The sequence below is a fragment of the Pleurodeles waltl genome, chromosome 3_1 (assembly GCF_031143425.1).
Source record: "Pleurodeles waltl isolate 20211129_DDA chromosome 3_1, aPleWal1.hap1.20221129, whole genome shotgun sequence".
Classification (NCBI taxonomy): domain Eukaryota; kingdom Metazoa; phylum Chordata; class Amphibia; order Caudata; family Salamandridae; genus Pleurodeles; species Pleurodeles waltl.
Window position 1 is genome coordinate 1,013,219,100 of NC_090440.1, and position 144,179 is coordinate 1,013,363,278.

Sequence of the window (144,179 nt, forward strand, 5' to 3'; positions counted from 1 at the left end):
ACCTTTACAAAACTACACCACATTGGACAATTCAAACTACACACACATGACACACATACACACACCACACCCACACACTCACGCCACTATAAAACACACACACACATTACCCACAACCCGTTCAATGAAAGATAGCGCACAGAGAGAGACAAGTCTGGAGCACCCACTCAATCAGAGGCACAGAACACCATCACCCATACACCATCCACGCACATCACAACATACACCATTACACATCACCCCACACATCACCCAACACATCCTCACGCATATCACTCGCACCACATCAATGGCACCCCAAAGACACCCCAGGTTTTTTGAGGAGGAGCTAAGGGTCATGGTGGAGGAAATCATCTGGGTAGAGCCACTGCTTTTCGGATCACAGGTGTAGCAGATGTCCATTGCAAGGAAGATGGAGCTATGGCAGAGGATCGTGGACAGGGTCAACTCCGTGGGACAGCACCCAAGAACCAGGGATGACATCAGGAAGACCTACAGGGGAAGGTGTATTCCGTGGTTGCAAGACACCAGGTAGCTGTATAGACATCTGCCGGTGGACCCCCACCTTCTCCCCTACAACTAACAACATGGGAGGAGCAAGTCTTGGCGATCATGCATCCTGAGGGCCTCGCAGGAGTAGCAGGAGGACTGGACTCTGGTAGGTCATATCTCAACTATTATATCCCCCACCCTACCTGCATGCCATCACATACCCTCACCTTTACCCACACTCTCATTACTCCATCACCTCACATATACCCCACCAATCCCAATACCAAGCCCTGAATGCAACAGCAATGCATGGACCCCCATCACAGACCTGCATGGACACCCATCACCACAGCATGCCCTGTAAATCACCACTCACACAAGGCCAGGCTGACAAGGAAATCACAATCATAGCGGGAAACACACCCATGCACAATATGGCCCCCGCAGATACAATAAGACTGCATTTGCAACCCCACAGGACCCCTACTCAACGTCACCAGAGAGGAGGTGCCAGCTACATCCAGTCCCCCCACAGAAGAGGCCCACAGTGATGACAGCAGCTCTGCATGCCTAGATCATGATGACCAACCTGGCCCATCAGGGACCTCTGGACAGTTGGTTCCCCTGCCACAGTCCCAACCAACCACAGAGCCTCCCCCCTGAGGAAACACCAGCACAGCACCCACCCAGCAGGCCCATGCCACTGTCCCCAGGACACGTCAATCAGCAGTGTGTCCACCACTACAGGGACCACAGGCAACTCCACAAACCCAGGATGATCAGGGACCTGGGGTCAGTGGCAGTGGGCACATGATTCAGGGGACAGAGGCACTCTCCAACATCCTGGGAGCATACCACCATTCCCAGGAGACCATGGGTCAGATACTGGCCAAGCTGCAGGAGACCCAGCAGCTGCAGGAGGAACAGTACATGGGGATCAGGGATGGCCTAACCTCCGCCGGCGCTAGTGGACAAGAGGCACCGCCACAGGACCAACAGGCCATCAGCACCTCGCCCCTGCGGAAGGAGACCCACCCCGCAAATGGGCCCTGCGATCCAGGCAGAAGTCAGGGAACATTGCCAAGACCCCGCCAGGAAATATGACTCTCGTGATTGTCACCCTTTTGTCTCACTCTGTCACCCTGTCCACCTTGAACTGCCATTACTCCCCTTCCTATGCCCCACTGGACAATGCACCTGTGATACCAAGAGACTGGACTCTAACTGGACATTCCTCCACCATCATCCCAGCCCCTTGCACCACTCCCTCTACTTATGAGCACTTAAAAAAACACCCTTGGAACAAATATCAATCTTGAGTCTGTCAACTGATTCAAATATGTATTAGTACAACATAATCAAAGCATTGCAACTCAAAAGTACAGTGAATAATACCTTAGGATGACCTCTGGTGGGCAACAGTACACATAGCAGGAGCCACAGTGGAGCACAGAGATCTGAAAATAGAGATACCAAAGGGTACAGTCAGTGGTCATAGACATAGGGAAACATGATGCCTTGTACAATGTCCAACAGAGAACTGAAATGTTAAGTGAAGTTAGTGTATTACCTGTGTGTCACTGGAAGTACTGTTGATTAACAGTGGTTCTGTTGTCAACATCTTATTCCTCTGCCTCCTCTTCCTCACTGTCCACAGGCTCCACCTCTGCCACAAGACCATTGCCAGGCACATCCTCCTGCAGAAAAGGCACCTGCCATCTCAAGGCCAGGTTGTGCAACATGCTACATGCTACGATGATCTGGCACACCTTCTTGGGTGAGTAGTACAGTGAGCCGCCTGTCAGATGAGGGCACTGGAACCTGGCCTTCAGGAGGCCAAAGGTTCTTTCTATAATCCTCCTTGTACGCCCATGTGCCTCATTGTAACGTTCCTCTGCCCTTGTCCTGGCATTCCTCACTGGGGTAAGTAGCCATGAGAGGTTGGGGTTACCAGAGTCACCTGAAAACATTGAGGGACAACTGTTAGACACACACTAACCATTAGGGACAACCCCATACCCAGACACCTACTCATACTGTGTGGGGACCTTGGGCTCACCTATTAGCCACACCCGGTGCCTCTGGAGTTGGCCCATCACATATGGGATGCTGCTATTCCTCAAGATAGGTGTCATGCACAGAGCCAGGATATTTGGCATTCACATGGGAGATGTACTGGTCCGCCAAACACACCATTTGCACATTCAGAGAGTGATCGCTTTTCCTATTCCTGTAAACTTGTTCAGTCCTCGGGGGGGGCAAATGCCACATGTGTCCCATCAATCGCACCAATGATGTTGGGGATATGTCCCAGGGCATAAAAGTCAGCCTTCACTGTGGCCAAATCCTCCACCTGTGGGAATACGATGTAGGTGTGCATGTGTTTCAGCAGGGCAGACAACACTCTGGTCAACACGCTGGAGAACACAGGCTGTGACATCCCTGATGCCATGGCCACTGTTTGGAAGGAACCACTTGCCAGGAAATGGAGCACTGACAGGACCTGCACTAGAGGGGGGATACCAGTGGGTTGGCGGATAGCAGACATCCGGTCTGGCTCCAATTGGGCACAAAGTTCTTGGATTGTGGCATGATCAATTCTGTAGGTAATGATAATGTGTCTGTCCTCCATTGTTGGTAGGTCCACCAGGGGTCTGTACACCGGAGGATACTGCCATCTCATATTCTTCCTCAGCGGTTGAAGCCTATGGAAGAGAACGGTGAGCAGAGGGTCATATTCACACTTATTTAACACTAATGATGATTTGTTTACTTTACAGAAACATTATGTGAACTCAAGAGTCCGTGGATGTGCCAATGTCTGCTGTGATGCAGTTAGGTGCCATGCCCTGTGCCCCCCTGAAATGGCGCCTGCCTGACCTGTGAGGAGGGACAAGTGGAAATGAGGTAATTGCGCTGGCGTTGTGCGCCGTGGCAGTAGGCGGTCGATCACCGCTGCGCAAATTCGCATTGGTTATCATTGGGCCCTAAGGGTTCCTGGAGCCAATGGCGATGTACGCCAGCGGTGACAGTTCGCATCGCCACAGACGTCACCGCCATTTTCTATCTATTCACTCACTTGCTACCTGGCCTTTAACAGGAGAGGACCTACACTGCAAGTGCTGCCGTGACCTGTGTCTGGAAGCGACTATGGCTCATGTGTCTGGGGAAAGGGCCCCTGCCTTCACTGCGGAGGAGTTGTAGAAACTGGTGGATAGGGTCCTACCCCAGTACACGTAGTGAGTACACTGTGAACATGATGAGTGGGCCATGAATGTATGGAATGCTGTGTGTAAGCCTCATGTGGTGGGGGGGGGAGAGGGGTCCTGGCCAGATTGCAGCATGTAAGGTCGTCAATGTATGTGCGTCAGGGGATGGGAGGGATCAGGTGGGCAATGTGTATGGCGGTCCGTACAAGTGACTAATTCCCTTTTCTGATGTCTTTTCCATGCAGGTCAGCGCCCACCAGAAAAAGGGTATTTGGCATGCCATCGCCAAGGAGGTGCAGACCCTGGGGGTCTTTGACAGGCGGAGCATCTACTGCCACAAGAGGTGGGAGGACCTGCGCCATTGGGCAAAAAAGACGGCGGATAAACAGCCATGTTTGCATCAAAGCCAATAAATGATTTTGTTAATTAAAGAATCTGTGTTCTCAAAACAACCACTTTTGGGGCCGATGTTAAATATACTTTTCCATCCTGCGATATAGGAAACCTGCTGGTAAACCACCACCCAGGATGACTTGAAAATGCTGACAAGGAGGATCTAAATGTGCATGCTGATTGTGGGCGTGCAAAACTTGGGGAGGAGTTGGCAAAAAAGTTGGATCATGCAATGGCCTGATCGAGTTCAAGATATTAATGCCTTGACTTCCCCTCCACTGCAATCCACTATGACCTTCCTTAGCCTTATGTTTGGATCTTTCGCTAATCATCTCAGGGATACAAGGAGGGACCTTCTGAATTGTGAGGAATAGTTGGTGCTCTTTCTCCTTATACTTTAGCTCCAGTTCCCCCTGCATTTCATTTAACTGTATTACCCTCTCTACGAAGGGCTACAGGTTTATTACAGCAGCAGTTCTAACCAGTTCATAGCAGATACTATGAACTTTGTAAATTTATATAACAACTCTAAAACCAAGTGCTTAAGCTCATCAAGCTTGTGATGCAGTTCAAATCGATCCTTAGCGTCTGGTTCAGCCCACATATCAGTACCCATTGAAGTGGCTGCAGGCTCTTTGTTAGAAATAGCATTATCCGGGCAGGCAAGTTGGTATAAGCTCGGAGTATTTTTTTCTGTTAGTACTGAAAATCTATTTGTACATGGAACGTTGGCCACAGCTGTTACCTTTGGTGTGAGTGGTATTGGTACTAGTGATTTAGCCCCCTTGTAGGTTTACACTGGTTAAAGCTCTGCAAAATCTCCTCATTTGGGATTGAATTTACTTTTTTCTTGAACATTTCTGGAATTGTTGCATTGGGATTTATGACTAACTTGCTCCCTGTGGTGGGATCAGTGCTTAATATTGACTCAACTTCCCTGATCAAACAATCAATGTCTTCAAAAGTAAATTTTGTTCCCAATCTTAGGGTCAGGGTTTGCAGCCTAACCAACTGGCCGCTTAGATTTCTTTGCATTCATTTTTACTAGATCAGAAGCCTTACGATTCCCCATTCTAAAGTTGATACAATACTTATCTAAGCAGAACATGGAGGGATAGAACAAAGTTGAAAACAATTAAAATAACTTATAACTTACAATTCACAAGAAGCGAAGAACAGTGGGGCAAAGGGGGAGTGGGGCTTGGCCTATTCTGGGCAATGACAGGCATCAGGGCTCTTTAAATGCACCTCCGGGCGTGAAATGTGGCATTGTTTGGCTCTGCTACTGCGCGGGCCACTGGAAGTTGTTGTGCACAGCCCCCCTCTCCGGTACAAGTCTCCCCGGGCAGCTGGGCTTCAGGCCTCTTTGAATGCACCTCTGGGCGCGAAACGTGGCATTGCGTAGCTCCGCTACCACATGGGCCAATGAAAGTTATAGTACCCTTGTGTACCCTCTAAAGTGGTGTGACAATTCCCCTAATTAACTAGGCATCTTTCTTCACAGATAGGATGAGGTGGTGTGTCATAACTACGGACGTTCCATAGACACCCTCACCTCCCAGATCGACATGTGAATCCAACTTTTACTGTCCATCGCTGGTTGCATTGCGATAATAAAATAGTAGTGCTTCCCTGCTTTCTTAACCTGTTCATCAATATTCCAATTGCTCTGAACATTTCATTCTCTACACAGCGTACCATTTTAACAGGCTTAATATGGAGTTAAATGTGAAATGCTCACTAATCTTTATTCTAAGGGAAGCTTTGGGGTACCAGACTTTCACCTCTACTGCTTGGTGGCACAATGTTGCGTTTCATACTGTTGGTACCACCTAGACTCTAGATGTCCATACCTAAAACTTAAGACACCGAGGAGACCACCTTTCCTTGTCATCCGTCCCCCTAAGGGGCTACCCTGAAAACCCCAGGATATCCACACCCTTTCCACAACATGTTGCATATGGTCTAAGCTTCTAAGATATTTTTGTTTTGATGTCCTCTAGTCACCAGATATCCCTATTAATGATATGGCTTCCAATGATGCAGGAAACACTGGTGCAAGTACACTCGCCATACATTCTCTACGCGACCTCTTCACCAATCTTAAACTAGACCTCCACTCCACCTCTGAGGCTGATGGAGTTACCTCTACGATGGACCATTTTGTCCATCTCCAATTGCACAGTACACTTTGGGAAATATTGCCCACATTCCCTGAAAAACTGCCCGACTTCACTCCCTTCACCATGGTGATTTTGACAGTGGCAAGTACTAGGCTTGTCTCCCACCTTTACCACACCAGCCTAGAGCTGTGACTGCTGCGCCGTACTGCATTGCGAGTGGCTTGGTAGCGGGATCTGAATTTTCCCATTTCTGACAAGGTATGGCAATTTTGCTGGCTACAGACTAAGTTGGTTTCAATAAATAGCAGACACAAACTACTGCACTATACGTTTTTTTCACAGAGCGTATACTACTTCTAAGGCCCTTGCCAAATTTGACCCATCATGTTTTCACAAATGTCCCAAATGTGCAGTTGACTATGCTGATTTTGCTCATCTATCTTGGGACTGCACCATTATACAGGAATATTGGCTAACTATATTCACACTTCTCTCCACTATGCTAGAACACACTGTTGACCAAGACCCTCTCCTGGCACGCTGTGGAATGCCAAGTCTCTCATCCCACAACACGGAAGGTTTGTGGCTGTGGTGCTTTTATTAGATAAACAGTGTATTGCCGTATTGTGGGGGTAGTAATAGGATATTTACCACAAATTACTGGTTACATGATCTCATTTATTGTGATACCACGAGTGAGCTCTAGGCCTCCCTTCAGCCTCCTACGTCCAGGCCCAAAGTCTAATGGGCCCCACTTTGTTCTTACTTATTGACTTAAGATGTGATCGACCCATCCGACATTGTACCTGACTCATAACCTTGTTTTGTATATACTGTCTAGCACTTACTCATGATTGTGCACGTTGGTTGGATGCAATGAGCTTTTTATTTCACTACTCTTCTGTGCATTGTAGAATGCGGCTATGTATGTTGTTCTTGAAACTCAATAAAACATTTTGTTTTTAAAGCAATCAGTCAAGCTGATCTGCTGACCCCTGCAGACCACCATTCCTGTGATCATAGTGCTTCCTAGTGGGACACAATTTGCGACCTACCTGATGAATATTAATTAGATAGATCAAATTGCAATCCTCTACGAATCAGAATTGTGCAAACCAACATGTTTGAACATATGTTGGTTCAATAAAATTCAATACATTCAGTAAAAGACGGTGGGCAAATTGCAACCACTTTTACTGAATGCATTGAATGTACATCAGGCCTATCGGTGTTATAGTTTTGCAAGTCCTGTAAAGACACTGCTAACCCTTTTGGCATATCAACCCCAGCAAAATCTACCTCTTTTTCTTCACAGGTTGCTGATAAGCTGATTTCAACCCATAGTTTAATGTCAAGGAGAACCTCTTTGCCAAGGACCTGTGGAATACTTTTCGTAAATTGGATTTTTTTACAGCTTCAAAACACATATTCACATAAGAAACGTGTCAAGGGTCTGTCGGGAACTTGGGAAAAGGGAGAAAATGGAAGAGAATAATGGTAACAGAGCTGCCTAAGATCACAAAGGGAGATAAAAATCCAATAAAGTCCAGCAAAAGGTAACAAAGGAAATCGTAGGTCATAAACAATAGGCATTCAATAGGCAAATCAGCATTCACGATGAATAATGCCTAGATCATACTAGATAAATAGATAACACTGTTAGTACTAAAGGTGATAAAGTATAAAACATCAAGAGCTCCACATGATGAAACAGAAACTCTTTTAGGGCCTGACTTAGAACTCAGCAGACTCCATTGTGACGGTTATCCCATCCACCTAAATCTAAATCCCATTAAAAATAATGGGATTTAGATTTGGGCGGATGGGATATCTTTCACTTTTGTGACGGATTAACCCATCTGCCGATTTCTAAATCCGACCCTTAGTGTCTCAACCACAATTGCTGTTGTAGATACAGTCAGCAAAATATCCAAATTTGGGACATAATGCAAAGACAGGGTCTGTTGAGCTGAACTTTCAGAAATTAATTAACATAAAGACAATACTCGCAGTGTGTGAAAAACCCCACATAGGTAGTCACCTGTATGATCAACAAGAATCATGGGGACAACTAACTGCAAGGGTGAGGAATTTAACACATAGTCAAAATAGACAAGGAGATAAAATGAGTACTAATTAACAGGAAAGAAGGGAAAACATAGGAAACATTTGGCATAAAGCAAACAAACATATTACAGTGGGAAACTGGAAACTAAGGTAGCAGTGAACGGAAGGCTTCACATTGGAACTAAGGGCCTCATGGAAACTTTGGTGGACAGCCTACTCCACTTAAAATATGGTAGAGTGCCCACTCCACCAAACTTGTGATTCTTTTCTTTTATTTTAAAGTGTGTGGAACCTCCATATTGCTATTGGCAGAGCTTACGTTAGTTCTACAGATGAAAACCTTTGATGGATGGTCCAAATGGCATTGAACAATGTGTCCAAGTATTTGAGACCTCATCACCCTATTTCTGGAAGATATTTCAAAGTACTTTTTGCCGCTAACCTGGCAGAATGTCACAAGTAAGGTCATAAGTAAGCATGGAAAGGAAGTCAAGGATTTCAAAAAAGGCAACAGCTGAAAGTAGTGAAAGTTGACGAAATAAAATTGCACTGAAATTGTGCTAGCTATGGAAACAGGGAAGTACTGCTGAAAAGTGCAAGCTCTCTTAACAAGAATACAATGTAAAATAGTGCAGGTTCAAGAAACAAGGATGCACTACAATAAGTGATATTTCAACAAACAAGTATAGGACCTGTGGATGAACGCCATGCAAGATGGCCGCTGTTCTTTAGAGCTCAGTGAGGCTTCAGTACTTCCTTGAAGGAACTAGATGTTTTCACATCAAAATGATCACTTTCTGCACCAGTGCCAATGCATAAATATGCCTGTATCTTATACACGCAAGGAGTTTTAAAGTCCTTTCAGAGATTTCAATGTGACACACCATCGTGTCACTGTGAGGGCCTGAGGTAATTATTTATCTGCGTCATTTGCGTTCCACTTCATAAGCCTCTGCACAAACCTAAACTTTCATGGCTATGTTTCTATTTGACTTTTAACTGCTTTCCTGGATGTCATTCTGCAAACTTAATTTCCTCAGCAATGAAAATATTTATTACCTTCTGACAGCCAGCTTAACTTTTGATCTCTCTCTTCAAACACACTGAACTGAGATCTTCAACTTTCAGTATTCAATGGCAGCTCTTGTTATCAAAGAGCTCTTTCAAATTGTTCTGCATAACATGGTAAATGCTTTTCTTTGACTGAAGGAATTTTTTCTCTTCAGAACTTTCCCTTACAACTAGTCACCACTTGTTTGACTATGTGCAGTAGAGTGCTTTGCTCCTGTGGTATTCTGCCATGCCTGTTCTGAGAGAATAATTTAGGATTTTTTATTTATTTATTATTATTTCTGCTCTGTTGTTGGATACTTCTAACAGCAGCTTCTCATCGTAATATAATTTCATCACACCTCACGCTGCGGGCTTCCTATCACCAAATTGCTGCTGGCTTTTATGGGGAGAACACACAAGTTTCAGAATACCAGCCAGTAATCCTTTTCCTCCAAGTCTAATAATCCTCTTTGAGTGGTGCACACATATATAATTAAATCTTCTCTACCAACATCTTTAACAATGGATAGTGCTACAGACCTTTTAAAAGAAAGCTCCTCTCATGCTGCTGGCGCAATTGCAATAAAATCACTTAACACCTCTTTGTCGAGCTCTCAAAAAGAGATCTTGATTCTCCCTCAAAATCACCTACACATCTTACTCTAGATGATGTCATGGAAGAATTATGTGCATTAAAACCCTTTATGATGGACACTAATACCTCTTTGCAACGTATTGAGGAGCAATGGTCACAACATGAATAATGAATTTGTACTCTGGAACAGAGAGTCTGTAACCTTGAAGATTGTAACACTGCCAATCCTCAGATCTACAATCCTCAGATCTACAAGGACATAGCTCAACTTAAAAGGCATACTGAAAACTTAGAACATAGAAATAGGAGAAATAATCTTCACATTTTTGGGATTCCAGAAGGCTCTAACATGATTGCATTCCTTCAACAGCAATACCTCCAATTCTTTGCTGGCCTTCTATCTCTCCCCTCTCTATCCAACGGGCACATTGTTTAGGTCCACAGACCTCAACTGGCTCTTGTCCATGTCCTAGAGGCATTATTATTCTCTTTCTTCAATTTACTGACTTGATGCAAATACTCTCGGAAGCCAAAAATGGGCTCTTTACAATGGTCAGGTTATAAAGTGTTCTTGTTAGACTTGGCATCCTTGGCGTGGTCTCTCCTAACTTTTTGTCTCTGTTTTTCAGGTTTTTGATGTGTGCTGGACTTTGTTCTTGCTGTTTTTGTTACTCTGGGCACCTTGCCACTGCTATCCAGTGCTAAAGTGAAAGTGCTCCTACACAAAATGTGTATGTAATTGGTTCATCCATGATTGGCATATTTGATTTACTGGTAAGTCCCTAGGTCAGCGCACTATAGGCACCCAGGACCTGTAAATCAAATGCTACTAGTGAGCCTACAGCACTGGTTGTGCCACCCACATTAGTAGCCCTGTAATCATCCCTCAGACCTGCCACTGCAATGTCCGTGTGTGCAGTTTTAAACTGCCAATTAGACTTGGCAAGTGTACCCACTTGCCAGGCCTAAACCTTCCCTTTTCTTACATGTAAGACACCCCTAAGGTAGGCCCTAGGTAGACCCATGGGCAAGGTGCAGTGTATGGTTAAGGTAGGACATATACTAATGTGTGTTATATGTCCTAGCAGTGAAATACTCCCACATTCGGTTTTCACTGCTGCAAGGCCTATCCCTCTCATAGGTTAACATAGGGACTGCCTTTAAATATGATTAAAGCATAGATTCCCTTTGGGAGCGGATAGACAAGTGGAGTTTGGGGTCTCTGAGCTCACAATTTAAAAATACATCTTTTAGAAAAGTTGGTTTTAAGATTGGGTTTGAACATGCCACTTTTAGAAAGTGAGCATTTTCTTGCTTAAACCATTCCGTAACTCTGCCTGTTTGTGGATTCCCTGTCTGGGTCAGTTTTACAGTTGGGCTGTTTGCTCCTCTCTCCAGACAGTGACACAAAGGGAGCTGGGGTGTAGCCTGCATATCGTGATGAGCCATCTGTGCTAGGAGGCAGGGGAGGAGTGGTCACTCATAACTGAAAGGGCTGTGCCTGCCCTCACACAATGCAATCTCAAACCCCCCTGGTGTGTATCTGAGGCCTGGCCTGGGCAAGGCAGGATTTCACAAACAGAGACTTTTCCTAGAAGTAAGCCTACTTCAAAGGGCAAAATGGGTATAAGAAATGCACCCAAAACCACAGACTTTAGATCACTTCTGGAAATCAAGAGGAACCGCTGCCTGGAGAAGAGCTGAAGAGCTGAGAAGTGCTGCACTGCCTGTGGCTGTGCTTTGTGGAGCTATCCTGCAGTTGCTGCTTCTGGCTGGTGAAAGGGGACCAAGACTGGACATTGTTGTGCATTCCTGCTTGTGAAGAATCTCCAAGAGCTTGTCCTGAGATTGCCTACTGTTGTTGAAGTCTCAGGGCCATCAAAGACTTCCCCTGCCAGCACCTGGACTCTCTGCTGTGACTCCTCTCCTGGTGCCCTATCCAGTTCCTGGGGACTTGACAGGTGAAGCTGGCAGACCAAGCCTGAAAATCCACGCACAGACCGCTGTGTGGGGAAATTTCTGGCGCAACCTCCGAGACCGACTGAAGAAACGACGCGCCACCGGCTCCGCCGCTGAAATCGACGCAGCACTTGCAGCGCAGCTGGGAGATCGACGCATGTGGCTGGAGAAACGTAACGCTGCATCGCTGACTGAGGCTGGAAAAACAACACACACCGGTCCGATCGGAGAAGAAGAAACGATGCATGAGCTCGCTTGCGGGTGAGAAATCGACTCACCGCTTACCTTTTTCAACGCACACTCACCTGTGAGTGTTATTTTGATGCAACCCAGGCAGGTACTTTTCAACGCTAACAGTGTTTTATCTGTTTATCAAAGGATGTAAGACTATTTTTGCTTCTTAATTAATAACTTGACTTGTGTATGTTGGATTTTTGTCGTTTTTTGTTTAGATAAATATTTTCTATTTTTCTAAACCTGTGTTGTCATTTTGTAGTGTTTTCATTAAGTTACTCTGTGTGTTGGTACAAATACTCTATACCTAGGACTCTGAAGTTAAGCCTGCCTGCTCATGCCAAGCTACCAAGGGTGAGCGGGGGTTAGCTGAGGGTGATTCCCCTTCACCTTGACTAGAGTGAGGGTTCTTGCTTGGACGGGGGGTAACCTGACTGCCAACCAAAGACCCCATTTCTAACAGTTCTTTACACAAGAATTCTCTCCTGCTACAGCTGCACGTCGTAAACAGCTTCTAGACTTGTGTCCACAACTCAAATTCTTGATTATCCAATATGGTCTTCTTCACCCATTCCTTTTCAAAATTACATTCAAGTTTGTGGAACAGTCTGCACTACAAACTTTTATTAACCAACTCAAAACATAAGCAATGGAAATTAGGAGCATCTACAATTATTTGAAGATATAATTTAATTTGTCTTTCATGTCCTTTCTTTTTTTTCTTGACAATTTAATAGTGATGGTTATGTTTAGTATTTATATCCATGGTTTCCCTTCGCTGAGTCTTCTTATTTTTTTTTTTCTATAGTGTTCTTTGTGCAATCCTCATGTACCTTTCCCAACCGTATCCTTTTCTCACCATCCAAATTATTCCCCTACAAGTTTCGCAAGTAAGTTTTGATTTTTTATTGTTCTTCATGTTACTCTCCTTTACTGTAGTTATTACGTTATTTGGTCTCCTAAATGGTACGTTTTTCGTTTGTATGCATTTTTCCTTAATGAATCTCGCCTTCATATGTTTTAATACCCAATATCACTTTTCTTGTGCTGAAGCCCTTCTTGTCTGTCTTTTCAGGTGCACCGCTGTCCCTCTACCTTTCGGGGTTTTCACTTTCTATCTTGTCTTTAACTTTTGTGGACTTTGGTCCCTGTATTGCCAAATCCATGTATATACAACTTCTGGTGGTCATCTTCCTCTCTTTTTCTTTACTATCCTGTTTCTTCGCCATTTCTTTGCTTTTGCAAAATTGATATGCCTATGTTTTTCTGTATTACAGCGGTTGTTTATTAATACTTCTTGCTATGCAACTGTTACTTGGAATGTTAAGGGGCTTAAACACCCCATTAAGCTTCAGTATGTCTTATCTCACCTAGCTCGTTTGAAATGCCACATTGCCTTGTTGCAAGACACTCACCTCAATGACTCTGAGGCAATTACGCTAAAGAAACAGTGGGTTGGGTGACATTTTCTACTCCCCTTCCACCACAAACAAAAACGGGGTAGTTACTCTGTCATAAATCTCTCAAACATGCCATAATTGTACAACACCAAGATACAGAAGGCCACTGGGTACTTGTTACACTTACTATTGACAACATTTCTCTTACTATCCTTAATGTATATGGCCACACACATCCAGATCCAAATGTTTGGAAGAATCTTTCACATATTGTCTCTGAACATTCCTCAAATAATTTACTAATAGGTAGTGATTGCAGCCAAATTCTCAATCCATTTTTGGAAAGACGGTCCACGTCACATTTCGTTCCACATGCCAACACAAATGTATTTTACAGCATTATCTCTCTGATTCCTGGAGAATATACAATCCCTACCTCTAGGAATACTCCTTTTATTCTCCTACCCACCATTCCTATTCTAGGCTTGAAGATTTCTTTCTGATTAAAGGCTTATTGCCGCATATGGTCAATTCTGAAATTGGTGCTATTTTGATTTCAGATCACACACCTTTGATCACTGACCTTGGTCTTTTTTTTTTTTTTATGGTTCTAAAACATATTCATGGAGGTTGAATAACTCTACTTTCAGATGCTACTTTTATCACTTCTTACAATAGGTTTATTGAAGAATACTTCCACATCAATTATACTGATCAACTATGATTTCACTTTGTGTTGGATGCATTCAAAGCGCCTTAAGGGGTTCATCATAAGTTACACTCACTCAAAAAAAAAAAAAGCCTGCACAACAAAAATCTACTTCCATCCTTAAAAATATGAAGTCTCTTGAACATGAATGCTATACTCACAAAACTAGTAAATCACATCTTGAAGCACTAGTCTCAGCTAAAATGGAGTTTAACCAATATACAACTGAACAAGTATGCAGCACCCTCCTGAAAATAAATTCCAGATATTTTGGAGGTAATAATAAAGCTGGTTCTCTTCTAGCTCGATATTTGAAACAAAGTAAAGAAAAAACAACTATAGATATAGCATTGCTTTTCGCTTCTTACTATAAGGACCTACACACTCCAGAACACACACCATCAGTTGAATCTATCAACCAATATTTCTCTGGTCCCAAACCAAGAGACCCATTGCAGATTGACCCCTTAGACCAACCCCCTACAACTTACAGAATTATATATGGCTTTACAATCTTTCCCAAAGGGTAAGGCTCCAGGCCCAGATGGCTTCACAGTAGAATTCTGTTTTCAGTTTGCTAAGTCTCTCTTCCCCAAACTCTTTCAATTACTTAATCACTTTATAAAGTCAGGTTCTGTATAGGGTCATTTATCTTATTCCCCAAAAAGATTGGGATGCAACTACATGTAAAAACTATAGACTCAAATCTTTAATAAAGATTGTAAACTCTATGCCAAAGTTTTAGCTCTGTTTACTCCCATATATGCCTGATCTTATTGATTCTCATAAATCTGTATTCTTCCTGAATAACAATGTAGCAGATAATTCTCATACTTTTAAAGATATTATTAAGGCTTCTAAACTTAAGATTTCTCTGGCAGCTTTATCATTGGGTGTAGAAAAGGCATTTGATAGTCTATTGGGGTTTCTTGTCAAAGTCAATCGAATGGCATGAATTAGGTGATAAATTCCGACATTTTATATCAATTTTTTATTCCTTACCATGTTCTTCCAATATAACAAATGGAATCCAATCTCCTTTTTTCCCTCTGAAAAGGGGTACTCTTCAGGGATGTCCACTATCTCCTTTACTATTTATTTTGGCTCTCAAACCTTTTCTATACCTGTTAAAAACGTCTAAACAGTATGCAGGATTTAAAATTAATAATACACACATCAAATTTATGGCATATGCTGATGATATTCTTTTGTTTATGTCTCACCCTGACACTTCTTTTCCTGCATGAGCTCAACTTATATTCTGATGTATCTGGCTATAAACTTAATAAAGACAAAACAGTGGTCTTACCAATTAATGCTCATTGTATTTGCTCTGTATTCCTTTATGCAGATTTATCTTGGAATTCTTCTAAGATTAAATGCCTGGGGGTATGGTACTGCAATACGCTAAAGACTAATTCAGAAATCTTATTTGCAAAGCTTGTAGACCTCACACAGAAATGGTCTCCGTTATCTCTCATGGCGGGCTGCTTGGACACCATTAAGATGATGCTTCTCCCTATCATTAACTTCTTCCGTATGATGCTTCCTTTCACTATACCTAAACTTTTTTTTAGTTCAATTGATAAAATTCTTTCCGAGTTTCTGTGGCACGGTAAACCACGCCGAATCTTTCTCTCAAAATTAAAACTTCCTAAAGTACAAGGTGGAGTTAATTCTCCTGACTTTACTTATCGCAAAGCTTTTGGCATTAAGCAAATACAACTCTATTTATCTACGCTCAATTATGCACCTAAAAAGCTATGGTTCTATTTGGAAGAAACATTTATTTCTCCCTTTTCCCATAAACACATTATATTTATGTTTAACCCCCCAAAATTCTGTTTGCCCTGCACTATCTGCTATTCAATCAACTAACTGAGAATTTTTTTATTTTGCACCCTACCCCCATTATTTAATTCTTTAACAGTCCTGTTTGGCACAATAGTTCTGTTAGGAAACAAGGTAAAACCTTTTGTTGGAAGGCTTGGATTACTAAAGGTATTCTTCTCATTGACCAATTATATCATAAAGACTCTCTCATCCCTTTTACTACTCTCTCAGCAACTTATAATTCCCCTATTCGCATGAAATCCCAATATTTGATTCTCTCTACTCTGGTCCAAGAGGCCCTCAAAAAATTATATCTCACAATCATTCTTCTCTTGCATCATCTCCACACCCGATTATAACTTCTAATTATCCTAGGGCAGTTTGTATTTATAAACTTTTAAGAATGTCTTTTCCACCTAGACTCAAAACACCTATTGAGACATTGTGGGAATCAGATCTTGGTGGTTGGCCAACTTTTTTATGGGATAAAATATGGTATAAGATACATTCCACTGCTCGCACCTGCAAGCCTCACGCAGACCCTATTTTTTTTATAATAGACTTTTCTACACTACTGTATGCCTTTAGAAACTCAAACCTACACAAAATGACAATTGTTGGCACTGCCACACTCTGCAGGGTACTGACTTTCACGTGTTTATTTCTTTCCATCCCTAGCTAGGTTTTGGTCCTCACTATGGTCTCGCATTTCAGCAATAGCTCAGATCTCCCTACCAATGTCATATGAATTACTGTTTTTGGGTGACATACACAAAATTTGGAGTTCACTCAAGCCTCTTGGAAAACTAGTGGACCTCTTGCTTTCTATTGCAATCTTCAGAGAATATTACTCTCACACAGTGGTGGAATTCTGTAAGTTATCATCACAGACTTAACAGCTACAAGCTTGATTCAACAGGAACTTTCTTCAAACGTCATCAGCTCCGGTTGCCATTAAATAACTATCTCTCATGCACTGCTAATGAAATTGATGTTTCTCCTTTTTAAAATGTCAATATATTTCCTGTTTTTCTTCTTAGATATAAATATATATATATATATATATATATATATATATATATATATATATATATATATATATATATATATATATATATATATATTTATTTCATCTTATATTTGTTGTAACTATTGTCTATTACTTTTTTCTCCACCTGGCTATCACTTGATTCTCTTTTCTATCCGTATAGCTCTTCTCCCTCTCCCTTTCTCTTTTTTCTTTCCTAATTCAAACGTGGAGACTTTGATACTATATTGCAGTATGTGTCTAATTGATTTACATGTTTAATATGCATATATAAGTATAATTCTTTATTTATATATATATCCACAACTACATATCTCTCTGCTCTGGCAACGTTAAGTTTATGTTCTTGTATTTGACTCAATAAAAAAGGGCTTTAAAAAAAAAAGAGTATACACTTTACAGGTTCAGTTCAGGAGGATCAAGGAATTAATACAGTACAGAAATCACAATTCTCCCAATAAACAGATGATCAGCCAAACAGGGATACCGATTTAGTAAACAACTGCATTTGAAGCAAACTGAGGCTTTAAAATTGCTCATGAACGCCTTCATTAGTATTGGTGTTCATTACATCAAATGCAGTTCTTCCTTGTCCACAGTCCTAACAAAGTTAGGTTCGCTACATCATGTTGATAGTATTTGCCCATCCCACCCTAAAACAAGATAATTAGCCCAGATTTAATAAAGGATCGCACTTGTATTCACACAAACAGCAGCAAAATTAACCTTACTGCACACAAGCTATTTTCCATCAAACGTTGACCGTTGCCCTACACTAGAAAAAACTTTGCAGCAACTCTCAGTTAAGTTACACAAACAGGGTGTGTCTCCGGTCACTTAAGATGCTCTGTATCTGATGCAAAGTTGTTCCATATATTAAAGAAATAATAAAACAAAAATACATATTTAAAAAACAGGCTTTACTTAAAAACCGATCTACTTAGGCAGAATGATTTAATTTTGTACCAATTCCAAACGCTAAGTGAAACTAGGCACATGCAGATGGCAAAATTGTATATTGCCTAGTATGCATAAGTGTCTAAAGTGTGCTTTAGCCTAAAGCACATATCTTACATAGCCCCCTGCACCATTGTCTGCATGTAAGAATTGGTACTGAAGTGTGTACCTCAAGTATAACGCCTATGCAAGACACTGCCGGCTCGTCGTTGCTCCATGATGCAAGACTAGGGGGATTATTTACAAGCCCCCTGCACCGTCGGCACGTCACTTCTTATACAGTGGAAAAGTGAGGCACCGTTATGTAATTTTAATCATGCAGACGAGACACTTTTAGTGCCAGTGGCACTTATGATGTAATTGGTCGCACATTTGCTAAATCTGGTTATGTACTATTTTTTGCCCTTTGCTCAATGCCGAGCTGCATTTTTTCATGCAGTGCACTGTTGTCTGAAGAATAGAATAACTAGGCTTTAATCGATCCTTTTATGATATGGCCATAGCATAGACTCTGCTTGATTAAAATTACATGTAACTAATCGCAGCTGTCAATCTTTGTCTGGCTTCATCCTAGTTCCTGCACTGTGAGAATATATCCAAGCCTACACCTACAATTACAGGGCACCAAGAGAAAAACAAACCAACACAATGGAGAAACAACTGCAACACCACATGAGAGCTTATTAGCTAAAAGATACATTCAGCAGTGAACAGAAGCCAAATGGCTGGAGCCAAAACCAACCAAGAGACCCTCCCCCCCCCCCCCATCAACCTGTAATGGGGCATGAAAGTGTGAGAGGAAGCACATGTGAACGCATTACAGATGTCTCTTGGGACTCAGAATATCTGTTCAAGAAGCCTGGTGAGAGATGTCCAAACAGGTCTAGCAGCTCAAAGTAGACGTGAGGCCCTAAGTGACAAAATGTGAGTTAACCTATTGACCAAATATATGTAAAGAGGTCTGTGTACATCCAGTGAGTGCACACACTCATCATTGAGTAAAAACGAAGAAAGATAGAATACAGGAAGAATCAGATCCTGGGTATGGTGAAAGGTAGAAGGAATCTTGGGAAGTATTCCAAGATGAAGAGGCAACACTTGCATTTGCAGGAAAAATAGAGGAAGTATTCCAGTTAAGGCAGGGACTGGAGTTCCCTCACCAGCAGTAGGTGGAAATGGCCACCTGAAAGAAAATAACTAGCTGACAAACATATAAGGTTTACTGAATCCAGCATCTCAAAAAGTGCACATTTGAAGCGCTCTTTAGGTGGCCTTTGGAATAGCCAAAAAGAAAGCAGAGAATGAAAGAAAGCTTACAGTAAACCACCAATTCCACTGTCTGGATGTCGGACCTCCAGAAGGCACAGACAGCTGTGCAGGGTGAAAATAAATAGGCCCTGGATGAAGCCATCCCATGAGGACATCTAGAACTCCAGCTTGTTTCCAGGAGAATGCAAAACATGCTTCAGAGTATGAGGCCTTAAAGTAACACCAGTAGTAGCAATAAACCTTAAGGGTGTTAGGGTACCAAGACTGTTAAATATGAAGGGCCACTTCACTAAAACAGCGCTAAACTGCAGCTCTGTCCTTTCAAGCTCCAGACCCTAAGACAATGACATAGAGAGGACTCTGACAAAAGAGAGGCTCACAGAAGAAAATGTGTATGGGGAAAAAACAAGGGAGGTTAAACATGGCAATACCATGATTTCCAGCAGGGACCCGTCGGAACCTCTGCCCGAGGGCCCTCATTTTGCAAAGAGTCTGGGACAGCAACAAAATTAGACAGAAAGCCTATAAAGAAACTGGGGCCAGGAAAGAGAGACAGCATCAGTTTCCAAAGCTCTTAGGGAAGGAAAGTGAGCAAGAAGCCCATCCTGGACTGATACAAACAATTCCAGCCAAATCACTCTGAAATGGTATGGAAAAGAAGTGGGCACAGATAAGAGACCCCCAAATGTAGGTTTGCATGTATGTTTGTATCTATGTATGAATGTATGTGTATTTGTAAAGTGCAAACCTAGCCAAAGAAGGAAAAACATGGCTCCAGTGATCTGCCTGTCCATTCTTTTTCCCCAAGAGATAAGCTGCCTCTGAGAAAGGATATTGAACTCCACCCCAGAGCCCCAGAGAAGTTGTGCCCTCCCCCCCCCCCGGAGGTTTACGTAGGCCATGCCATCAGATTGTAGGTGTAGGTTTGAATAGATTGAACCTGGAGAACAGGGACACATACAGGAGAGCCTATTGGAAGTCTGACAATTCTCCCCAATTAGAAAAATGAGACCCTGAAATGAGTCCTCCCGCACGGTTACCCACAGTCCCTGCTGCTGACATCTATCATCAGAATTTGAGAAGTAAGGAGAGTCAAATCTCCTTTGCAGTGAGGTGATAATAGCTATGACTACATATCCTGTAGGATCTGCAGAGCGACAGGAATTACAATCTCTGAGGTCTTTGAAAAAGGGCTTCAATAGGACTAGAGGTATTGAGAGGAAAATTAAGGTTGGTCCCAGCCAATGCACGTTGGAGTGGATCCTAAAGGAGGAAAGACTTTATGTCTACTTCAGATTCCGTAAAGGGGCAAAACATTAGCCTAGGTCCATTTAGAACATTGCCTCACTATGGGGGCTCATTTAGATGGTGACCTTTAGAGTATCAGAGGGCACTAGAATGGATTTGGAAATATTGAGCAGGAACTAATTGGATCACAGTACTTAGTGAACATCCTCAACCCCTTTGGAGAAAGAAACAGCACAAATTAGTCAATCATCCAGGTAAGGAAATACCTAAATGGTCTGGGAATGCATCATGCCAACAAAGGTACTATGATCTTAGTGAAGATGCTAGAAGCTGAGTTCAGCCCAAATGGATGAACCTAGAACTGGTACTGTTGCATCAGATAATAGAATCAGATGAACTTCAGTAATGCTAGGTTGATGGCAACCTGAAGGTAGATATAGAGCAAGTGTTTCAATCTCTGGTCAAGACCTTGAGAACTCACCATATTATGGAACACAGTCTCTACTAATCTGTATTGGCTGAAAAAGTCCTTCTTGGGGGGATACAGAGTTCAAGAAGGCAAAGTTAGAAAATAAATGCTGCAGGACTTCAATCAGAAAGGCCCCTGTGCACATCTGCCACACTGTCCTAGTTCTTCATCTGAGGCCTCTGAATCCTGGCCCATGAGACTATCCATCTTGGTTATTTAGGGAGTAGGGCCTCAGGAAGCTGTTTGGCAGCAGCAAAAGTGTGTCTTATCAAGGGCTGCAGTACTTTCATAAGTGCCAATCAAGGAGAGACCTGCCCCTGCTCAACCTCCAGAGACTGTGACCACTCTTCACAATGGTAATTTTTCTGGACGTGTATATGGTGCTCCCTGGCTACCCAATGTGACTCCAGCAACTAGTGCTACACAAAAAAAGTACTGGGAGTATATCAACCCCACACAATCTCCCTTGTCCATGAAACTATAACACAATGTGTGTGGGGGATACTAAAAGCAGGCCTCTCTGGCCTGTTCCAAAGGTGAGTAGGTCGCCAGCTAGGTGGTCTACTTTGTAGACATAGAAAATGGTAGTGACGTTCGAGTGTTCAGGAACAAGCGGGGGAGTTCCCTTTACTGACTAGGTGTCTCACACACATTATGGTGTCATGCTTCATCATTTGACCACCTAGCCCCACCCAAGTAAGATAATTCCACCTGGGCAGACTCAACCTCATTGTTAAATGAACTCTGAGGGAGTGCTGAAATGCTATTTTTCTGGATAAAACGGGGATCCAGTTGAAGAGGAAATAGATACTAAAATTACCTCACAAATCACCTATATGATACAATACTTTAATGAAGGTGTTGGTAAGATTACAAACACTGTGACAATCTTGAACGTAATGGTTCAAGGTGTCTTCCAGAGTTCTATGACCAACATGTTTCTGCCCTCTCCTATTGCCAAAATACTGGTCTGGGGCATTAGACAGGGCCCAAGATCCCTACTGTATGTGAGGTTAGCTAACTATGCTAGATCGTTAGCAAATGCATTAAAATGCACACAGGGCCTACCTGTTTGAAGTGTCTGAGGAAGGCCTAGAAGGGAGAAAAAAGTGAATGAAATATCAAACCATGGTGTATATGGTGCATGTGAGAACTCACTCCGCATCACTGCACACTAAGGTGTAAAAACCATGCCATGGGTCACACAAAGGATCATGCAAAGCAATTCTGAATCATTTTACTAGGCTTATGGTAAAGCCCTCAATATATATACTCATCGCAGGGTCTCTTACCTTGTGGTATAGAGCCTGTTTGCCTCAAGTCTGGGAAGGAAGGGTTGAAGCAGAAGGTAGTAAAAAATAAGTAAAAGTCCTAATTATTTTCTGACTCATGCGAGCATCCTCTAGCGTTTTACCAGCCGGGGGACAGTTCGTAAGAAATACAATATAAAGAAGACATAAGGTTCCCCAGTCTGTAGTTGTAAAGATAAATTTAGGCTATGAATAATGCAGCAGCCCCACTAGGGGTCATAGTTATGTGACGAGACAACATGTAAAGTGAGAGAAACACAGACAGAACACTTCTTATCTGGTTGGCGGGTCTCTGGAGCTCCCGGAGGGGTGGACTTACTACTCCGAAGGCGGCATCACTTGTGTCCACCTAGAGGGTTCCCCGTCCCAGCTGCTTGCTTGTGTGAGCTGAGGCGTGCCACCCATAAGTAAGGCTCACGTCCCGAGGACGTCAGAGCCTCTGAATTTGTCGCATGTCTCCCACGTGCGAGTGGTGCGGCAGAAGGGCATCTCCCACGTGCCCGGACTCATGGGAAATGTAGTCCCAGAGCACCAGGCATCCAAGGCGGTGTAAGGCAGGAGTAGCAGGAGGACTGGACTCTGGTAAGTCAACTCTTTACTACTATCACCCTCCTACCTACATGCCATCACATACTCCCACCCTTACTCCCATCACTCCACTCCATCCCACACACCCCACCATCACAACACACTCATCCCAATGCCAAGCCCTGCATGCACCACCTATGCATGGACAACACTCACAGACCTGCAGGGACACCTATCACTAAAGCATGCACACTGGAGAGAATCAGCTAGCCCACCACATACCAACTCACACAAGTTAAAGCTGCCAGGGCAAATATAACCAAATAGGGCAACCCACCCACACGCCAAATGTCAGACACAGAAACAATAAACACTGGCTAGGATACCTGTGGGGATGTAAATGCAATGTCACCAGAGTAGAGGTGCCAGCACTAGCCAGTCCCCCCACAGAAGAGGCCCACAGTGATGACAGCGACTCTGCTCGCCTGGATCTGGATGACCAACCTGGCCCATCAGGAACCTCTGGACAGTTGGTTACCAGGCACAGTCACAAACCAGCACAGTGCCACCCCATCTGGAAACACGACCACAGCATCCACCTAGGGTACCCATACCTCTGTGCCCAGGAAACGTCAATCAGCGGTGTGTCCACTACTACAGGGACCCCAGGCCACACCTTGCCCCCAAGACAATCAGGGACCTGGGGTCAGTGGCAGTGGACACACGGTTCAGGGGACAGAGGCACAGGACAACAGGGAAGCTGGGAGGACTGCTGTGCGCCAGGGGGATGACAAGCCCAGGGAACCGACTCTCCAGGAGGCACTCACTGAGATACTGGGAGCATACCAACATTCCCAGGATATACTGGGCCAGATCCTGGACAATGTGCAGGAGAACAGGCGGCTGCAGGAGAAACAGTACCTGGGGACCAGGGAGGACTTGAAGGCCATTAACACCACCCTGGTCTCCATTGCAGGGGTGCTGGCAGACATGGCCAACATTACGAGGGAGGCAGTCTTACAACAGCGGCCCCCTGCTACTAACCAGACATCTGAACAGCCTTTCACCTCCGCTGCCGCTGGTGGACCGGAGGCCCCGCCACAGGACCAACAGGCCACCAGCACCCCTCCCCCTGCAGAAGAAGAACCACCCCGCAAACATTCCCTGCGATCCAGGCAGAAGCCAGACTATTGCCAAGACCCCGCCAGGAAATAAGACTCTCCTGATTGTCACCCTTGTGTCCCACTCTGTCACCCTGTCCTCCTTGAACTGCCATTGCTCCCCTTCCCATGTCCCCTTGGACAATACAACTGTGCTAGAAATAGACTGGAACAATACCCTGGACTTTCCTCCATCATCACCCTATTCCATTGCACTTCCCCCTTTTCTTCTTAGCACTGCAATAAACACACTTAGAAAAAATACAAGTATGGAGTATGTCAAATGATTTGAGTATGTATTTGTTTAACAAGTTCAAACATTGCAAATCATCTGTACAGTAATGTGCACATAGGAGAGACCTGTAGTTGGCTGCAGTGAACACTCCAGGAGCGATAGTGGGGCACCAACATCTGCAAAAAGAGTTTCCGAAGGGGACAGTGAGTGGCATAGAAGTGGGAAATAACAGCCTGCCAGTGACAATGTTAAACAAAAAAATGAATATGAAATGTGAAGTACCACTGTCTTACCTGTGTATTATTGGAAATATTGTCGAGTCACTGCAGTTCTGTTGTCCTCATCCTCTGCCTCCTCATCTTCACTGTCCACAGGGTTCACTGCTGCCACACGTCCATCTCCAGCCTCCTCCTCCTCCTCCTGCAGAAAAGGCACATGGCGTCTCAAGGCAAGGTTATGCAACATGCAGCATGCCATGATTATCTGGCAGACCTTCTTGGGTGAGTAGCACAGGGATCCACCTGTTAGATGGAGGCACCGAAACCTGGCCTTCAGGAGGCCAAAGGTAGGGCAATGATCCTTCTTGTTCACCCATGTGCCTCATTGTACCGTTACTCTGCCCTTGTCCTGGGATTCATCACAGGGGTCAGTAGCCATGTTAGGTTGGGGTAACCAGAGTCACATGCAAATATCAAGGGACAACATTTAGCCACATAGTATCCCTTATGGCCCACACCATACCCATACACCAACATCCACTGGGTGGGAACCAGGGCTCACCTATTAGCCACACCCTGTGCCTCTGTAGTTGGCCCATCACATTTTGGATGCTGCTATTCCCCAGGCATCATGCACAGACCCAGGATACTTCGCATTGACGTGGGAGAAGTACTGGTGCGCCAGGCACACCATCTGGACATTCATGGAATGAAAACTCTTTCAATTTCTGAAGACCTGTTCATTTTGCCAGCGGTGTGGGGGACAAATGCAATATGTATTCCATCAATCGCCCCAATTATGTTGGGGATATGTCCCATTGCATAGAAGTCAGTCTTCACTGTGACCAAATCCTCCACCTGGGGGAAAGCAATGTAGCTGCACATCTGTTTAATCAGGGCAGACAACACTCTGGTCAGCACTATTGAGAACATTGGCTGTGACATTCCTGCTGCCAAGCCCACTGTCACTTGGAAAGAACCAGTTGCCAAGAAATGGAGCACAGATAGCACTTGCACAAGATGGGGGATCCCAGTGGGGTGACAGATAACAGATATCAGGTCAGGCTCCAGTTGGGCACACAGCTCTGTGATTGTGGCCCTGTCAAGTCTGTAGGAAATGATAATGTGCCTGTCCTCCATTGTTGCCAAGTCTACCAGGGGTCTGTACATGGGGATATGTCCATCTCCTATTAATCCGCAGCGGTTGCAATCTATGGTGCAAAAGAGTGAGGAGCCAGTCATGAACTGTACATTGTAGCCGTAACAGTACAATGCATGATGGTATTGTGAAATGTATATGTGGCATTTGTCCCGCATGTACAATTGTGAACTGTGATGCAGTTATAAACCACGGCCTGCCCCCCCCCAACTCAAAATGGCGTCATCCGCCTCTCCTATGTGGATGGACAGGTGGAAGTGAGGTAATTCAACGCCTCATTGGATAATATTGGGACCTATGGGGTACTGTGGTCAATGGTGATGTACCCCAGCGTTGATGGTATCCACCGCTGCGGACGTCACTGCCATCTTCTATCTGTTCACTCACTTGCTCGCTGACCTTCAACACGAGAGGACCTACACTGCGTGTGCTGCTGCGAGCTGTGTCTGGAACCTACCATGGCTCGTGTGACTGAGGAAAGGGTCCCTGCCATCACCTAGGCGGAGTTGAAGCAACTGGTGGATGGGGTCCTACCCCGCTACGGACTGCTGTATGGGCCTCCAGACCAACAGGTGAGTACACTGTGGGCACGGTGCATGGGGCATGAATGCATGGAGTGGTGTGTGTGAAGGCATTGTGTAGGGTGGGGTTGGTTGATGTCCCCTGGGTGATGTGCAGCTTGTGTGCTGGGCCATATTTCTGCAAATGGGGATGGGAAGGGGACTACTAGGTATGGAAACAATTCTCTTGAGGCTTTGGTTATTTCTGTTTGGGAACTGTTATTTTAAATTTATTCAGTTGGTAATTCGGGGCCTTTTTCTTACACGGGCATGTTGGTTCTGATATTAATTTCATTTTTTCACTGAGTTTGTGTGCATGGATCACTATTTAAGGTTCTAATTCTTTTATTGTCCTTTGGGTTTCTATGTCACTGGCACTGAGTATTCACATCCACTAAAAAAAGTTTTTCTCGTAAACATTCGGATGGCATGTAATTAATTATGGTAATTTTTAGTATGGAAATAATGCGCTGATACGAGAATCAAGGAGTGTCACCTTTGCAAAGATTTTTCTAACTAAGAAACATAATAATCAACGAAGGACATTGAACATGTGAACATTAAAATTGATACCTTGGAGACTTATAAAAAGTGACAGTGCACAAGGGTATAGGTTTCGAATGAAAAGTACATATAACACTGTCACGGATGTAAAAAGACATTTACTTGTTTATACTGAGAAATATATCAGACGTATATATATATATATATATACAGGTTATTATATTCTTAAGTTGGTCTAGTGCTTAAATAGAGGCACAATTTGTCATATAAGTCCATTATTTGTTCCTTTTGTTGTTCTATGTCTTTCATGAGACGTTGTTGTGTTACGTTTGTGTGGTTTGTCTGGGTTGATGTTGTCTTGTCATCCGTTAGTTTAATTGATAAATATATGTTAATTGTTTGTATTAAATGTAGTATTTATGTTTTTGAGTATGGTTTAAATTAAAGAGAACGTTTTATGCAGATATCTGAAAAATGTTTTTTTTAGAAGCTAGGAGAGTCATATATTCTTTATACAATGGGTATGGCGGGCCATGAGTGTAACAGGCAGGACGGTCTGATTAATACTGTTCCCTGTGTGTATTTTCTCTGCAGGTCAGCGCCCATCAAAAGAATTGTATATGGTGTGCCATCGCCAAGGACGTGCGGACCCTGGGGGTCTACGGCAGGTGGAGCACCCATTGTCAGAAACGGTGGGAGGACCTGAGACACTGGGCATAGAAGATCGCGAAGGCCCAGCTGGGGATGGCCTCCGAACCAAGAAGGAGTGCCAGTCGAACCCTGACCCCCCTGATGGCCTGCGTACCGGCGGGCACCTATCTGGAGCTAGATGGGCACTTGAGGGCATCACAGAAGCCACAAGGGGGTGAGTACAGTGCCCATCATTAGACATGGTTGGGTGGTATCCGGGTGGGGAATGTGTGTCAGTGGGTGCCCCTAGGCCAGGCCTGACATCACACAGTAGGTCCCATGTTGGGCAGGGTTCTGATGTGATATTCGTCCTACCTAGCTAGTAGGTATCCACTACTGGTTAGGGCTGTGTTGGTCCCAGGTATGCTGCAGTTGGTGGTATGTGTCCCTCCCCTTGCCCTGGTGACTAGCATTGTTAGTGGTAGTGCAGTGCATAGTGCGTATGGCTGTTCACTGTGTGTGTGGGTACTGTGTACGCCAACGGTGGTGTTGGTGCAGCCATTGACCAAGAGTTTCCTTTGTCTCTCCCCCCTTTTTGTTTTGTCATCCTGTCCTTATGTGCACTAGCATCATCTGGCGGAGGAGCAGAGGCACCGACGATGGAGGGAGCTGCATCCCACAGAACCCAGGAGGCAGAGTCCCCCAACGGAGAGGGCACCAGTGGGAGGGAGGGCTAGGGGAGCACCACTGGGGACACTGGAGGGGACAGTTCAGACACAGATACCTCCTCCATTGGAAGCTCCCTGGTGGTGGCGGACACTTCTATACTCACCCCAGCTACAGGTACAGCCGCCATCCCCGTACCAGCACCGCCCTCCCAGCAGCCCCTCAGTGAGTTGCCTGTGCCCGCTCACCCAGGAGGGTGGGCATTTCCTTCGCCCCAGGCACCTCAGGCCCTGCCCCAGTGAGCCCTGCTGCCCTGAGTGAGGAGGCTATTGACCTCCTGAGATCCATCTCTGTTGGGCAGTCCACCATTGTGAATGCCATCCAGGGGCCGGCAGCCCAAATGCAACAGACCAATGCATTTCTGGAGGGCATTCACACTGGCCTGGTGGCCCAACAGAGATCAATCCAGGCTCTGGCCTCCTCTCTGATGGCAGCCATTATCCCTGTTTCCACCTTCCCCCCTCCAAATTCCTCTACCCAGTCTCATTCCCCTCAACCCCAACCTATCCCAAGCACACAGGCAGACCAGCATGCACACAAGACAACACAACAAGAGTGGTTCAGGCAAACACAAGCACCACACTTCATCCCAAAGGCATTCACACAAACACCACCCAGATGCAGACATACCAACATCCACTGCCTCCACTGTGTCCTCCTCCTCCTCCTCCCTCCCAGTTGTGTCTACACTCACACCTGCATGCACCACATCCTCATCCACTACCACCAGCACACCTATCAGAACACACACCACGCTGACAGACATCACCCCAACAGCCATGCACACGTCCCTTGTGTCCTCTCACTGTGTCTATACCCCCTCACAAGGTACACAAATGCAAGCACCCACCCACCCACCAGCCATCCACCTCACAACAGCATCCAGCCCATGCACCTGCACCCAAACACAGCAGACAGACACCTCCTACAACCACTCCCTCTTCCTCCACTCTGAAACCTTCTCCCTCGTCCCGCCCCAATGTCCCTAAGAAGTTATTCCTCTCTGCCAATGACCTCTTCCCTACCCCTCCCCCCATCCTTCAGATCAGGCCAGGGTGGGTAAAACCCAGGCAAGCACCTCAGCCACCCAGTTCATGGGCCCACTAGTGTCCACAGCAACTCATCGTGGTAAAGGATCCAGGGCACCAGGCAGCCTCACAGAAAGGCTGCCATCCCCAGCTGCAGCCAGGAAGGGCAAGTAGCCATACCCAGCTGCTGCCCTGACGAGCTAGGAGCCATCCCCAGCTGCAGCCAGGAAGGGCAGGGGACCTGCACCAGGAGGCAGAAAGGAAAAGGGGCCCGGAGCAGTGATACGTCGGAGCCCCCACCACCAACCATGGTTGTGCAGTCCTCTGAGGCTGCCAGGGATGGGCTGGAGCTTCCCCCCAACACCACCACCACCAGCTGTGGGCAGCCATCCGAGGCTGCAGGGGATGTGCTGGAGCTTCCCACCAGCGGCAGCACCAGTGGGCAGCCATCCAAGGCTGCCGGGGATGGGCGGGAGCTTCCATCCACAACCAGCACCAGCAGCAGCACCACTGCCACCACTGAGCAGCCATCACCGCCAGCAGACATTCTGTAGACCTTCATCCATGGGCTGCTGTGTGGCCTGCCCCTTGCAAATCCTGTTGGTATGACACCCAGCTGAGAGACACTGACCTTGCACTCCCCAGGATCAGAAGCACAGGGCACAATGCCCCGTACAGAACCAGTGGGGAAGCCGCCCACTCACCCCATCACCCCAGAATGAAGATCACAGAGCATGTTGCCCCCTCCAGGACCAGTGGTGTTCCATCTGCCATTTGAGGTGCCCCCCCCGTTCCCCTGAGGTGCCTGTCTATTTTCGAACTGATGCCCCAGTAGTGTTCTCTCAGTGTTGTTGCAGGAGACAAGCGGGACCTTTGACTTTGTCATGTGTCCCTGTGGCCCTGTGGCCCACACACATTGAGGGCTGGGCAGTGGCCCTTGATTTGTACATATGTATATACTTTTAGATTGGATAGATGTATTTTTGATGTATTTATATTATTACACTCACTTTCATATATTTGTGTTCTTGCATTATTCTTGAGGGGTACGGGGTATATATGTTTTCTTACTGCATTTGATTGTGTGTATGATGCTGGGGGTGAGGGGTGTGTTTTGTGCGTGTGTGTGTGTGTGTCACTTTCTTTTTCCTTCTCCCCCCCTCCCCTGTGTGCTAGGCGGCTGTAGTCACTGTGGTCGTCTTAGCGGTCGTTGGTGTTTGTGGTGGAGAAGGAAAATCTGCAGCTCGGGCTCCATGGCGGCGTGGTTGTTCCCTGTGTCTCCAAAGGTGAGTCGTTTCCCTTCTGTGCAGTGTTTCCGCCAGGCTTTTGATGCCGTTGGTACCGCCCCGGAAAAGGTGGTGGATTGGATTGTCATTATACGGAGGGAGGAACATTGTCTTCTGCCTGGCTGTAGGCAGCTACAGGTGTGGTTGCTGTTGTTTCCGCCCTCTCGGTCGGTGTGGTAAAGTGGCTGTCTATCTGAGCTCTTTACACCATGGTCATAATTTGGCACCAGCCTGTTGGCGGTACTAGTGACACTTTATCACCAACCGCCAGGGTTGTAATGAGGGCCATTGTCTTTCAAAGGAGTCAACATATAAACAGGCCAGACTGGGGGCAAATGTACTGCCCATTGATGTCCGGTGTACTTGTAAGTAGTAGCTGTTATAAAATTCAAAGAAGTTTCTCGTTAATGCTAGGTGGGCAAGGTCAAGTATAAACTCAGGCGGGGGTATCAAATCCCATGTGCTGTTCTCAAACAGTTCATTGATTACCTCTAGTGTGGCCTTCTGTGGTATGTTACTGTACAAGGAGTCTACATCCAGAGTTATTAGAGGCTCAGTTTCCCTATCAAACTGCATCCCATTGAGTAGATTGAGGACATCTTTGGTGTCTTTAAGATAAGTGGGTATCCGTTTGACAAGTGGTTGTAAGAATGTTTACCAAAATTGTGAAAGGGGCTCTAAAATAGACCCTATCCCTGAAACAATAGGTCTCCGGGGAGGGAGGGGGGGCAGGGGTGGGTGCTTGTTTTGGGGTATTTTAGGCAGGATGTAGAAATAAGGTATTTTGGGATTTGCTTGTATCAAGAACACTGCCTCATGTTTGGTGATACACTCATTGTCCAATCCTTTTGATATTAGAAGGCTATTTCCTCTTGGATTTCAGGGGTGGGATCTCTGGATAGTTTTTTTATAGTGCTGTCTGTTCCCAAGTAGGCGCAGACTTTCCTCTTTGTACATTGTTGTTGGCAGTATCACCATAGCACCACCTTATCTGCTGGTTTTATTATTATTGTGGTGTCTGAAGTGAGTTCCTGTAGTGCTGTTAATTCCTGGGTACTGATGTTCTGAAATTTCTCTGTGGGTGCCACTCTCAAGTTGTCTATGGTGCAGCTAATTGATTTTTCAAAGAGTAAAACTTCAGGTGGCATTTGATTACTTGAAGGGAAAGACTTTGACTTTGGTGTAGACCAGTGTTCCTATTGGTTTCCTCCTTGGTGTTGGAATGTTCGAGAAAGAAGGTCCTAAGTCGTACCTTCAGAAAGAACTCAGCTAGCTCTATTCTCAATTTGAAAATACCTAATTTGGATGTGGGGGCGTATCCTAGTCCCTTGTTCAGAGCTCTGATTTCATTTTATTTAAATTTATATCACTCAAGTTTGACTGTTTAGCTTCTTAGTCACATCTTGCTTGTGCTGGGGGTGCTTCCTTTCTGCATCTTGGTTTCTGATGATTCCTCTTAGTTTCCAGTTGACTCCCTTCTTTTTCCCTCTCCCTCTTCCCGGACCTCTTTCTAAAAAAGGTGCATTAGTGTATGCCCAAGGTGTAGGGGGGGAGGATACATGGTCGTCTGTAAGTGGGTAGGAATCCCATAGTGGGGGGGGGGGGGGGGTGTCCATCCCCAAGGCTGGTTGTTGATTGTAGGGAAAAGGGTCATCATCTGTGGTTGGTTCCATCTACTCCTTTGGGAACCATGGTGGCCCCGTCTCTGACGTGACATTTGGACAGAGTCATTGTTGGAGTTTGAACTCATGTAACCTCCTGAAGATGTATCTAAAGGGTTAGTGGATTTGGGAAAATAATCTTCCCTGGTATAGGGGTATATTTTCTCATGTGAGAATTTTTGTAAATCCTTCTGAAACTTTGAAATTTTACATTGTGTTAAATACTCTTTGAACTCATGTATGGTTTTATTTGTTTCTTCTAGCTTTTTGTTTTTTAAAGATAGTGTGGTTAACACTGTTTTAAGATTATTTTCAGCTGTCTTTATCTGAATCAATAAGGCCTCAGATAGTCTGTTTGCTGTCTTTATAATTAGAACCAGTCAATCTTGTTTACATTTCCATGCAATCAAAGATTAGTTCTATTTGAACTCCCGATCTTCCAAGTAGATCCGGGATTCAGTAGTGATGATCAATCCATTGGGTGCTGTATTGCTTCGCAAATATTCTGTCAGGTCTGCTCTGTGAAGTAATGTTTTAACCTGTGTCCTTTTAAATTCCACTAAAGTGTCCCAATCGTCCAATTGGGCCATCGTTTTAGATAGTGTGGAGGCTCCTAAGAGGGAAGGTGCTGCTAGAATAGCCAGGACTTCTTCCTCGTCATATGCAATTCCTTCTGCCATGATTCAGAACAAAGTCTTCCTACAATAGTACTTATTCCCATTGTTATCCAACTGTATCCATGAATGTAGGTTTATTACTGAACTTGTTCACATCTTACTGCTGTCCTAAGCTACTGCTATGTAGAAAGAGAGTACTGGGAGTATAGCAACCCCATACAGTCTCCCTTGTCCATTAAACTATAACACAACATGTTTGGTGGATACTAAGAGCAGGCCTCTCTGGCCTGTTCGAAAGGCGAGTAGGTCGCCGGCTAGGTGGTCTACTTCGTAGACATGGAAAATGGTAGTGATGTTCGAGTGTTCAGGGACGAGTGATGGAGCTCCCTTTACGGATTAGGTGGTCTCACACACATTATAATATTGCTGCATCATTTGACCACCTAGCCCCACCCAGGTAAGATGATACCACCAGGGCGGACTCAACGTCGTTGTTAAATGAACTCTGAGGGAGTGCTGAAATTGTATCTTTCTGGATAAAACAGGGATCCAGTTGAAGAGAAAATAGATACTACAATTACTTCACAAATCACCTACATGATACAATGCTCTAATGAAGGTGTTTGTTGGTAAGAATAAAAACAATGTGACAATCTTGAACATAAAGGTTCAAGATGTCTTACAAAATTCTCTAACCGACATGTTTCTGCCGTCTCCTATAGCCAAAAAACTGGTCTGCGGCATTCTTCAGGGCATAGGATCCCTACTGTATATGAGGTTAGCTAACTATGCTAGATCGTGAGCAAATGCATTAAAATGCACACAGGGCCTACCTGTTTGAAGTGTCTGAGGAAGGCCTAGAAGGGAGAAAAAAGTGAATGAAATATCAAACCACGGTGTATATGGCTCATGTTAGAACTCATTCCACATCACTGCACACTAAGGTGTAAAAACCATGCCATGGGTCACACAAAGGATCATGCAAAGCTATTCTGAATTATTTTACTAGGCTTATGGTAAAGCCCTCAACATATTTACTCAACGCATGGTCTCTTACCCTGTGGTATAGAGGCTGTTTGCCTCAAGTCTGGGTAGGCGGGTGGGGAGTTGCCCCTTGTAGTCACACTCTATGGAAGAACAAGGGTTCAGGTCAGAGAAGGTTAGTCGAAGCAGAAGGTGGTTAATAAGTAAAAGTCCTAGTATGTCATGCACTCGGCTGCCCAGTCATCCCTACCCTTGGGTGGAGATGAAGCGCTGCTAGTTAGCCGGAGCAAAACCTGGATTGGAGCGACAGGTGTCACCTGCAGTGGGTTTGACTTAGTTTCCCACGTCGCAGGCGATTCTCCCGCTCAAAATCCAGTAGTCTCATTAGAATAATGAGAGCCTACGTGACATGATGCCCAACGTGGGGCGCCATGTCGTGTAGGCTCTCATTATTCTAATGAGACTACCGGATTGGAGCAACAGGTGTCACCTGCAGTGGGTTTGACTTAGTCCCCCACGCCGCTGCCAATTCTGCAGCTCAAAACCCAGTAGTCTCCTTAGAATAATTAGAGCCTACGTGACACCCTAAACTCCACTCATCACTGAACCCTAAAAACCCTTTCTACATATAAACTCTACCTATTTCTGAACCATTAAAACCCTACACCATCCTAAACTCCACCCATTGTCAAAAATTTAAAACCTTTCCCCCAACCCAAAACTCTACACATTGCTGAACCTTAAACACTCACCACCCCTAACTCCAATCATCTGTGAACTCAAAAAAACCCTCACCACCATAAACTCAACCATGCCTGATCCCTAAAAACCCTCATCACCACTAAACTCCACTTACTCATAAAGCCCCTTGTCTTCTCTAAACATCACTCATCCTTGAACCTAAAAAATAAATCACTACCCCTAATCTTCACTCAAGTGTGTGATATGGATGTTTCCTTAAAAATGTATTTCCTTCAAAATATTTTCTTTAATTTTCAATATATTTGTATTTCCTTAAAATGATATTTTCTTACATTTTTTTCCCATTATTTAGTTTCTTCCAAAAAGGTTTCTCAGTTTTCGTTTTTCCATTAATTCACATGCATCAGAAGCAAGCACTGACAAGATGGTCTAATGTGTTTCCAATATGGTCAAGCAGGTGTTCAGTGTGAATTAAGTGGTATGTTTTTTAAAGAGTTCACCAAAGCTTCTGCACTACAAAACCTATTATGTTCTTTATATGTGGAATGTCATAGATTTGCATTCGATATCCAAGAGATCCTCCAGATGTCAAAACACTGGTGAAAGAACTGAATACTGTAATCAAGATTTTTAAAAGGTTTCATGCCAAATAATTGATTACTGGTTAAGACCCAAAGAATCTAACACAGAATTTGCCCCTGTGCACACTGACACTACCCTGAAAAAAGAGAAATCGAGATATTGATTCAAAATGGTCAGGTGCGCTAAAATTTCTTCAACACATAAAGTTAAGACATTGGGGGTTCTATTTGACTCCTGGATGTCAATTGACTGTCAGGTTAGCTTTGTGATAGTTTCATCTAATTACAATTGTACCAAGATTGACATTTAGGATTCTCTTGTGGCAGATAGTGCAAAGGCCAACAATAGCAAGTTCCAGTTTCTCTAGTACTCTGTTGCCCAGACAGTGGTGAATATTCCTTACATGAGTCATGTCATACTGACCCTAAGAAGTATGCACAGGATGCCTTTAGGATTAAATTCAGTGTGCTATTGATGATGCATAAATTGCTATATGGCTCTCCCCCAGAGTGACTACCATAGTCGCAGAGCTACAGATCCGGCAGCACAATGAGATCAAGTGATATGGTATACCTGCAAATACCAAACGTACAGAGGACATGAGGTGGTGGCAATACTTTTTCATCAAGACTGGGAGCTTGTGCACTTCTCTGCTAAAACAATTAAGATTCAATGAGAAGCCTGTCCCAAAAAGAGCCAAGACTGCTAAACTGGAGCAAAGTCACCATCCTGATGAGCTTGCACGGATTTAAAGCAATCTAAATCTTAGTAATTAAACAGGTTTCTATGAGTAATCTTCAAGCTTACAGTTGGTATCTGTGTAAACCTAGCTAGACCTTTCTCAGAAAATTCCTTGCTGTACATGAACAGCAACATGTTATTAAGAAGGCAGTTATGAAATAAGGAATCTCCAGAGAAATTCAGTTACAAAGACTACAATTTAATCATTAAACTGACATCAAAATAAATACATTAATTTGCAGGGGTTAGGAATTATTTTTAAATAACTGCCATAGGAGACAGTAGAAATCAAACTTGAATGAAAAGCAATTGGGTGTAGTTGATCAGGAACTAAGCACCATCTAATTCTGACTGGCAATGGGCTGAGGTTGAATACAGCTGTAGGATCACCCTCGTTAAGTTTCACAGAACACCGAGACTTAGACAGCCTTTGCAGTCCACTAGCATTGAAGCAAGGCCAGAAAAGGGTTCAGTTTGGCATTTTCATTTTTTTTGCCTTCACACTTTATAATTTTTCTGGTGTATTTGGGCAAGGATGAAGGCAGTACCAAAGTAGGATTCCACAAGCCCAGTGCATCTTTTTTTTAGTCCTATTGTAGCCTTGAGCTTTGAGGTCAAATGCTCCAAGCAGTCAAATAAAAAAAATATATAGCTGCTGATTTTTCCTCTATTTGGGATAAGCTTGGCACTCTGTCCTAGTGACACAGTGAAATTGTAAGATGGCCTCTCAATGTGTAATCAAGAAACACAGCCAATTGTCAAGTTCCCAGTGGTTTGCTGGGTTCCATCAAGGCAGGTACAGATGTCTCAATTTTTTACATCTTCTGTTTTTTTCAAGCCTCAGGTGACAATATCCATTACCAAGCAGGCATCCCCGGTCAGGACTTGAACCTCTTTTGTCATTTTGTGTCAACAAAAGCTGGCTTCTTTAGCCGCAGGAGAAACCATAAAGGTCCAGATATTTAGAACTAAGATAGTGACTCTCCTCCACAGGCAGATGGAAATTCAACGAGCAAAAGGCAGGCAATCTTCCCTGTGTTTTCCCTTCTATTCAGCTCTCTTCAGGTTGCTCTGCAGCAGATTGTAAAAAGTTAGATTGCTTGGATCTCTACCTCTTTCCCTCTCTCTCAAAGCTAGTCCAATCTGTGCCATGGAGGATCAAAGAAAAGTCTCACTACTTGTGGACGCACCTGCTCTGCCCCCTTATAGATTAGAGTCCCTGTACATCTGCAGTGTACCCTTCTGTCTTAAAAATAAAAACATAAAATCCATTGATAGACAGTTGTCTGCCTGGACAAGAAGGCCAATGTTCATAGGTGGCTTTGAAGTTTTCCTGCTTGCCACCTCTCCCGGAGATGAGGAGTGAAATAGAGTGGACTGAATAACTAGTTCAGACTGGTCAATCTTTAAGCAGGTTATTTAACTTTACAGAAGTAATTTTAGCAATATGTATATATCATAAGCACCTAATTTGTCTGATTATTTTCCTTCTTTATCTATATTCTGAACAAACAATGTTTCTAGGGCTTAACAGACGTTCATAAAAATATATTTTACACACCATAGCCACTTCTAAAAGCCTGAGGCAGTCAATAGGTACTTGCACAAGACATTGCATGTGAACTTTTTGTTTGCAAGTATGTCAAACATTATGCTTTTCAGATTTACTCACTAAGCAGCTGTACCTACATTTAAATTCTACTCTACAGCTGACTTATAAGTGTATTTGTCAGTGGCTGGACAAAATGACAACTCATTTAATCTTGATCTGTGTAAGAAACTGGATTGTAATTTGGGGTGGGTGATTATCCACCTAAAGGAATAGTCACAACCCTTGCAGAGTTAAACTTAGTTACAAAATTAACCTGAGATTAACCCCCTAGTAGCAATGGCACAGAGAAGACATGCTCACCTTACAGCAAGGTGTAAGGTAACATGCAGTATTACAAAACAATACAATTCCCAAACTGGATTACAAAAATAGAGAACATTTTATAAACTAAATGACACAAATTACAAAAATCCAATAAGGGAGCCCAGAGTTGTGAGTATTAAATTTGAAATAACACCAAGAGCATAAAGGGTCGCGTTTGACCAAGACCTAGTTGCAATTTGACATTGATCTTGCTGGAGTGCTGCTTGGACATATCAAACAAGTTTGTCCTGGTCAAAGACTTAACTTCTGAGTTTAGTCCTTAAGGTCTCAATTCATCACAAGAGTACACTTATAAAGCCCCTCCCCCAGGATCTCGAGGGAGGCACCCACAGGTTATCATGGCAGAGGACAACAGAACGGTCCAGGACCATTTGTCACTGGTCAACTGAGAAGTTGCAGGAAATGGCCTCTTGTAACTTGTTGCATCCCTATAGCTTTAACAGCAGTTCAGCCTTTTGACCCTTTGTGTCCACCTCTTTGTCCTGGGTACAAGAGAGAGCAGGTCCAGTCCTTGTGGGTTCTTCAAAAGTCAAAGATCTCAGATTCAGTCCTCTTATGATCTTCCTTAGGTCCAGGAGTGTTCTGAGGTAGGTGCCTGGAAATGTTGCATTTATGCCTGCCACAAGCTCATAGTGGGATTGGCTCCTGGGCATGCCCTAATCAATGGAGTAAATGTCCCTATAACCAACCCTACCTATTTTGGTCATTTTCAAGATGGTGGAAGTCTTCAGCCACCGTAAAATTGGACTCTGAGGGCTGGGTGTGTTTGGGGCAAGTACACTATAGTAATTATAGTATTCTCACACATCTAACAATAATATTCAGCTTGAGGCAGTCACTGTTCCCACACTAAACCCAGAGACAGAAGTCTGGAAGAGGAAAGCTTGGTTTTCCAGCAACCAGGCAGTGGATGCACAATGATTGTTTTGATGTCCTGTTTCCCATCCTTTCAAGTGTGCCTTTTGTGTCTTATGTAAAACCCAGCAAACTTGTCAAGCAGAATTAGACATTCCAGCAGGATTTGCCATTGTAAATTAAATTTGAAAAGAATGCTTACAGCCCCACCCTGCATATTAACTCCAGTTCAGAAGAGTCATCACTGCCCATTCAGGTCAGCGTATTGTTTGATCCTGGGAGGTAATTTGCACCTTTACACATCTATTCAAATGCTAATTACTAGCTGGAAGAATTTGGAAAGCCAATGAAAATGTGGCCTCTAGGAACTTCAGGAAGGGAAGGCTTAATGTTCTAAAAGTTACTTTTCCTTAATATGTATTAAAAATCTGACTTCACCATTGGATTTTTAATAACGATTAAAATGGGTTTTAAATTAGTTTTCTAGCTAATCCCCTTCCTGAGATACAGTATTAGGATTTTCAATCTACACTCTGGTTTCCTACATAGGACAGCCTGGCCTGCCACAGTGAAAAATAGCTTTTGGGAGCTAGTCACTGTATAAACTTTAACATTAAATTTCCACACGCCCCACTTTTAAATAACATGCATGATATTTTTTAAAGGGTGGTTTAGATCCCTCAAGGAGCATATTTTAAAAGGTTAAATTGCAGTTTTTATACTGCTACAGTCAAGCTACACTGGTAGTCCTGATGTCATGTTTGCATTGTCACGGTAGTGGAAGGCAAAATAGGTGCTGCCGGCCACTAATGCATTTAACTTTTATGGCTTGGGCGCACATTGTGCCATATATTAAGGACGTATAGCTAAGTTAAATATACCAATTAGGAGTATGTCGATTGCAGCGTGTTTAAATGAGTAAAGGTTTCTATTAGCAATTTTGTTCTTGCACAATTTCTAATATACATGATAAGGACAGGTGTCTGTGGAGAAGTGCCACAGAATCTGAAGGAAAAAGTCCAGAATGGCAGAAAAAACATCTACGTGAATGTATGCATATTCAGGAGTCAAAGGCAAGATGGAAAAATACAGGGCAACATATCTGGGGGAAGGTAGGTGGAAGAGTAGCAAACACATAACACTGGCAAGTAAGGTGGGGCTGGAAAGTACCCAACTTACCAGATCACAAAAGTCTACAGTTTACAGAAGGGCCAGAAATGAGAACAAGCAAAGAACCTGCTCCAAACAGTACTACTATTTTGAAATTCAGCTAGTTGATACCTGGAGGTCTTTGATAGACAAAAAGAGGATGTGAAAAACAGGTTGCAGTCTACAAGCAAAACTAGATTGACTAGCACCTTTTGTTTTTTTCAGCTGTAAAGAGGAATTCTCGGAAAAAGTGCAGCTGGTTTGTGGAATGAAAAGATAGAGCCACGCAGAGCACATCTCCATGTACTCAGTGCCTGCTCCACCCACCTACTGTGATGCCTACCAAGCCACTACAGTTCAGCAGGGAAGTCCTGTGCTGCTCATTTTCCCCAGGGTGGATGTCATCAAAGAAAGAAGACACTGTAGGACTTCTTCACTCCACCTGCAATTGACAGGAGTTTATTGCCATATGTGGCAAGTAATTTCTGACTGAGTGAATGTCACACCCTCAGAGCCCAGTTGGAAGTTGCAAGAGTGTAGCAAGTCCCTGCTGCAGATGCCGCCAAGTGGGCACCACTGTATTAAAGATGACATTTTGAATATAAAATTGAATTGGCTATTTCCTTCTCAAAAACATGCCTAGTGTATATTGACACATGGATTTCATTAAACCCATGTTGCTGGTTTTCCTTTAAATAAAAATAGATAAAACTTTCACTGCAGGCCTACATATATATATATGGAAGTTAACTTATGTGCATGTTGAACAATCTGTGTGCACTTCGACGCAATTGTAAACATGTTGTTTATGTTTTAGAAAAAAGGCACATGCAGGTAAGGGCAATAGGCTCCAAATACCCACTGGTAAAGAGAAGTATTGTTGAACTCACTTTAGGTAGACTGCAAAAACGTCTCATTTTAACCTACAATTGGTTTGAGCCATCCTTTTTCTTAGCTCTTGGGTCACCCTTGGGTATTTTTGGAACGTAAATGATGAATAACGATGGCGACCATTTTCGACCTAATGTGTTTAGACATAGCAGTTTCTTCAAGCAAAGGAATGAGGCCGTCTGTCAACGAGCCCTCATTTCATTCTCTCACATGCGTTTTAGTGAAAGACCAATGGGCATATTTATAAGATTGTGACGCAGCACAGCAAGTCACCTTGCTATGCTGCATCACAGGGAAAGGGCAGGAATGTGCAGTATTTAAAAGAATACAGCACATTCCTGTCTTTGTCCCTGCGCTAGAGCCATTTTAGCTGCCTCCCCTGCACGATGGTGCAAGGGTGCCTGCCTTGAAAGAAGGATTGTTCTTGAAAGAATGATTTCTCTTTCTATGTGTGCAGCAGAATGGCTTGGATTATGTAAAGGGTAGTTTCTCAAAAATGGTCTAGTACATATCATTTTCGCTCTGTCCCTTTTCGAGGTAGTGAGCTTTCATTCTAGTAGATGTTTTTCCCAGCAGATGGTTCTTCTGTGTTTACCGATTCCCAATTTTATTTTGCTTATGGTCATGCCTATGATTTAAGTTTACATGGGCATTCAATCAAGTAGAATACATTTACAGAATTGCAATTAGTGTGCGAACATTGTTACCACTTCTTGGGTAGGCCAAGGTTAAGATCTTTGGACTGTCTGGTCAAAGGGCATATGGTACATTGTCAGCAAGGAAAGTGACCCGCAACAGAAGGTAAGTCCCCCAGAAGTGTGTTGTTCAGATAAGGACTTTCGCCTGGGTCTGGTATGGATACGTCGATCTCTTATTCTTCTGTTCCTTCAAAAAGAGAACATAGGCTTCTCAAAGGACAGTTGATTTAAAGTCCGTATGCATCAATGTTTAATGATTATTTTTTTATTGCATTGTTGGAGTTGATAAATGTGGTGACGCAGATAAGTGCTTTGGTCTCATTGGATGTACTAGGTTGCAGGAGAGGAACTACTGGGGATGTTGCAAGTGCATTTCTTGGCTTTATTAATAACTCCCTGTGAGTAGTTATTTTCTAACAGTCTTTTAGAGAGAGTGTAATACACTCAGGAAGTCCTCAGCACAGAACAGTTATTTCTTAGTCTTTAAAACTGACCTACTAGAAGGTTTTCCCATAGTACATGTGGGTGAACACAGTTGAAATGCAGAAGGCTGTTTTTGCCTGTGGGTTTGGTACACAGAGTGGTTGAGATCGTGCCATTTGTAGCTCTGTCTCACCGAGGGATTTCACTGTGTGGGTGTCAGAGGACATAGTGAAAGATAGGTCAGGGTTCCTGTCATTTAGCCACTTCAGGAACAGGAAAGATTTTCTTCATTCCCCTGCCACAAGGTAAAGATGTTGTCAATGTGTTATAACCACAGACGTGTCTTGGTCCCGTATGGGTTATTGGTCTAGATACTGTTCTCTTCGAACCAGTGCATATACAAACATGCAATTCTGGGGGCAAATGTGCTTCCCATAGATGTACCGTGTCATTGGGAGCATAGCTGCATAAGCCAGTCAGTTGGTGCAGCTCAAGTCAATTTGTTGTCTTGAAGGATGGTGGTGATTACGCAGAGGCTTTCCTCTTGAGGGATGCTTCTGTATAGCACCTCGACATCCAAGCAGATTATTCTCTCAGTTCCTGGGTCATATGGCACCTCCTTGAAAATTTTGAGAAAGTGTTTGGTGTCCTCTACATATGATCTGGTTCTTTTCAACAAAGGGTCATAGGAACCAATCAGTAAATTGGGAAAGAGGTTCTAAAACTGACCCCCCAGTGCCAAACACAATGGGTCTCCCAGATGAGGGAAATCTTCTCTTATGTATTTTAGGTAGGGTGTAGAAGTAAGGTGTTTTAGGATTTTGGGTAATCAAAATATCTGCCTCCTTGTTGTTAATACACTTATTGTCTTTTGCTTCATCCACCAATCTCTTAATCTTGTTCTGTAGTTTTTTCACGCAATCTATTCTCAGGGTTTCGTAGTTTATTTCATTCTTCGGACGAGTGAGGCAAGCTCCTCGGTATTCCCTCTGGTGTTGAATCAAAAGTGCTCCTCCTTTGGCTGCAGGTTTTATTATCAGATGGGTTTTCCTGCCTAGTGTTTCAGGTGCCAATCTTTTTGGAAGCCCTTTCTCTCGGTATTTAGGGATTCCACTTTTTTTTTTATGGCTTCCTCAAACGCAATCACCTCTAGAGGTATCGTGGATAGAGGGGGATTAAAAAATGATTTATTATCACTGATATCCTGTTTATGAATATTCAAAGATGAGTCGATGCACTCCCAGCATGCAAGTTGTTAACTCTGCATGCTTCACATATTCAGTGTGTTTCATTGCATGTTGACACTGGGGCTACTAGAAATTCAACTCATCCTGATGAAAGCTCAGCACCTTGATTAGGCTAGCATTAGGGGTTGAAACATGTTGAGAGCAAAAGTGAGGGTCTTAGGATCATCAGAACCTAGTAGTCCCTCCCGTTTGATTTTTGATCATACCCACACCGGTTGTGAATAAAGGGACACCTTTGGCCGACGTAAGGTATTTTTATCTTTCCCTCCCCCAGTAGGTTATTTAAAAGTGCTCCCTGAAAGACAGTTGAGCCCTCTTTGATGACTGTGCCCAATGAGCCACAAAACAATCCTTGCTTGTAACAAAGGGTGGCATCTGGAAGATTAGAAAATAGTGAAGTTGGTTAAAAACACAACTAGACACATATTTTCCAGAACCAAAAGCTCACTTGTTGAAGCAGTTGTGAAAGGGGATAGACGCTCCCCTAAAAGTTAAAGAATTATTTTGCATAGTAAAATGACACATTATGAATGATCTGTTGTGGGTCATAATTTAAAATGACAGTAGTGTTTTTTTGCAAAACTTTATCCGTGTAGATGTTTCTGAATTACTATTACTCTCTTCTCATCAACTTGTCCAGCAAAGATGTGTTTGAAAATGGGTATTGTAAAAGCAGCGGTTAATTTGGAAAAAATAAAATAAGTGCCAGAGTCCTCGTCATAAGGCCACTGACAGTACCAACAGAACTACTAGCCCTCACACTCCTACAAGTGTGACAATTCAGACTATAAGAATAGCTTGGGCGGCAGGTACTAGTCATTTTATTGTATGTTAAATTATTAAACCACTGATCCTGTGCTCATTTCGAAATTAAACAAACAGTGACACCATGTGGTAGACTGTCAGAAATTGTCAAAAATAAGCACTGTCTTAAAGATTTTCTTGGCACATTTTGTTCCTCTAAAATATCTATTTAAAAGAAGGAGCTGCGCATCCACACCAGCTCAAAAGGCATGGCAAGGGGTTGAACGGTAATAGCTGGTGATAAACGTACAGACAATGCTAACCAGTATCACTATGTATATCAGTTTCCCAAACTGCTCAGGGGACTTACACACAACAAATTTAATTTTTCTCCAACTGCAGATTTTCTTAATGTCATATAATGAGTAGAGGGCAAAGCATACTTATGTGTGCAGCTCTGCAACAGAGTATTTGTACAGAAATAGGAAAAAAACAGCGTTCACTGAACATCCACATGGAGAGCAATACAGAACAGATTTTTACAGATATTGTTGCCATTAAGTTGAGAGTGCACCTGATTCTTTAATTTTTCATCACTGTGCACTTTAATGCCATCTTCAAAGCAGAGAGATGGGAGATGGATTTTCACTATGTGTCACAATCCATGGGTCTATGTCATTCATCCAACAACTTTGTACATATCATTGATTTCATGTTTGTATGTTACAGGTGACAGTACGTATGCAATTTGTTCATGGATCCTCGCTTCATCAAAGAAAACAAAAGAAGTGACACTACAATGTTGCACATAAGCAAACAGCAGGGATTGAATAAACCTTTGGCATTATAGTGGGTTGATTTCACTCTCTACATGAGAATAGTGGTGCCTTGGGGGTACAACTCAGAGAGAGACCTCTTGTAAAATGATTGCAGCTTCTGCCATACTACTCAAAACTACCATGAGCACGAGATTACCACAAGGACCGATGGATGATGATTCTTATGACAGAGAGAGTTCCTATCCTTATTATCATACATCTGGAAAAGACAGTATTTTCTGCAGAAGTAAGACCACAAAGAACAGGGATTACCAACACTTTCTTTGAATTTAACATCTTTTTATATTTTAAAGAATAAAAGCAAATAAACATATTTTTCCTTTTAAAATAAGCATTGCTGTTGTTTTACTGATAATTTTCGAATGAGCATTAATAAGTATAATGAATAAAATGTCATTAGGTTTTGCTATGTGTGTTTTATATAGTGCACAACTCAACCTTAAGCAGGAGCTCTAAAGGCTGTGACAGGGTTAGGTAAATAGCCAGGTCTTCAGGTTCTTGTGGAATTCAAGAACGGAGGAGGCAGCTCTGAAGTGCACGGACACATAGTTCCAGGCTTTCGGATCGAGGTAGGAGAAGAAACGACAGCTAGATATGGCTGTGCATATGTGGGGGAATTGTGTGACTAGGAGTCTGAGTGGCAATGTCTGGTAGGTTTGTGGATGCTTATGCAGTTGTTGAGGTATGTGGGACCAATATTATGAAAGGCTATGTATGTGTCAATGCAGAGTTTGAATAGTGCTTGTGTGTAGATTGGGAGGCAGTGGAGCTCTTCGGGGTGCAGGGTGATATGAGTGCGGGTGGGAGTTTGAGGGTAATCCTGGCCGCTAAGTTTCTTTGGTCTGGATTCTTTTGGCTAGTTGTGCGCTGATTCCAATTACAGACAAAAGTACAACATTTTTGTTTTATATAACAATAACATAGATGTATATTAAAGAAAATATGTTATTCTACCTCCAGTTAGCCTGGCCATGGGCACGTTACTTAGAACATCTTATACTTTACCACTCTTGCTTCTTCTTTGTATACCAGTATTACTACCTTGCACTGACACACTACTTATACTAGGACCTTTCTCACTCACAGGAAGTAGCAACAACAGCCTTACTTCCTGCATTAGAGGTTATCAGCATTTCTAAGTTACTATTAAACTGAATGAATGTTCTTGTTAGGTCCCTGTTTTGACAAGTATACTCGGGCAGTAGATTTAAAGAGTGTTTATACTCCATCCCCCAACAAACCTTGGTGAGGACTTTGAATCATTAGCAGTGGAAATAGCCACAGATATAGCCTGCAAAGTCATTAAACAAATGCCCAGCCACAAATCCCCAGGCCCTGATGATTTAATGTTCTGGCGAGTACCCTTTTTAAGGTTTTCAATTTTTTCCATCCATCAAAAGCTGTGTCTGATACTATGCTTACTTCCCACTTGTCACTTCTGTTGAAGCCAGATAAATATACCCTTCTCTGCAGCTCACACCAACCCATTGCCTGATTAAACCGTGACATGAATATATTTGCCTCTACATTTATGAAGAAACTTCAAGCCTTATGGTCTACGTTGATATTTAGTTTAATAAAGATTAAGCAGACAGGTGACAACGTATAAGTGGTTACTGCCTTGATGGAAGTGGCAGAATCATGTCACAGCTGATCAGTGGCGACCAGTACTTTAAGCAGGGAGGGGTGCAGTTAGGGCACAAACGCATGCAAACACTCACTCACACTGATGCATTCACACATGCACGCACACACAAACACATGCATTCACAACACTCACTCCCACAGATTCATGTATGCACACATGCACTAAACATAAAAAATAAAAACGTGTGCGCAGCTCTGCCTAGGAGATCCCAGGTGGGTTGGGACTCCTACCTTCCCTCATTGGTGAACTTAAATTCAGCCAATGAGGGAAGGCAGCAGTCCCAAGCGCCTGGAGGTCCCTCACTTGTCACAGAGCGGGATGGGGTCATGGAGACTGCTAGCCCATTCCCACTCTGTGATGATGTGTCAGTGATTGATACTCGGTCCTGGGCACTGCAAGGCTTAGAACTAAGGCACCTAGCTCTGAGGCAATCAGTGACACTCCCCATCTTCACAAGGGGGAGGGCCTTGAGGTGCTTTGCCAGGCTAAAGATGTCACGGCCACAGGAGTTGTGACTTCTTCAGCCCATTAAAGTTCAGCTCAGGCAGCCAGGAGCCTGCGCATTTAGCCCATGTCTAGCTCCTGGCTGCCTGACCTGAAAGTAAAGAGTGTCTGTCCGGGTGACTGTTGTTCAGCCAGACAGGCATTCTTTATAGTGGCTGAGAGATGAGGGGGCATGGCTTCTCAGCCCATTAGGATGGACCACAGCTGCAAGCGATGGTCCTTTTCTTGGTAGGCGAGGAAAAGTCTTTTGACACCATAGATTGGTAATTTCTCTGTAAAGTCTGAGATAAAACTCAAATGGGCCCAAAAATAAAAACTTATATTCTAGTGACATCCACCAAAATTAAAGTGAATGGCAAATATTCAGATTCTATCACATCATCAAGACGTATTTGTCTGGGGTTTCCTCTTTCAACTTTATTGTTTGTGATTTCCAGAGAACCTCTGGTTGCTAAACCTTGGAGAAACAAAATATCCATGGCTTAAAAGTGGGTCTTAATGAGCATAAACTGGTGGTATTCACCAATGGCATTTTGTGCATTCAACTGATCTCTGTGAGTTGACACGTAACTTACAACTGGAAAGAAGTAGCTTCTCCAAAGTACCTGGTTTTAGGATCAATTACACAAAATCCCAAGGAACCGGAATCACAGACCTACTTCAATTGGGATGAAAACCTTAGCTTCACTTGTAGTAAAGCCCTTATCAAATATTTAGGCATCAAGCCCCACCCACCCCCAGTTTGAAATGCATATTTGATTACAAAGTTACTTTCCTTCTCCACACTCTCTACAAAAACATGTATTGAAGGGTCTAATTAAAGATCTCCTGGGCAGGTAGAATAACTAGCCTTAGTTCATTAGTTCATAATTTTATGGCCTAAGTCCTCTCTACAGCATAGGTTCTTACCCTTGGTGTAAGAAATTGGGAGTTTAATTGAGGGTGGTGAAAACCCTTCTCAAGCAGCAACACCAATCCTTTGTCGGGGTGAATCACAAAAGTCACTGAATTTACCTGTGCTTAACCCTCTGGTAGCTTGGCACAAAAGCAGTCAGGCTTAACTTAGAGGCACTGTGTTAAGTATTCATGCAGCACTAAAACAGCGATAAAAGGACAACACAACACAAAAAATATCCCAAACTAATCTAGAAAAATAGTGCTTCTTTTAATAAATAAAATGATACTGAAACAAAACATGGAATCAGAAGAACCAGAGATATTGGATTGTAAAGGTTTAAGTAAAATTAGCACCAAGAACCTGAAAGTGCTAACTGTGGGTATCTGGTCGTACTAGACCAGGACAAGGTCACAAGTTCAGGCCACCTGTGAAGGAATGCGGCCCATATACAGGGACCAGGTTAGTCTAGCTGAAAAACTTACCTTCTTAAAGTCCGGCGAGCAGAGTTCATAACTTCAGGATTTCACAGGTGGAGCTCAACTGATTCCAGTCAAGGCTTGGGAAGGCACCTCATTGGGACCAAGAACTCCCACCAGCAGAGGCCCACAGGGCTTAGGCAAATTCAGCTGCAGGTCCAGGATGGTCCAATTGCAGGTCTAGGTATGGCCTGTTCAGGTACAATGTGGGCCAGTTGCAGCAGGACAGCTGGGCAGGTGCAGGAAGGCCACGGGAGCTTGTTGTGGCCCTATATCACAGAACAAGAGGCCACCCAACTGAACCTTGGAGTCACTCTAGTACTCCTAGGATAAAGCAGCAAGGCAAGCCTCAAGCATCAGGGCCATCATCTTGGGGTACAAGGCGGGTTTCAGCAGCAGGACAGTCCTCTGTGGTACAATGCAGGCCAAGGCAGTCCTCTGAAATACAAGGCAATCCTGGGGATCCTCCACAGGTTGAGGAGTAAAGTGATCAGTGGCTCAGGAGGTCCAATATTCACACCTTGTGCCACTCTTTGAAGTGGGGTAAACTTTAAATTCCACATCTACATCTGGCTCTAGAAAGTACTCTTCCCCCTTTGTTCACCTGTCCAGACCTCAAGAACTCTGGAATGACAAAGGGCTGTTGTCAGTATGCTGGAGGCAGCCTTTTGAAATGTAAGTGGGGCAGGGAACAGCTCTGCCCTCCCATCTTGGCAGGATGGCCCTCAACCTGCTAAAACCTTGACCTATTAGTCATTGTCTGGGCCCAATACGCATTCCTGATGAGGAAGCAATTAACAGGCCAGGCAGATGGAAACTCCTAGAAGACCTCCGAAAGTTTAGGGTAGAAAAATGCATAGTTTCTAAAAGTGGCTTTTTCAAAATCATAATGTAAAAGTCAATTTTACAAATAAAGATTTCACATTACAATTCATTTGAGTCCAAGCTTGACATTTCTAGCTCAATCAAAAGTTGGCAATTATTAAAAGTAATAAGGTAACCCAATGTTATCCTTAGAGCGGTAGACCTCACAGAGTGAAACACTAATTTGGGAGTTTTTCACCACCAGGTTATGTAAAACTTGAAACCACATGTCCTTTCTTTTAAATACAATTCCCTATGCCCTATGGGTTGTTTAGGTCCTACCATAGGGGTTACATATATGTAATAACAAGCATTGGCAAAGCCAATAGGTTTCACCTATACCAGATCTATTAGCTTTGTCAATGTTTATTTTTATTTTTATTGTTATTGTTTTTTTACCTGTTACGCTCCAGTGCAAACTGCTCTGCTACATGGCTTAAAGTAAGAAAAAGAATGAAAAATCAATCTGGCACATCTGTTAAGTCAGGAGGTACCAGAGTCAATTATGTTAGCTCAAAAAGAGATGGTCAATGGGAATTCTCAACCTGCAAGTGAAATAAAGTGAGTTCTTACACTCTTAAGTGCTCTGAGTTTTGAGCATAACGAGGTATATAGTATGACTATGTACTAACCTGAATTCTGTGCAGGAACATCACCGTTCATCTCTGTGTGACGTAGGACATGAAGGGAAATAAGGAGAGCCATGGCACAGGAAGGAGCTGAGCCACTGACTAGCAGTAGGAAACACAGAGGAATCCGGCTTGTGACTGCTCTCTCTGCAGTGCTTGTTAACAGCAGAAGCAGGGCCAAGCAAAAGCTCCATTTACACTTCCTCCACTTCCAGGCTAGTGAAGGGAACACAAAGGTGGAGGGTGAAAAAAGAAATGGGAGGGGGGAAAGTGGGGTTGGGGGTGAAGGGGCAGTTGAGTAAAATCACAGGGAGTGCAAGGAGCCTAGGGTGGGGTGGATTTGAAAATGGCTAGTAGTAGATGACATGATGGAGGTGTGACACCACATGCGGGCTTAGCTATGCAGAAAGAGGAAGGAAGGTAGGGATAAAGAAAAGGGACTATAAACACATGCATTCTCTTTGCATACTGGTAAATAAAATACACATGGAAAAGAAACATAAACACACATCCTTTTGAATGCACTAATATGTATAGATGAGTGCACAGCCACAAACAAACACAATGCATACTCTTGGGCAAACGCACATGATTGAAAAGGCACAAAAAAAACATATATAGGCACACATCTCACAAACATGCACACAGACATGAATTGGCACAAACACATACACATCCAGCTGTAAAGAGAGACCTAGCTCTCATCGCCTGACAAGCACTCAGTTTGAACTGCACCCACACAGCAAAGAATTTGGTAAAACGAAACCCCTTGCAAACAATGTATTGTCTTTTGCTCTTAGAACGAGACCAGGTTCTGGATGAAAAGCTTCACATATTATTAAAAGTGAATATTGGCTGCATGCACTGATGAGGCAACCAAAAGGAGGTGAGAGTTGGCAAGTAGCGATGGGAAAGAGGTGGTTGGGGGGGACAGGGCAACCATTAACAAATGCAGGCATGAAGACAGACTGCAAAACAGTGGTTCTGGTGAATGCTTCATTTCAAAATAAAACAAAAAGTACCTTTACAGGCACATGGACACTGGGCCCTGGAAGCAGTCCTTGGTCCAGGCTCCACGACAGGACGAAGGAGGCAAGGGAGGAGGATGCACTGACCGGCAAAGTGACTTGGAAGCCTTTGTGGGAGCCAGCCAATGGTAGGTTATGTGACATACGAGCCTTGTGGGAGCCAGCCAATGGTAAGTAAGGGGCGGATTGCAAACCCCATTTAGGATTTTTTTATTTTTTATTTTTTAAACAAAAGTCTTAGGAAGCACAGTGCAAAGGGTGTGCCTTGCAGGTGAAACTTAAAAATGTGGTGCTTCCTCATGTGAAATAAAATTAATGTCAAATCATGAAGAAGGTGCGGTATTTTGTGTGACATGTCACATTACAAGTTTGGGTACTATCTTGAGCACATTTTTAATAGAGAAGTCCACATTTTTGCTTTGATGTACAACATAATTTTTTTTAGGCATGTGGAGATTTTTCTTTTTTTTGCAGCTTTTTATAGCTTTACACGAGCTCCAATTACATTACACAAGGAAACATTCATTTTTCAGGCACTGGGAGACTGAGTGATTTGCCCGGAAACACTTCATGCAGAGCCGATGCCAAGTCTAGATCCTGGTTTCCCATTCAGCAACTATGGCAGTAATGCTACATCCTCAACACTTGCATTTACAATGTCTAAAAACAAGGATTGGAAGTTATTTTCCTTTTCCGTTAGGACCTTCCTTTTAATCCACCCACCTAACATGGCTCCAATGTATCCCTGCTGGCCACCATTTCATGTATGGCCATTCATTTCACATGCTTTTACCCTGCAGTCGGCGACGTGCTCCCAGGCCTCACTTAAGCACCAGGCTATGATGAATGTTGCTCTTCTGTGAGAATCATATATGCCCCTGGTTTGTTTGTTTGTTTTAGACACCACAAAGTGTTTTTTCTAAGTACCTGGAAGGCTGGAAAAAACGAAAGTGCAGTAGAACAGAGAAAAGAGGCGAACAGTCCATTAACAAATGCAGGCATGAAAAGAGCCTGCAAAACTATGGATTCTGTTGAGTGCTTCATTCCAAAGTAAAAGAAAGATACTTGCAGGTGCGTGAGAATTTGGTACTGGAATCAGTACTTGGTCTAGGCTCCACAGCAGGAGGATGGAGTCGTGGAGGACCAGCAGAGTGACATGGAAGCTTTTGTGGAAGCCAGACAATGGCAAGCAACGTGAGGAGGGAGCCACCTGGGAGCTAGCCAAAGGTAGGTAAAGTGACATAGGAGGCAAGTGGGAGCCAGCCAGTGCTAAGTAAAGCTAAGAAAGTGGCAGGTTCTAAGCCCCTTTTAAGATTTTTCTTTACTTATCAAAAGACTTTGGAAGCACAGCACACAAGCACATGCCATGCAAGCAACACCGAAAAAGGGAGATATAGGCCTGGCAAAAGGTTTATTTTGCCAGGTTGAATTGGCATTTTAAAATAGCAGTCCTGAGACGTGTTTTAAAGAGCTACTTATGTGAGTGGCACAAAAAATGCTGAAGTTGCACTAGTACCATTTAATTAAGAGGCCCTAAGTATATGTAGTACGACTTTACTAGGGACTTATAACAAAATTAAATTCATCAATACGATATAAGCCAATTTTACCATGTTTAAAGGAGAGAGCACAAGCATGTTAGCCCTGGTTAGCAGTGGTAAAATGCAAACAAAAAAGAATTTCAGACAGCAGGAAGCAGAAAGGACCAAGGGCAACGCTTTGCTTTCCAAAAATTGTTCTATCTCAAATAATGAAGAAAATGCTTGATTTTGTTTGGGAGGGCAAATCCAACAGAGTTGCTAGTGCAGCATTATTTTGTTCCACAGTGGAGGGAGCCATGAGTTTTCCCAATGTGGAGTCATGAATCAGAGCGCCTCAAATTTATCCCGCCCTGGATTGTGACTATGGTCCAGAAGGAAAAGGCTGGATGCAGATAGAGCAGAAGCTCTCTTATAGCCCCTTCAAATGGATTCTCTGGCTTTCTCTGGGTGTGAAATCCACAAGGGGGGAGATAATGAGGATTTCATTAACACTGCTTGATTATTGGCAGCAAATATTGAGAAAGCAGGGTTTCTCATCTAACTCTTCCCTGTTGTTCCCGATACAGATTTTTCGCCAGGCCTGTCCAACCTAGGATTCCATAGATGAAACCATACTGTCCCCTTAGACTGGGAGAATTCCATGACAATAGTTAACCTTTGTCTCAAGAAGAGATTAAAGAATTATTAAATCTTCCATGAGGAAACAACTACAGAAAAACTCAGATTCTATACTGGGTGAGGGGCAATGGGGCAAGAAACAAAGCAGGTGGAGACAGCACGAACCTGAAACTCCTGCTAAAAATAATATAATATAAAAGCATTGCTTTTTAGGAAATACATTTAAGGAAATTCCTTTTATGCATGCTGAACTCCTTCTACACTTTTTATTAGATTTTATTGCTGAATATGGATTCTGAACACTGCAACGCTGTTGTCTATTGCCCAGTGTATCTGCAATGACCCTTATAAACACAGAGAATTTACTAATCTGTGATTGACATCTTTCTCTTACCTATACGTCCCTAATATATGGTACTCTGTGTACCCAGAGCCTCTGAGTTAAACGTCAATAGTGGACTGCAGCACTTCTTGTAACACCACAAAAGTGAAAACATAACTTCAAGTCTGCCATGACAGACTAGTTGTACATTTTTTTAAATGCAAATTCGACCTTGCAAAATAGGGCCCAAACCTTCTTTTTTAATACTTATGTCACCCTTAAGGTAGGATCTGAATGCCCATAGAGCAGGGTGCATGGGATTTAAAAAGTAGGACAGGTTTACTTAGGTTTTACATGTGCAGGCAGGGAAAAATCTCCAAAGGTGTTTTTTCACTGTGTTAAAGTTGGCTCTCTAATAGAAAAAACAACGGATTATATTATAACACCTTATACGCACAACTTCAGTTTGGGCATGACTTAACGATTCAAGTAAATAGTAATTTAAAATGCATTCTTATGGTCAAGTCATAATTTAACTTACTATTTTGGAAATGCCACTTTTGGAAAATTGGCATGTTGCTGCTTAAAGGTTTTAGAAGCTTTTTTTAGAGTTAATACTCAACAGACACCTGGAAGCCCGCTGGCCCCCTGCAAGGAGGTATGAATCACTCCCAGAATAGGGAACAAAAGGGCCATAGCTGGAAGGAGATATGACCTCCTCCTGGAAAGATGCCCTGGCAATATGGGGGTGCACATCAACTGCACAAGCTTCAAAGGAGCAACCCCCATCACAGGCAGAAGGGTGTAACTCACACCTAAACCCACCCTTGCTATTGCTCAAGTAGCTAAAGTGGCACCAATTCTAGTGGGGGAAAATCTCTTTCAGAATTGGCTTGCAGGTGGAGCTCTCTCATTTAGCTAATGTTGTAGGTAGACTAGCACGTCCAAGAGCTCGATCACAGTAAGGTGCTGTTGCTTACAACATTCAGACTAATTTGGGTATATTCATTACATCCTTGAATATCAAGTTTGCAATAACCAATGCTTGTCAAATGTCTCATTTAATATAACCAATGCTTGTTGATTATGCGCATTGTATTCCACCTGCTAAACTCGTGCCAACTGTAACTACCAAAACATGTGCTCTTAACTATGTGATCTGTATTTAACATGTGCCACAATCTTGAGGATAATTGCTCATTTCCTTAACATGCAACCAACTGCCTTTCTACCTGCTCCAACTGTAACTGTCAAAATATGTGCTCTTCACAACGTGATCTGTATTGAGCATTTGCCATGGGAAAGAGGCTAATTGCTAATTTCCTTAACAAGCAATCAACTGCAAAAAGGCACATGTGCACATTTGATTATTTAAGGATGCTTTTGAGTTTGAGGGCTGGCTTGGCTTCGTACCTATTTCTCCGCTCACCTGTCTCCAGTCAAGTCAGGTTCCTTGTTCCCCAGCCTTCCTCCAGTTGAGTTCCAGTGGAAGTCAAGTTTCTCGTCCTTAAGCCTGCCTCCAGTCAAGTTTCAGTCTTCCTCGTTCTCTGACCAGCTTCGAGTCGAGTTCTAGTGTTTCTCATCCTCCAGAGAACCTCCAGTCAAGTTCCGGCGATCCTCGCCCTCCAGTCGGCTCCCTGTGGAGTCCTGGCTCTCCTCTTCCATCTTCTGCTGACAATTCCATATTTCCTGAAAAAGAGAGAAAATAAGAAAGGTGAAAAAACCCAGTTTGGGTCCCTCTGAAGTTTTCAAGCAATAACTTCACTTCAAAGTAAAGAAAGATGAATTGCTTAATAAGGGCTGCATTAAAATCAATTAAACGAAACAGAGCTCGGTCTGATAAATAATTTAACAACAAGAACTAGCATGATTTATCATTTGGGTGGGCATCTAAGAAACCGCTACATAGACATTAAGGAAAGACATATTTTCTGTAACAAGCGCTCCCCTGAGAACTAGGAGAGCAAAAATAGAGCAAGTTTATTAAAACTATTATTGGTAAGTGGTTACGCTAGAACACAAACAATCTCTTTAGTCCAGTTGATTGTTTTTTAGTTTGGACATTGCTTCAGAGACTCGTGAAAGTATTGTAGAAAGAGACTTGTTCAGCCTTATAGAAACATATGTAAACAAAGCACAATATGTCAAAAATAAGTGACATTATGCAATGTATAATTCCACAATAGTTTATGCAAGTTCATTGTATTAATGAAGTAATTCTTTTGCAGCCCAGAATCCTAAAAAGAAGAACTCAGAATTTTGAGAAATCAGAAGTCCTGACTCCCAACACAACACGTAGTCCAGAGTCCAGCAGTCTGATTCTGCAGTCCACGCAGCAGAAGTTGGCATTTTCTCTTTGTCTCTTGCCAAACACCCTTCCCCTTGAGCACTAGTGAAAGGGCAATGTACTCTTCATCACATTCTTTACTGGGATTGTGGAATTGTCGCCGCCCCATTGGAATGCCTGAATTCAGGTGAATGGCTCACGCAGAACAGCTAGTCACACATCAGGGGCAAGACCAGAGCTCTGCAGAAGAGAAGAAAGTTTCTGCCATATTGTTGTATTTTGAGAGGAACACTGTGGGAAACGTTACAGTAAACACACACTGAAAGTGCTGTAAAAGTGGGTAACTGCACCCGTGGAACATTTTACTCCATTGGTTAGGGTGTGTTCAGAAGTTTCCTCTACCCACTGGCTAGTATTTGACAAAACATGGCACCCCCAGTACCCTCTTCAGGACACCCATGGACCTGTGGAAAACAGAAGAAGGACTGCTCCTGCTGTTGAACCTGTTGAGAGATGCCCAAAGGGCTTGAGCTGCTCCCTATTTTTATCCAAGATCAAATATTGGACTCCAAGGCCTAGGTGGCTAGCTTCCTGTCCAGAAACATCAAAGCTGCAAGAAGGCTGATCGCTGCTGAGCCAAGCTAACCAGTACTAAGTGGGTTTGCCATAGACCATGCTGGTGGCCTCTGGGAGATTGAGTCCAAACCCCCAAATTTTACCCAAAAGGTCCTGTACCCAGTCCTTGTCCAGGGCTGGTACTAGAGTGTATTGTTTCCCACTCCAAAATTGCAAGAAACATTTTCTGAATGTTCTACAAAAGACTACTACCGGACTGCCACAAAGCCACAGCCACCAACATCAAACTGCTGGTTGGACTCAAGTTACTAGTATATTCCACTGAAATGATTATGACTTCCAGAAAAGTTTCTAAGTAAAAACTCTAAGGTCATCACTGGGCCCAACACCAAGCACCAAACCGATGATGACGCCTTCCTGGCCCTGACTTCAAACTCCACTGCTCTGAACTTTCCTTCCATCGATGAGAAGAGTCTCATACCTCCCTCAAAAGCAGGGGTTCACTCCAAGGCTCTGCACTTTAGACAGTTGTGGTCAATGAGTCCATTAATGGATCCTGCTGGCAGCTTGACCTACCAACACTCTCATTGATTAGGGCTTTTCTTTACAAAAACAACCATGTTCGCCAGTGAACTTTCCACCGGGACAAACAAGGGCCTTGTATCCGACCTATGTTCCTGTTATCTAGGTTAGCCTTAACTCCTGCCTTTGAACCTCTCTAGCGCGACTATATACCCAGGTTGACGTTTTGTGCTTTTAGGCGCTAGAAACATCTAGAGCTTTGAAAAATCATATTTTCAGTTCTCTCTATTAACATTTTCTTTATTTTTATAAATAGGATTGTGATTCTTATTGTGTTGTGTTTTCTACTTTGTAACTCTTTTTGTATTGATAAATGTCTTACTCATGTCTCCTAAGATACCCCGGTCTGCTCTGTGTACAACTACCAAGAATTGAGCTCAGGTCTAATTATTAAGACCAAACTAGACTAGTAATTAACAGTGTCATCATTACTTGAAGAGGACTACCACCAAATACAACTAATGATCCACTTTTTCACACTGTCATTATAGCTATATACGAGCAATAGTCTCTTCCCCGACATGTAAATATGTGGAAACATGAGAGAGACCATAGCGAAGAGATCCTAGAAAACACTTGGGAAGGAATTTGGAGAAGAGCATCAAAGACATGCATCTGCATGCAATATAAAGAGAAAGGTTATAAGCTTCTAACCCGATGGTATTTTACCCCAACCAGGCTGAGGCTCCTGTTTGGGGCTTTTGATACATGCTGGAAGTGGTGCAGGGATTAGAAAACAATGATACATGTGTGGTGGTTCTATCCTTTTTTCAAGATGCTCTGGGTCGAAATGTTATGGCACATCAAAGATTCAATGCCCATAACATTACCTCTTATCTATTTGATATATATTGCTTCTAAGTAGCCAGGAGAAAATAACATATTACCTTTGACTGCACCCATGGGGAAACTAATATAGCATTTGATTTTAGTGGGAAGACTAACAATAGCCCACATATTGAAGTAGCAGTGGTGCCCCCAAGTCAGTATGTGGTGGGGCAAAGTATGGACCACTTTTGCAATGGACAAACTATCTGCAATCATTTGAGAAAGAGTATATGAATTTGAAGGTGAATGGTGTCCATTTATGATCACATGAGAAGAAACCCAAGTTTTGTGAGGAGACCCTTTGGTTATGCTGAATGTTCTCAGGTGCTCAGTAATGCGGTACATGTCCACATCATGTGTCTAATGTAGCAGTGCACTTACATTGTTTGGCAGACTGTTAATTGCTAACATTGTCCTCATTCCACCCCAACCCCTTCCCCTCCTCTCTTCCTTTCTCCCACCACTCCTTTCTCTTCGTCATCTCTTCTCCCCCATTTACAAGACTTGAATTTCCACCCATGCAGCAGCAGAAACGTGATCACTTAGCAGTGTAACCGTTTAACATTCTCTAACTGCTTTCAATATTGTCATGTTTTCACTCCCTGTGCTGTTTATGATAATAATAATCAAAAATAAGATCAGTTGCTGTCATCTCTGCCTTCAGGTCTTGTGCTATTCCTCTACATACTGTTTTCACTGCATCAGAACTGTCTATCATACTGTGTATTATGGCTTCATAGCCATTATAAACAGTTTTTTGTATTTCCCCCACTCTACAGTTTGGTTCACAAGTAGCCTTGTGCTGTTTATTTTCTAAACTTCAAGCAATGAATCTTCAAGATGTTTCCCAAAGCTGCAACGTCTTCTCTTTCATTTGCTAATCCAGTTGTTTTTCGAGTATGTGGTGTTGCAGTAGTTTTTAAAGGCCGAAACAATGATTGTCATCAAGTGACACTGTGGCAGCTGAGGTTGTGGTTGCTGACACAGTTACAGAAATAGTTGTCTCTACTATTTCCTCGGGTGCTTTTATATTCATTCTCATGCTTTATGGTGTCCTAGGCTAATGCATTTGCTCCAATCGTGTGGGTTTGTGCACTCTGAATGTACCTAGGCTCTACTCATGTGTATCCTCATTGATACTTTGTGTAAATGGTTCAGTGAAGAGAAAGGGTAGCAGCGATGAATGATTTTCTCCATGAAGGTGCTTATGATATATTGGTAGTATATGTATATTAGGAAAAGAACTTGTATATTTGTTAAAAGGTCTAAATTTTAGGATGGCATTTAAGATGGTCAGGACTTATCAATAATGAATATCAAACCTAAACTATTATGTTGTTTAATTTGCATTTAGAACAGAAAGATATTCATATTAGCACAACAGCAAGTCCTGTGAATCATTGTGTTTGTCCTATATGAAAGATTACATTTAATTTTGTGTGCATGTAAGTCGGAGAATTGAGTTTGTTCTAATGTGCGTAAGCATGAGTGCATATACTTTAAAATATGCTTGACTTTGTGTGCTCTTCAGTGTTACTCACAGAACATTAGTCAATGTTACCTTAATTGTGTTGCCCACTGGGGTGAAGTGTCAAAGTTCCGCTTATTGCCTTTGGTTGAAATGCTGTGGCAATCATTTCTTCTACTGGTTTTGGCTTCATTGGTAGGACCACCGCCTGTGCCATTTGCCTCTTCTGGCTACAAATCATTCCATTGTACGAGACAGCTGCTTTTATATCTCCTTTGTACTCCTATTCTGCCCCACAGCATTGATGCAGTCTCCTAGTCTTGCACATATTCAGTTTTTGGTGCCTTCTGGCACATTAAGTGAAAGCGAAGAGTTAATCACTGGTCATGCACTTATCCACCAATATTTCTAATTAAATATCACTAAAATGTTTTTCCTTTTCCTGGAATCATCCTCTGCTGATTTCTGACTTCTAATTTTTAGGTCTTGGCTAGACTGCGCATGTGCTGTCTTGCAGAGTCACGTTGTGTTTAATCCATGGGCTTTAGCCTTCCCATGGGCTTCCCATTTATTCGTTCCATTGTCAGTCGCATATTCCTTGCCTCCATTTGTCCTTGGCATGCATGTGTCATGCCTCTTCTTGTGTTTAGCACTCCCCACAGCATGGATCAAGTACTTGTGACCTTCCACTCCTCCCGTTTATGAGCTATTTTTAGGTCTCGGCTCTAGACAACGCCCTTGAGCTGTCTCAAACCGAGACATGCTGTATCGACTTCTGGATTTACAGCCCCGCACATAGGCTTCCCATTAGCTGGCATCATGTCGCTCCAGTTATAGGTCTCCCTATTTGTCGAGGACATGCATATCTCATGCCTCTTCTACTGTTTAGCCCTCCCCGAACGCACCGCCCAATTACTTTTTAAGTATATGCCACATCCATTTCAGGACTACTATTTTATTTAAATGGGCGACCGTGAGTGAATCTGGCAGCACTTTCTATGGACGTAGAGTTGCCCAAAGGCACCTCGTCAGAAAATGGAAAGGTCTGGCTAACGCTGTGCCTGTGCCACTTGCGACATGAAACCTCCAGCACGGCCCCCTCCCATGAGGGCAACATTACCAGACTGAAGAGGCTCCACCACCCATTAAAAGCGTGCAGTGCATCACTGCTATTTTGGATGAGAAAGGGCACCTCTTCTTACTTGCACAAAATGCGCATTCTTGAGATAGTGCTAATGACGTAAATGATACTGGAACAATATTTTGCATGCATGCACATCATACTTTAGAAAACATTTGCCAATTCAATAACGTATTCTCTCTACTGTTAATGAAAGCAAATACAAATGCAGGTGTTGGACAAAGTGAGTGTGAGAAAATAGATTCATTTTGTCGTAAATCTTCTAGTGAAGGACATTTTCCATTCTAAGATGGTCGCACTGGCGGGCACAGCATGTTTTGTCCTTCTTTATTTCCGTATGTCACGTTTGCCGCTTGAGAGAGCAGGAGCGGTGTGGGTGAACTTCTTCTGGAAGGGTGTGCTATGCTGACGGACTCTACCAGGGGGCGAGGATGGATCCAGCTGTCATTCCTGTTAGCTCCTCACTCTGCTCCCGTGTTAATGCCATCCACTGCTCCTTTCCTGCCCTACTTCCCCTCTTTACTCTTGCTGTACTGTCTCCCTTATCACCGCCCTGCTGCTTCACACCCACTGCATTCCACGCTCATCCGCCCCATCCCGTCCTCTCCTCCTGTCCCTTAAGGCCCATTCACTTACACCCTCCTCTGTCTCAACCACTTCACGCTCCTCATCGCTCTGTATCACGCCAACCCCTCCTGGAATTCCCCCCATGATCCGCACTGCTGGAGTCCCTGTTGGGCTTTTCTAGTGTGGCACCAGTGAACCTACTGTGTTCAGGAGAACTCAATACTTTGATACACCTTAGGCAAAATGGAAGTAGGCATTTTCTAAATGAGCTGTTGTGAATAAACTATTTAACATATAAACCAGTAATCAGTTCAAGAGAGGGTGTGTGGGATAACTGCACATGGTTGCAAGCAGTTTGCAGAAAGTGGGGGCATACTTTTGCGTATAGTTCAGCCTTTGTGAAATGTGAGAAAGAATCATGTTGGCCCTGTGCTGATACTATCTTACTCCAGGAGGAAGTGCATTGATTAGTTAGCCTATTTTGTGTCCAAATCTGACACTGCTTTCACCGATTTTATCAGGTTCACAGACAACATCTGCTCTTCCTTCGAGCAAAAACTTTGCACTGCCCTTACTGCCCAGAAAAGACTGGGGTACAAAAAGCTGTCAAACAGGCCTCCAATAGAGGCTGCAGATGCTGTCAAACAGGCCTCCAATGGAGTCCACAGATATTTAAGAGAAACACACAAATAAAATGAATCAGGAAAACCTACTTCCACTATTAGTGCTCCACAGCCCTTGCTTTTTGTTTTCCTCCAATAAAGCTGGTGTAGGAGTGATTAATGACACAGTGGGCAGCGGAGGTGGTAGGGGGCAATAGAGCGACACAGTTGCCTGTAGCTGAAATTGGCAGCCTCCATCGCTACTTCCGCCTAAAGCTGTTGCCTTATTTTAAAAAGAAAGTGAGGCTGAGAGCGATACTGTTTACTGGTACAATTTCTAATGTGGGCATGTGCAGAAATGGTCCCAGAAGGAAGTCATCTGCATGCTTCTGATTTTTATTTGCATTTACACATTTGGCTTTTTCAAGAACAAACCACAAATTTAAAAAGTGGATATCTTTAAGTTGCGGGAGTGTTTCACTTCAGTAGACAATCACCGCATTGCATGGCATTTATTAGAATTCATGTATGATTCTCTGATGTGATGATCAGAGGAAAATTAGGCGCAGGCAAATTAGTATCACTCAAGTGGCGAAGCTGAGATGGATTTAAAGTTTTCTTGTTTTATTCTATGCAGTCAAGCCACTAAAAGGGTACATCTTTCACTCTCTCATTTTACAAAAGGGGTGTTTTACAGATTGCTCTATGTAAAGTCCGTCTGTTCTGGCCATAGTGAAAGGATATTTCTTTTCTAGTAGGTCTAACTACCTTATTAGTTCACCAAGCCTACTAGACAGCTGTGCTGTCTGGTTTGCTAAAGACATCCTGGGACATTCAGAAAATTGACCTATGAATGTATTGCCTCCGTTTCTTACAATTGGCTTTATGGTTTGCAACTCACATTTTATGTCTCTCTTGTTTAATGAGTAACTTACAATAATTGTAGCACTTCCAGGCTCAGTTTCACATATGCTGCCTCTGGATTTATGTGAATGAAAGGTGCCATCTACTGCTGATCTAAGGTAATATTTCTGAAGCCTGCCACACACGACCCACTTCAAAGCGGCCGTAGGCCCATTCTTTTAACAGTGCTAGTGACAAAAGAAAAAAAAATTGCAATGTGTTAGAAATGGGGTCTTTGGTTGGCTGTTAGGTTACCCCCTGTCCAAGCAAGGACCCTCACTCTAGTCAGGGTAAGTCACACACAATCCAAATTATCCTGTGCCCACCCTCTGGTAGCTTGGCACTGGGCAGTCAGGCTTAACTTAGAAGGCAATGTGTAAAGCATTTGTGCAATAAATCATGCAATAACACAGTATAACACCACAAAAATACACCACACAGTGTTTAGAAAAATATATAATATTTATCTGGTTAAATGCATGTCAAAACGATCAAGAATTGATAAGTACACGTTGAAATATCACTTTAGAGAGTGATAAAAACAGTCTTTAGTCTTTAAAAAGCAACAAGTGTCTCTTGCAAGCACAAAGTACCTGGTTTGCGTTCACATTCTCCGCAAGGGACCGCATAGGAGGAGATGCTTGGAAAACGGGGAGGTGTGCACAGATGATGCGTCGGTCATTTTCCACATAGGGAAGGCTTTGCATCGATTTCCTGCGCTGACTTGGATCCTCTTCGGGTTACAGGAATTCGGACGCCCCGGGGACGATGCAGAGAAATCCTGGGCTTGCATGATGAAGTCACAGGAGCTACGTCAATACGGTGGGTGATGCGGGGAAATTATTCGCACAGCAGGCGCTGCGTTGATTCTTCTCGCAGGAAGTTGGGCTGCGTCGTTCCGGCTCAGCTATGCATCGATCCAGTGGGCCATGCATCAAAGTTCTGGTCACAATGCTGACACTGCATCGATATCCTCTCGGGGAGCCGGGCAAAGTCGTTCCGATTCGGCATGCAGTGATTTTATCACCGCGATGCAGCCTGTGCATTGTTTCTGGCATGCTGTGTGTTGAATTTCTGCGGCACAAGGAGTTCTTTGCAGGAGGAAGTCTCTTTGGTCCCAAGACTTCAAGGAACAGGAGGCAAGCTCTATCCAACCCCTTGGAGAGCACTTCTCAGCAGAGCCAGAGGGCAGCAGGGCAGCAGTCCTTTGCAGAATGCAGTCAGGTGAGTCCTTAGGACAGCCAGGCAATTCCTCCTGGCAGGTTGCAGGTTCTGGGTCAGAGTTTCTTCACCAGTGGTATCTTGTCCAGAAGAGTCTGAGTTGGTAGGGTCAGAGGCCCTGTTTAAATAAGCAAGTGTGCCTTTGAAGTGGGGGAGATTTCAAAGAGTGGCTTAAAAGTGCACAAGGTCCCCTTTCAGTTCCATCCTGTCTGCCAGGGTCCGTGCAGGTGTGACTGACCATCCTTTGTTTGGGGTTGTCTGAGTGAAATGCACATGGGCGCTGTCAACTAACCTAGCCAGACTTGAATTGTAAGGCACAGAAGGATTTAAGTGCAGAGAAATGCTCCCTTTCTAAAAGTGGCATTTCAAAAATAGTAATATTAAATCCAACTTCACCAGTCAGCAGGATTGTGTATTACCATTCTGGCCATACGAAATATGACCTTGTTACTCCTTTAAGATCAGAAGCTACCACTCAAACAGTGTATGAGGGTAGCCCTAATGTTAGCCTATGAAAGAAGCAGGCCTCACAGCAGTGTAAAACGAATTTAGAAGTTCTTCACTACGAGGACATATAAACTACACAGGTATATGTCCTGCCTTTTACCTACATACTTTTAAATCCCAAGTTGAAGTGTCAGTGAGGCTGCACACACAGGCCTTGCAATGGCAGGCCTGAGGCATGGTTAAGAGGCTACTTGTATGAATGGTACAATCAGTGCTGCAGGCCCACTAGTAGCATTTAATCTACAGACCCGCGGCACATGTAGTTCCCTTTACTGGGGACTTACAAGTAGTTTAAATAAACCAATTGGGTATGAACCAATGTCACCATGTATTAATGGAGAGAGCATATGCACTTTAGCACTGGTTAGCAGTGGTAAAGTGTGCAGAGTCCCAAAACCCGCAAAAACGGTGTCCAAAAAGTGGAGGGAGGCAGGCAAAAAGTTAGGGATGACCACCCTAAGGCTGTCAGGTCTAACACAATGCAATTGGTCTCGCATTTGCTTTAGTTGGAGCTATAGGTGTTCTAAATTCATAACTGGACGTTTCTTGTCACATAAATTGGTCAATCCTGCCTCATAATTCGGTCTTTTCCTGCCACATAATTCCAGTGGCCCTGCATATAACTAAGGAACAAGGATCCCTTAGATAAAAGGACTATAGATTTAAATACCACATAGAATCACAATGAAGTCTATGGAAAATAAGCAATAAATTAGTATATTTATTCACCCATTGAGGGCCTTTATTGAGGATCATAACTAAGGTTGATTTATTGAGGACTTCTTAATTTACAGATGTTCCTACAAAGGTTTATTCTGGTGAGTTGTACCATTGGAACCCTTCTGCTGCACTACTCACTGAGTGATTAGTTTGCTTAAGCATGAAATGACTTCATAGCTTCCTGACACATAACCTTGCAATGGTGTATCCACAGATCAAAAAGTGATTGGTCTGTCTAAGCATTGATTGGGCTCCCTATTTTCATTACACCGGTGACTATATACATTGGTCCTGATTCCTTGCTGTTCTAGGACACATTCAGTGGTTTACTAGCTTCAATTATCATCCTGATCCGAGCTCTGGTACAGCATCAGACTCTGCATGGCGAATCTTTCCTGCATGTGATGCATGGTGTGTCAGAACATTTATGTTATATTTTTGACATGTAGCAATATCTAATCTATTAATTTTTTTCTTTTTCCTCTCTCAGCCTTTTTTTTTTTTTTTGTTTTCTCCTTTTTTCTTCCCTTGCTTTTAACAGGTCGTGGTTAAATAGTTATTGACTACTTATGTGCATCTCAGGCATAATTTCTATCAATCAATCAGGGATTTGTACAGCACGGCTACTCACCCATTTGGGTCTCAAGGCTCTGGGGTATTTGGGAGGTGCTGATGATCAGTCAAAGAGCCAGGTCTTGAGGTCCTTCCTGAACTGGGACAGGGTAGAGGACTCCCTGAGGTAGATGGGGAGGGTGTTCCAGGTCTTGGCGGCGTTGAGGGAGAAGGCTCTTCTTCTGGCTGTGGTTTACCAAATGCAGGGGACGTTGGCGAGGGTCTGGTTGGCGGAGCGGAGTTGTCTGGCGGGGGTGTAGAAGTTGAGTCTGTGGTTGAGGTAGGCTGGTCCGGCATCGTGTAGGGCCTTGTAGGCATGGGTCAGGAGCTTTAAGGTGATTCTCTTGTCAATAGGCAGCCAGTGTAGGTCTCTCAGAAGGGCCGAGGTGTGGCTGTGTCGTGGGGGATTCTTGGTGAGACAGACGGAGGCGTCCTGGATGCGTTGTAGTCTTTTCCGGGTCTTGGTGGTGGTTCCGGCATAGAGTGCATTGCCATGGTTGAGTCGGCTGCTGACAAGGGCCTAGGTGACTGTCCTGCCTTCGGTAGGGATCCACTTGTAGATTTTTTGAAGCATGCGCAGGGTGTGGAAGCAATTCGATGAGACAGCGCTCACCTGTTCAGAGCGACGGTCTACGATGACGCCGAGGTTGCGGGTGGGGGTGTTTCCGAGGGCCACCAGGAATCATTCCAGGTGGAGGGTGTGGAGCCAAGGATGAGGACTTCTTTTTTGTCCAAGTTCAGTTTGAGGCAACTGTCTTTCATCCAGACGGCGACTGCTTTCATTCCTTTGTGGAAATCTTTCTTGGTAGTGGTCGGGTTGTTGGTAAGGGAGACTATCAGTTGGGTGTCATTAGCGTAGGAGACGATGTTGAGTACGTGGCTCCTGACAATGGTGGCCAGTGGGGTCATGTAGAGGTTGAAGAGGGTGGGACTCAGCGAGGATCCTTGGTGGATGCCGCAGCTGATCTTGGTGGCTTCCGAGAGAAATGGGGGATTCGGACCTGCTGTGTTCTGCCGGTGAGGAACAAGGAGAGCCACTGCAGTGCTGAGTCTCGGATGCCGGCGTTGTGGAGTCGGGTGCATAGCGTGTCGTGTGAGACTGTGTTGAAGGTGGCAGAAAGGTCCAGGAGGATGAGAGCGACGGTCTCGCCTCGGTTGAGAAGGGTGTGGATGTCGTTTGTGGCGGTGAGGAGGGCAGCCTTGGTGGTATGGTTGATTCTGAATCCTGACTGAGAGGCGTCCAGGATTTTGTTGGCTTCCAGGAAGGCAGTGAGTTTTTTTTAATTTTTTTTAATTTAATGCGTTTTTATATAGCGCAGACTTTATCCGAAGGTGTCAGAGCGCTTCACAATAGGCAAAGTAAAGATACAAGAGGAGAAGAATTACAAGTGAGCCTGTTACAAAAGCAAACGTTACATTACATGAGGCAATAGTGATAATTGTGCAAGTATCAAAAAATACACGAGGTAGCAAACGATACGTTACGAAAGGAAAAAGTGACGTGTGCAGGTTACAAGAGCAAATAAAGTACGAGTAGAGGGAAAAAAAAAATTGCAATAAATGGTAGACACTCAAAACACTAAAACAATAGTTACGTTACATGAGGCAGTGGTGGCCGTTGTGCATATCAAAAGCAAACAAGATATAAGAGGTAGCAAATGATACGTTGTAAAAGGAAAGGTGCTGTGTGCATGATACAAAAGAGTACAAAATACAGGTAGAGGTATAATACTGCACTAAATGGCAGACACTCAAAACACAAAAACACCCTGGGAAGGCACTTCTATAGGCATGGAGGACAGAATTTCCTATAATGGAAGGACTTCCTTCAGAAAACAGAGGGCTTGAATTAAATTTGGAAGTGTCTTTGAAGGAGGAGAGCTTTGAGGTCAGTTTTGAAGGCCTGGGAAGAGGTGGTGGTCCGAAGCTGAGGCGGAAGTGAGTTCCAGATTCTCACTGCGTTGCCTGAAAAGGATTGGGCCATCGATCTTTCCTTCTTGAAAATGGGAGGTTCAAGCAATAACTTTTCTGCATTACGTGATGGTCTGGAGCCCCCAGAGAGTTTCAGTTTATTCACCAGGTAGCGAGGGGAGGAGGAGTGCAAGGCTTTGTGGGTGATACATGCAGTTTTGTAGATAGATCTTGCCTCTATGGGAAGCCAACGGCGGGTGGATAAAATGGGTGTAATGTGGTTGCTTCTTTTGGCCCCATATATGAAACGAGCTGCTGAATGGAGAATAGACTTCATGGGGGAAAGGTGGGATTTGGGAACAACAATGAGTTGTTTGTTGACTGTCTTCTCAATGACTTTGGCCGGAAGGTGGAGCATGGAGATGGGCTGGTTGTTCTTGAGGTATGTCGGGTCGGCAGTGGGTTTCTTCAGTAGAGGATTGATCTCGACCTGTTTCCTACTCTCTGGGAAGGTGGCAGTTTCAAAGTAGCGGTTGATGGTGTGTTGGAGTTTGGGTGCGATGATGTTACTGGCTTTGTTGAAGATGTGGTGAGGGCAGGGGTTGGTGGGTGTTCCTGAGTGGATGGTTGCCATGATGTTGCGGGTCTCATTGTTAGTGATGTTGTTCCAGCGGAGGAGGGTGGGGGGACATGGTGACGCTTCAGTCGACGGGATAGTGTTGAGTAGTGGGGGGGCCGTGGGTAGTGAAGCTGTTGTAAATGTCTGTGATCTTGCAGTGGAAGTAGTTGGCAAGGTTTTTGCAGAGTTCTTGCGACGAGCGGATGTCGTGGATGTGGAGTTGGGGTTGATAAGCTCTTTGACAGTGAAAAGTTCCTTCCTGTTGTGGGCGTTTTTATTGATGCGTTGTTGCAGGGTGAGTTTTTTGGTGGTCCTATTGAGCTGGTGGTGATGTTTGATGGCGTTTTTGAAGGTTTCGAGATTTGTGGGGGTTTTGTTGGTGCACCATTTCCTCTCTAGACGTCTGCAGACCTGCTTCGATTCTGTGATTGCGGGGGTGAACAAGTTTGCTTTCTTGGCTGTGCCTCTGTAATGGGGTGTCTTGAGTGGGGCGACGGTGTTGGGGCAGTCGGTGATCATTTGTGGAGGTTGTGTGCAGCAGTGTTGTTGTTGTCTGCTTGTGGGGGTGTTGCATTGAGGCTGGCGGTGAGCTGGGCTTCAATGACCTTGTTCCAATTTCTGCAGGGAAGTTGGGGAGCGTGGTGGCGACCGATAGGTTTGTTGAAGTTGAAGTGAATGCAGTGATGGTTGGTCCATTGGAGTTCGGTGGTATGGCTGACGGAGACATGGTTGCTGGCGGAGAAGATGGGGTCCAGTGTGTGACCAGCTTAGTGAGTGGGTGCAGTGACGAATTGCTTGAGTCCAAGGTTGGCGAGATTTTCGATCAGGGTGGAGGAGTTGTTGTCGTTTGGGTTTTCCAGTTGGAAGTTGAGGTCCCCCAGTAGGATGTAGTCCTTCGATGCGGGTGGTGGCTAGGTCAGCAATGGTGTCACAGAATGGGGGGCAGGGGCCCTGCGGCCTGTAGATGAGGGTGCCCCACAGAATGTTGTTAGGGTTGGTTCCAGTCTGGAAGTGAAGGAGTTCCATGTTGGTTGTGGAGTCTTCAGTGCTGGTGGAGAGGCGTAGGGACTCTTTGTGGACGATGGCGATGCCTCCCCTGGGCAGTGTTGCCAGATTTTACAAGCCTTCTATAGCCTAAAGCTGTTGAACAACCAGCCCAAAGTAAGCCCAAATGAACCGGACCCAGCCCAAAAAGTAGCCCAAACTTTTAACACTGAACTAATGCAATCGTAGGCTGAAGCAAACATTTTAAAGCATAAATCTAATTTCTATTGTAAGCAAATATGTGAAACAGTGCCTAGATTATTCATTACACACTAAAAATGGAAATAAACATGGAAAAATGGTCACTCACTTTTTATGATGAGCAGCAAATTGGAACAAGTAGTAAATCTGGACTTGGTGAGAGACGTTAATCTTTGATTATGTGCACAGCAGTCCTTCTTTGACAAACCTTTTGACATTGAAGCCTGTAGCAGCTACTTTATTTTCTTTTGTTTGGAGACAGAAAGATGAACATCGCTTTGATCAAGTTCACAACAGTCCTTTTGACACCAGTTTTGGCACTGGAGCCCTTTGTAGCAGGCAGATCATTTTCCTTCGGTTGCAGACAGAAAGCAAGGGCAGTAGCCACTTCCTAGGCAGCAATAAACTTGTTTCAGTGTGCGAGGCATGCACCAGTCAGTAAACATGGCTGGTAAAGTGAAACTGCGAATGGTTTATTCAATCACATACAGTTTGATCCTTTCTAGGATTCACAGCTTTTGGCTGAACATCGCTTTCATCAATTTCACAGCAGTCCTTTTGACACCAGTTTTGGCATTGGAGCCCTTTGTAGCAGGCAGATCATTTTCCTTAGGGTGCAGACAGAAAGCAAGGGCAGAAGCCACTTCCCAGGCAGCAATAAACTTGTTTCAGTGTGCAAGGCATGCACAGGTAAGTAAACATGGCAGGTAAAGTGAAACTGCGAATGGTTCATTCAATCACATGCAGTTTGATCCTTTCTAGGATTCACAGCTTTTGGCTGAACATCGCTTTCATCAACTTCACAGCAGTCCTTTTGACACCAGTTTTGGCATTGGAGCCCTTTGTAGCAGGCAGATCATTTTCCTTTGGTTGCAGACAGAAAGCAAGGGCAGTAGCCACTTCCTAGGCCGCAAGATGCTTGTTGCAGAGTGCGAGGCATGCACCGGTAAGTAAACATGGCTGGTAAAGTGAAACTGCAAATGGTTCATTCAATCACCTACTCTGTTTGCTGCAGGTTGCTTCAAATCATTGGAATGGGCATGCAGTTTTTTATGGCAGTACTTGAATGCAGCCTTGGTATCAGCTCATTTTACAGGGCATTCAGTCCTTTTAATTCAGAAACCACTACTACTCCTTTTATTATATTGAGTCCACTTGCCCATGTTGCAATAATTAACCTGCAACTGTTTGGCAGCTGGGATAACCAGCTCAATGAATAACTGTCTTGTTGAGACGACCGGGGACTACCTGAAACTGCAAGAGAAAGTGGCCATCTCTACATCTGTACTGGCATAACTGTGGCAGTCCTAGAGCTAATACATGGCAATTGCACGGTCTTCATCGAAGTAAGGAAAGATAGGTTTTCCTGCTCTTGATACGTTTCGTAGAGAATTCTTGATGCATACTAGTGATACACATAGGAAACCACAGAACAGTGTAACTTTTAAGACATCATATAATGCTTGAAAAACATACTTGGCTGGTGGTAAAGGGAAACTACAAATGGTTCATTGAATCAGGTTCTGATGCAATTCTGATTTCTCTCCTTTTCTAGCCATTTGATATCATTTGAAGTGGCAGCAAAAAGGATCACAGACACACTAGGTGCATTAGAATGTGAATGCTGGCGTGTTCGACAATTGTAAATCTCAATCACGAAGGTTGCAAGGAGATGTGGCTGTAAAAGGGTTAATGCGAATAGTTATTCTCTTTCACCTTGAGACCGGAAGCAAGTCCAACATCCATATTAAGACGTACCTTTAAGTAGACAAAGCTGGTAACGGGAAACTGCAAATAACTCTTGGCATCACTCAAGGGTTGCAAGAACGTTAAGTGCCAGATTCCATTTTCTGTACAGGGCGGCTTTAATCCCATACAGCTGAGGTAGCTGCTTACAACTGTGTGATGATTTTGACTATAGTACTTTAGGCACAAGAGCATGGATTTTCTCCCCCGCCTACTTCCACAGAGCCACCGATCAATAAAGAGATATCCAGATGTTCCCAAATCTTGTTGCAGTCTTTCTTCAAAATAGGGGTGCCAATCTCTTCATCTCTTACTGGCATAACTGTGGTGATCCTAGAGTTAATACATGGCAGTGGCAGAGGATCCATTAAAGTAAGCTCATGGAAACAATGGGTGTCTGCAGCATCAGTGCAGTTATACACTTCCATTCATAAATTTACCAGGTCTGATGTCTTAGCAAATGAGCATAAATTGTTTTGGACTTCAACCGTAGATCATCTCTACATCTGTACTAGCATAACTGTGGTAGTCCTAGAGCTAATACATGGCAATGGCAAGGTCTTCATCGAAGTAAGGAAAAATAGGTTTGTCTGCTCATGATAAATTTTATTGCGCATTCTTGACGCATATCAGTGCTAGACATAGGAAACCATACAAAAGTGTAATTTTAAGATATGATGACACATTTCTGGAGCATCTTTCCTGCAGGATGTTGTGCTAAAGTGTAATTTTAAGGCATCATTGTTCTATTAAACGCTCTACACAATCTGCCATCACTAGTCCTGCATTTCGCAAGGCGAAATTAATGTCAGGGACAGGCCTCCATCCAATGTGAGATACAAATACCTGTAGTAGGCCTGGCGTTTTGGTGAGTGGAAAAAACAGTTGTAAGTTTCTCTGATCATCAATTCTATATTACTTGGAATGCTCCTTATTGCTTTCTTAGCAATGGTCTTAAAGAACTGGTAAATGCAGCACACAAGTTGCAAGGAAGGTTGCTTATCTTTCAACAAGGTGAATGCTGAGTGATGCTTTCCGCACATGACGCTTACCCCATCTATGCCTATTAGATTTCCAATCTCAAGGCTACAAGCAAGTTCTTTACTTCAATGCACGTAGCTTAAAGTAGGAGAAACTGGAGTATGGTGCTCTTCTGGGCTTGGTGCCACCATCAGGATTGCCATGCATTGCTCTGAGATTGAAAGTGGCAAGAGCAGCTCTGAGAAAGTGTTCTTCTGGTCCTGTCACTAGAGTGCAAGCAGGCAGGGCTCTTTCTGCAGCTAACAGTGGTGAGGGCAGGTCTGAGAAAGTATTCTTCTGGTCCTGTCACTAGAGGGCGGGCAGGCACAGCTCCTTCTGTAGCTGACAGTGGCAAGAGCAGGTCTGAGAAAGTATTCTTCCGGTCCTGTCACTAGAGGGCTGGCTGGCTGGCATGGCTCATTCTGCAGCTCACAGTGGTTGAGGGCAGGTCTGAGAAAGTGTTCTTCTGGTCCTGTCACTAGAGGGCAGGCAGGCAGGGCTCCTTCTGCAGCTGACCGTGGCAAGAGCAGGTCTGAGAAAGTATTCTTCTGGTCCTGTCACTAGAGGGCTGGCTGGCATGGGTCCTTCTGCAGCTGACAGTGGTCGAGGGCAGGTCTGAGAAAGTGTTCTTCTGGTCCTGTCACTAGAGGGCTGGCAGGCATGGCTCCGTCTGCAGCCAACAGTGGCAAGGGCAGGTCCGAGCTGCATGCATTCCTTAGGGGAGGGCTGAATTTCGCAACTTTAATCATACACACTGCTGTTAAATTTTGCAAGCAATTTCCGGGGGAGGCACAAACGAATAGGACTCAATTCCAATGCGTTTCAGTCCAAACTTTATGTAGAGAATATTTGATGGTAGTTTTAGGCCCATTCTATTTCGTCTATCATTTTTCAGCAGCGTCATTTGGGAAAATACCCTTTCAACATGAGCATTGGATATCGGGAGTGTCAACATTTTTATAGCACCCATTGCAAGCTTGTGAAAGCAATGTTTGCCAGCAGCATCAGTGTAGTTATACACTTCCATCCAGAAGGACTCCATGTTAGAAGTCTCAGGAAATGAACATGAGGATATCATTCTCCACTGAGATTCTAGTACTTCCAATGGGTATGTGAAAAAAGTATGTGGTAAGTCAGTTACAGGAGGTTTGCAATCTGCAAGCACTTTTTGGGGACTTAATACTTCTAACTTTTTAAGCATGCTTAGTGACTCTGGAAGGCAAAATTGATATTCACATGCCAATACTTTCAAGAACTCTAGGCACCTTTTCACAATGCCATCCTTTGAAACAGAGGTGATTTTACTTTCTTCCAGCTTCTTACGGAAAGCAAGACCAAGATCCACATCCTCTTGAGAAAGATAAATGGCAGAACTTTGTAAATCTAGGCTCTGCAACTGTTCTTGATGATTACTGGTAAAAACACTTGGTTTAAGTATCCTTTTCAGTATGGACACATACAGAGTATATAGGTCACAAAAGATGTGAAGTGCATCTCCACAATCAAGCTGAAAGATTTTATTAACAACTTTTATGTCTTGAAGAATAGGCTTTAAGAAAGTAAGGTAAAGTAGGTTGGTCTCATCGTGATACATTTCTTGGAGCATCCTTGCTGCATAGCAGTGTTCCACAGAGGATGCTGTGCTAAAGTGTAAGCTTAAGGCATCATATTGTTCTAATAAACGATCTACACAATCTGCCATCACTAGCCACCGTGTTTCGCAAGGTGAAATTAATTTGAGGGGTATGCCTCTGCCCAATGTCAGATACAATTCCCTGTAGTCGGGCTGGCGTTTTGGGGAGTGGGAAAACCAGTTGTATGTTTCTCTGATCATGAATTCTACATTGCTTGGAATGCTCCTTATTGCTTTCTTTGCAATGATGTCCAGGGAGTGACAAATGCAGCGCACAAGTTGCAAGGAAGGTTGCTTATCTCGCAACAAGCTAAATGCTGAGTGATGTTTTCCGCACATGACGCTTGCTCCATCAGTGCCTATGCCTATTAAATTTTCAGTCTCAAGGTTACAACTTTCAAGCAAGCTTAACACTGCATTTGCTATACCTTCGGCACAGGCCTGATTTAATTCTAGAATTCCAAGGAAGGTGCTTACTAATTTTTTATGCTTTATGCTGAAATACTTCACACAAATGCAAAGCAGTTTTTTTACTTCAATGTCTGTTGATTCATCAATTAATAAGGAGTACAGTAACGTTCCGATATCTTTCAGCATTTCGTCTTTGAAGTATGGGCCCAACACAGAAGTAATTAGTGCTGTACATTTGGTACGGTGCATTCGGAAGGCAGGGAATTCATCCTTCAAAATTTCACCATATCCATCTATATTATTTATGGATGTGCAACAAGCAGTTTGTATGGCAAACCTAATTTCTCTTCTTTTCTGGTCATTAGATAATGAAGGGTTGTACAAAGGATGCCATGGAAACAGTTGCTGAATTACAGCGAGAGCGGTGTTTTGTGGTTGCTGCACGTTGCTTCAACTCATTATAATGGGCACGCAGGTCTATATGGCAGTACTTGCAGGCCGCTTTGGAATTATCTGATTTGACAGGGGCAATCCATCTTTTTAATTCAGGATCCAACTCCCACTCTTTTCTGTATATTTTTTTATATTGTGCCCACTTGCCCATGGTGCAACAATTAAACTGCCAGGTCAGCTGGGAACTGATCAGTTATGAACTATGTCAAGATGAGAGCCCAGGGGACTACCTGAAACTGCAAAAGAAATTGCAATCATTGTCCATAGTTCACTGATAATCATGTGCAAAGCAATAAATAAAACACTATCTAGAATTTCCAATGGTTATTGAGCATACCTCTACTTTAAGTGTCCAAGGATGTCATGTACTTATTTTGGGGTACAACACAAGTGAATTCAATGGAGATACAAAGTGGTGGTGACTCTGCGCTGGGGCAAGTGATTTGTTTCAGGCAGACAATTGACTATTTGGATTTGTCATGTTTTGAAATGGGGAATGAGCCAAAGGATGGCAACTCCCTCGTATTCAAGGTTAAGTAAGAGGTATTCTCTAGCTTTCAAACTGGTTTTATAATAAAGCAACAACTCACCGATAACAGCAAAAAGTTATACATCTTAATGAACTACCCCTCATACTCACTCAACTTTTCATGCCGAACTCAAGTTTGTGGAAAGCAGACCCAATGCTGTTTTCCCTTTGCATTTTACAGTTCAAGTCCTGTTAATCCCAATATGTCAGCCCCAACATGCAAAGATAACATTTGCTACATTAGCTCAGTCATTAACCTATGATAATCAACATCCCCCAAATGGATTCAAAGCACAACCTTTGTTCTTTTCACTGCCTTTCAGATGCACACGGTAGATAAAGGTGAAATGCAAGTAGCCATCTAGCATTCCCAGTGTGTATCTGCAGTCTGCTCTACTACTGTTCTACTTTCTGGACTTTTCATTAAATGGGCAGCAGACCAACATTTCACTCATTTCCTGCCTCCTTCAGACGTACTCAGGCACTACCCATGCACTTGTTTTAGCGGCTACCTCTACCCTGGATAGTGGAGGTCAACAGGGCCCTGCAGAAAAATACATCCTTGTGTGAGGTGAAAAAGGCTGTTTGTGTGAGGCGATAGACACCCTTCTGCAAATTGCTACCAGAGGCCAGAACACAGTGACCCAAACTCCGTGAACTCGAACTTAAATTATTGGTAAAGGCTAGTGTTTTGTGTCAAATGCAAGCAATGGCTACGCTGAGCAGAGCATGACTACAAGTGATGTCAATAATTTAGGCACTAAGATCACGAACAGAACCATGCAGTGAGGCTCTGCACTGACCATGTACCCTCATTTCGCTTAGCTCAGCCAATGAGACCACATTTGTGCTTGCACTGCCTGCAACTGGAGTGAAATAAATGAATAAATCAGCTGAGCACACAGCTCAAAGTGCATTAAAAAAAGTATGGGAACAGTGATGCTGCATGCAATGGGGCGGGGTTAAACGTGTGGCTAAAAAAATATATACATATATTCTCTTTCAGGCAGCCACATACATAACTCATGCCTTAAAATAAAAAATTTAAGTTAATCCCTGTATATTATGAAACCTTTATTAATTAATGCACTGAAAGGTCTGTGTGTAACCAAAAAGCCACAGAATTAAATCTTCACTGCTGCAATGGAGAGTTGTGTGTTGTCCAAATGTAAGTCATTAGGTTAAACTTGCATTACTGGCAGTATAAGACAGACTTCTACCAAACGTGCAAAAAGGTTTCAGAGAAAATGGTTTAAGTAATACACAAACTGAATGATTTATTTTTATTTAAATGCCCTGCAAAGCACACACTGCACAACTCAACTGGTAACCCCCTTGCATTACGAGACGAAAACAATAACTCTTTGTCATCACCAACCTTCATGTGATTCCACCCAGTGCTTAATTTGGGCTTGTTGTTTCCGGTGCAGAGCACTGGCACTTATTTTTGAGGGACTGCACTCTTTTTTCCTGCCTCAAGCATTTACTGCAAGCAAAAGACACATATGGGAAAGACGGAGGAATGCAAAAATGAAAAAGAGCGCCATGAAAGGGAGAGAGCAGAAAGCTGCAAGAGTGAGGTGAAATGGCTTAAAATGGACTTCAGAGGCCTAACATGGCTTTAGGATTACGCTGCCCTAGTATTCCGTGTTTGCACATTTAATTGCAGCAACTGCGGCCCGTATTTATACTCCGTTTGCGCCGAATTTGCGTCGTTTTTTTCGACGCAAATTCGGCGCAAAACTAACGCCATATTTATACTTTGGCGTTAGACGCGTCTAGCGCCAAAGTATTTGCAAATAGCGTCATTTTTTTGCGTGAACGCCTTCCTTGCGTTAATGAGATGCAAGAAAGGCGTTCCCGTCTAAAAAAATGACGGCGACGCAAATGCGTCGTATTTATACTCCCGGGCAAAAATCACGCCCAGGAGTTGGCGGGTCAAAAAACCCCGCATTTGCGCCACTATTTAACGCCTGGGTCAGGGTAGGCGTTAAGGGGCCTGTGGGCTCAAAATGAGCCCACAGGTGCCCTCCCCTGCCCCCAGGGACCCCCCCTGCCACCCCTGCCCACCCCAGGAGGACACCCAAGGATGGAGGGACCCACCCCAGGGACATTCAGGTAAGTTCAGGTAAGTATAATTTTTTATATTTTTTTATTTTTTTTGGGTGGCATAGGGGGGCCTTATTTGTGCCCCCCTACATGCCACTATGCCCAATGACCATGCCCAGGGGACACAAGTCCCCTGGGCATGGCCATTGGGCAAGGGGGCATGACTCCTGTCTTTACTAAGACAGGAGTCATGAAATGGCGTATGGGCGTCGTAAAAAAATGGCGCAAATCGGGTTGAGGCGATTTTTTTGCCTCAACCTGACTTGCCCCATTTTAAGACGCCCTAACGTCATTTTTGCCCAACGCCGGCGCTGCCTGGTCTACGTGTTTTTTTTCCACGCACACCAGGCAGCGCCGGTCTGCTTGCGCCGGCTAACGCCATTCCATAAATACGGCGCCCGCATGGCGCTTCAGAATGGCGTTAGACGGCGCTAAATTTTTTGACGCTAAACTGCGTTAGCGCAGTTTAGCGTCAAAAAGTATAAATATGGGCCTGCGTGTTTAAGAGGAGAGCTGTGGACACCGGCACGTTTTTATTTCCAAATTAAGCACAGGCTGTGCCACTCATTCTTATTCAATCCTGCCATGCTTTAGATCCTATGCACTCTCAATCCACGAGTCCCCGAATATTAAAAATAAGGAATACATCTACTCACAAGTCACAAAGGTACAAAGTGAAGGACACTTACCTTGTCTTACGCAGCTGCGCACCAACCGGCCGCACGTCAGTGTAGGTAGGGGACGTAGGTAGCACCTACACAACAGGAAGGGGCCAGGGGGGTGTCTCCCCTCTACCGGGCCCCAATCACGCACTCTGGGGCTGGGCGCTGGCTTTAATTCGGGGTCCAAGGCTGAAGCGCACAACAAAAGAGACTTTTCTGGGGGGGGGCACCACACCTGTACAGGTTGAGGGCTGAAGCTCACGGCAGGTCCCAAAAAGAGAAGAGCCACACACCAGAGGACACCACCACGTGCGCAGAGCAGCCAGTGAGTAAACAGTGTGCCACACACTGACTGACTCGCTCGCTCCTCGCTCGCACCACGCAGCGCCCACCCCCCATGCAGACATTTTAAATAATGCCACGGGGCAGGCCAATACTTCTTGGCTGGGCCATTAATTGGTAGCGCTTTCGCGCGCTACTAGATTGACGGCCCTCTGCCCCCATCAGCTAAACACCGTGGGGCGCGCTGCGCGGCTGGCTGCTGCTGTGTGCCGTGTGTGCGCCATGTGCGCCGCGCAGTCTCGCACCAGGGGGCCGTCAAATGGTAGCGCTTTCGCGCGCTACTAGATTGACGGCCCGCTGCCCCACTGAGAGCTCCTTGACGTATGGCCGTGGCGTGCACGACTCGGGAGGACACCTATCTCACGGGGCGGGCCTGGCCGGGCAGTATCTCCGGTAGCGCCGCCCCGCAAACAATTTTGCGCACACAGGGCTAAAAATAGCCCAACAATCAGGCTCCCGCAATTGGTTTTTTTTCCCGCACAAATGGGAAAAATATCGCCCATTTGTGCGGGAAATCACCCAATCTGGCAACACTGCCCCTGGGGCGGTTCATGTGGTTTTCGCGGATAATCTTGTAGCCGTCTGGGATGCTGATGGTGATGTCTGGAGCTGAGGAGGGGTTAAGCCATGTTTCTGTGAGGAAGGTGGCATCCGGGGTTGTGGTGTCGATGAGGTTCCAGAGTTCGATGGTGTGGCTGTTGATGGAGCGAGTGTTGATCAGGATGCATCTGAGGTTGTATTCTGCTTTGTGGGTCCTCGGGGTGGGCTTGAGTGACGGAGGCTCGTGAATTTGTAGTGGTGACAGGTGAAGAGTCCCTTGGTGTTACTTGATGTCTGCTTACAGTTGTTGTCATGTCCTGGGTTGAGTGCGATGAGTGCTGCTGTTGTGTAGTGATGGTGGGTGAGAGGTCCAGGGTTCCTGGTGCTGGTCGCGGTCGGGTCACGGACAGGCGCAGACCGTCTTGCCTTAGGCGCAGCGGCCGCCATTAAGTAGGGAGGGAGGAGGAGAGGACAGCTAGGAGGCAGGAAACTGCATGAAAAAGGGGGTGGGGCTGCAGGGGCAGCAGCGGTGGGAAGAGAGAACGAGAGAGATGAGGTGGGTGGGGAGAGAGGAGGGAGAGCGAGAGAGATGTGAGAAAGAGCTCAGTGAGGAGACAAGGGAGGAAAAGAGAAAGCGCAGAAAGCGAAAAGCACAAAAGAACAGCCCACAAAAGAATAAAAACGAGGAGAAAAGAAGCAGAGGACAGCCTAGCAGAAGAGCAGAGCTCTTCCACTAGACACCAGGGATGAGACGCAGGCAGAAGCCTGTGGGTGGAGGATGGCCTCGATCTACTGACAGAGGTCAGAGTTCAGGGAACAGAAGGGCTTCACTTGTCGGTGCAGCTACGCGGTAGCAGAGCAGTTCACTGACCAGATCAGTGAGGTTGCTCTTTTATGTCCTAATGGTGATCCCAACAATCAAATAAGGGATCGAAACGTCGCCGACTCTGAGCAACAGTACTGTAAAACTGAGACTTTAACTGTGCTGTCTTTCACATTGGGGAAGCCTGAGGAAGTATGAATTATGGTTTCCAAGACATTTTTTGTTTTCCCAGTACACTGTTTTCTCACTTTTGTTTGAAATAAATATGCTAATTTATTGCATGTTTTCCATAGACTTCATTGTGATTTTATGTGGTACTTTAATCTATAGTCTGTTTATCTAAGGGACCCTTGTTCCTTTATAAACTACTTGCCCTGGTCCTTTAGTACCTGTGGGTTGTCTCTTGTTTTTCACCCACGCTAATATATATTGTCAATCGTGCAATTATTTATGTAACAGGTTCAGTCTGCAAAGAGGTAACAAAGCCGCCTCAAGGCAGGACAAACATAAAGCATTTACCAATGACATCAAGGGATTTTTAAAAGGCAAGCCCACAGACAAGTGAAAGTGATGGGCGTGGTAAAAAGCCCGCAGATAGATAACAACAGGTTGGAAAGCACTTGTGCACTTGACCTAAAAGTGGCACCACCTATATGCTCTTCCTTAACTCTATCTCTCTGAATCCTCTTCTTGAGTTTGGAACATGTCTTTATCCCACCCAAAGGCAGCTGAACATTCAACTGGTGGTTATAAGCAGCACAAATCACTCCACATATAGCTCTGTTCATTATGCTTTTTCCAGTGGGCACATTCAGGGCCTGGTTTATACTTTTTTAGTGCCGCATTTGCGTCATTTTTTTATGCCAAAGCGGCGCAAACTTACAAAATCGAATTGAATTTTGTAAGTTTGCACCGCTTTTTCTTTTAGATAGAGTGCTAAAAACATGTAAATCAGTCCCTCAATGTGCTTAACAAATGAGCCGGCTTGATTTGAACCAGAGTACATAGTAACTGCTTTAGGGATAAAGGAATTCCTAACAAGCATTGACGCTGCCACGAGAGCTGACTTTTTTTTTTTTGTTAACAATTAAAAGGTATAGCAAGATGAGAATGAAAAAGTAAAACTATGCAAGGTGAATCTGAAGAGGGTACATAGACTTGTCAATGGTCTCAACAGTGAATACAGGAAACAGAACAAAACATGTATTGGCAACCCCAATAGGTGTTGCCTTCACTCAGGTACTGGCTTTTGTTTAGCCATATTGTAATGCACTGCTTCTGCTGTGCAGCATGACTGAAAGTAAAGAAAAAATGTGTAGCCGGCGATGACCACATCATTGCGCTTTTTTTTCTTTACTTCCATGCTGCACAGCAGTTGCACTACTGCACCACATGGCTAGAAGTTAATGCCAAAGCCAATAGCTCTTGCATAGGTGAGACCAATTGGTTTTGGCAATTCTTTGCAATGCTTGTTACTTTAGTTTTCTTTTTACTTTTGCCTTTTATGTGGACTGTTGAATGTTCTCATTTGACTGCAGCATTTTACAATTTTTTAATACACTGGTGCTTGCTGCTCGCAGTAAGATAACTCCCAAGATTGAGGAGAGAGGAAATGGTTTTGGTTTGAAACATTTACAGTTCTGCCACTGAAACCCAGAAAACAAAGATAAATCATAGTTGACATGCTTAAATTGTATGCTTTTGGGCTAAATGCTAAAAGACATCAACACTAACAATGGCATTAGCTGTCATATCGCTGAGATTTATTGGCTTTGACAATGCTTGTTGTTCTTCAAAGCTGGTAGAGTTGTAAAGTAAAGGCCCCTGCTCCTCTCATCTCTAACACTGCACCTGGCTCACTTCCTGGTCTGCTGATGTCATCAGCGACTGCTCGTGCATTCCGAATTTGCAACTTGTATTGAATCGGTAATTGTGATTCAGGGCCACATGTATGTAGCTTTTTGTGGATGCAAATGGCCCGATTCACAGAATTGGGCCTTGTGTAACCATAAAAAAGCATTTTCCTTCGTATAAAATCCTATTACCAAATCCCAAAATGGGTGTGCAACTTGCAATTAGAAAGGGGGCATGTCAAGGGTGTCTCTTCCTAAATGCGACTCGCAGGGGGATGTATGGTTGTTTGTCGACCGGGAATGTGGTCACAAAACAATTGCATTTACCACCAATTTCAAGTTTGTGGTAACCCATTCACCTTTGTGAATGGGGGCAACAACATTTTTTCAGAGCAGTCCCAGGGACCACCGCCTGCTCTGAAAAAAGGAAACTTTTGGGTTTTTTTGCAATGCATTGCATTTTCCTTTAAGGAAATCGGGCTCCATTAAAAAAAAAAAAAAAAAAAAAAAAACTGCTTTGTTTAAAAAGCAGTCACTGACATAGAGGTCTGTTGACTCAAGCAGGCCACCATCCCTTTGAGTGTGGCCATTCCCAAGTGGGTCGCAAATTGTGACCTGCCTAATGAATATTAATTTGAGAGTCACAAAACCTGATGTTTGCATGTGTGACCCTCAGTATTTTGCGATTGCGAATCATGATTTGTTAGCGCAGTTGATCGTACATCTACATTATCTATTTCTATTTTGTCAGTCATTATTTCTTGCGAGTTATAATCTGCTATTTTTTATTTTTGAATATTAGGGTCTAAGATTGTTGCGTAAGCAAAGCTACTTAATCGCATGGCTAAGGAACGCAACAGCAGCTTTGGTGCAGAAGTTAGTACTGGAAGGGGAACCAACAGTATAAAAAGACTATTGAGGGAAATCAAATCACTCAACACCAGCAAACACTAAATACAAAATACTTTCATGTTGCCAGTATAACCTAACTGGGAAACAGCAGACACCTTATAAAGACCTTTAGCATAAATTCATGGAACATTGTTGGAATCTTAGCAAAAGCAACCGGAACTCAGAACCGTAAACAGTCCATTCCCTGTGCTATAAAGTATCATCATCATCTTTATTAGTCATATCTTAGGTTGCAACAGATTGCAATTTAAAAGCAAGAGAGGTAGTCTTTGTGTCTGTCTTCCACCAGCTGCCAAACTCATAGTTCGTGCCACTCATCCACGCCAAGCTAATTCCAGTCGTCATCACATACTAGATGACTCCACTTTTCATCATTACATAACAAGCGCTACAAGGTTAAGAAACTCAAGAAAAGATATAATTATATTTTCTTTACTTACAGTAAAAGGTCACTGAAATTAAATATAAAATGTGTTATCTTTGATTCCTGTAAAGTGGCATGGAAAGGTTAATACAACATACACTAAGGGCCGCATCACAAACTCTCAAATGTCCTTCAAAGTGCAGATTTGTGTTTGAGAGCAGTATGGTATACCAAGGATTATACTAATGTACCTCGATTTTTTGGTCTCGCTTGACTGTGCAATTGTCACCTGAAGTCAACAAAACAAACATACTGAAAGAGGCCAGGCTGCATCCAGGTTGGTTTTCATAAGTACAGGATTTGATTGAGTCAAATTAGTGTGCATTCGCTAAAAATACTGCTTTTATTGCACTTTTTTGCTTGTGCTAAAGCTTATACATGATACAGGACTGAGTTGGTATGGCGAGTCAATGATCATGACTATAGGTGTGATCTGTTTTGAAATCTTATGATAAAAGCACTATGCCTGACATATTCATTGTGAAAAGCATATTTTAAAGTCAATAGGCATTTAAGTGTTGATTGTTACAGTCTATACCACGGGTACTCGCAAACATTTTCTCACAGGCCAAAATATTTGGACTGTGATGTGACAGGGGGCTGCAGTAATGATAGCAGAATGGTGGTTGGAGGCTTAGGGGCATAAGGGACTGCCAATAAGGAGGGTGCAGGGCAGTAAGCATGTATATCTAGTGGCTGAATTACACAATGTGAAATCAGAAAACCTGGGATTAATCCTGGCTTCCTCACTTAACCAAATTGTGTAATCCCAGGCAATTTTATATCACTTTCCATCATTGTACTTTATTATTACATATAAGAGGACCTTGAAATACATGAATTCAGGATGTGCACTATACAAAACCTTGTTCATGTATGAAAGGTACCCAGATGAACAAAAAAAAAGCCTGCACCTTAGTTCACTATAGGCATTGTAGTCAGTGTAGGGGGTGAGGATGAATGTTTAAAAACTGTTACTTTAAAAAAAAACACTTCTCAATGGACTGATAAAATGGTATGCTAAGGTGAAATGGTTCTGCATATTAATGAAATACATTTTTTTAATTCTGAAGAAACTGTCATATTATTATACTTTTGCTGCCAGATGTCTTTAAAAATTAAGTTGTTTCTAAAGTTAAGTGGTGCATGACACCCTAGTTACTTTCTTTATCTTTAATTAAGCCTTAAACAATTGCTTGCCTGTTTATTTAACATATTTTAATGTTAGTGCTGAGTCAAAGTAAACGGCAGCCCAGTGCAGCTGTTGACCAGGGGGCCACATGCGGCCCCCCCGGCCTTAATTTGAGTATCACTACTATATACTGAAGCCTACCAATAGATATTTTTACATAGAATATCGGAGATTACCGTAGTAGGCAATGGTTTGGTGTTGGTTACCCTGTGTGACAAACAGTGGATATAGAGAGCTTTCTCTGTGAGAATTGCTGAGGCCCTCATAGGGGAAACAATATTTTGCATAGTCAACAGTAATTTTGTATTCCTTCCTAATTTTATGATGAGCTATAGTTAGTGTTTTCTCGTTAACAAGCTGAAAAGAGTGTATAATGATATTCACTCTTTATAATAATTTGAAGGTGGTGGGTAAATTGTAAATTAGAGTTTTAACTATAACTTTAACATTTGTAAAGTTGTTTTGGTTAAACATAATTTATATAGGGAAAATATGTTTTCCTAACTATAACTAAGTTTTATCCTTTGTTTTTTCCATTGAATTTCAATGTGTTTTACATTAGAGTCCATTGGCATAAGTATGGAGTTGTTATGTGGAGGGTTGTACAGTACAGTGGAGGAGAGTGTTGTAAAGTCTATTGCCATACACTGGAATGTTGTAGATTGGAATCAAGTGCAGTAGAATAGAGAATAGTAGCATACCGTACAGTGTAGTAAAGTGTTATATAGTGTAGTGGCATGGTGGCTCATATAGCGGAGTCAAGTATCACAGACTGAAGCAGCGAGTTGTACAGTGGAATGGTGTGTCGAACAGTGGAGTATGGTGTTTTAGAGTGAAGTACGTTGTCATAGAGTGGAGTATTGTCAAGTGGAATGTTGTAGACTACAGTGGAGGAGTGTGTCGTATAGAACAGTGCCGTTTCATAAAGGGGAGTGGAGAGAAGTTAAATGGTGTGTCTGAGTATCATAAAGTGTAGTACAGTGGCATAGAGGGGATGACCATAGAGTGGAGTCTCATTGTGTGGCATAGATTGTAGTACAGTGTTTAGAGTAGAGTTGCATACAGGATTAGTGTGTCAGACAGTTGTGCGGCATAGAATGGAGTATAGTACAGTGGCATAGAATGGGATAAAGTGTAGTAGAGTGGAGTATAGTGGACCGTGGAGTATAGTGATAATAGAGTGGAGGGGTGTGTCATAGACTGTAATGGCGTGGACTGCAGTAAAGTTGTGGTGTTGCATACAGTTGAGTAAGGTGTCATAAACTGGAGTACTGTGTTGCACAGTAGAGTGTAGTGGGGTGACATACAGTATGTGAAAGTGAAATAGGCTAAATTAGAGTAGAGTGGCATACAGTCTAGATGAATTGTGTAAAGTGTAGCGGTGTAAAGTAAAGTGTTATAAAGTGTGAGAGTGGATTTGCATGCAGTCTTAAGGAGTACAATGGCAATGAACGGCGTAAAAGTGGAGCAGGGTACAGTGGAGTAGAGTGGAGTACTGTTTCATAGAGTAGAGTTGAGTAAGGTGGAGTGCAGTGGAATACAAAGAGATATATTCAGTGTCATATAGTGGATTACGTTATTGTGGAATAGAGCGTTGTACAGTGGTATATAGTGTATCAGAGTGTTGTAGAGTCAAGTGAAGGGGTATAGGCAGGTGTAAAGTGTCAGTAGTGTGACATACAGTGTAGTGAAGTGTTGTACAGTGGAGTTGCAACTAGTACATGTTAGGCCTTCCATCCTTGGTGTGGTCTCCCCTAACTTCTTGCCTCTACTTCCCAGGTTGTTGCTGTGTGCTGGAATCTGTTTTTGCTGTTTTGTTACTCTGGGGACTACACAACTGCTGACCAGTGCTAAAGTTCATGTGCTCCCTGTGAGAAATTGTATGTGTAATTGGCTTTGCCATGATTGGCATATTTGATTTACTGGTAAGTCCCATGTAAAGTGCACTAGAGGTGCCCAGGGCCTGTAAATCAAATGCTATTAGTAGGCCTGCAGCGCCTATTGTGCCACCCACGAGTAGCCCTGTAAACATGGCTCAGACCTGCTACTGCAGTGTCTGTGTGTGCAGTTTTAAACTGCCAATTTGACCTGGCAAGTGTACCCACTTGCCAGGCCCAAACCGTCCCTTTTTATACATGTAAGGCACCGTTAAGATAGGCCCTAGGTAGCCCTATGAGCAGGATGCAGGGTATGTTAAAGGTGGGACATGTACTGATGTGTTTTACATGTCCTAACAGTGAAATACTGCCAAATTCAGTTTTCACTGTTGCAAGGCCTATCTCTCTCTTAGGTTAACATGGGGGCTGACTTTAAATATTTTTTAAGTGCAGTTTCCCTTTGAGAGCATATGGAGGTCTGGAGTTTGGGGTCCATGAACTCACTATTTAAAAGTACATCTTTTAGTGAAGTTGATTTTTAGATTGTTATTTTGAAAATGCCACTTTTAGAAAGTAGGCATGTTCTTGCTTAAAACATTCTGTGACTCTCCCTGTTTGTGGATTCCCTGTCTGGGTCAGACTGACAGTTGAGCTGTTTGTGAATCTCCTCTAGACAGTGACACAAAGGGAGCTGGGGTGTAGCCTGCATATCCTAATGAGACATCTGGGCAAGAGTAGAGGCAGGAGTGGTCACTTACACCTGAATGGGCTGTGCCTGCCCTCACCCAATGCAGTCGCCAACCCCCTGACCTGAGCAAGGCATGATCCTGTAAACAACAGAGACTTTTCTTTGAAGTTGGTTAACTTCAAATGCATAAAGGGGTATACGTATTGGCACCAAAACCCCAGACTTTAGATTTCTTCAAGATTTTCTTCTGGAAGTAAGAGGAACCTCTGCCAAGGAGAAGAGCTGAAGAGTTGAGAAGTGCTGCCTCTGCCTGTGACTGGGCTTTGTTGGGATATACTGCAGATGCTGCTTCTGCCTGCTAAAGAAGACAAAGACTGGATTTTGTGGTATATTCCTGCTTGAGAAGAATCTCCAAGGGCCTGGACTGAGCTTGCCCCCCTGTTCTGAAGTCTCAGGGCCATCAAATACTTCCTCTGCCAGCAGCTGGAGACTCTGCTGAGAACTCCTGCCCTGCCATGTGGTGCCTAATCTAGTCCCTGGGCCCTTGAATGGAGAAACTGGTGAAACAAAAAAAGAAAAACGAAGTAAACCGACTTCGGACAACTCTGGACTGAAGCCGCTGCAGAATTCTGTGACACCACCTGCAACCAAAGCCGTGGTCTTTGCTGGAGTGCGACCACCCTCACGGCCTGATGCTGCTGCAGCCTTGCAGAAGTCCGCAACTCTGTGGAAGTTACCCCACCACTTCGTGACTGCCGGATACCGACTCTACCGAAAGTGCATGGATCCAACACTTCCGAACGCTGCCACCGCCCCCTCACTGCCACCTCTCCGCAGCAAGGACCCGATGCCTCTTTGTGACACCTCTGCTCCACAGCACCGGAACCTACGCCACCTCGGATCCAGCGACATCGCGATCCCCGACTCCGTGCACCGGGTTGTTTCCTCATTTTCACAAGGTACTGTACATGAGGATCTATGTTACTCCGTGACCAGCGCCACTGGCATTGGATTGTTGGGAACGCCTCTGTCACAATGCTGTGACATCACCAAATCGAAGCATTTGTGTTTCTAAGCGCTATCTTGAAGTTTAATCTTTAAAAATTCATAACTTTGCCTGCGTATGTTGGAGTTTTGTCGTTTTGGACTTGTTTTGCTCAGATAAATATTGGCTATTTTTCTAACCTTGTGTAAAGTCATTTTGTAGTGTTTATACTTTATTACTGTGTGTGTTTGTACAAATACTTTACTTATTGTCTCTGGGTTAAGCCTTTCTGCTCAAGCCAAGCTACCAGAGATTGGGCACAGGATAATTTGGATTGTGTGTGACTTACCCTGACTAGAGTGAGGGTCCTTGCTTGGACAGGGGGTAACCTGACTGCCAACCAATGACCCCATCTCTGACAGTCCTCTTATGACAAATACATTTATTATAGTTCAGCTAAATATACAGGTGGCTCTCATCTAAATGAATACATAGTCACTTACTACAATTGATTAATATAATACACATAGATGTATACAATCAAACATAAGTTGAGGATATAAATTACATATAAAGGGGTGGGGCACATAATTATGCTGTTTTGATCATGTGCTATGAGTCATATTTCACGTCTTTTAAAGAGCTCAGTCCAGACACTGAACAGTTTTGGCCTCTAATTAATTTAGCCAAAGTGAGTAAAAGCTGCTCCAATCTCATCCCTTATTTATCCCACCACAGGACCACAATCCCATTTTGCTGTCTAACCCCAACTCTCTTTGAAACAAAACTGTTTTCTTTCTTTCTTTGCCGCCCATTGTATGAAAGAGTGTCTTACTATTTATATGTTGGTCCTTCCTTCCGCCAGACCTGGAATAGTACCTACAAATCAACATTAACAAAACAGAAAACAAAATATAAGGATGTTTAGCAGCTGCAGCGCTTGCTGTCTGATGTATCTGTCACATTAGACATCCGACATCATTTCCCTTAATATTCCTAATAACGAAACATTATACAACTGAAAGAAAACGAATTTATCCGTGGAGAAACAAATGTCTTGTAAAATGATAAAATGTTCGGGAATATAACCCCAGAACAGGGTCGCTTTGCCTTATTTCTCATTCCCATTTCTTTTGCACATTCTGCCAAAATCCTGTACTAACCTCTCTTCACACTGGGTCAAAACCCCAGAAAAACTTAACATAAAAACTAACACCCAGCTAGCTTCAAAGCTATGGTTATTGTTGATAAACTTGCCCCTTTGAAAAACTTAACAGACTTCACCAGATCACTAGTCCTTAGCTGCATTATTCCAGCTGAACGTTCCCACTTCATTGCCCCACTAACTATAAACCCCAAATATCAGGAATCTCCTGAAAGGTAAGAAAAATGTTTAGGGAATTAGGAATATAAGTAGTTGAGGTGCTGTGAAGAAAGGATAGTGTATATTCCTTTGCTATATACCATAGTGGAGACTATGGAGAATGGGCCTGTGGCTGCTGAAGCACAATGGTTTGGAGGGGCTAGGCGCACATCAAGTTCCCATTGTTACATCTGGGTCAAAAAAAGCAGAGTGAGAAGAAAGTTACATTCCACTACTGGCTTTAATCCCCTAAATCAGTTGTCAGGCCTGCACCCAAGGGTAGCTTTTGATGTGACAAAAAAGCTCCTACAATAGAAATCTTAATCTCCTGCCAAACGTTCTCCCTGTTTTCAACACCCTCTATATGGGAAATTTAACAAACCTGAACTTTCCTTAACTCTAACTTCTACAGCCCAACGGCTTCCTTCAGCAACTGTAACAATATCACAACATTCGTTTTTGATCATCTAACTTCCAATTTCAATTAGTTCAACTGTACTTCCAAAAACTGAAAATCTGACTTGGCCCTTCCGTTTTTTCTCAAAAGCCCTCTATGGTCAGTCAAGAGGCAGGCACAAACGCATAGAACATGCGGGCGTTTTGTTGTGGCTGCATTGTAAATGATATTCCCCAGAGAGGGAATTGTACGGGATCTACTCTTGTCTAAACTCGTATGAAAGCCATAACATACATATTAGCTGTGCGAATTTAATTGGCAAGCGGTTGATGCTAGAAATTGAAGGATATTGCTGCAGTTCGCTATCGGTGTTGCTATCAACTGCATAATGTGAAACGGCCGTAGACCAGAACAGCTCTATATACACGGTTATAGGAAGAAGTGCAAAGGCTGTTCTTTACTGCTTGCTTAAAGACTGCATATTTTCTTTCTGCACCTAAAACTGTGCTTATAAGAGCACAACCAATGTGTCCCCTAATAATAATCCTTTTTACCAAATTACTTTGATGCATCCTTGATTTAGAGCAAAATGTAATAAAATATGTCATAGCTGCTTTGCATTTGCAGAACGAACTGCAATCAGATTTGGCACTGCTACCATGTCCATCACAGTGAAAATACAAATCTAAACAGAACACTTTGCCACATCTCAACACTTTGGAAATCTGATATAAACATATGTAAGAGGAGGAATACATTCAGCCTGTATCACTGTAAGCACACTTTGAACTGTTTTAAAAGGTATTTTCAGTTATATTGTACATACTCCAAACAAGAGAGGTGTGACTCTTTGATTTAATGAAGATGATGAAGACGTTTACTGTCTTGGCTATCAACTGAGAGCAGGTGTCTGGTGGGTTGGTGGAAGCTCAGTAGGTGGTTGATGTAGACCGGTCTTTGATCTTGTAAGGCTCTGTAGGTGTGAATAAGGAGCTTGAGCTGGCATCTTTTATGGATGGGGAACCTTTGGAGGTTTCTGAGGTGGGGGGTGATGTGGATACGTTTGGGGAGGTCCAGGATGAGTCTGGCTGCCGTGTTCTGCATGGTCTGGAGTCTTTTGAGGAGCTGGGAGGAGATGCTGACATAGAGTGTGTTGCCACAGTTGCGGTGGCTGGTGATGAGTTTCTGGGTGGCATCTTTCCTGGTGTTGACTGCAACCCATCTGAAGTTCGGCTGGCCACAAGCTATGGTACCAAATGAATGTGTTTATCCCAAAGACTTCTGTTTTGTCAGAGTTTAGTTTGAGGCAGTTTTCTTTCATCCAGTCGGCTACATTGGTCATGGTGTGGCGGAAGTTTGTTCTGGTGGTGGAGGGATCTTCAATGAAAGAGGGGATGAGCTGAGTATCATCTGCAAAGTAGATGGTGTTGAGTCCATGGCATCTGACGATGGCAGTCAAGAGGGTCATGTAGGTGTTGAACAATGTGGGAGTGAGGGATGATCCTTGGGGTACATATGATGTTCTTGAGTTGAGAGGTGACCGGAGGAAGCTGGACGCTCTGAGTCCTGTTAGGAAGAAGGAGATCGTTTTGAGGACATACTTTTGTATGCTGATGCTGTGCAGCCTGTTGATGGTGTGGTAGAAGACGGTGTCGAATAGAGCTGATAGGCCAAGGAGGATCAAGGCAGCAGTTCCCCCACAACCGAGGTGTGCACTGATGTTGTTCATGGCAGGGATGAAACCAGCCTTGGTGCTGTGGTTGGCACAGAATCCTGATTGGGAGATGTCCAGTAGGAAGTTTTCTTACAGGTCGTCTGTGAGCTGTTAATTGATGGCCTTCTCTAGTACCTTGGCAGGGTAGGGGAGCAGAGAGATAGGTTGGAATTTTTGAGTTCGCTGGGGTCCATGGAAGGTTTCTTAAGGAGGGGTCTGATTTCTGCATGTTTCCATTTGTCTGCAAAAACTGCTGAGGTAATGGAGGTGTTGGGGATGCTAATGAGTTCTAAGCTGATGTGGTTGGTTCCAAGGTCGCACAGGTGGTGGGAGCATGGGTCGGTGGTGGTCTCGAAGTGGAAGGATGACATGATGACCAAGGTGGATTGAGTAGTGAGTGGTGTCCACATGGTGACTGTTCTATTGGTGTGTGCTTGGGGGTTCCAGAGAGCTGAGGTTGAACATCATGGGTTGGTGGTGAATGTTGTTGTAGATGGTGTTAATCTTGCTGTGAAAGTAGTCTGAGAAGGTGTTGCAGAGTTCTTGGGAAGAGTGGATAGTGTTCTCTGTGGCTGTCAGGTTGGAGTATTCTTTGACTATTCTGAATAGTTCTTTCATGTGTTTGGCTGCTGTGTCAATGAGACTCGTGCTGGCCGTTCTCTAGGCTTCCTTGAGTTGCCACTGGTAGTTGCTGAGGGCTGCTTTGTGGGCAGCTCTGTCGGAGGTGTTCCTAGTGGATCACCATTGTTTTGTTTGAGTGGGCAGCAGCTGTGTTTGGTGGTTTTGAGCTCGGGGAGTACCAGCTGGCTTGTCCTGATGTTTTACTGGTTCTGGTTGGTTTCTGCAGGGTGACTCTTTCGGCGCATCCGGTGACCCCAGTGGAGAAAGCCTGGAGGGCCTGTTTAAGGTTAGATGAGACCTTGAGTTGGGAATTGCCGATGGCCTGCATCCAATGTGTTTCTATTACTTTGCCTCAGTTGCAGTAGTCGGGTCTGTGGTACCTGGTGGTGGTGCGTTGAACGCTGGAGATGGTGATATGGGAACAACAAAAGTTTTTACACTTACTTCACCAAACTCACAGGTAACCATGAACTACTACTCTGTAGGTTTGCAGCAGAGGAAGTGGAAAGGGACAAGACAGAGAAACAAACACTGGATATTATCACGCTGCCTGGTTACACAGCTAGGCTTAATCTGCTCTTCAGACATGTTAATATTTAAACACAGAAGGAGATCTTGACTATGGATATAGTATGGACCTTTGAGTTTAACTTCTGATATTCTATATGATTTACCTGTTGACATTCTCTGTATTTTCCACAGCCTATTATAAAATAAAACTGTGTATTTCTTCAGAGCTGAAAGACAAATAAGGTTAATATAGTAAATGGGAATCACAATTTGGGTAATAACACATTGTTCACTTACGAAAGCTACATTTACTATTAGGAAATAGCTTCCTGTGATTCTGTTTACGTTCAGTAAAACTAGTTGAGAACTATAACATGAAATATATTTATAAGGATTGATTCTCTCAGTTATACCATTGGTATTTGTAGATTTGCTATTATTCATATTGGCATACCATACAACATTAATTCTGTGCCAACATTATTCCACAACAATGATCAGTTCTTAACCACACAGAACTCATTATAGAATAAACAAGTGTGATAGCGTTCGTAATAACATTATGGATAACTCTTTATTAAATTTAAAAAAACAATAATGTTTGCAATACTAATGGGTGCCTACTTGCAAAAAAAAGAAATATTTAAGGTTAGTAATCCTAATGAATGACTTATCTTGAAAACAAACAGGTGCAAGTTTATCCCTTTGTGAGTGCGATACTACTTTAATGTCAAGATGTCTTTTGGCAAGTTTACTGATTTAAACAGCAAGTCCAGCGTGCAGTAGACATGTATCACAATTGCCTAGCAAGGGCAATATGAAGTACGAGGAACTTAAACTCTAGCCACTCAAGATGGCCACTACCATGTGCAAGTTTTCTGAGAGTCCTGAAGGCCCATGAAACATGCATTCCACCTTGCCTTCACACAGGTATTTCACTGAGCGCACCCATCTTCTGTCCATTCAGGACCCACACTCTGCGCATCTTCGTTAGTCTTCTGCTCCTCAAGATAGACACATTCAAGAGCCTTGGAATAGAGCGTGGCACTGAACCGGTGTGTAAAAGTAAGTGCATCCAAAGCCTCATTCAGACAATAGCCTCAGTGTTTACACAAAAGTTATAGATGTTTGAACGTGCAAGCCATATGAACGCTTAAAGCAAGAGTCTGCTGTGATCATATAACTATGAGACTGTTCCATATGATCTTCAAGTGTACTCATAATCTGCAAAGCATGCTCCAGTTTCCCGACTTGCATATCTAAAATACGGTCACCTCCTGTTTGCTGGCATATTCGTTTCTGCAGTGTATAACAGTTTCTGACTTTTTTTGCTAGTCTATTTTCCCCATGGTTCTTATGTCCAGGAGTAACATTCTCCGGGATGCAAGTATTTGTTAGTTTTGTTCGCTGTTGTGTAATTAACTTGCCTGTAAACCACCGTCCAGACTTGTTATAGCAGCTGCTCATATTGTTATAGAGGAGCCATGAGTGGAGAGTTCATTTGATTAGGTTAACAGTTTTTAATACCATGAGCCAAATGTACTAAAAACTAATTCGCAAACTGGGTTGCAAATTGTGCACTGGCTCTTTGCATAACAATTGTAGTTTTGCAAATTAACGTATGTATTAATAGGTCGATTCGCCAAATTCCTATTTGGAGTCCGTGTCGATCCAACTACATCATGAAGATTGATGAGGTAGTTTGCAAATTGCGATTAACTCCAATTGGAAGCCATCACATTGAGGGTAGGGTTTGCAGGAAACCATGTCTGTAATTGCCTTTAAATGAAGTAAATATAATGCCGATATGACAAAACAGACATTAATATTATCCAAAAATCCTTAATACCTTGGTCAATTATATACGAAGTTAAGAGTTTTAAAAAAAAAGAAAGAAAAAAACATTTTTTTTTGTTCCACAATTTCATCATACATATCTCCATATCAGCACACCATTCTATCCTTTAAATGATTCAAGTCTTATGTACAAGAACTATTTTTAATAATCTTATACATCAAACAGAAAGGATACATTCAAGATGTATAGTATCTTAGTTTACTTTTACTTTATATAACTTTATTCGAACTTGGAAAATATCCATAATAGTACAAACATAAAAAAAATCAACATTAAAAATGATTAAAATACAGTGATGTCATTTATTAAATGCAAAAGCCAGGTCTAAAAGTGTCCTGCAGGTTCTAATCAGTTCAATAGAAATAAATCCTCTCAAATTAATCAGTGTCCATTGAACGAAGTGCGCGCACCACTGTACATAAAAATGCCCCAGCATGAGCAATCTCCTCGTCATTAAGCTGTAAAAAAGTATGCAGCGCACTCCTCAGGTTTCCAATACCATGTCTCTTTACTAAAGGAATCAAAAAACTCCTAGAGTACAGAGAGTAATAATTACAAAAAAATTAAAGTGTGTTATAGTTTACCCTGACATCTCATCACAGGGGCAGGGTTTGGAATTAAGGCCGTCATTTTAGCCTAGTAGGAAGCATAACAAACATTTAATCGTGCCCGCCCTATAGTGAAACAGCAGGCTCCACACCCATCGGCCCATGGATCTACGGGCCAGGTGGCTGTTGTAAAATTCATGTAAGCTTCCACGCTGGACTTCTTCCTCTCGGTGCCGACCTTTCAGACTCCGCCAAATTTAGCAGAGCCAGCTGCAGCTGTTTTTTTATCGATATTGTGATTGCCTTTGGGGTCTAAAAACACATGACAAAAAGCCTACGTTATGCAAACCACCTAGTTTTACACTGGCTAACCAGGGAATATCAAATCCTTTATCACAATTAAGGCAGTTCCTAATGATTTCTCTTGAAAGCCCAGCTCTCTTATTTTTCTGTACTGACAGCCACAGCAATGAAGGATGGCTTCTGATATAATCTTCAATGTATGGAATACTCAGTTCTCTATGGCAAATCAGATGGGAAGAGGAAATGGGGGCTGCCAGAACCCTCCTACAGGGCCTATTCTCTTCGTTCTGAATTGAATTGCAGTTCTGGATACCCCACATCCCCGCTACATAAGTTACTGCAGGTAGGCACTGTGATTTATACATTTCTAATACGGGATAAGTGTTCTGCCACCCTTTGGCTGCTTTAAACTAAACAATGTGCGAGTAGTCTTTATTAATCAAGCCCTGCAGTGGGTGATGTGCAGTTCTAGGAAAGACTGAGTGAAAACTACTCCTAAGTAAGGGAAGGTACAAACCCAAAGATTAAGAGGCGCAACACTCTAGGAGTTTGTGCCATTAGGACGGCATCACCCGCTTATAGAAGTGAGGGCAGTAGAGAGCCATTAATTCTTGGGACATCTAAGGTTTGGTTCTTTAAAAAGGGGTCAACATTATTAATATATAAAATAAATAAAAGCGGAGCTAAGACACAGCCTTGCCTTTCACCTTGGAATACCCCTGTGTCTTCCAAGACTTCACCTGGCCTTCATATCCATATAGATGTAGGCAAACAAATGTACCAGTGCTTCATCCATTTCATAGATGAGGAGGCTTGCCCACAGCTTCGAGGTTAGAACAGTCAAATGCTGACAACAAGTCCATAAAGACAAGGCAGAAGGGAGAGCGTTTGGCGATTGTGTAATTCCCAATTACCTGTGACAAGTTAAGACATTAGTCTGTGGTGCCCACACAACTTCTGAAACCATACTGGCAGGGGTAAAGAATTGACTTCTCCTCTGCCATGCCTTTATCCTATTAAACAACCAACACTCTACAAAGGATCTTAACTGTTGTGTCGATAAAGGAAATAGGCCTGTAAAAACTCGGCTGGGAATGGTCTCCCTTTTAAAAAAATGGGACTAAAACAGAGGTGGTTCATGAACTGGGAAGCCGGTTATGGGCCAATCCGTTAAACATTCACCAACAGAGGTGCCCAAAACTCAGGGAAGGACTTAATCAAATCAACAGGGACACAATCTGGCCCGGGGCCTTCCCGCAGATATTCTGACAATAGCGTCCTCCATCTCACTCAGGGATACCTCAAGTCCTCTGAGGTTGGGTGTGAAGCTAAAATCTCCTGAGGCTTGGGATAGGGCGTATGCTTTAGCAAAATGAGCCTCACATGCTTCAATAGAGACACTGGTGCTAATCGGGGGCTGTTAGAAATGGGGTCTTTGGTTGGCAGTCAGGTTACCCCCTGTCCCAGCAAGGACCCTCACTCTAGTCAGGGTAAGTCACACACAATCCAGATTATCCTGTGCCCACCCTCTGGTAGCTTGGCACTGAGCAGCCAGGCTTAACTTAGAAGGCAATGTGTAAAGTATTTGTGCAATAAATCATACAATAACATCATGTAGCACCACAAAAATATACCACACAGTGCTTAGAAAAATATATAATATTTATCTGGATAAATGCAGGTCAAAAAGATTAAAATGCAATAAGTATATGTTGAGATATCACCAAAAAGTGTTATAAAGTGCCTTAAGTCTTTTAAAAGCAAACAAAGTCGCTTTCAAGCACAAAGTACCTGGTATGCGTGCAAAATCTCTGAAAAGAACCGCAGAGGAGGAGATGAATCGAAACAAATGATTTCCGGCGCTCGGTCGCAGATCCTCTTCGGGTTGCAGGGTTTTCAGACGCCCCGGGGTCGATGCCTGGATTTCCTGTGTTGGCAGGACAAAGTCACAGGAGCTGCATCGATTTGGTGGGCGCTGCGTCAAATTTTCTACCGCACAGCAGGCGCTGTGTCGATTCCTCTGTGGAAGTCGGGCTGCATCATTCTGGCTGGGCTGTGCGTCGATTCAGTGGCCCGTGCGTCAAATTTCCGGTCACTACGCTGGCGCTGCGTCAATCTTCTCATTGCGAAGTCGGGCTGCGTCGTTCCGGCTTGGCTTGCAGTGAAATTTTCACTGCAGTGCAGGCTGTGCGTAATTTCTGGCAAGCTGTGCGTCGAATTTCACTGCGCAAGGAGTCCCTCTTGTAGAGATTAAGGGCCTGATTACAACTTTGGAGGAAGGTGTTAATCTGTCCCAAATGTGACGGATATACCACCAGCCGTATTACGAGTCCATTATATCCTATGGAACTCGTAATACGGCTGGTGGTATATCCGTCACATTTGGGACGGATTAACACCTCCTCCAAAGTTGTAATCAGGCCCTAAGTCTTTTTGGTCTTGAGACTTCAGGGAACAGGAGGCAAGCTCTGTCCAAGCCCTTGGAGAGCACTTCTTCACCACAGCCAGAGAGCAGCAAGGTAGCAGGGCAACAGCAAGGCAGTAGTCCTTCACAGAAAGCAGACAGGTGAGTCCTTTGGGCAGCCAGGCAGTTCTTCTTGGCAGGATGCAGGGTCTGGTTCCAGTTTCTTCTCCAGGAAGTGTCCGAGTTGGTAGGGGCAGAGGCCTGTTTAAATACCCAAATGTGCCTTTGAAGTGGGGGATACTTCAAAGAGTGGCTTAGAAGTGCACAAGGTCCACTTTCAGTTCAATCCTGTCTACCAGGGTCCCAGTCGGGGGTGTGTCAGTCCTCTGTGTGAGGGAAGGCTACTGTTCTTTGACATGCAAGTGTCAGGCCCTCCACCCTCCCAGATCAGGAAGACCCATTCAAAATGCAGATGTATGCAAGTGAGGCTGAGTATCCTGTGTTTGGGGTGTGTCTGAGTGAATGCACAAGGAGCTGTCAACTAAACCCAGCCAGCCGTGGATTGTAAGGCACAGAAAGATTTAAGTGCAGAGAAAGGATCACTTTCTAAAAGGGGCATTTCTAAAATAGTATTATTAAATCCAACTTCACCAGTCAGCAGGATTTTGTATCACCATTATGGCCATACTAAATATGACCTACCTACTCCTTTCAGATCAGCAGCTACCACTCAAACAATGTATAAGGGCAGCCCCAATGTTAGCCTATGAAGGGAGCAGGCCTCACAGCAGTGTAAAAACAAATTTAGGGGTTTTACACCACAAGGACATGTAAACTACACATGTACATGTCCTGCTATTTGCCTACACCACAGCCAGCCCTATAGGATACCTAGGGCATACCTTAGGGGTAGAAAAAGGGGAGTTTTAGGCTTGGCAAGTAGTTTTAAATGCCAAGTCGAATTGGCAGTAAAACTGCACATACAGGCCTTACAATTGCAGGCCTGAGACAAGGTTAAGGGGCTACTTAAGTGGGTGGCACAATCAGTGCTGCAGGCCCACTAGTAGCATTTAATCTACAGGCCCTGGGCACATATAGTGCACTCTACTAGGGACTTATAAGTAAATTAAACAGTCCAATTGGGTATTATCCAAAGTTACCATGTTTAAAGGGAGAGAGCATATGCACATAAGCACTGATTAGCAGTGGTAAAGTGTGCAGAGTCTCAAAACCAGCAAAAACAGTATCTAAAAGGTGGAGGGAGGCAGGCACAAGTTAGGGGTGACCACCCTAAGGCTGTCAGGTCTAACATGTGCCCCCCCAGCTGAAAGTGGGGAGAGCTACCCAACCTCCTGGGAGCTCTCATCGCTAAGGTGGAAGTATCTGGAGAGACCATCAGCGTTGGCGTGGTCAGTCCTAGGGCGATGCTCCACCGTAAAGTCCATGCCCTGTAGGGAAATGGACCACCTCAAGAGTTTAGGATTCTCACCCCTCATCTGCATGAGCCATCTGAGGGGCCTGTGGTCTGTCTTTACCCGGAAGTGAGTCCCAAACAGGTATGGTCTCAGCTTCTTTAGTGCCCAGACCACAGAAAATGCTTCTTTTTCAATAGCACTCCACCTCTGTTCCCATGGTAATAGTCGTCTGCTAATAAAGATTACTGGTTGGTCTGAGCCCTCATTTAGCTGTGCTAGAACAGCCCCTATGCCATGCTCTGAAGCATCTGTCTGCACAATAAATTCCTGGGAGTAGTCAAGCGCCTTGAGCACAAGGGCTGTGTACATGGCCTCCTTCTCGGAATCGAAGGCTTTCTGACAAGCCTCTGTCCAATTCCCCAACCTAGGTTGTTTTTTGGAGGTACTTTCTGTCAAGGGTGACACAACGGTTCCATAGACCTTGATAAACCTACGGTAGTATCCAGTGAGGCCTAAGAAGGCTCTCACTTCGGTCTGTGTTCTAGGTGGTTGCCAGGCCTTGATGGTTTCAATCTTGGCCTGGAGTGGCTGCACCTTGCCACCACCTACTAGGTGTCTCTAGTACCCTGCCCAATCTGGCACTTACTAACCTTGATGGTCAGGCCTGCCTGTTGCAGAGCCTGGAGCACCTCTTTGAGGTAGAGCAGGTGTTCCTCCTAGCTGTAACTATAGACAGCTATCTCATCTAGGTAGGCTGCGCAATAGGCATCCTTGCCAGCTAGGATCCCGTTAACCAACTGTTGGAAGGTAGCGGGGCATTTTTCAACCCCAAAGGGCATCACACTGGTAATGGCCATCAAGTGTAGAAAATGCAGATCTCTTTAGACCCCTCAGTCAAGGCGATCTGCCAGTACCCTGATGTGAGATCAAAAGTACTCAAGAACTTGGCAGCACCTAGCCTGTCAATGAGCTCATCAGCTCGGGGAATGTGGTGAGCGTCAGTCCGTGTGACTGAGTTGAGACCTCTGTAGTCCACCCAGAACCGGAGTTCTGGCTTTGCACTGAGGGCAGCAGCCTTAGTTACCAGCACCACAGGGCTGGCCCAGGGACGGCTGGACGTCTCAATAACCCCTAGGGCCAACATTTTAGAGACCTCCTCCTTGATGCTGGCCTTCACCTTATCTAACAACCTGTAAATTTTGTTCTTTACTGGGGGACTGTCTCCCATGTCAATGTCATGGACACACAGATGGGTGAGTCCAGGAGTAAGGGAAAACAGGGAAGAGAACTGCTTCAACAACTCATAGCAGTCTCCTCTCTGAGTCAGGGAGTTCGAGAGATTGACCCCCTCCACTGACCCACCACCTTCTTTGGCAGAGAGGAGGTCGGGGAGAGGTTCACTCTCCTCTTCCATGCCCTCATCTGTCACAAGGAGCATACTGACCTCAGACTTTTCAAAATGAGGTTTGAGTCTGTTATGATGGCAAACCCTTGGGGGCGCCTGGGGGTCTTGTGGTCCACTAGGTAAGTGGCCTCCCCCTTCCGCTCCATGATCTCAAATGGGCCGGACCAGCAGTCCTGGAGAGCCCTAGGCTCTACTTGCTCTATTACCTAAACCTTGTCTCCAGGTGAGAACTCAACCAGTGTGGCCTTCCAGTCATACCACTCCTTCATCACCTCTTGACAGGCCTCAAGGTTACTCTTGGCCTGCTTCTAAAAGCTTTGGGTTTGGTTGCAGAGGGCCAGCATGTAGCTGACCAAATCCTGGGGAGGCGTCTTGGAAGCTTTCTCCCAGCCCTCCTTGACTGTGCTTAGTGGTCCCCGGACAGGGTGACCATAGAGAAGCTCAAAGGGGCTGAACCCCACCCCTTTCTGGCGCACCTCTTTATAAGCAAACAATAGGCATGGCAAGCGGACGTCCCACTTATGCCTCATGGCCTCAGGTAGGCCAGAGATCATGCCCTTAAGGGTCTTGTTGAATCTCTCAACAAGCCCATTGGATTGAGGATGATAAGGGGTGGTAAACCAGTAGTTCACCCCACACTCATCCCACATGGACTTCATGTACGCAGGCATGAAGTTTGTGCCCCTGTCAGACACAACCTCCTTAGGGAATCCCAAACGGGTAAATACTCCCAACAGGGCTCTGATCACCACTGGTGCAGTCAGTGTTCTCAGAGGGATTGCCTCTGGATAGCGGGTGGCTTGGTCCACCAAAACCAGGATAAACCTGTTGCCCAAGGCAGTTTTGGGGTCCAAGGGACCAATGACATCGATGCCCACCCTTTCAAAAGGGATGCCAACGATGGGGAGTGGGATCAGGGGGGCTTTAAGCCTTTTCCCTATCTTCCCACTAGCCTGGCAGGTGGGGCAGGTCAAGGAGAAATTATCTGAGGCTACCCGCATTCCAGGCCAAAGGAAGTGGGTGACCAGCCTGGCAAAGGTCTTGTCTTGGCCCAAATTTCCTGCTAGGGGGATGTCATGAGCCAGACCCAGTAGGAAGGCCCCGTAGCACTGAGGAACCACCAGCACATGTGCTTCCCCAATGGCCGGAACCTTAGGCTCACTGTAAAGGAGATCATTCTCCCAGTAGAGATGGTGATCGCCAGAGACTTCACCAGCTGCTTGGGCTGCGGCCTCCCACCTCAGACCCTCAAGGGTAGGGCATTCCTTCTGCGCCTTGCAAAACTCTGCCCTGGTTGGCCCACCCTCTACTTGCCAGCCAGCAAGTTCAGGCAGGTTGCCCAAGTCAGCTATGTCCTCTCCAGTTGGCTCAGGGGCCTCCCCCTCCTCAGGGGACCCGTCGCCCACCGTGGGAACATCTGAGGAGGGTTTCCTGCACCTCTTACCCTTCCTCATTGCAGCTGTCTGGGCCATTGTTCCAGGCTCCAGACGCCCTTGATTCCCTTCCGGGTGCCATGGACCCTGTGGTCATGCACACCCACTCAGGCAAACCTAACATTTCCAGGTGGGGTCTAAGCTCTACCTCCTTCCAGGCAGTATGCTCAAGATCATTGCCTAACAGACAACCTACAAGCATGACAGGACTCACAGCTACTTTTAGAGCACCAGGGACCCCCCCCACCAACTCAAAGGGAACCAGAGCCACCAGTAGGTGACTCTCACGATTGTCAGTGACTATAACCTGGTGGAATGTATTGGGGACTATCTGCTCTGCTGACACCAGCTGACTCTTGACAGTAGTCATACTGCCTCCTGTGTCACATAGAGCCTCCACCCTTTCACCACCAATGGTGACCCACTGCCTATACTTTGAAGTATTTGCAGGCATGTGAGCACCATTTCACTATCTCCCAGGGATACTTGGGAAGCCTTGGCACATGGGAACTACCGCCATGAGCGCAAGTTATATGGTGGCGCAAGTGCTACTATAGTGGCGCCCCACCCCCTTTTGTCCCCAAGAACACAGCGGAGCCAGCCTTCTAGGAAACAGAGTGCTACTGGCTAAATTTGGATCTCAGAGGGAGGCGACAGGAATGGCACCTACCATTCACTGGGTGTGAGAGAACAGGGCTTATTGCATAGGCCCTCTAACTTTTTGCCCCCATTTCCACATTTTGCTGGTGTTTTCCTGACTCTGATGGTGCCCTGGGTACTGCTAGCCAGTCCCAGGGCCTGTGCTCTGTGTAAACTCATTATGCAAATTAGGCTAATTATAATTGGCTAGGTCAACCTACCTATAAGTCCCTAGAATATGGTAGGGTATGTAGGTTTAGGGACCCCAGCATAGGTAGTGCACCCATAGGTGCACTGCAGAGGTGCTCAGTGTCACTTCAAAGGCAGGCCTGCCTTGCTGGCTGTTTTTAAATTGAAGTTTCATGCAAATTCGACTTTGGAATTAAAAGTAGTTCCAAAGTCTTAAACTACCTTATTTTTACATGTATGTCACCCCTAAGGTGTGCCCTATGTGCCCCTAGGGCTGGGTGCCATGTAACTATAGGCAGGGACCTTATAAAATAGTTTTATAAGCCCTGGTGAGGTAAAACAGCCAAATTTGTTTTTCCCTCATTGTAGTGAATGGCCTCCATAGGCTAGAATGAGGAGACTTTATTTTAAATTTAAAAGTCCCCTTAAGCAATAGCTACCGGAGGTTTGGTATCAAATGAATTGTTATTTATGGATTTATGAGGAATGTTGCTCCCTGGGATTGATTTTTGCCACACTTCCCAGGAAGTGGTCATCATAGGGGGAAGGACCCTGCCCCTGATTGGAGAACCAGGACCCCCCTGATTTTCACCCAGGAGCAAGGATAAAACTGGCAGACCTGCACCCACACCTCAGATCCCATTCAAATTCCAACAAGGAAGAACTACAGGGGAAGAAGGACTGCCCTGCTGGACCCCTGACCTGCACCTGGACACTGCAATCTGGAGGACTGCTTCAGCTGCACACTTGGGCTTCACCACTAAAAGGACTTTACCTGTCTTCTACTGCTTCAAGAAGGGACTCCCTGTTTGCTACAGGTACAAAGGAGCTGCCCAGAGTCCCCTGCATGAAGTCCTGCAAGCAGAGCCCAGCCGACCAGCGTCCAGTGGCCATTGAGGATTCTGACAAGGTGCATTCTGGGAATTGTAGTCCCAACTCGCAAGGAGCAACTCAGAGCTTCTGGAACCTTGGATCAAGTTGTGGATACTTCAAGGACACAAAAAGGACCTCTGGAAGAAGATCCAGAAGTTTGGAGACGTTTGGAGCAACTCCATAAGTTGAAGAGGTGCATTGTGGGAGTTGTAGTCCCAGACCCCAAGAGGCTCCCCATAGGCTCTGAACCCTTGGCTGGTGCTGTGGACCACTTTCCTGAATCAAACACTTCTGAAAGTAAGTGTGACAGTGTTAACTCGTGGGTGGCCTGAACTCTGGACTTTGTTCCTTTCCACTGCAACCTTTTTTAACCATTTGAGCACTAGTTGCTTCTATGTGCTAGAAAGCATTAATTCTTTAAAAATTCATATCTCTGGTTCCCCTTATCCGATTTTATTTGCTTTGGTGCCATTTTAAACATAAAAATATACTCTATTTTTATAAATTGATTTTGGATTTTTAAACTGTTTCCTGTGTTTTATTTAATTACTGTTTTGTGATACATGAATGCTTTACACTCTGTCTCCTAAGTTAAGCCTTGTCGCTCGTTGCCAAGCTACCAAGGGTTGAGCTGGGTTTAATTTACTGAGACCTAACTGGACCTAAGTGGAGGTTAGTGGCCTATTGCTCACTGTAGGTACTACCTGCCCTTACCAATAACCCATTTTCTAACATTTTTGGTGTGCAGTGGTGGGATCCTGTACTTGTGTTCAGTATCACCTTACAGTTTAAATAAAACAAATTTAAAAATCCTTTAAGTTGTCCTAGTGCAAAAATTGTTTTTAATTTTTAATTGGGATTAATTTCAATTATTGAATTTTTGTGATTTTTCTAAATTATTGTTTCCAATTTTTGCAAAAAGTTTTTGTTGACACAAAACTAGGGAACCATGGAGCTTGATCTGGCTAGCCTCCAGTAGCCCAGCTTAGGGGGGTTGTGTACTGCAAGGGGGTTGCCTGCAACCACTGACCTCTGGAAGCATGTTCTGCTTAAATCCCTGACAGCATGGGCTGAGGCCCAAGAAGTAGGCCCATAGTGGCATCCAAAGTCACTGATGCTATAGTGTGGTACCAGAAAAAGTGTCCATATCGAGTTCAGTGTTATTGAGTACTTTAATGCACGCATTGTTGGTGGTAGTACAGAGACCCCCAGGACCATCAGTCCTTGCAGACGGCAAGGGGAGGAGCCTAGTGGGATGCACTATAAAGCATGAAATATTGAACCGCAGGGCGTGATGTGAGCATTGTTGGTGGTAGTCCAGAGACCACCAGGACCATCAGCCCTTGCAGATGGCAGGGGGAGGAGCCTCCTGGGACGTGCTATGTAGCGTGAAACATTGAACCGCAGTGCGTGACGCGCACTGGCAGTGTCCGGGCCAAGCCCGGGGCCAAGGGCAGGCCCGTCCACGCCCGTCGGAGCCCGAAGGAGGCCGGGCAGGGCCACCCCCCTAAAAACAAACATGTGTGATAACTGGACTTTGAAGGGAGGCTCACGATCTAATTGCGAGAGTGTTTTTTTTATATGACTGATTTATATAGATAAGGCTGATTATTAGTGATAGTTCTAGTGGTGCAATGATATTAGTAACAGTATAAGCCACCAAAACTTTCACGTTTATCATTGGATTAATCAGGCAGCGACTTGGGGTTGGGCTTTGTGCAGCGTTTTACTTGGGTGATTTATTAGTTGGGGAATTACTTTGCACATACTTTATTGATTAGTATAAATGTGAAAGAATATAGATTTACAGACACAATTTCTTCCTCTAAAAAGGATTACCCTTAAGCATTGTAATTATGGGTAAAAGAAAGCTTTCAACATTGAATCCTTATTCCAATGTAAAAGATCGTACTTCCATATTAAAATATATTTCAGGAGCGATGGGAGTGATTGAGAAGCGAATTTCTAGTGTTGAAGAAAAATTGCTGCCATCTGGCTATTGTATTCCACTCCCACCAAGGCTTCCTGAAATACAGGCTGACTATAGCGATATCAACAGGGGTATTAGTGCAGAGTTAGTTGAAATTCAGGAAAATAAGAACGATAAAAATGGATACGTTCAAAACATTTCGGATACAATATCAGTTCTGGGTGATTCCCCGTCTTCACCTAAGCACCCTAGGAAACCACCAAGGCTGGATAATTCCCCCATTATTAATTTAAAGAAGAATGAGCCAGTAAATATACCTGCAAGGCAGGCATTGAAAAAAGTAACCCGGAGGAAAACACCAAACAAATCAGCTGAAGCCACCCTAAAACTTCTTGCCAATATTCACAAATCAACTAATGCTATGAAAACATCAGTCTGGGCTTCACTGGACCCTTTCAGAATGACTAAGAGCAGTAGAGAGTAATCCTGAGGCAGGTTTAGCACTTATGAAGACTCTACAGCTGGGGGAATAACATTGCCCTAGAGAAGCTCCTACGGCACCACACCTAACATCAAACCTCACGAGTAATTTACAACCTCAGACACAAGCGGTAACTACCAGACAATCACAGGTAAAGACTCTAAATAGAGAGTCGCCCAAAGACAGGGTGACCTGGCAAGTTACTAATTCTCCTGGGGAGGAACAAGACAGATAACAGTGGAGCCCTCCCATCTACCAAGTGATTTTTTACATCTACCCCCGAAAGTGTGTGATGCTATTAATTGTGTTTGACCAATGACTTTGTGTTTCACCACTGCGCATATTAGTTGCTCAATGTTCACCAGTATCACATTATGGTGGTCATTACGACCCTGGCAGATGGTGTTAAAGCTGCGGAAATACCGCAAACAGGCCGGCGGACAAAAAAAGGGAATTACGACCCTGGCGGTAACCGCCAACAAAGACAGCCACTTTAACACTTCGCCCGCCACGGCAGTACAGACAAACAGCGTGGCGGTCACCGCCAACAGACAGGCGGGAGACAAAGTACCGCCCACACTATTACAACACACCAATCCGCCACCTTTTCCGGGGTGGATTCACCGTGGATAAAAACACGGCGGAAACAGCCTTTGCTATGGGAAAACGCTCACCTCAAGACACTCCACGAGGAACGACGACACCATGGAGCCGGAACTCCAAATACTACCTGCCCTTGTCTTTCTGCTCCTCTACGAACAACAGCGACGTAGGCGCAGAACATACCGGTGAGTACTGCATCTACGATACGGGGAGGGGGGAGGCAAAAGTTAGGGGGACACCCACCAAACACCCCCACCCCCACCCTCGCATATTACAACATACACACCAATGCAGTCAAAAATATCACATGAACAACCCACAATCCCCCCGGAAGAATGCAAAGACAAAGCGAGATCCGTTCAAATATTGTAATGTGCCAAAATACATGTCATATAAAAATATACTGAATCATATCTCGAAATCTGTCATATTTTTATATACAATACAAGAAGTAGTGCAGATATGTACACAACAATGTCCGTGCACCAACAGTCCAAAAATGCATGGGCGAAGGCCCACAATAGATACCTGACCAAAATCCGAGAGAACACTGCCGGGCATCAGATTGAAATACTACAGGCACCTCAGGGGGAAGGGAAGGGGGGGCACCTCAGCCACATGACTGCAAAGTCAGATCGACGACGGGGCTCAATGCCCATTTATGCCATCCTGGGGAGTGCAAAGCCACAGTCTCTCAAGTCTTTACAGTGGGTGGTTTGCCCACTGGACCATCCTGGGGAGTGCAAAGCCACAGTCTCTCAAGTCTCTACAGTGGGTGGGTTGCCCACTGTGCCATCCCGGGGAGTGCAAAGCCACAGTCTCTCAAGTCTTTACAGTGGGTGGTTTGCCCACTGGGCCATCCTGGGGAGTGCAAAGCCACAGTCTCTCAAGTCTTTACAGTGGGTGGTTTGCCCACTGGACCATCCTGGGGAGTACAAAGCCACAGTCTCTAAAGTCTTTACAGTGGGTGGGTTGCCCACTGGACCATCCTGGGGAGTGCAAAGCCACATTGACGCAAGTAGATGCAGTTCTCAACTGGTACTGGGTGGCCAGACTGGATGAGTCTACCCGTGAAAGTTCCTGTCCTGTCACTGTCCCAGCTGCAAATGGGATAACGATGCCTGATGTGGCGGCTTATTCATACCCACACACGGTGTTTGCCCTGATCAGCGGTCTTCACCATGGCAGCCTTGGCCTTGTTCAGCGGTGCTTTGCCATGGCGGTCTTGGCCTTGTTTAGCGGTGCTTTGCCATGGCTGGCTATGGACTGTTCAGCGGTGCTTTGCCATGGCGGTCTTGGCCTTGTTCAGCGGTGCTTTGCCATGGCTGGCTATGGACTGTTCAGCGGTGCTTTGCCATGGCGGTCTTGGCCTTGTTCAGCGGTGCTTTGCCATGGCGGTCTTGGCCTTGTTCAGCGGTGCTTTGCCATGGCTGGCTATGGACTGTTCAGCGGTGCTTTGCCATGGCGGTCTTGGCCTTGTTCAGCGGTGCTTTGCCATGGCTGGCTATGGACTGTTCAGCGGTAGCCTGAGATGGCGGTTCAGATACTGACATTGGTGTGTGGCATGACGAACTCCACACTGGACATTGGGGTGTGGCATGATGAACTCCACACTGGACCTTGGGGTGTGGCTTGACGTTCCATCATCGCCCAGCGGGGCTGTGGGATCCTGGTCCCTCCTGGACACTGACTCCGGCGGTGGTCTCCTGACCAGTAACGATACTTGGGCCCTCCTGGGCAATGACTCTGGCGGTGGTCTCCTGACCAGTAACGATACTTGTGCCCTCCTGGGCAATGACTCTGGCGGTGGTCTCCTGACCCGTAACGACGGTGCTGGCGGTTGTGTCTGGACCGCCGGAAATGATGGCGCACTTCTCCGCCGTGACACTCACAACAGGCTGGGCAGACTTCCTCGGAACCTTCCCCACCTTCTTTGGAGTTACAGCTGACTCACCAATCGCCTTCGATCCCATTTCCCACCAGGAGTCTTGACACGGTCTCGTCGTCCACTCTCCAATTTCGGTGCCTTTACAGGGGGTGGGCTGAAAGTGTCTTGGCTCCGGGTCCTACTGCCTGCCCTGGTGGACGGTGCACTCCAAAAACCTGGAACACGCACCACAGGTACTGGAGGCTTTTTGGCTGAGGCGCTACGACGGGACTGATGAACTGGAGGGGGGGGGGCAAACAGGTCAATTTGACAGAGGGACAGTTTCTGACGGACACTGGGATGGGTAGCTGGAGGGGGTCTGGGAGTGGAGGTAGAGGAGGTGGTTGTAGGAGGTGTCACTTTAGGTGTTTTGGGTTCAGGTGCAGGTACTGGAGGCTGTCGTGAGGTGGATGGATGTTGGGTGAGTGATTGCCAGCGTTTGTGTACTTTGGGAGGGAGCGTCACAGACACACTGGGAGAGGACACAGGGGATGTGTAAATGGCAGTGGAGGTGGTGAGTGCAGGTGAGCGGCTTGTGGTGCTGGGTGTTCTGGTGCGAGTCCTAGTGCCTGTAGATGTGGTGCATGCAGGTGTGTGTGTAGACGACACTGGGAGGGAGGAGGGAGAAGAGGAGGAGGGGGACACAGTGGAGACAGTGGATGTTGCTATGTCTGTATGGGTGTGATGCTTGTGTGAGTGCCTGTGGTGTGTGTGGTGCCTATGTTTGCTTGAGCTACTTTTGGGTGTTGACTTGTGTGCCTGCTGGTCTGTAGGTGTGCTTTGGATGGGCTGGGGTACAGGGGATTGGGTCTGGGTGGAGGAAGTTGGAGGGGGGAGGCTGGACACAGGGACAATGGCTGCCATCAGTGCTGAATCCAGAGATTGCAGGGTTCGCTGAAGGACAGCCTGACCAGAATGAATGCCTTCCAGGAATGCATTACCATGTTTCAACTCTCGTTCTACACCCTGGATGGCATTCACAATAGTAGACTGCCCAACAGTGAGTGACCTGAGGACAGCAGGGGTGACTGGGGCAGGGTCTGAGGTGCCTGGGGCGAAGGTGATGCCCACCCTCCTGGGTGAGCGGGCACGGGACACACGCCGAGGGGCTGCTGGGAGGGTGGTGCTGGTAGGGGAGGTGGCGGCTGTACCTGTAGAAGTGGGGCACACAGATGGTGCCGCCACCACAGGGGAGCTCCCATCGGCGGACGAGTCCGTGTCGCTGGTTGGTGATCTGGTGGCCGACGTGAAGCTCCCCTCGCCCTCCGTCCCACTGGTGAATTCAGAGTCTGTGGTGTGGCCCTCCATGGCCATGTGGGATGCAGCTCCCTCGTGCTCCGGTGCCACTCTACCTCCGCCTGTTGATGCTGATGTACAAAAGGACAGGGAGAGCAGGAAAAGGGGGGAGACAGAAGAAAGAGAGTTTTAGTGCATGGCATACCACTACCGTTGGCGAACAAGACAGACGCAGCAGCCCCATGCATTACGCCGTGCTTCTGACCTCTGCACATGCTATTTCTGGGATATGGCCTACATGGCAATGGTAGTAATCTGCCCACATGGATGGCAAAGGGGCAACTATACATCAACTTGCCTCTGTTTTGAGCTGGTGTAGAGTGCCACATGGCCTACATAACGGAGGGGCCTTGCCTACTTAACTCGCCCTGGCCTAGGGACACCCCCACCCAGACACCTCCCACATTGGGAGGCCATCCCCAGCTGAGCCTCCGCCGTCTTCTTGCTGCAGCGGCAAATGTCCTCCCATCTCTTACGGCAGTGGGTGCCCCGTCTCTGGTGGGCCCCCAGGGTCCGGACTTCCTTGGCGATGGCACGCCAAATGTCCCTCTTCTGGTGGGCACTGACCTACATGACATGCACAAGGAAAGAGGACAGTCATTACCTACTGCACCGTCGTTGTGGTTGGCCCCCTCCCAACTCTATCCCTGTGGCCCATTCATCCCCATGCATAACTGTTCTATGTACTCTGCCCCCTTCCCTCATCCACCCAGCCCTCTCCACCCAAGCCTAGCCCATACAAGGTGCTCCCTGACCGTAAAGTAGCGTGTACTGGGGGAGGACCCCATCCACAAGTTTCTCCAACTCCTGTGCAGTGAAGGCAGGGGCCCTTTCCCCAGACGCAGCAGCCATCATCGCTTCCAGACCGAGGTCACAGCAGCACTAGCAGTGTAGGTCCTCTCCTGTCGAAGGTCAGGTATCTAGTGATTGAAGAGATAGAAAATGGTGGTGACGTCCGCGGCGGAGCACATCATCACCGCCAGCGCACCTGTTCATTGGCTCCTGGGACCCATAGGGTCCAATGTTAACCAATGCAGCATTGCGCCGCGCTCTACGACCGCCTACCGCGACGGTGTCCAACGCCAGCGCAGTTACCCCACAATTCCATTGTCCCAGTTTAGATGTCAGGCAGCCGCCATTTCAGGGGCCCACATGGCTTCAATTACTACTGCGTCACACATACCGAGGCCTACACTCAAAGGGCCTGATTCTGACCCTGGCGGCCGGTGACCGCCAGGGTCACCGGCCACGGGAGCACCGCCGACAGACCGGCGGTGCTCCGAAGGGCATTCTGACCGCGGCGGTTCAGCCGCGGTCAGAAAGGGTAAACCGGCGGTCACCCGCCAGTTTACCGCTGCCCTTCTGAATCCTCCATGGCGGCGGAGCGCGCTCCGCCGCCATGGGGATTCAGACACCCCCTACCGCCATCCTGTTCATGGCGGGAAACCCGCCATGAACAGGATGGCGGTAGGGGGTGCCGCGGGGCCCTCTTACGGGGGCCCCTGCAGTGCCCATGCCAATGGCATGGGCACTGCAGGGGCCCCCGTAAGAGGGCCCCGCAAAGTATTTCAGTGTCTGCTATGCAGACACTGAAATACGCAACGGGTGCCACTGCACCCGTCGCACCTTCCCACTACGCCGGCTCAATTCTGAGCCGGCGTCCTCGTGGGAAGGTTGATTTGCCCTGGGCTGGCGGGCGGCCTTTTGGCGGCCGCCCGCCAGCCCAGGGCAAATCTCAGAATCACCGCAGCGGTCTTTCGACCGCGGTGCGGTGTTCTGACGGGGTTACTTTGGCGGGCGGCCTCCGCCGCCCGCCAAAGTAAGAATGACCCCCAAAATGTTTCCCGAATGGGTTAATTGTCTGTTGTAGTCTTGTGTGTGACTGTGGGTACATACCTGGAGGAATGCTGACAGTTTCTTCGCTGTTGTCCTTCTTAGGCACCGTCAGTTGGGACATATTGGAAGATTGCGGAATCCGCCGGTGTACCGACCGCTGGTGGACCTGTTGACAATGGAAGAGCGACATGTCATCGTGACCTACCGGTTTGACCGTGCCACAATCCAGGAACTATGTACCCAGTTGGAGCCAGACCTGATGTCACCAATCCGCCATCCAACTGGAATCCCCCCTGACGTGCAGGTGCTGTCAGTGCTCAATTTCCTTGCAAGTGGGTCTTTTCAGACAACAGTGGCCATGGCATCAGGGATGTCCCAGCCTATGTTTTCCAACATCTTGTCCAGAGTGTTGTCTGCACTGCTGAAACACGTAAGGAGATACATCATTTTCCCTGAGGTGGAGGATTTGCCTACAGTTAAAGGTTATTTCTATGCCCTTGGACATATCCCCAACGTCATAGGTGCCATTGATGGGACCCATGTAGCTCTGGTCCCCCCGCAGGAATGAACAGGTGTACAGAAACCGGAAGAGTTATCATTCCATGAATGTCCAGATGGTCTGTTTGGCAGACCAGTACATCTCGCAGGTAAATGCTATGTTCCCTGGCTCAGTGCATGACGCCTACATCCTGCGGAATAGCAGCATCCCCGATATGATGGGTGAACTCCAGAGGCACCGTGTATTTCTATTGGGGGACTCTGGTTACCCCAACCTGTCATGGCTATTGACCCCAGTGAGGAATCCCAGGACCAGGGCAGAGGAACGGTACAATAAGGCCCATGGGCGGACTAGGAGGGTGATCGAGCGGACCTTCGGCCTCCTGAAGGCCAGGTTCAGGTGCCTCCTTATGACAGGTGAATCCCTATTCTACTCACCGAAGAAGGTGTGCGACATCATCATCGCCTGCTCCATGCTCCATAACTTGGCATTGCAACGCAGGGTGCCTCTTCTGCAGGAGGATGATACAGATGACAGTGTTGTTGCAGTGGAGGAGCCTGTGGAGCCTGTGGACAGTGATGAGGAGGAAGCTGATGAAGATGAAAACGACAACAGGGAGTCAGTCATACAGCAATATTTTCAGTGAGACACAGGTGAGTACATTTTCATGTTTCACATAATATTAACTTTCACACGTCTATCTCTATCCTGTACTACATTTCACTCCCTATTTGTTAACAGAGTTGTCCCCTTCCATTTCAGTTTCACTAATGTGGTAACCTACGTGTCAACAGCTTGCACCCTTGAAAGGCTTGTGACGTGTGACATTGGTATGTTGGCCTTCCAATGGGTAACCTTTTTTAACACTGTAATTGACAATACAAAGTTCACAATCATTGACTGACTCCAGTTTTATTAGTGTTTCAAGGGTGTTTATTTAAGTGCATAACAATGAAGGGGGGTTGTGAAATGGGGATGGGTGATGGTGGAGGAATGTCCATGGAGGAGTCCAGTATATTAGTCTCACAGGTACATTGCACATCTGGCCATTGGAAGTGGAGCTGGGGCAGTTCCGATTTGGACAGGGTAACAAAGTGGGACAGTGGGAGGACGATCAGGCTGGTCTTATTTCCTGGCGGGGGTCTTGCCATTTTGCTCTGTCCTGTTCCTGGATCTCAGGGCCCGCTTGCGTGGTGGTTGTCCGTCTGCAGGGGATGGGGTGCTGGTGTGTTGGTCCTGTGGCGGTGCCTCCTGTCCACTAGCGCCGGCGGAGGTGGTGGGCATTTCATCATCGTGGCTAGTGTCAGGGGCCCCTTGGAGTGCCACGGTGTCCCTCAAGGTCTTTTGAATGTCCGTCAGAACCCCTACGATGGTACCCAGGGTGGAGCATTTGGTCCTGAGCTCCTCCTTGAACCCCAAATACTGCTCCTCCTGCAGACGCAGGGTCTCCTGCAACTTGGCCAGGACTGTAGCCATCGTCTCCTGGGAGTGGTGGTATGCTCCCATGATGGAGGAGAGGGCCTCGTTGAGAGTAGGTTCCCTTGGCCTGTCCTCCCTCTGTCGCACAGCAGCCCTCCCAGTTCCCCTGTGTTCCTGTGCCTCTTCCCCTGGACCGTGTGCCCACTACCACTGCCCCCAGGTCCCTGTTGTTGTTGGGGTGGTGGGTTACCCTGGGTGCTCTGTAGTGGTGGACACACCGCTGATTGACCTGTCCTGGGTAGGGAGGTTTGGGCCCGCTGGGTGGGTGCTGTGCTGGTGTTCCCAGAGGGTGGCAGTTCGGTGTTGGGCTGTGGCTGAGCAAGGGGAACCGACTGTCCTGAGGCCCACGATGGTCCGTGCTGGTCATCAAGATCCAGTGGGGCAGAGCTGCTGTCGTCACTGTGGGCCTCTTCTGGGGGTGGAATGGTGTTGTCTGGACCCTCTGGTGTGGTGACGTTCCTTCGGGTTCCTGCAGGAGTATGAGTACATGATTATTGCATGTGTGTGTTTCATGATGTGCAATGTTTGGGTGTGCGTGCACCCCAGTGCAGGCATTCCTGTGTGGGGGCTTGTGTGGTGATAGTTGGGGGGTGTTGTGGGTCTGTGCAGTGGGCATGCTTTAGTGATGGGTATCCATGCTTAGTTAGGTCATGCAGGTTTTGGGGTTGGGATGGGTGGTTGGTGTCATGGGTAGATAGGTGAGGATTTGGAGTGATAGGGGAGGGTGTGAGGGTGGGGGTGTGTGTTAGCATGCAGGTAGGGTGGGGGATATGATAGTTGAAATTTGGCTAACCAGTGTCCGTTCCTCCAATGACTCCTGCGAGGCCCTCAGGATGCAAGATGGACAAGACTTGCTCTTCCCATGTTGTTAGTTGTGGGGGAGGAGGTGGGGGTCCGCCGCCAGTCCGCTGTACCGCGATGTGGTGCCTGGATACCGTGGAACGCACCTTCCCCCGTAGGTCGTTCCACCTCTTCCTGATGTCCTCCCTATTTCTTGGATGCTGTCCCACTGCGTTGACCCTGTCGACTATTCTTTGCCATAGCTCCATCTTCCTGGCTATGGATGTGTGCTGTACCTGTGATCCAAATAGCTGTGGCTCTACCCGTAGGATTTCCTCGACCATGACCCTGATCTCCTCCTCGGAGAAGCGGGGGTGTCTTTGGCGTGCCATGGGGTGGTGTGTGTGATGTGTGGGGTGGTGTATGTGTTGATGAGTGTGGTGAGTGTTGTGGTATGTGGTGTTTTGTGCGTGGGTGTTGTGTGGGTGATGGTGTAGTGTGCCTCTGTTTGATGGGGTTCTCTATTCTGTGCTGTATCTCTCTGGCCTTCTCTCAGAAATTGTGGTCGTAGGGGTTTGTGGGTGATGTGGGTGTGTGTTTTATATTGTATTGGATGTGTGGGAGTGGTGTTTGTATGTGTATCAGGTGTGTGTATTTCGAAATGTCCTATGTGGCGGTGTTTTGTATATGTGTGTGTATTTTGAGCGCGGCGGTGTGTACCGCCAATGGAATACCGCGGTTGAAAGACCGCTGCGTGGATTCATGGGTCGTGATGGCATGGGCGTGTTTCTGTTGGCGTGGAGGTGGAGGATTTGTTTCCGCATGTTTATCGCTGACCTTTGGTGCGGCGGTGTTGTGTGGGTGTCTGAATTTCGGCGGATTCCGAGATGTGTGTCATAATAGCTGTGGCGGTCTACCGCGGCCGCAGCGGTGTATTGGCGGTCTTCTGCACGGCGGTAAGCGCCTTATACCGCCAATGTCGTAATGACCCCCTATATGTTTTATTCACTTTAGATGCTTATTGGCTTTGACAGTGCATTAGCCATTACATTCTGTATTCTGCCTATTGGCTTTGACATGCTGTGTTCAGTTTAGCCGCCTATTGGCTTTGACATGGCATTAGCCATTACTTTCTGTATTCAGTTTAGCCGCCTATTGGCTTTGACATGGCATTAGCCATTACATTCTGTATTCTGCCTATTGGCTTTGACATGCTGTATTCAGTTTAGCTGCCTATTGGCTTTGACATGATATTATACATTACGTTTTGTATTCAGCTCAGCTGCCTATTGGCTTTGACATGACATTAGACATTACATTTGATATTTAGGATAGCTGCCTATTGCCTTTAACGTGGAGTTAGACATTGCAGTTGAGAATCCAAGCTGTATTTTTCCAAGCTATGTTTTTCCACAAGATGAACCAAGCTGTTTTCTTCACACTAGACTAGACCTGATAAGAGAGAGTACATTTGGTGTTTTCCTTTCTGCTCAGGCTTGGGAAGAGCAGAAGTCTAGGAGATCTGGCCAGTCTCCAAAGGCTTGCGTAGTTTTCCCGAGTCTGAGAGGAGGGGGCATGCTTTTGTAAGGAGGACTTAGGGCTTCAGAGATTTAGATTCGAATCTGCTTGACTTCAGGCTGGAACTTGGCGCCAGTTGCCAGTCTCCCATGTGGGTAGATAATCTCTTTCTCGCAGTTGACCGGCGTCATCAACTTGCAGACCCCAGAAAGATGAAGCTGTATATAGGTCTCACACTGTGATGATTTTTTTTTTTTACGCTTTGCATTCAATATCTTATATATATAACCTGCTGTGTACATTGCAACTGAGAAGTACTGTGATATATTTTGTTTTCATTGCTGCGACTACTTTTACTCATTTGAACGTGTGCTTGAAAGCTATTAATTTGTCTCTCAAGAACTTGTGGGTGTGGAAGAATTAACAACAATAAAGGTCTTCTTTGAACTCAGAAGTGCATTCCAGAGATGTTCTGCAAGCTCTGATACGAGATAAGTAGGAAGGCAGAACAAAGTGACACCATACGTAGTGATTCTGGCTATTGTTCCCACTTTGGTCAAACAGCATCGGGAAACATGGACAGCTTTGAGTAATAAGTCCCTCAACTGGATAGGATCTCGTTTGGATCCTGGTATGGTGGGGCCCCTTTTTGATGACATAAAAATGGTGAGGAGAATTAAATGGATAGGCAGTAGCCGGAAATCGCTGGATGGAGATTGTGTGGTCCTTTTGTTTAAAACCCAGAATTAGTCAAGAGAATTATTTATGAACTTGGGGCAAGGCATGTTACCCAACATGGCATTTCATTATTACCACTGGGCTACTTTTATCAAAGTTCCTCTGGGCAAAATTTTAGCAGAGTTCGAACAGGCCACTCTACTGATATAATTAACTCTGATTCTATCCCCACTTGTAACAGGTTTCAAGTTTTGTCAACCCTTGAAGATCTAGATTGACTGAGCAGGGAGAAGGCAGAAACATCCAACAAGATGTCACCTATAACAAATAAAGAAGGGGGGCAGATAAGGGAGGAAGAGTCATCCAGGACATTAACCCCTGTTACCTATAGTGGTACAAGCCCACCGATTATAAATAAGTTACAGGATCAGAATCAACAGAAATTGGAAATAGTATTATTTTTTTGGAACGTGGCAGGCTTAAGTAATAAGCTTAATAATACGGAATGAGTGAATTTTATTGAAGACTTACCCTTTTTATGCTAACAGGAAACCTGGCTTTTGAATCCCATTGATATAAATGGGTATAAAACATACCATACTCCTGCAGTACCCTCCGGACATGGACGGCCTAAAGGGGGTCTATGTACATATATCTCAAATAAGCTTCCCTTAATAAATGTTAACGTGAATTTCTAACGTACAGTACCAAGTGATTGTGAGTGATTTAGATCAGACAACCCAATTAGTGGTCATTCATTTTTAAAACAATGTACCTACGGGTGAGGTTTCCATTATTTTCACACAATTGGGAGAGGACCTAGAGAAAGTCTGTATAAAATCTGGGAGAGAGAGCATTATTTTATGGGGCTGTGATTTTAATATCCATCTCTGCAAGGAACCTTCTGATAAGATTGCACGAGGAAGGCATGGGTTCATGGGTTCACTTTATACATTATCATAAACTTTATGATAATCATCAGGGTGAAGCTATGAACGTATTGGCACATAAATTTAATCTGTCATTTGTAAATGACAGTTTTTGATAATCCGCACTTCAAGCCAACTTTTAATGGCAGGGGAGCAGATACAGTGACAGATTATGTACTAATATCTACCCATTTTGCACATTGTCTTTCCAAATACTTACTTCATGATATAGCAATAAGTGATCATGTTGGAAAATGGGTTATTGGTAAGGGCAGGTAGGTACCTACACTTAGCAATAGGCCACTAACCTCCACTAAGGTCCAGTTAGGTCTCAGTAAATTAACCCCAGCTCAACCCATGGTAGCTTGGCAACGAGCGTCAAGGCTTAACTTAGGAGACAGAGTGTAAAGCATTCAAATATCACAAAACAGTAATTAAATAAAACACAGAAAACAGTTTAAAAATCCAAAACCAATTTATAAAAATAGATTATATTTTTATCTTTAAAATGACACAAAAACGAATAAAATCAGATAAGGGGAACCGGAGATATGAATTTTGAAAGAATTATTGTTTTTTTAGCGCCTAGAAACAAAAAGCGCCAATCGGGTCATCTGGTTGCACCTCGACCGGGGCAAAGTCAAAGTTTAAGGCAGACCGCGATGGAACCCTGCTCGGCTACAGGCCGAGGGAGGCCTCAGTTAAAAGTTTACTTTCACACTTAGGCCCTCATTCCAACCCTGGCGGTCCATGAGGGACACGGAAGCACCGCCAACAGGCTGGCGGTGCTTCCAGGGCCATTCTGACCGCTGCGGTAAAGCCGCGGTCAGAAAAGGGGATCCGGCGGTTTCTCGCCAGATTTCCCCTGGCCCGGAGAATCCTCCATGGCGGCGCTGCTTGCAGCGCCGCCATGGGGATTCCGACCCCCTTCCCGCCAGCCTGTTTCTGGCGGTTTACACCGCCAGAAACAGGATGGCGGGAACGGGTGTCGTGGGGCCCCTGGGGGCCCCTGCACTGCCCATGCCACTGGCATGGGCAGTGCAGGGGCCCCCTAACAGGGCCCCATAAAGATTTTTACTGTCTGCTTTGCAGACAGTGAAAATCACGACGGGTGCAACTGCACCAGTCGCACCCCTGCAACTCAGCTGGCTCCATTCGGAGCCGGCTTCATTGTTGCAGGGTCTTTCCCGCTGGGCCGGCGGGTGCCCTTTTGGCGGTCGCCCAGCGGGAAAGTCGAAATGACCCTGCGGTCTTTTGACCGCGAAGCGGTCTTTCGACGGGGTTACTTTGGCGGGCAGCGTCCGCCGCCTGCCAAAGTCAGAATGACCCCCTTAGTCTCTTTTTCGAAGATTTTCTTCAGCGGGACGAACCTGCCAGTCCAATCCGACCTCCTGGAGCCCTTCTCCGGATACGCGATGTGGGAATCCTCGGTGGAGATTTTTACCTTCGGACGTAGTCGTTTTTTCGAGGTGAAAATCCTTCGACCGGGGTAAACCTGGATCTTGATCTGACGTCCCTGGAGCCCTCCTCGGATACGCTGGCTGGGAGGTCCCGGCAAACTTTTTACCTTCGGACTTAATCTCTTTTTCAGAGATTTTCTTTACCGGGACGAAGCAGCAAATCAGGCCGGGTCGCGGTTGAGGCAAGGCGGAAGAAGTTGCCCCGGCAGGTCGGTCCCTCTATGGAGCTTTTTTACAAAAGTTCTCCAAACTTCTCCAAAATTCTGGGGCTTCTCCCAGATGTCCTTTTAAGGTTCTTTTGAGGTCCACAGCTCACCCCAAGGGTCCAGAAGTTCTGAGATGGTCCTTGGGGGGTGCGGACTACAACTCCCAGAATGCACCTGGCGCAAACTCCTTTTTGGCCACTGGACAGTGGCCAGCTGGTTGATTTCTTCAGGAGTTGGTGCAGGGGACTCTGGATAGCAATTTTTCACCTGTAGCAAACAGGGAGTCCCTCCTTGAACCAGTTGAAGCCAGGCAAAGTCCTTCTTGTGGTGAAGCCCAAGTGTGCAGCTGGTGCAGTCCTTCTGAGTGCAGGTTCCAGGTGCAGGCCAGGGCCCAGCAGGGCAGTCCTTCTTCTCCTTTGGTTCTTCCTTGTTGGAATCTGATGGGGATCTGAAGTGTGGGTGCAGGTCTGCCAGTTTTATCCTGGCTCCTGAGTAAAAAGCAGGGGGTCCTGGTTCTCCAATCAGGTGCAGGGTTCTTCCCCATGTGATGACCACTTCCCGGGAAGTGTGGCAAAAATCAATCCCATGAGGCAACATTCTCCAAAAATCCATCATGGCTGAATCTGATTTTTGGAGGTTACATCTGGCTGAGCCCACCCACTGGTGTGGCTAAAAATCATAAACACACCCCTCTCCTGCCCTCTCCTAATCTAATCAAGGGGGCACTTAGTTGTCTGGGGTTGCAGAATGTGGGGGTGTTGCTGGTTGCTCCAAATGTCCTTCTCTGCCTTTGAAGACCAGTTTGGCAGCCCTCCCCCTTCCTGCCTCACCATCTGCTGAGGGGAGATTCCCTCCCACAGGCACATTCCTTTGTGTGAAGCCAGGCCACTTCACACCTCATCAAGGCAGCCTGGCCAGGCTGCTAGAGGCTGGCCAATCAGAGCACAGCAGCAAAAACAATGCAGGGCTGAAATTGGCAACTTTTCAGGTAAAGTTTAAAACTCTTTACCTGAACAAGTTATATTAAATCCAACAACTGGGAGTTGTGGGATTTATTACAACAATTAATTTGATGCCAAACTCTTGGTATGCATCATTTAAGGAGACTTAAAAAATTAAAATAAAGTCTCCCCATTCTAGCCTATGAAGGCCATTTACTACAATGAGGGAAAAACGAGTTTGGCTGTTTTTACCTCACCAGGGCTTATAAAACTATTTTTATAAGGTCCCTGCTTATAGTTACATGGCACCCAGCCCTAGGGGCACATATGGCACACCTTATGGGTGACTTATATGTAAAAATAAGGTAGTTTAAGACTTTGGAACTACTTTTAATTCCAAAGTCGAATTTGCATATAACTTTAATTTAAAAGCAGCCAGCAAGGCATGCCTGCCTTTAAAATGACACTGGGCACCTTAGCAGTGCACCTATGGGTGCACTACCTATGTTGTGGTCCCTAAACCTACATGCCCTACCATATACTAGGGACTTACAGGTAGGTTAACTTAGCCAATTATAATTAGCCTAATTTGCATATCCATTTTACACAGGGGACTAGCCCTGGAACTTGTAAGAAGTACCCAGGGCACAGCCAAGAGTAGGTAACCACCAGTACCTGTCCAAATAGTGTGGGGGTGACCAGGGCAAAAAGGAGGACTTTCCTACAGACCATTTCCCGCAAAGCCTACAGATTTCACTAACATCAAACACACAGCCCCAGCAGGAAAATAATGCTCTGGTCAGTGATATCGAATTAGCCTCGCGCAATGGGTACTCACTGCGATGGTCTCAGATAGAGCAACAGGATCTTCTGAAACAGTTAATTAGTGAATATACATCTGAATTCGTGGTCTGCCTTACTGATGACATAGGTCCGTTAAAATGCATTAGTGCCTTTTCTCTGATATTGCGAGGTGTGAAAAAAGCTCTTACCAAAAAAAAAAGGGGGAAGTTGGGGCAGCAGGACAAAATGGGCTGGTTTGACTCGGGCTATACTGAAGAACATAAAAGATTAAAAAATGTCCGACTGAGGTTCTTACCCGGAGGAAAGAATATAAGGTGGCCATTAAGAAAAGGAAAGATAGCTTGAAAGAAAAAACTTGGGAATCCCTTCATAAAGCTAATCTTATGAAAGATAATATCCTTTTCTGGAAGATAAAACATTCCCCAATGCCAGGGGTCAGACAAGACCCCAGAATGGAGATTGTTATAACTGAGGGGGATTGGATTGGTCACTTTTCCAAGATATACGGCCCGGCCTCTGAGTCAGACTTATCCGATTCTTCAAACAGTGACCCCACCCAAAAGAATTCACATGTGATCATATCACCTCTGTTTAGGTTAGAGGAAGTAGTAGAGGCTATTAATGCAAGTAAATCTGGAAAAGCGTCAGGCCCTGATGGTGTCCAGGTGGAGCCAATAGACATTTATGGGACTCCCTGTTGACCCAGGTGTTGAGGGCCTGCTGTACTCTAGGGTCATTACCATCATGGCTAGACTCTATTATTGTCCCTATATTTAAAAAAAGGTGACCGTCTTATTCCAGCATGCTACAGACCCATCTCACTTCTTGATTTATTAGCAAAAATAGCCAGGAGAATCATTCTAAATAGATTACAAGAATTGGCTGAAAAATACAACATCCTATCCGAATTACAATATGGTTTTCTTACAGGAATAGGCACCGTCGAACAGGGACTGAATTTAAGTATTATAACTGGGAAATAGGCAAAGATCAGGGAAGGCAATTTGTATTTTGCCTTTATAGATTTGTCTTCAGTGCTTGACTGTGTAGTCCACAATAAACTATGGAAAATCCTAACTGATTTAGGGGTAGAACCAACAATAATTCAGTTCATATGGGAACTGTATTCAGGAAGTACGGTAAGGGTGAGATACGGGATAGGTGGGGAATGTACTAGACCTTGTGAATATAGAGACGTACGCCAAGGCTGCGTATTAGCACATTTTCTATTTTCAATATATATAAAGAAGCTGGAATTATAATTAATAAGTAAATGTAAAAATCTCCCTCAAATAGGTCATCGCCCGATCCCGGCCTTACTTTATGCAGATGACGCTGTTCTCATGGCCGGGACTCCACTAGCCCTGCAACTACTTTTAACAACCTGTGTAACATATATGTCAGACTTGGGCCTTAATGTCAAGCCCTCTAAAACGTATATAATGAAATGTGTCAGAAAAACAATTAAGATTTGTGATATCATCATGCAAGGTGGAAAGATCGACATTGCCTCAACATTTCCCTATTTGGGAATAATGTTTGACAAAGCAAAGAAGGCTCTTGGACTCGGTGTGTAAAACACAAGAAGTTGCAGACCATTAAGACAACTATGGCTCTGAAGAACCTTTCTAAACGTTTAGGGACGATTACCCCACAGAACATGCTAAAAGTATATAGAGCTAAATGTATGCCTACTCCCACTTATGGAGCAGGCGTATGGGGGTACATTAACTGTAATTTGATCCAAACTGTGGAAAATGATTTTCTGTGACACATACTCATGGTACCAAATGGCACTTCATCATTTGTCAAACATGTAGAATTAGGAGCTCCCTACCTAGTGAACTTAATAAAGATGCAGCCTAAATTGCTATGGCAGAAAATGTGGACCTCTGAACACGCGGTCCTAAACAAGGCAGTCTTACGGGATTGCTTGATCTCTGCATTTTCCGTAAGAGTGCCATGGTTGAGGTACATTAAGAATGTTTTTGAAAATATGGGTCATAAAGAATATTATGTAAATCCAGAACTATTGGAGACACTAAGTATAAAAGATCTGAGGTCTCTGTCCCTCAAGTATTTAGAAGACGAGGGGGACAGTAGAGGCGAAAAAACACAGTGTAATGAATAATCAACTGATTTTGCCTACGGATGGTATGCAGCCCTATTTAATGCACATAGTAAAATCTGGACATCGCTTTGTTCTCACTCAGTTAAGACTATACACGTTTCATTGTATGGTAACCTTTCCCACCATGAACGATTGGAGTTCAATACTAGGAGCTTACCCGTGTGACTCAATATCAAAACAAAGTACAATACATGTGGTTTTCTTTTGTAAATTCTATAACAGACAGAGAAAACATTTTTTACATTACTTTTTAAGATCTTCCCACCTACAACAATGTCGCCCTGCATACCTATAGCTTCAGTTGCTACCTTCTATTGAAATATGTGGTATCCTAATAAATTGTTTAAGTTCCATAATTTCTGTGAGGAAAGTTCCTGCATGGGACCGTATTATGAACATTCAGGCCGCTAAATATATTGTGATTGATTGATATGCTCGTAATGTACAATTTATAGCTGGGCATATTTAAAAGACAGACAACTGTCCTGGGTGTAGAAATGGCAGGGAGTATTCTTCTTTGTAAAGTAACTTTTACGTGAAATATTATGCATTTATATATAAGTGTATTTTTGAAGGACTTTTCTGCTTGTACTGGATTTCACTCGTAATCTTTTATTCTTCTTTTTAATCACAAGCTATGAATTTCCCTTTATAAATTTTTATTTGAACAAATGAGGATCCAATCAGGGACTTTTAGCGTGCTGTGTGTATATAAGTTGTTATGTGATGATTTTATATGTATTTTTATGAAACACTTATAACCTATGTTTTTGGCTTTTTATGGTCCTTTGAGACCGAATAAAGAACTTATGGCTGACTGACAATCTACAGGCATGGCAGGACTCACAGTACTAGAGACCCCTCCACACTCAAAGGGAACCAGGGCCACCGGTAGGTGACTCTCACGATTGTCAGCGACTATGACCTGGTGGAATGTATTAGGGACTATCTGCTCTGCTGACACCAGCTGACTCTTGACAGTAGTCATACTGGCTCCTGTGTCACGCAGAGCCTCCACCCTTTGCCCATCAATGGTGACCCACTACCTATACTTTGAAGTATTTGCAGGCATGTGGGCTTTAGGCATCATCTCTCTCTATCTCCCAGGGATACTAGGGAAACCTCTGTCTGCCCCCCAAAGCTAACTGGGACTATCCCCCCCACCGAGCGCTACACTAGCCAACCCAGATGTCTGTCCAGTGGTGGACTGTGCTCTCTTGGAACACTGGGAGTTGCCCTTAGAGTGTCCGTGCTGGTAGCACTCTAAGCATTTGGGGATGAACTTCCCTAACTTTCTGTCAAAAACCCTGGTTTCTTCCCAAATCTAGAAAAGGAATGGTTACCACCCCCCTCCTTGGGAATTGTTTTGGGGGCCTTTGGAGAGTTCCTGATCTTTAAGTTTATCTACCCCTTCTTTCTTCTGTTGGGAACCCTGGCCACCTTTGTGGGTGCCCCTGCCCCCCAGATGCCTTCTTGGACACTCTGGTGCTAACCCAGAGGTCCGCCTCCTCAGCAAGCTTCCTGGGATCAGTCAGCTTACTATCTACCAAGTGCTGGAGCAACTCTGTAAAAGAAATACTGAGCATATGCTCTCTCAGAATCAAGTCATATAACCCTTTGTAATCATCTACTTTGCTGACCCGCACCCATCCATCCAGTGCCTTATTGGAGAAATCAAAACAATCTACCCAAGTTTGTGTGAAGAGTTTGGTGCTGTCCCTAAACCTCTGACGGTATTTCTCAGGGGTCAGACCAAACTTGGCCAGTAAAGCAGTTTTCATGGGTGTATAGATATTCCAATCAGGTGGAGCTAGTGTAAGAAGTGTGCCCCTCCCCACTGCTGGTACATAAAACCACAAGGCCACCCCCCATTGCTCCTCAGAGGTCCCATGGGCCCTTAGTGCAACTTCATAGGCAGCCAACCACTTGTCAATGTCATCCCCACCACAAAACATGGCACCACATTCTTGGGTATACAAACCTTTTTCTCCCCAACAGGTCCTGCATGTATGCTGCCACCGTCACTGCTGGACTCCGACTGTCTCGCCTTTATCTCCAGCTCCTTGAGATTCAGTTCATGAGCCAACAAAAGTTTCTTCTCAGACAAGGCTCTCTCAGCTGCAGCCTGATTGGCTGCTCTCGCAGCTTCAGCCTGTTGGGCCTCTCTCTCTGCCCTTCTTTCCTCCTGTTGATCCTCAATTTGCAACCGTGCCATCTACAATTGAAACTCTCTCTCTCCTCTCCTCTGCGGTCAGGCCTTGATCAGAAACACTTTTACCTGGTTTTGCAGGGGGCACAATTGCAGTGGTAACTTCATCCACTGATGGCAAAAAATCCTCTGAGGGGCCATCCTCTGGACCCTCCTCCTCAACATTCTCATCTGAATGGGCTTTTGCCCAGGCCCTCAGCGCCATTTGGAATTCCTCCTTTCTGGAGGCTTTCTGGGTAGGTACACCCATATCACTGCAGAATGCTCTCAGCTGTTTAACTCTCCAGCATGTCTCCAGCCTGGCCAGATCAAAATCTTCATCTCCTGTTTGAGACCCAGCCAGAGACATATTGCATAAGGATTTTAGTTAAAAAAATTGCCAGGAAAAACGAAATTGCAAAAAGAGATAAAAAAAATGAAGTTGACCTTTAACTGTGGGTAGGTAGTGAAATACTTAGCTACTGTATGTCACTGCACAAATACAAGTTCTATCCCCACTGCTGATCACCAATGTTAGAAACGGGGTCTTTGGTTGGCAGTCAGGTTACCCTCTGACCCAGCAAGGACCCTCACTCTAGTCAGTGGAAGTCACACACAATTCAAATTATCCTGTGCCCACTCTCCTGTAGCTTGGCACTGAGCAGTCAGGCTTAACTTAGAAGGCAATGTATAAAGTATTTGTGCAATAAATCATACAATAACACCATATAGCACCACAAAAATACACCACACAGTGTTTAGAACAATATATAATATTTATCTGGATAAATGCAGTCAAATCAATTAAAATGCAATAAGTATATGTTGAGATATCACTGAAAAGTTATATAAAGTGTCTTTCAAAAACAAAGTCTCTTTCAAGCACAAAGTACCTGGTTTGCGTGCAAAAGCTCTGCAAAGAACCGCAGAGGAGGAGATGCATGGAAACAAAGGGGGTGTGCACCGATTTCTCGGGCCGCACATGGCGATGTGTCGTTTAGTTTTAATGCAGGGACGGCTGTGCTTCGATTTCCAGCACTCGTTCGTGGATCCTCTTCGGGTTGCAGGGTTTTCAGACGCCCCGGGGTCGATGCGTGGATTTCCTGCGCTGGCAGGACAAAGTCACAGGAGCTGTGTCGATTCAGTGGGGTTTGCGGCAGATTTTCTACCACACGGCAGGCTCTGCGTTGATTCCTCTCTGAAAGTCAGGCTGCGTCATTCTGGCTCAGCTGTGTGTCGATTCAGCGGCCCGTGCATCGCATTTCCAGTCACTACGCTGGCGCTGCATTGATCTTCTCATTGCGAAGTCTGGCTGCGTCATTCCGGTTCAGCTTGCAGTGAAATTGTCACTGCGGTGCAGGTTGTGCTTCGTTTCTGTCAGGCTGTGCGTCGAATTTTGCCGCACAAGGAGTCCTTCTTGTAGAGATGAAGTCTTTTTGGTCCTGAGACTTCAGGGAACAGAAGGCAAGCTCTGTCCAAGCCCTTGGGGAGCACTTCTTCACCACAGCCAGAGAGCAGCAAGGCAGCTGTCCTTCACAGAAAGCAGACAGGTGAGCCCTTTGGGCAGCCAGGCAGTTCTTCTTGGCAGGATGCAGGTTCTCGTTCCAGTTTCTTCTCCAGGAAGTGTCCGAGTTGGTAGGGGTAGAGGCCCTGTTTAGATACCCAAATGTGCCTTTGAAGTGGGGGAGACTTCAAAGAGTGGCTTAGAAGTGCACAAGGACCCCTTTCAGTTCAATCCTGTCTGCCAGGGTCCCAGTAAGGGGTGTGGCAGTCCTTTGTGTGAGGACAGGCTACTGTCCTTTGACATGCAAGTGTCAGGCCCTCCACCCTCCCAGCCCAGGAAGACCCATTCAAAATGCAGATGTATGCAAGTGAGGCTGAGTATCCTGTGTTTGGGGTGTGTCTGACTGAATGCACAAGGAGCTGTCAACTAAACCCAGCCAGACGTGGGTTGTAAGGCACAGAAAGGTTTAAGTGCAAAGAAATGCTCACTTTCTAATAGTGGCATTTCTAAAATAGTAATATTAAATCCAACTTTACCAGTCAGCAGGATTTTGTATCAACATTATGGCCATACTAAATATGACCTTCCTACGCCTTTCAGATAAGCAGCTACCATTCAAACAATGTATGAGGGCAGCCCCAATGTTAGCCTATGAAGGGAGCAGGCCTCACAGCAGTGTAAAAATGAATTTAGGAGTTTTACACTACCAGGACATGTAAACTACACATGTAGATGTCCTGCCATTTGCCTACACTGCACCCTGCCCTATGGGTTACCTAGAGCATACCTTAGGGGTGTCTTATATGTAGAAAAAGGGGAAAAAGGGGATTTCTAGGCTTGGCAAGTACTTTTAAATGCCAAGTCGAATTGGCAGTGAAACTGCACATACAGGCCTTGCAATGGCAGGCCTGAGACAAGGTTAAGTGGATGGCACAATCAGTGCTGCAGGCCCACTAGTAGCATTTAATCTACAGGCCCTGGGCACATATAGTGCACTCTACTAGGGACGTTAGGGGTGACCACCCTAAGGCTGTCAGGTCTAACAGGGGCCTATCTGTTTCAAGCACATCATGTCCCTCACAGCCACCTAGAATTGCTTACTATTCTTTCTAACTGGCGCTAAGGCCAAGGAACCCCATTGAGACTGAAGTACTGCCATTTTTCTTCTTTTGATCACCTGTTTGTAAACCTTTCAGTGATAGGCCACCACTAGGGGGTCTCTCAGATTAGCTGTCAATGCCCTGTGTAGCAAACGGTGGCCACCGTACACTAATGATTGAACTACCTATGGTTAGTAGCTGACAAACAAGGGGGACACAATAACGTAACTCTAAAATTCTTGCAGAGTTAAATGAAAACCGCTAGAATCTTACAGCCAGTGCCATTCTTGCTCAGGCAGATCTCTACCAGGTTAGGATTTTCCACTGTTTTGTTGCAAAAGAGTTGGCCAGAGTACACCGCTATCCAAACTACGTGCAGTCCATCAGTAGATGGTGGGATATTTCTACTCTAATCTCAATTTAAGCCTAGGGGACAATGAAAAGGAGGCATTTAATGGATTACGGTCCCCAAAATCAGAGGAGAATACCCTCCTGCATAGTAATAATTCATTTAAGTTGGATGATGTAAAACAGTAGTCTACAGTAGAGGGACCACCACAACCTCTAAGAGAATTGGTAACGTGGGAACGGCTGCCGGGGCAACATACATAACGTTATCAAAATCATATGAAGCTAAGTAACCATGCAATTCCACCCCCCAGATCAGCTTCAAATGAGTGTCAGGGAGGACAGAACATGAAGCCAAAAAGCTACTTGCTAGCTTATAATTAGTGCAAAATTTGGTGTTAAAATCCTCAGCTAAGCAATATCCTGTTTCCCTTCTTGAACATCTCTACTTTGCAAATAAGTAATAAACTCAAATAAACTTGAAAATGTAGTTTTGGACTATTCCTGAAATCATTGTTATAAGAATTAATTAGATACAGGTGACACTCCTTTTATAGGTCACCACCTGGAAACACTGGCTTCTGGTATTAATGGCTCTGGAACAACCTCCAGCAGAAATATTCTCCAATATTTCTAACCTACCTGAGGCTTCCCCAGATCAAGAGAAAGTGGGTGGGATACAATAGCTTTCAAACTCATTCACAAACAAATCCTGCATTGCCCAGGTTTCCTGAAACATAAGAATATCATACTGCTTAATAAAAGCAACCCACTTCGGCATTGTAATTTTTGAAGAGAGGCCAGCCACGTTCCAACTCAGTATCCTCAAATGAGAAATACTTCTGAGCACTATCTGGGGGGCCGTATTCGGGACACTGGGGGAGGAGGAGCTATGTTATCCCCATCACAGAACATGAGTCAATCCTGCTCATTAAGATCACTTAGGGCAGAAAATCTATTCTGAGAAACAAATAAAGGATGAATGGTGGAGTTATAATGATGACCCCTGTGTTCAGTCAGCAAACTGGGTTTGTAAAAGTACCCTAGGGGAGGAGCACAGATATTAGTTTCTTTATCCCCCTCCCCCACACCTCCTGCAAGTGCAACAGAGATTTCACACAAGATCTTCGAACGTTCACAACAATGCAATTCCCCTCAATATTTTTTTTTGAGAGGAGGGACCCCAGCTAGCGCGATAGCATACGGCCACGAGACAGGGGGTAAATCCAGGCTCTCTTTCCTTAAATTTCATCAAATTAGGACTACCATCCTCCACTTCCCCAGCTGGCAGAGCAATCTACCTGCTCAACATCAGATCAGCTAATGGTGGTGGGAGAGACCTTAGGATGTTATTAAGAGAATCCTGTGAATCTACAGGTGGCTTTGTTGTATCCACTCGTATCAAAGGGCTTCCCCCCCTTACGGGTATCTGGATTATTGAGAGCTGGTGGCACAGTCACACATTTCTCTAAGCTAGACATCTTAGAGAGGATGTAGCTAATGCTGCTTTCCACCCGTCTAAGTTGTTCCCTAATTGGGGACAGTTTACCCTCAAGAATGTCACTAAGGTTTGCATAATGGCAATCAAAAACAGGTGAGTTTGTGGCCACAAAGTCTAATGGCTCAGTCTGCATCAACTGACTTTTGCACCTCTTGAGATGCCAGGAAAATAGCTGACCCTGGCATTTAATGAACGATTTGCTGGCCCCCGCCCGCACCTTTGCATTGGATTTTTTCTTCTTCACTGCTGGCTCCAATTCTAAAGGGCTGCCAGTGGGACTTGGAGGAGTGGCAGCCTCTCCCATGCCATCACTAACCAAATCCACTGCAGCTACGGGAGCCGTGGGTGGGCTAAGGGGATCTATGAATCTTGAGCTTACAGAGGGACTGTTAAGGGGCAGTTAGATATAGTATTCTCATAGGCAGTCTCCTCTCAGGCAGGTGCTGTGACGTGGCTCGGAACGCCAATATGTCATGTGCAATCCTTTGACGGAGTTTGGTGATGTCTTTGGATTCCACATGACTAACGGACTGTGGCACATGTCTTTCCTTTCTCTCTGCCCCTTTTGCCCTGTAAACTGAACAGTTGCCGTTTGAATATTTCATAATAAAGATTTACTTACCTGATAAACCTTCGTTGGATCATCGCTTCACTTCAGATGTGGCGACGAGGATGAAGTGTATCAGTCGAACGCACTTTATCTCGTGATTTTCTTCGGTACGTCGGTGAATCCTGACCGGCTTTAATGTTCTGGATACGTCGGTCAGAGGCCACCAGAGAGGTCTTTCTTTTCTCTTTTTTTTGTTTTTTTGTTGAGGTATTTGGGGGCACAGAGTGACGAAGGAACACATCGTTGGGACTAACGGTGTGTTCAGCGCGAGCAGCTGAGCGTGCGTGTGCTGCACTGAGCACGGCGTGAGGCACAATTACCTGAGCTCTTGCGTGCTGTACTGGGCGTACACGCGCAACACTTAGCGCTATTTGTGTGCACATAGCGCTAAGTTTACATTTACCAGCATGTTTTTTTTTCTCATTCCCATGAATTAACGCTTGGTTTGCTGCCAGCATTAGTCTCCTCCTGGAAGCTGTCTACTGGCACTGGCAGGAAGTGCTTCATAAAAAAAAAAAACTGAAGAAGGACTCAGTTTTTGTTCTTGTTGTAAAACTGAAGAAGGACTCAGTTTTTGTTCTTGTTGTTTTTCTTCTGATAACATAGAAGACGGACTTCAGTAGAAGGAGAGTGCAGTGTAAAACGGCCATCTTTCTTTAGGACATCATAGACACACATATAAATATATATTTTTTCTTTTCTTTTTCTTCTTGTTTCTTGATCTTTTCAAAAACAAATTATTTATATTGTTTTTTTTCTGACATTCTCAAGAAGGAAAAAGGAAAATTATAAAAAAGCAAGAATGCAGAACGTGTTGCCACGTTCACAAGATCCTGGTGACCCTCCTTTGGAGTGGAAGTTATGGCTGCGTTCTTTCAAGGCTTATTTAGGAGCCATTGATGGTCATAAATTTAAGTCTGAAAGAAAAAAATGTCTAATGTATTATTATCTGGGTGTGGAAGGACAGAATATCTTCGACCATCTACCAGTCTATGAATTACGTGAGGAAGAAGAGTTAGATGAGTTTGAGATGGCAGTCGCACAACTGGACAAGCATTTAACTAAGACCAAGAATGTTGTTGTACATAGGTACAAATGTTTTACAAGGGCGCAAAATCCTAATGAAAGTGTGGATTTGTTTATTACTGCATTAAAAGTGTTGGCTGGCAAGTGAGAATTTGAAAATGTTACTTCTCAACTCATATGTGATCAACTAGTAGCGAGATGCTACTCTAAAAGAATCCAAGAAAAGTTGTTGACATGCAAGGATCCGTCTTTAGACAAAGCTATTGACATAGCAAAGAGCATTGAATGTTCCTTGGAGGATGCTAAACAGTTGGAGTTGTCTTTGTCTAATGTTTCTATTTCAGGTGCGGTAATGAATACACAGAACAATGATTACAAGAAACAAGTTCGTACAGAAAAAAAACAAGAGAACATTCCATCTTCAAGAAATACCTTGCCATCCAAATTGACTATGGCGGTCATTACAACATTGGCGATAAAAGCCGCTTACCGCCATGCAGAAGACCGCCAACACACCGCCGCGGCCGCAGATTTCCGCCACAGCTATTATGACCCACATTTCGGAATCCGCCAAAATTCAGACACCTACACAAGTCCGCCTCACCAAAGGTCAGTAAAAAAACTGTCGAAAACAAAAACCTCCACCGTCACGCCAACAGAAATACGCCCACAGTATCACGACACACGAATCCACGCAGCGGTCTTTCAACCGCGGTATTCCATTGGCGATACACACCGCCGCGCTCAAAATACACACACACATACAAAACACAGCCACATTGGACAATTCGAAATACACACACCTGATACACATACACACACCACTCCCACACACCCAATACAATATAAAACACACACCCACATCACCCACAAACCCCCACGACAAAAAATTCAGAAAGAAGGCCAGAGAGAGACAGCACCAGCAAGAACAACAGCATCCACAGGCACACAACACCATCACCCACACAACTTCCATGCACTTCACACAACACATCATTACATATCACCACACTCATCACCACACAATCCACCCTACACATCACCTACACCACCCCATGGCACGGCAAAGATACCCCAGGTTCTCGGAGGAGGAGCTCAGGGTCATGGTGGAGGAAATAGGCCGGGTAGAGCCACAGCTATTTGGAGCACAGGTGCAGCACACCTCCATTGCAAGGAAGATGGAGCTATGGCAAAGAATAGTGGACAGGGTCAACGCAGTGGGACAACATCCAAGAAATCGGGAGGACATCAGGAAGAGGTGGAACGACCTACGGGGGAAGGTGCGTTCCGTGGTCTCAAGACACCACCTGGTGGTTCAGCGGACTGGTGGCGGACCCCTACCTCCTCCCCCACAAGTAACAACATGGGAGGAGCAGTTCTTGGTGATTCTGAATCCTGAGGGCCTCGCAGGAGTAGGTGGAGGAATGGACTCTGATAAGACAAATCTTAATTATTACATCCCCCACCCTACCTGTATGCTATCACATACCCCCACCCTCACCCCCAGCACCCCAACTCCTCACATATGTCCCAACATCACAAACCACCCAACACAACACCAAGCCCTGCATGCAGCAACAAAGCATGGACACCCATCACTAATGTATGCCCACTGCACATACCCATACACCCCCCTAAACCATCATCACACAAGGTCCCACACAGGAATGTAAGCACTGGGGTACACGGTCACCCACCCATTGCACACCATGACACATACAGATGTGATAACCATCCTTTTATACCCCTGCAGGACCCCTACCCAATGTCACCGGACAGGAGGGTCCACACATGTCCACACCACCAACAGAAGAGGCCCACAGTGATGACCGCAGCTCTGTCCAACTGGATCTAGATGGCCAGCCCGGCCCATCGGGGACCTCGGGACAGTCGGTTCCCCTCACCCAGTCACTTGCCACCACGGACCTTCGCCCTTCTGGAAACACCAGCACAGCACCCACCCAGCGGGCCCATACCTCCGTCCCCAAGACAAGTCAATCAGCTGTGTGTCCACCACTACAGGGAACCCAGGATAACCCACCACCCCAACAACAACAGGGACACTGGAGCAGTGGTAGTGGGCACACGGTCCAGGAGACGGAGGCCCAGGAACACAGGGGACATGGGAGGGCTGCTGTGCGACAGGGGCGGACAGGCCAAGGGAACCCACTCTCCACGAGGCCCTCTCCTCCATCATGGGAGCCTACCACCACTCCCAGGAGACGATGGCAACGGTACTGGCTAAGTTTCAGGAGACCCAGCGCCTGCAGGAGGAACAGTATATGGGCTTCGGGGAGGAACTCAGGACCATCAGCTCCACCGTGGGCACCATCGTAGGGGTGTTGAAGGAACTTGTGAACACCAGGAGGGACACTGTGGCACTACAAGGGGCCCCTGACACTAGCATGGACGATGAAGTGCCCACCACCTCCGCCGGAGCTAGTGGACAGGACGCCCACCACAGGACCACCACACCAGCACCCCACCCCCTGCAGAGGGAGAACCACCCCGCAAACGGTCCCTGAGATCCAGGACAAAGACAGAGCACAATGCCAAGACCCCCGCCAAGAAATGACACCACCATGATTGTCATCCTACTGTCCCACTTTGTCACCCTGTCCATCCTTAATCTGCCCCAGCTCCACTTCCTTTGCCCATTTGGGCAATGCACCTGTGAGACTAATAGACTGGACTCTGCCATGGACATTCCTCCGCCATCACCCCTCACCATTTCACTACCCCCTCCAATATTGAGCACTTAAATAAACACACTGAAAGCACAAAACAATCTGGAGTCTGTCTGTGATTTCGAAATAGTGTATTAGCAATTACAGTGACAAAATGCTCTTTCAATTGTAATGTCAACATACTTATGTCACACAGCTCTAGTCCACGAGGAATCTAAGCAGATGTCACACAGTGGGACCCACATCTGTGAAATCGGAAGGGAAAGTGACAACTCAGTGACCATACACTGGGTGAAAACGACAGACAGTTGAGAGGTATTAGTGTTAAAGTACATGTTGTAGGCAGGTCTGTACTCTTACCTGTGTCTCACTGGAAATATTGCTGGATCACTGAGTCCCTGTTGTTCATGTCTTCTTCCTCTGCTTTCTCGTCTTCACTGTCCACAGGCTCCACAGCTGCAACAACAGCACCATCTGGACTATCCTCCTGCAGAAAAGGCACCTGTCGTCGCAATGCCAAGTTATGAAGCATAAAGCAGGCCACGATGATCTGGCACACCTTCTTTGGTGAGCAGAATAGGGATCCACCTGTCATATGGAGGCACTGGAACCTGGCCTTCAGGAGGCCAAAGGTCCGCTCGATCACCCTCCTAGTTCGACCATGGGCCTCATTGTTGCGTTCCTCTGCCCTTGTCCTGGGATTTCTCACTGGTGTCAGTAGCCATGACAGGTTGGGGTAACCAGAGTCACCTACAAATGGTGAGGGAAAACAGTTAGACACACACTACCCTGGAGGGATGTCCCCAGACAATCATTCCCACTGACTTACCTCCAGGTGCTCACCTAATAGTCACACACGGTGCCTCTGGAGTTGACCCATCACATAAGGGATGCTGCTATTCCGCAGGATGTAGGCGTCATGCACTGAGCCAAGGAACATGGCGTTCACATGGGAGATGTACTGGTCGGCCAAACATACCATCTGTACATTCATCGAATTATAACTCTTCCGGTTTCTGTACACCTGTTCACTCCTGTGGGGGAGGATCACAGCCACATGTGTCCCATCAATGGCACCAATGATGTTGGGGATATGTCCCAGGGCATAGAAATCACCTTTCACTGTAGGCAAATCCTCCACCTGAGGGAAAACGATGAAGCTCCGCATGTGTTTCAGCAGGGCAGACAACACTCTGGACAAAATGTTGGAAAACATAGGCTGGGACATCCCTGATGCTATGGCCACTGTTGTTTGAAAAGACCCACTTGCAAGGAAATGGAGCACTTACAGCACCTGCACTTGAGGGGGGATTCCGGTGGGATGGCGGATAGCTGACATCAGGTACAACCACCACCTCTTCCTCCACTCCCAAACCCCCTCCAGCTACCCGTCCCAGTGTGTCCAAAAAACTTTTCCTGTCCACCCTTGACCTCTTTCCCACACATCCCCCACCCCGTCCATCTCATAGGTCCCGAGCTAGCACCTCAGCCACAACATCTCCGGAACCAGTGGTGCCTGTAGTCACCGGAATCTGGAGTGCAACGGCCACAAGGGCAGCCAGTGTGGCACAGAGCCACAGCACAGACAGTCCCCCACCTGTGAAGCATCAGAAGTTGGCCAGTGCCCGGCGGGAGGGGGGAAGACTCCAGCCACCAAAGCCGCTCCCAGGGGTACAGGTGGGAGTGTGGAGTCAGCTGTGACACCTTCCAAGATGGGGAAAGGCCACAAGAAACCCGGCAAGTCTGGGAAGAGCAGCACGGCGGAAAAGACCGCCATCATCCCCGCTGCCCAGGAGGCCAGCACCAGTCCAGCTGCCCAGGAGGCCATCGCTAGCACCAGCCCATCTGCCCAGGAGGCCACCGCCAGCACCAGCCCAGCTGCCCAGGAGGTCACCGCCAGCACCAGCCCAGCTGCCCAAGAGGCCATCGCCAGCACCAGCCCAGCTACCCAGGAGGCCATCGCCAGCACTAGCCCCGCTGGGCCATGAAGGACCGCCAGCAAAAGCCCCACTGGGCCATGAAGGACCGCCAGCAAAAGCCCCGCTGGGCCATGAAGGACCGCCAGCAAAAGCCCCGCTGGGCCATGAAGGACCACCAGCAGCTGAGACCCTGCAATGGAGACCGCCATCTCAAGCACTGCTGCACAGGGGACCGCCATCTCAAGCACTGCTGAACAGGGCACCGCCGCCTCAAGTAACACTGCACAGGGCACCGCCATCTCAAGCACCGCTGAACAGGGCACCGCCATCTCAAGCACTGCACAGGGCACCGCCATCTCAAGCACCGCTGAACAGGGCACCGCCACCTCAAGCACCGCTGCACAGGGCACCGCCATCTCAAGCACCGCTGCACAGGGCACCGCCACCTCAAGCACCGCTGCACAGGGCACCGCCGCCTCATGCACCACTGCACAGGGCACCGCCACCTCAAGCACCGCTGAACAGGGCACCGCCATCTCAAGCACCGCTGGCCCATGAGCGGCAAGGGCACTGACGCAAATGAGTCCGTCACGGGGTGAATGATGCACTCTGGGCACCATGCCCCTTCCAGAACCAGTGGAGACTGTTATCCACTTGAGAGACTGTGGCTTTGCACTCCCCAGGATGGAACAGTGGGCAAACCACCCACTGTAGAGACTTGAGAGACTGTGGCTTTGCACTCCCCAGGATTGAACAGTGGGCAACCCACCCACTGTAGAGACTTGAGAGACTGTGGCTTTGCACTCCCCAGGATTGAACTGTGGGCAGACCACCCACTGTAGAGACTTGTGAGACTGTGGCTGTGCACTTCCCAGGATGTAACAGTGGGCATGTGGCCCCCTCGTGGATTTGGCGTCGTGCACTCAAGCGGCTGAGGTGTCCCTCCTTTCCCTCCCCCTGAGGTGCCTGTTTAGTTGCTGTCTGATGCCCCTGCAGTGTTCTCTCCGTCATGGTCGGGGATCTTGTGTGGGCCTCGCCCATACTGTGTGGTCCCAGTGTTCCACGGACTTTCTTAGAGCACTACCTGGACTACTAAGCTTGGTATATATTATGTACATGGTGTATATATATATTTCTGCCTACTTGCTTTTAATATATTACAATGGTTACACTCATTTTCTATTGTCTTTGCATTCTTCTGGGGAGCTTGGGGGTGTAACTGTGATGTATTGATATGCATTAGTGTGTGTATTGTAGTGGATGAGGGTGGGGGTGGGGGTGTTGCATGTGTGTGTCCCTGTTTTTTGCCTCCCCCTCCCCTGTGTCGTAGGTGCAGTACTCACCGTGATCTTTGCCGCCAGCGTTCGTGCTCCTGGTACAGGAGCAGAAAGACTATTGCAGGGAGAATTTGGAGTTCCGGGTCCATGGCGTCCTCGTTCCTCGTGGAGTGTGTAGAGGTAAGCGTTTTTCCTTCGGGATTCCTGTTTCCACCGTGTTTTTATCCGCGGTGAATCCGCCCCGGAAAAGGTGGCGGATTGGCCTGGCCTGTCATAATAGTGTGGGCGGTACATTGCCTCCCACCTGTCTGTTGGCAGTGACCGCCAAGCTGTTTGTTTGTTGGCAGTTTCCGCCACGGTCATAATTCCAAATTGTTTACCGCCGGCCTGTTGGCGGTCTTACCGCCGCTTTAACACCAACCGCCAGTGTTGTAATGACCACCTATGTGTTTTAGGTGTGGTTCTTCGAACCATGTTTCATCCTTCAGGAACTGCCCTGCTGTTAATCAACAGTGCAGGAACTGCAACAAACTGGGACATTTCTCACGTGTGTGTAGAGGTGGTAAAAGGAGTAGTGTCCAATGTGTACTTGATGGGGATAAGGAGAGTGTACAACATGATGACAGTGAGTTTGTGTTAGTCGTCATGGATAATATATCCACAGTTAACAAGATGGTAGTAGATCCTGACATTGAGGTGTTAGTGGGTGGAATTGCTGTCAAATTATTAGTGTATACATGAGCATGCATCACAATTGTCTCATTAGAAAAATTCAATGAGTTTTGGATCGAAAAAACTCTTTTTCCTCCTGATGTTGCCACGCTGGATTTTGAGGGGAGCAAAACTGATTTGGTTGGGTACTTTTGGACTTCATTGGCCATGTTTGGTGAGACTATCCACGGCAAAGTGTATGTGGCAAGGAAAGGTATTAATGTTTTGGGCTTAATTCATCAAGCTGATTTCAAGTTAATCATTAAACCAGGAAGGGAAAAACCTGTGTCTATTGACAGGAATAATACCAATTGTATTAAAACGTTTTCTGACACGGCGTACTCTTGGCAACACAAATTTAAAAGATTATTTCAGGACAAATTAGGGAAAATTACAAATTTCACACACATAATCAAGTTGAAACGAGGGGCGGTCCCTGTTAAACATAGACTGAGAAATGTTCCATTTAGTGTGAGAGCAGAGTTGTCCAATTTACTGAAGGACATGTGTGAACAGGGCATCATAGAAAAGGTGGAAGCAACCCTGTGGTTGTCTCCCATTGTTTTAGCAAAGAAACGTTCTGGAGACCTGAGAATGTGTGTGGACTTAAGAAGCTTGAATGAGGCAATTTGGGTTGACAGTTTCCCGTTACCTAGAATTGATGACGTGATTGCGAAAGTGGGTTCTGCTAGTTGGTTCCCGAAATTAGATCTAAGATGGCGTGTCAAGTAGAACTAGATGTTAACTCCCGATATCTTACAGCTTTTGTGACACCTGATGGGACCTTCCAATTTTGTAGATTGCCCTACGGTTTGGCATCAGCAGCTGCCGTTTTTCAAAGATTGATGACTGACATGTTCCCCAACAGTCCCAATGTGGTCATATTTCAGGATGATATCCTGATTTTTACTGACACTGATACGGCACACAATAGAGTCTTGGAGGAGGTTTTGAAAACTTTGGAAGATAGAGGGGTCACTCTCAGAAAAGACAAATGTCTCTTTAAGACTCGGGAGATTGAGTACCTGGGTCATGTCTTATCCAAGCAGGGTGGCAAACCTAGACCAAAATTAGTCAAAACCATTCTCAAAGATCCTGCACCAAAAACTAAAGAGCTGTTACTTTCCTTCTTGGGGTTATGTGAATTTTATGCAAAGTCTTTGAAGGACTTTGCCAAAACTACAGAGTGTCTCCGCAATTCTTAAAAAGAAATGAGTGCAATGAGGCTTTTGAACAGATAAAACAACACATCATTAATTCTCCAGTGTTACAACCATTTTCGGAAAGTAAGAAATCCATAGTAACGGTTGATGCGTGTGAGTATGGGTTGGGTGCAGTGTTGACACAGGTTTCAAGTGAAGGTAAGGAAAGCACCATCGGGTTTGCTTCAAGGACACTGCTAGTGGCTGAACGGAAGTACTCCGTAATTGAAAAGGAACTTCTTGCTTGTCTATGGAGTGCAGAAAGATTGAAGCAATATCTCTGGGGTAGACTTTTTGTTTTAAAAACTGATCACCGTCCCCTGGTAGAAATTTTGTCAGGAAAAACAATTTAACGCTCTACTGCTCGCATAGCTCGTTTGTCAGCTAAATTACTAGAATTCAACTTTTCAGTTAAGTACATTCCGGGTGGTAAGAACAGTAGGGCAGATTGTTTGTCCCGATTACCTATCATGGATGATGAGGAACAGGAATGGAAAACTGAAATAGAAGAATGTTTCATAGCTTGCATTGCTGAAACTTTGGATGAATATGTTTGGACTAAGTCATTGCAAAAAGACAAATTGTTGTGTGATGTTATACATTATGTTAAGACTGGTTGGCCGAGAGAGAAAACTCTTCCATCTGAATAACAATCTTTTTGGAAGGTGTCGGAGGAATTATCTATTGAATGTGAAAAGCTCATTAGATGTGACAAACTTATTCCTCCAGAGTGTCTTAGAAGGGATTTGATACTCAAAGCACATATAGGACATCTAGGTTCCACTATTACCAAAAGGAAGCTAAGATCAGACTTCTGGTGGCCTAGGATGGACAAGGAAATTGAAGAATTTGTGAGGAATTGTCCTAGGTGTTGCATAAGTGACAAGGTTCTGGTTACTCAGGGAGTGAGTGATTCTTTTGTTCCATCACCAGCTAGAGCTTGGCAGAAAATTGGTCTGGATTTTCTAGGTCCTTATCATGTGTTGCCACCAGACATGAGGTATTTCATGGTGATAGTGGATCATCTCTCTAGATGGGTTGAGGTTCTACCTGTAAGATTTCCTACCACACAAAGCGTCATTAAATGTTTGAAAGATGTTTTTAGCCGGGAAGGGTTGCCTGAACAGATAATGACTGATAATGGAGTACAATTTGAATCCACAGGGATGTGTCATTTCCTGAGTAGGTGTGGTATCAAACACATAAGAACTCCTCTTTATTATCCCCAGAGTAATGGTGTTGTAGAACGTTTCAATCGTGTGCTTGTAGAATGTATCCAAGCTGCTCTTAGGAGCAACATGTCAGTTGGGCAGGCTATTAAAGAACTAATTTGGTCTCATCGTACTGCACCTCATGTTGCTACTGGTAAGACCCCTTTTGAATTAATGAGAGGTAGGATTGCGACAACAGAACTGTGTCCTTTTTGGATGATTGAATTATTTCATGAAGGAAGTGATCTGAAGAAAGCTTGGCGGGTAGCAAAGGACAATTCTGATGTTGTGGGAAGGAAAAGGTTGAGAATGATACCAAGGAAAAAGGATGGTCTGCAGATTGGTGATTGGGTGAGAGTAAAAGATCCCATATTAGTCAGAAAAGGCATGTCGAAGTTCAAAGAATCTCAACAAATTCAAGAGGTACGCAGAAATGCTGCTAGATTGACTGATGGGAGTTGGTGGGGTGTCACACGTTTAGCTTTAGATCCCAGTGTTCGAACAAAAAGTGAGCATGAGGGTGGTCACAAGTTTTCTGATCAAACCAGTGGAAATGATCTTGAGGCTCGCAATTCTTCTGAACGTGTGAGGAAGAGTGTGCATGGGGACAAAATAAAGATCGGGGAAAGAAGTAAGAGAGAATGCCGTAGACCTGCAAAGTTTTGAGATTATGGCCCTCATTATGACCTTGGCGGGCAGCTTCAGCCGGCCACCACTATCTGACTGCCGGACGGCCGCCAATGCGGCTGCACTCCCGCCGCGGTCATTATGAGATACCTGCTGGGCCGGCAGGCGGAAACCTGGTTTCCGCCCGCCGGCCCAGCAAGGGTTGAGGCCATGCGACGGGTGCAGTTGCACCCGTCGCGCTTTTTACTGTCTGCATAGCAGAAAATTGCCAGTGGCATGGGCAGTGCAGGGGCCCCCAGGGGCCCCGCGACTCCCCGTACCACAGGCTTTTCCTGGTGGTTCAAACCGCCAGGAAAAGGCTGGCAGTCGGGGACTCATAATCCCCTGGGCAGCGCTGCAAGCAGCGCTGCCCAGGCGGATTATCACCGCCGGGGCAAATGTGTTGGGAAACCGCCGGCCCCGGCGTTGAAACGCCGCTGTCAAAATACCCAAGATTGCACCGCCAGCCTGTTGGCGGTGCAATCGTCAAAACAGCCCTGACGGTATTTGACCTCCAGGGTTGTAATGACCCCCTATGTCTTGTCGTAAAAATATATATATATATATATATTAATCACTTATTAAGTAAGTCGTTATGCTGTGTTGAAAAATTTGCATTTTATATTAGTTGCATTAATTTTGCTATTTGAAGGATGTTGCTTATTTAAGTCAGTGTTATTGTTTTTAAATTTATTTAATTATAAAAAAAGTGGAGGGAGATGTTGCGACGTGGCTCGGAACGCCGATATGTCATGTGCAATCCTTTGACGGAGTTTGGTGATGTCTTTGGATTCCACATGATTAACGGACCGTGGCACACATCTTTCCTTTCTCTGTGCCCCTTTTACCCTGTAAACTGAACAGTTGCCGTTTGAAGATTTCATAATAAAGATTTACTTACCTGATAAACCTTTGTTGGATCATCGCTTCACTTCAGCAGGATAATCTCCTTTGAAATGATTACCATAGCCCGTTCCAGCATGTCGTCTGTGGTGATGCTAGGATGAGAAGTTGCGACCGGCCTAGTGGGGCTCTACCCACCCTGCGCTTACCCATTAAATTAGCCTCCCGGGGCGCTTTACTCCGAGGAGTAGGAAATCTTATTCAGCTGGCAGGACAGGAGGGGCTATCCAGGACCAAAGAGAGTTGCCCCTGCCTCGCCCAAGCGCAGACGTGCCCGCTCTTGGCTCGGGCTTCGCCCGGGCCCAGCCAGTGCACGTCCCGCACTGCAGGCTCCCGGCTGCTCTTTGATAGCACCTCTGGGCACTGGAATGATGTTGCGGCCAAAGGCAGTGCTGGGAGTTGCAGTTTATAGTGTATTAAAAAAATCTCCTTAACAAGCAGATTGGTGGAACTCCTGAAGTATCAATAGAAAACCAAAAAAAAGCATGGAAGCTCAACAACGAAACAACTTATAAAGTGTATCACACTCTACAATATTTGAGCCAGGCAGGTTCTTCATAACATCTTTTTATAAAATCCTGAAAGCCATTATATACAACTGTCTTTAGTAGATAAACATATGTGTCATAAAAATGTAAAAACACAGAGCTGCAACATATACCATACACAATGCATTCCATCTTTATTTGTTTAAACAGAAAAGACATTGTGTAAAAGCTATTATTTCCAAGAGTTTATACTAAGCACCACCAAATAGTACAATACATTGCTATTAAAACACAGAGATAATTAAAATAATGCATTTTGAGAGCACCCTAAAGAAGACAGATAACAGTCCATCTACATAGTATTGAAAGTTCCTTACTTTCACTGTTATTTATGCTAAAAGGTATTTAAAGTGCATTTCATTCTCTAATACTTGTGCAAAAAAGGTCCTACAAAAAGTACTACCAGCTGATCAAAGATAGCTTTGAGATACCACATTCGACAAGAGATGACCATGGAGACCACAAAGCATTTTAGAATGCTTTGAACTGGCTTATAATAGACCAGAGAATGACAGTAATCAAATATCCTGGACGTCTTTAATCGGTTCCAGGCCGATTATTATGGCTTCTTTTAACAAACGCATTGTAGCCCCTCTTCTTTTCTTCTGTTTATGATACTACAAACAATTTCCATGTTTAAAAAATAGTTTTATAATATTGCATGCATAATAGTGTATTATTGATTTTCCTTTTCTTTGGCATTCTATTCACAGGGAATATAAGACTCCTCTTTTCTTGTAGAAAATCTTTGAAGAATACTGGTAAATGCATTACCATGGGCCTCAGTGATTCCTCTAGTGCATCTACAATACCAATAATTCATTGTACTTTGATACTATTTATATTTCTATTAACCAATTCAAGGTTTAATCTCAATGCAGAATTAACTGTGCCTCTTGGGAGTCCAAGTCAATTCTTCCAAATATTAACTTTGCTGCACCAAAATAGCAGTGCCACACTTAACCACTGAAGAAACGCAAAAGTGTGCCGTATTTAGAGGAATTCTCCCTGCGCTGGCGCTGAATTACGCTGCCTAGCGCCAACACAAGCATCCTTGCACCATAATGTAAGGGTGTCTGCATTAAGGGAGTAGATTGTTTATCTACAGGAAGGTGTCCCTTCTTGCACGTAAACAATCACCCGTGGCACTTTTCAATGTGTGCTACAGAATGCAGCACACATAGAAAAAGTGAAAACCGAGGAGGAATAAAAGCATTCCTGCACGTTTTGCCATGCTAATGCCACCCCTAGGGTAGTGTTAGTTTTTGGCGCTGCCTCAGGTTTATGACAAATTGTAAATCTGAGGCAGCGTCAAAAGCAATGGGTGTTGCGGTGGAACGCCCACAAAAAAGTGGCATTACACTTACTTGTAAATATACAGCAATGCTTAGAGCAACCAAAGAGTCTTGAAAAGTGATGCTCCGGTGGCACCAGGGGCTCTTAAATATGCCCCTAAATGTTTCTTTTAAGACCTCTGCTGTGTTTTGGCCCATTTCCTAGTCCAGATGGGCTAAATATTCAGCCACTGCTTTACTTCGTTGTTCCTGGACTTAAAAGTGGCTTTTAAAATTAAGATTCCGTTTATATATCATTCACACGTACTTTTATTCTGTCACAGACTATACTTGTTAGCCATTCGACCACCATTTCTTATTGAGTGTTTTATTCAAATTTTTCGAGAAAAGTACAGATTTTGTCTTTGCCACATTCATTAATAATTCATTCTTGGCACATTATTTTATAAATGTATTCAGTTGTCTTTGCATATCCACAGGTGTACGATCCTCTAGAACTATATCATCTGCATAAAATATGTAGGAGATTTGCTCTTGCCCCAACTTTGGTGGAAGCAACGGGACCCGATGCAGAAATATCAAGTAGTCAGCAGTGTATATATAGAAAATAAGACAGGAGCAAGTATACAATTCTGTCTTAGTCCTTTTGATGTTCTAATTTTCCTGGACAGTGCTCCATTGCTGCCCAAATCTATTTCCGTTCAGGCTCCCTCATATAGTTGTACAATTCATTTCAAGAGTCTCCGGGGAATGCCCCATATTTCCATTTTGTTCCATAATCTATCTTAGTAAATGGTATCAAAGGTTGATGTTAAATCAGTATAGGTTACATACAATAGTTGATTTTTCTTTATGGTGTACGTTTTGGACAAAAGTTTTAATGTGAAACAGCCATTAATGTTTGAGCGTCCCTCGCCGAACCCTAGTCGCATCCTTGGAAGTATACTCTTTGTTTCAACCTATTCTTCCAGGGATTTTAGCAGATATTTGAAGTAAATTTTGCTTCGTATATCATTTGATATTTATTGGGCAGATTTTGTGGCCCTTTTTTATGGATTGGGACCTTTACACTGCCTCTTCAAGTCATCAGAATGCTATGGCCCTCATTATGACATTGGCGGTCAGCTGACCACCACGCCAGTGATGGCAGTAGTACGGTCACCAGGCTGGTGGTGAAGACCGCCAAATTATGACCATGGCAGGGATCCCTCCCATAGACAGCCAATGTACCACCCAAACTGCCAGTGCAGTCCATCCACTCACCACGGCAGTAGCCCTCTTCAGGCAGGCGGAAGACAACGACTCGCCCACCATATTATGACATAG